The sequence below is a fragment of the Cricetulus griseus genome, chromosome 2, assembly GCF_003668045.3.
Source record: "Cricetulus griseus strain 17A/GY chromosome 2, alternate assembly CriGri-PICRH-1.0, whole genome shotgun sequence".
Lineage (NCBI taxonomy): Eukaryota > Metazoa > Chordata > Mammalia > Rodentia > Cricetidae > Cricetulus > Cricetulus griseus.
This window is the reverse complement of record NC_048595.1, coordinates 372,139,395-372,258,924: the sequence shown is the minus strand read 5'-3', so window position 1 is coordinate 372,258,924 and position 119,530 is coordinate 372,139,395. Positions and strand designations below refer to the sequence as shown.

The window sequence follows — 119,530 nt, the reverse complement described above, 5'->3', positions numbered from 1 at the left end:
TAGTAGAGAAAGCATGGAGAAGGACTGTGAGGCCGCAAAGGGTACCAGGTCTGACAGGGTGAAGTGTCTCGCCTGCTAGATGCTTTATATTTCACATTGACATCTTGGGAGCCCAAGGTGGCAGGCAGCTGGAATACTGCACTACCACAGAGTGCTCTGGACTTGTCTCAGGCCTCACTTTGTCTTTGGTATTTCCTGGCCAGTACTCAAAGGCAATCTAAAACCTAGACTTAGTCATCCAGCACAGATGGAAAGAGCTTTGGGAGAAGCCACCTGTTTGTGGTCCAACAGATAGAGATGGCTCGTATAGGGAATGAATGTCCCTCTGCCTTCTGTGTGCTTCTGTCTAATGCTCCTCCAGTCTTGAGCAGAACCAACACTGAGGCAGGAGTGAAGACTGAGAGGGCAGGGATGCCCTTGTTTTTCTGTTTTCTCTTTGTTCCCTTGACCCCTGACATTGAAGATGACCAGTTGCACAGATGCCTCATAGAGCCAAGAATCTAAAGGCCCCCCCTTGGGAAAAGCCAGTTTTGCAACCCAAAATGAAAAGGTGTATATAGAGCCTGGAAACCTTTGACTGGAGGGGAAGACAGGTGACAGACACCAGACAAGACAGGGTTCTGAAGGTGAATTTTCAAGGACTTGGAGCAACCATTGCTGCCATGCTCTGAGAAGTAATGCAGTGAAACAGAAAGTGGAGGCAATGCAATAAAACAGCAAAAGACCGAAGAATCAGGCAGCAAAATAAGGCAGACAACAAGAACCAAACAGAGAAACAAGACAGAGAAAAGAACCAGAGAAACAAAACAGACAATAAGAACCAAACAGAGAAACAAGACAGACAACAAGAACCAAACAGAGAAACAAGACAGAGAAGAGAGAAAAATCAGACAGGACAGAGAAAAGAATCAAATGGAAAGACATGGCAGAGAGGAAACAGAATAGTCAGACAGGACAGAAATAATCAAAGCCTAAGGCAGCAGAGTTGATTGGAGACAAACTGATTGGCAGAGCCAACTGGAAAACCCAGGAGGAGCCTTATACAAAGTCACCTGAGCTTAGACGAAGGGGCAAAGGCCTGGAAGCACTTATCTTCCTCCTCCACATGAAAATTGCCAAAGACCCACATGGTGGCTCACAAATCTTTAACTTCAGTTCTAGGGAATGCTCTATTTTGAACTTTGCAAGCCCTGCACACACTCAGTACACAGACATATGTGCAAACAAAACGTCTGCAGGCATAAACTAACAAAGGTCATTTTTTGAATTTAAAAATTAAGTTATCAGATTGGCTGTGTAGGGGTCAGGGCTAATACCTGTAATCCTAGTCCTAAAGCAACTGAGTTGGGAAGAGGGCATGAGCCTGAGGTCAGCCTGGGTTACTTTGTGTTCCAAGCCAACCTAGACTAAAGAATTAGATGCTGTTTCAAAACCAAAACCACTGGAATGGGCATCGGACTGTTCAAAACTCTTAGAAGATAGTAGGAAAAAAGACAGGATGACCTTGAGTTTAGCAATGAGTCCTTAGGTCAACCCCCCCACACGCACACACCAAAATAAAACATCCACCCCCCCAAAAAAAGTTAAAGCTCTTCAAAGAAAATTCTGCTCCTTAGAAGACATTGTTTTTAGAATAAAGATGTTGGCCCCGGGCTGGGAAACAGTGGAGGAAATGCTAAGTTAAGACAGCAATTGGCACCATGTGTGTAGTAAAATGGCTGAAAACCACTAAAGGCAAGGCAGAGCATGACACCAGCAAATGCTGATGAGGGAAGGCAGGTGAAATGGCCACCAAGGAAGGCAAACAAAATAGAGCCTGGATCTTCTGGTCCAGACATTGCAGTCCAAAGCACTTACCCGAAGGAGATGGAAACTTACAAAGGCTTAATTCATAATCTGCCCAACCTAAAAGCAGCCAAGATGCCTCTCCAAGGAGAGAGGATTAATTGTGATGTGTACAAACAATGGGCCATTGTTTGCTAATCCATGCCAGGAACCTTATATGCAGATTCCTAAGTGAAGAAATGCCAGCCTAGAGTAGGGGAGAGGGTGCAGTGGGTAAAAGAAAGAGGGAGTTAAGTCCAGCACTCTAACAGCAACAAAATAACAATAACAACAATACTCGGTGTTGTCCTCTGGCTTCTACACACACACACACACACACACACACACACACACACACACACACACACACACACGAGTGTGTGAACCCTCATGCACATGTGTACATACACCATACATACCTGCCAGGAAAGGCTGCCAACTGCACACATCCAGAGACTAGAAGGCTGAGGCCAGAGGACCACTTGTTCCGGGACAGCCGAGGCAGCTTTCTGAGACCCTGACTCAAGGCTGAAAGAGCAAGTGGGGTGTGGCTCAGTGGTAGGATGTTCACCTACAATGTGTGAGAGGTCCCAGTTTTAACAACAGTGTTGAAGAATTAAGAAAAAAACCCAGGCCTGGCTATCAGGAGAGGGCTTGACAAGAAATAGGATTAGAGGTCTGGGACACTATTCTATGTCCTGCCCATTGCTACAGTTACCAAAGCCCAACTCACAGGGCGATGGAGCACATGAGTACACACTTGTAAAAGCTCACTGAAGACTTCAAATGCACACTTTACTGTGCATATATAAATGATGCCTTGCTAAACTTGAATGAAATGGTGAAATCCAAGGACCTATGGCCACATTCATCGCCATGTGCCAAGAAAGCTGTGAGTAATTTGAGCGTTGTGCATGCACATATGTATATATATATATATATATATATATATATATATTAAAATAACACATATTGAGAAAGAAAAGAGGAAAAGTAACAGATCGGATGCACACGTAACAACCAGATGGGTGGTTTTAAAATGTGCTTAGTGGAAAATTTTAAGATATGGATTTAGTTATAGGGCAATATTGAAATGAGCGATGCTTTGATCACTGGGCCCTAGTTACGCAAGGTGCTGGTAGGAGGGGAAGCTTGGAAATGGGCCATCACACTCCCCACACTCTTTTTGCACTTTTTTTTAATGCTTGGAATGGTCACAAAAATTTCAAAGAAGCCTTTAAACAGGAGCCACACAGCAGCTAGATCGGAACTGTTCCTTACAGGCTTGGGCAGAGTTACGGGGACACAAATAGAGCCCAGGGCTTCTCAATGGCTAGTGGTAGAAAAGGTGCCTTTGGGTAGATGTAGTTAACTCAGTCATTCACAGCAGAGAGACAGAGTCAGGGAGGGAGGGGGAGGGAGAGAAGAAAGAGATGAAAAGAGAGAGATGTGAGGAAGAGAGAGAGAGAATCTGGGACCGCAGCCAGTATACCCAGATGAAGTCAACACATAGGTAGACTACTTACACTGCCTACAAAAACAAGAAAATAGTGTCCCACTTGCAAGTTATCAAATGCAGGACTGAAATAGCAGCTAGAGTCCCCGGGTGAGACAAGGGACCAGAGTAAAGTTCTGAGATCCTTGTGCTGTTGGAAGTGGTGTGTACACCTCTTTGACACATCTTAGATCTTCTAGCCAATAGGATGCAGAAGGAGAGCCAAGAGGGAGCAGAAAGAGCCTGTGTGTTTCCCCATACCAGTACAATATGGGAGTGCATCCGAAATAAGTGTGGACAAGATGCCATTATTACAGAAAATCAAGAAGAAGGACCTAGAGAGCTGAGGTGGAGGCGACAGTCAAAAGGCGTCAGTAAGTCCTGACATAGGGAAAGATCTTCAAAGCCAGTGCGACTGAAATCACACAACTTAGATTGTGTGCTGTCCTGAATAATGCCTTGGATATAACAACAGAGGACAGAGGGGCTTCAAGTTAGTCTCAGACAGGGTAGGCTGCTGGAGAGATGGCTGTTTCAGAATGGCCCGTAACCTCTGTGTTCCAGAAAGACATAGTTGTCTTCATCTTGCATTCTTCAAAGCACACAAAGCAGCATTTGACAGGACTGCAGGGAATTTTCCACTATGACTGGGAATTTTCCACATGTCTTTTGTAGTCACTGAATGGTTGAGCAGATACAAAGTCCTGAAAGCTTATGAGAAAAACAGCAGGAAAGAGTATCCTGGCTGACTAGTCACTTGGGCCACCAGAGGAGCAGAGGCTGTGTTCTCAGTGGCTGGGTGCCCCTTCATTTCAATTCCATCCCACACACTGCATCTGGACAAAGCATCGGACCCCTTCACCCCTTGGCTGAGGGCTCCATCTCCTAAGATGCTGGGTTGTAGAAAGTCTTCTTGGACTTCTGAACACTTGGCTCAATACACCATCTCAGGCTCAGAGAACTCCATGGTTGGCCACTTGGAAGCTTCCCGAACTCTGTCCTTCGGGGGTTTCATGGAGGTGTCATTATGTGGGCACAGTTAATAATAATAGACCAGGCAGAGGTAAGGTCACAAGGGCACAGAAGAAGATAGCCATCCATAAGCTGAGGAGAGGGGTCTCAGGAGAAACCAGCCCTGCCCACACCTTGATCTTGGACTGCAGCCTACAGAACTCTGAGAACACACCCATCCCAACTAATTGGTTGGCAATTGGTGACCAATTTAACCTTCATCCTTAGTCCAGTTCTTTTTCCTTTCCTGGGTATTTCAGGAGACTGGCAGTCTTCATGCCCTCCTCTTGCCTTCTGCTTTCCTGGGTGATCAGCCCTTTCTCAAGCTGTGGAGGGGCTCCCAGCTAGCATCCATCTCATTAGCTTACCAAAGACACTCATCATCACCCTGGAGAAAGTCCCAGGAGCCGTGTGTGTGTGTGTGTGTGTGTGTGTGTGTGTGTGTGTGTGTGTGTGTGTGTGTGTGTGTGTGTGTGTGCGCGCCAAAAAGCAAAGACAGGAAGTGGATTTTCTAAGATCTCGAAAGTAAAGATTTGGGCCACAAAACTGACCATCTCGACTTAATGGAGATGTGTGGCTGCTCTGGGCTGGGAAAATATGTTTGGAATGTTTATGCGAATGCTCACGTCTTATGCAACAGAACACTTATCACACAGGCTAAGTTCTACAATATGATAGTTAAATTAGGAATCTCAAGCAGAGGTGGGTGCCTCTGATCCTAGCACTTGGGAAGGGGAGACGGGGTGATCAAGAATTCCAGACTAGCCTGAGCTACCTAAGAAGACCCCATCAGAAAAAAAAAAAACCATAAATTGCTAGATTTGTTTTTCAAAATCCTACAGTTTAGAACTCTTCAAACATTTACAGACTAACTTGTCTACCCAAGGAAGTGTTCCTGATAAAATTAGAAAAATAATTACAACTGATAAAAATACTGCGTATGGGAACCTGTAGGATGGACTCCAAGTGACATGTTGAGAGAAGCTGATAACCTACAAATGCTTGTATTAGACCTTAAGAAAGGCAAACAATTAACGTGGGAGGAATCCAGTTTGAGCTGGTGGTTGGTATTCACTGCTGCACTCACTCAGGCAGTGAAGGAAGTGCCACGCAGAAGCAGGAATTAGTGAAGGGGCCACAGGGGCCCACAGCAGCTTCCCAAGTAAGACGACTGAGAGAAAACCCAGTTCCTGAGTAGGGGTTGACAAGGGGGACCTGACATGTCAGCAGTTCTGAAAGTAATCAGAGGTTTTTATGGGCACTGCAAGACAATGTGTCTGAGGTAGATTCTCAAAGGAATCCAATGAACTAAAAGTGACTTTTTAAAACCCCCGAAGCCTGTGCAGAGCTGTAATTATTGCTGAGAGGGATTTAGTTAAGGGGGGCATGGAAGAGTATGGGGTGGGAATAGCCTTGGGTGAAGGGCCCAGTGGGGACTCTGGGATAGGTGGAGGGGAAGGGGCTGAACCCAATGGAAGCAGGAAGTGAGGCAGCCTGAGTGCTGGGGTGTATGTAGCTTTGAGAGGGAGATTAAGTTCTCCTACCTGACCCTGTGTTGAGCCGCCTGGACATAGACTTCATATTTGCCAGCCCATGAAAAGCCCAGTCAGCACTCAGTCTTAATCTTGCTTTGGTGTCAATCTGGAAATGGCAAATGTGAGCTTTCCTGGCTCTATTGCATATGCACTGGAGACCTGCTGTGGTCCAGGGTGGGGGGTGGAGTAGCAGCCCACTTCTACAAAGTGGGACAGTGGTAATGGTCCTGCCCCTCAGGATGCTGGAAACTGTTACAGTTTTCTGGTCTCACCATCCCTCCATTTGGTTCTGCACAAGAGGACAGACATGGAAGACCCACTCCTCATTAGCCCTTCTTGAGAGTTCCCGCTGGGAGCCACTACTAGGACATACCTGTGTGTCCTGTGCTCCAGGGTCCCTCTCAGTCACTATGCTGTCAATAACCTCCTCTGAAGACATCTTCATGTGTGCTTGCTTCAAGGTCTATGTCCTGAGCAGACCCGGCCTGATATAAGGCATGTGATGAGTTTGGAGAGACCAGGGGTGAACCGGGAGTGGGGCCAGGCCATGCCAGGCCACCCAGAGGGAGGTCTTAGCAAAGTCTGGGGCTGGAAAAAGCCTGGTCTATGAAGGAAGGCTCATGTCCCTTTGGTTGATTTGCTCATACTTACTCACCCAAGCCCATGTCCATCCTCCCTTTCTCCCATTCTGGACTTTGTCCACTGAGGGTTGAGTTTGTCCTATGGAGGGACTGACTAGCAGAGGAACTAATTGAGAAAATCCTTGAACCTCAGCAGGGCCTGGGTTCCACCAACAAATATGGAGGACAGGCGGGGTTACATGCTAGTGCTAGCCAATGAGGAGTGGCCTCAGCCCCGTGTTCACCGAACTCAGTGAGGCTCAACCATGGAGGCCATTCAGAACCCAGAAGTGCTGGCTTGTAGCTCCACACTCCTGCCAGGAACCTCAGCGAGAGAGGACAGGAAGATGTTAATGGGGACGCTGCCTCTAGCCTCCCCCATCCTTGAGTGAAGTCCATATGGCGTTCCCAGGAAGCCATAAGGAACCCAGCAACACCTCCTCTGCTTGAGGACAGCTGTGTGTCACTGCCCCATCCCATGTTGGCCTCCTTATATCCATCTGGTCCCATTTCCCAGTGAGGCCTAGAGAGTGGGGAGGGGAAGCCCCTGGGTCCTGTACTTGAGTGAGTTCACACCATGTCCACTGAGATTGGGAAGGGGTGACTGATAGTACTAAGATTCCATACCTCTAAGTTCACAGCTTCTAAGGTTTCCAAATTGACTATAGAAGTTCCAGGACCCAAGAGCAGACTGCTGTAGTGAATTGTCTAGTAAGCTCTGGGCACACTAAACAAGCAAGACTCCCAGGCCCCTGAGTCACACTGGCTCTGGGGGAGACTCTGAGGTACAGGGAGGGAAGGTTCAAGAATCCACGTCAATGGTGATGCGCTTGGGTGCTGTCTTCCTCTTTGCCTAGGCCTTATTTGGAGGTGCTTCCACTGCGTGGGGTGCTGGCTGGCACATTTGTTAGCTGCTCAGAGTTCCTCCTGCTTGGTTATTTTTAGGGACTGACAAAGGGGAGCCCGAAATTTCTCGACTACTCGAGAAGCTTTGAGTTAAAAATCTGGGACCCTGAGAGTCCCTAAGGACTAATGGCCCCAGTAGGGAACCTTAGACCCAGAGGGGACATATGAGGCATTGTGAAGAGCAGTCTTGACCCCATTTCCCGGTGAGGCAGCAGAGCCTACCCTTAGCACAGTCAATTTACACAGACCTAGCTCATACCCTTAATGGGAAGGTGCTCCAAGGCCAGGTCTGGGATGTCTCCAGGGTCCTAGAGTCCTCCTCGAGCTGTTGGTTCCTTATGATAAAGGCACTAGCAAGAATCTGAGGGCAGAGCAAACCAAGACCACAGGACTTCACATCTATCTGCGAGTACTGTTGGCCACCTCTGACCATGAAGAAATCCAAGGTGTGGGAGTGAAAATTACTGGGCTCATAATCAACTGCCTCATAACCTCATGGGCATTCAGGGATCCACGAGGAGCTGGCATCTCTTCAGCCCTCACCTCCTGCACAGCCCCACACTTCCAAAGGTCATAACAGGGAGCTGAGGGTAGGATAAAGAAGGGAAATTCTATCTAACATAAGACTAGAGCCAGTATCATCTTGTACATTTGCTCCCATCTGGGGCTAGCCCTTGGGAAGCAGGGCCTGGGGAGGAGAATGGGTGGGAGGCACAAAACACTGAAGGATAGAGCTTTCCAGGGCAACAGGAGTGCTCATACGACGGAGGACAAGGCAGGCAGGTTAGATGAGAAGTCTCTTCTCCAAACTGGGCCCAGAAAGTGGAAGAGAGGTCATTGTAGAGGCAAGGCATCATGAGAAGGGGTTAGAACACCTCTCCGGCCCCTTTCAGCAGTGTTCGCATTAGTCACAGGATGGGCAGACGGAACCAGGTAAGGAGGGGCATCCTCCGGATTGGAGGAATGTGGGTGTTGATAAGAACTCAGTACCTGCTGGCAGCTGCTCCTACTGGCTGCACCCCCAGTTGACGCAGAGACTTGCTGTCCTCATGTGTCCTTCCTTTCACACACCCCTCCTTCGCATTCTCCAGTCTGTAGGAGCCAGGAACAGTGAACTGTGAGATCCCAGGTCCTAATCTCATCAGCACAATTGTCATCCACAGAGATCACAGTAGCTACTGTCTTCAACCACAGCCACAACCATGACCGTCACCACGACCACCTCCAGCACTGCCACTACCCTTATCATTTACTGAAACCATCATGACTGTTGGTCGATGTTTCACTACTACCGTTTTAACTTTGCCATCATCATCATCATCACCACCATTACTATCAACTCCAGTATCATAATCATTATCACCATCTTTCTATTCCCATCTCCAGCATCATCACCGTCATCACCAGCCTCGCCACCATCATTTCTAGCACTATCCTGATCAATACCATCACCATCTTCACCATAACTACAACTATCGCCTCACTAACATCATTGCCACGACCATCATGACATCACCATTGCTATTATTGTTAGCCTTACTGTCACCATCATCATCACTATCATAATCATCCTCATCATCTCCATCGCCATCACCACGCTCATCACCAGCAAAATCCCCAGTCTATAAACTAAGCTTTCACCACTACCTTTGCCCGCACCGTGTGCCAGCCATCATGGTGACCACTGTCACCCCAAGTCCCACATCTTCCCTTCCCTGATGGCAGGTGGAGGGTGGCAGAGCCAGCTCCTGAATGCCCATGAAGTTATAAGGTAGCTGATGGTTCACCCAAAGAGCCAAGTCGCTGTTGCTCCCAGTGTCTTGGGTTCACTGGTGACATGCTGCTAAAATGGGCGGCACAGGCGTTTAGAGGCTAAATCAGCCAACTCTCGAAAGAAGGGCCCAGGAAGATATCCCTAGGGGCCCATCCAGTTTTGGATTCTACAGGAAAGGAGTACCTTGTGGTGGTAGCAACAACTAAGGAAGGTGTCAGTGCCCTCAGGAAAGACAACCATTGGAGGAGCCACTGGTGCCTAGGCAGAGCCCCTCCTGACCTGTAGGGTACCAGCAGCACCCTCTAATCACTGAGTCTTGCTCCTCAGTGTAGATGAGATCTGACCCTGCTTGTCAGGTGTAGGAGCATAGCACTCCAAAGAGCTGGAGGAAGAGCAAAAGGACCTGAAAGAGGTCCATGGAAAGGCCCCCGTCTCCAAGAGAGTTCTGGGCCAAGGCAACTCTCGGTACAGGACCTCCTGGAATGTACATGGAGCCTGTTGGAGGGGGGCCTGCTGCAAAGCCGAGGGTACTGAAGGAACAGAGCCCGTGCTTCCTATGCCAAGGCTGGAATAGACAGCAATTTCTTTGATGACTCATTCCAGGAGGAGGCGGTAGAATCCTGGGCAGCCATGAGTCCTGGGCATCTCTTAGCACAAATAGCCCTCCAGGGGGAGAGCCTACAGAGGAGAGAGCTGGACACACCCTACAACTTCACAGAGCCTTGACTCCAGCAATCTCCACTGTTCTGAGTCTCTCCCTTCATGCAGAGAGTGTGAGGGGCTGGGGTACCCCTTGTTGATTTGTGTTTTGGTGGTGGTGGTGCTGGGTGGTGCGGTTAGGGAGCTGCCTAAAGATGCTTGGTCGCTTGCTCCATGAGGACAGTGGTAAGTCAGAGCAGAGCTCAGCCCTCCAGACCCAGACTTGGCTCATATGCACATGCTTCCTGCACAGGCAGGGTGCTGGAATCCCAGGGCCTTCTCTACATGTACCCATAGGTCCTCCAAGATTCTTTTATTCTTAATAGTCAGAGGCAAGGAGGAGACCATGGCCACTCAATTCATAGGAAGCCCCCCAGGTCTGGAAGACAGGGCAAGTGTACAGACTGTGCAGTGTAGTGTGATAGATCTTCCATATAACCTGCAGGGGGTGCTGTGATAAGGCTCAGAAACCTTCCATTGCAGAACATTTGCACAGGTGCACACAGTTCATATTAGCCACCACATGGTCAAGGCTGCATCTATTTTGTTGCCAAAACATTGGTAGTTTTTGTTTTGTTTGTGGTCTGCCTCTAGGGTCTGTGCCAGGCTCTACATGCCCTTCTCTGGGCATCTGAGGACATGTCACTTCTCACTTGTTATTCACCCACCCATGTTTGCATCCAGAGTATTACCTGAGCTCACTGTGGTTACTGTACCAAAAGTGCCCACCCCTATCCTGTCTCTGCCTGCTAAAAAGGCTTGTGTAGGGTGTGTGTCAAAGACATGCCCACAGTGAGATTCATAGGAAGGAAGGGAAAATATTCAGGTGAGGGTATGAAAGCAACCCGTACTGGGTTGTACTCCTTTTCCAGCTCTTGGCATTTTGGGGTGCTAGGGGGTCCATATACCCATCAGGGCCAATGGTCTGTATCTGGGTTCCAGCTCAAGTTGCAGTCTGAAGAAGAGGCCTGAAGAGTTCTGTCTGCAGAGGTTCAAGTTTGTGCCCTCCCAGGGTTGGGGAAGGAGGGGCCTCCTGGTTTCCCAGCCAGACTCCTGGAATGGCTTAGGCTGCCACCTGCTGGAAGCTCTGGGAAATGCAAGAATGCTTAAGCTGGGATGGGATCAGGGAAGGTGGCTCTGGTGATCTGAATATGCTCATATTTCCACTCTCACATTTCACTCTGTGGATGGATAGAATCACCATGGCCTGGGGACAGGAGGTACTTAGTGATGGAAAAAAGGGAGTCAGTCAGTAATGGGCTGTACAGACCAGTGGGGCAGGCCTGTCCAAGATGGGCTCAGGGAGGCTGCTGGTAAGAACCCTAGACTCCAGGTACACTTTTTGCTTCCTTTCACCATTTCCAGTTGTTTTCTTAAATTGCTACCTGTTAACTTTGTCATTCACAGGTGACTCTGGGACCAGGTGCTCCTGAGGTAGAGAATTGAGGTAAGTCTAGACTCTGAGTACCATGTAGAGAGAGGGCAGGCATGCAGGGCAGGAGCAGCCCAATTGCCACTGAATGGGGCCAGGCTGCTACAGAGAAAGAATAGATAATAAAGCGCTGGGTTTTTAAATCTTTTTATTGAAGAAAAGAAAAGGAGAGAAAAAATAGATTCCCCACCCCGCTTCTTTCCAGAGTGGCCTCAGTCCTGCCCCTGGGTCTCTGGGTCAGGACCATGCTCTCTGCCTGGGTCTGAGAGGGGCCCAGGGTCCTGGAAGGGAGTGGGGTGGGGGTCTGGCTGCTTCCCAAGGGGTAGGGGTGTCTAAAAAACGGAGCCAGGCTGGCGGGCCACAGGCAGTCTTCTGCAGTGGCGGCTGAGGTGGGCATCCTGGGGATGCTGGCCACACCAGGCCTGTCCGTGTCCACAGCCGCCTGCCTGCCTGTCCGGGCTTGCCCAAGGAGGGCAGAGTCTGAGGCACCATCTGGCCTCTGGAGCCCTGTGCCCGCGGGCCATGACACCTCCTGTCCTGTTTCTGGCTCTGGTCCCAGCACCGCGGGCCCTCTGCCTGGCCGCCTCTGAGCGCCCTGAGGCCGGGGCTGAACCCGGCCCGCCACTGCGAGCGCATCTGTGCCCGTCCTATGGTGGAGCGGGCAGAGCAGCTTCCCACCTGATGGCCCGGTGTGGGGCCACAGCCCGCCCGCTCAGACCTCGGTCTGGAGATCAATGATGTCCTGGCCAACCAGTGGGATGGTGGCACCTGCCTTCTCCCACTCCACACTCCGAAGCTCCAGTGGAGAAGGGGGCAGTGGCTCCAGCTCCTTTTTCACCCAGGCGGGAGTCCCATGGGGCTTGCGGAGGCTCTCCCATGCCCTCTTGTTGGGAGTCTGCTGTTTCTCTGGCTACTCGATGCCAGTGGTGTAGGCAGGGCAGGGGTGAATGGGAGTGATTCCACGGGAGAGAAAGGAGAAGAGAGAAGAGGGCTCTTAGGGAGGGATTCCCAGAGAGGAGCAACTCATGCAGCCCACAGCCCCAGTCTTTGTAGTAGCTGCAGCTCTCATGATGGGGTCAGGGTCAGTACTGTGGGAGCGAATAGTGTGGAACCTGCCAGACAGGGCCAGGCTCAGGCTCCTCCTGCCCTGCCCTTTGCACATCCGAGGGGGACAGACAGCACAGGGAAAGGCCAGCCAAGAATCTAGTGATTGGGGGTGTGAAGGAAATAGGCAAGCGCCCGTATGGCTGGAGCAGAGCCCACCCTTCTGACCTTGCTGTCTACGCCTGGCACTTCCTTCTCCTTCTCAGCAGCATGCTGCAGCTTCCGGTTCAGGTCCTGGAACATGTCCTGGTGTCGTTTCCGCGTGTGCATGATCTTCTGTGGGTTGCGGCCATGAGTCCTGAGCCAGGATGGGCATCCACAGCCACCCCTTTGTCCCACCTGCTGCTGGCCCCTGGACTCCAACTCTGAGCCCTTCCCCAGCTCCCACTTGCTGAAAAGACCCAGCCTGTTTGTCCAGAGAGAGGCACCTGCACTTACCTCAAAGTCCAGTTCTGCATACCGTGATTTCCGCCGCTGCAGGAGAGAGGGTTGTGTGCATGGGCAAAGTGTTCCCTAAAACGGCCTAGACCACATATCCAGGCCCTCCCGCCTGACAGCTGGAGAGACACCAACCTGCCTTCAGGGGACATTCTAAGAGTGTATCAGGTACCCAGGTTGCCTGTTCCCTAGGGATACAGGCCCAGCTCTGGGTCTAGAGGGTGTGCTGAGACCAAAGGGAAACTCCTGACAATGATAAAATGTGGGTGGGGTCTCAGGGCCCTTACTGCAAGGCTACCCCAAATACTTTGTGTGCAGTGAGGTCTCCCCTAACTGCTCAAGGCCTATTTGCCCTTGTTCTCCCTCTGAAGTGTCCAGCTCAGCCAGGCCACACAGATCAAGGAGATCTGATGTAGGGGCCACACGGTTGGAATCCTAACAGTGAACTCAGGGTGCTGGCTGTACCTAAGAGATTGAAAGCCAAATGGTGTCACATCCTTGAGTAGGGCAAGGGCTCCCCAAGAGTCCCATCCTCAGTCCCATGTCCTAAGGCCTGAACAAGACTCAAGGGCAGGACAAGCACCAGGCTGGCCACAAAGACTATTGCTATGTGAAATGGGCTTAAGTACATACAGATTCTGTCCCTGGGCCAGCCCTACCCACTTCTGACACACCCCGAGCCTAGAAGGCATGGAAGTACTAGCCCTTGGCTGGGGGTCCACCCATCTCTGCTCTGCAGACTCTGAACCACCCTCACCTCCAGGGAGCTCACTGAAAGGGTGGCCACGTTCTCATTCTTGGTCCCAGCACCTGGACTGGGTCCTGGGTGGGCTGCAGGCTCCCCTGTGTCCCCCAGGCTTGGGGGTGCAGGCTCCAGGGTGGGTGGTGGGGGTAGGGGCTGCTGGGGTGGAGGGGGTGGGGCTGGGCAGGGGGTGCCTCAGGGGGCGCACCACCTGGGGGCTCACGGGCAGGTGGGTTACGGGTGGGGAAGCTGGCATCGGGCGCCACGCTCAGGTGGATGAGGCGCGTCTGGGGCATCTGGTCAATGTTGATGCTGTGCTTGGGCTCCTCCTTGGGTTTGGGCCGCAGTGTGGCTGTGGCTGTGGGCAGGATCACATAGCTCGTGTCCAGAGCCTTCTCCTGGGCCCGGCTCAGCTCTGAGTCCAGTTTCTTGAAGATGTCCCCATCTCCAATAAAGGAGGACTTGGGAGCCTTGTCCTTTTTGAGGGTGAGAGAGTGGTTGGGGAAGTCGGGCAGTGGCCCACCGGGGTAGCGGGGCGAACCGTGCAGGTGCAGCTTGGACACATTAGCTGGCAGACTGTTGAAGGTGGGAGGTGGGCCCTTGGCCAGCTTGAGCTTTTCCTCTTCAGGCAGTGATGGTCGCTTGAAGGTGCCTGTGATGGTAGCTGTGCGACAGGCTGTGATGTCTTTGTTCAGCACTAATGGGACATGGGAAAGGACAACATATAGGAAGAGGGGGTCAGAATAGTGAGGCCGGTCTACAGCAGCAGGGGCTCAGCCTGGCCAACACTGCTGCCACCCTGGTCTCTACCCACACCAGACCTGACACCCACCCCAGACCCAAGCTGGCACTTGGACAACCAAAGTTCCTTTGCCTTTTCCCAGGAGGCTGGCCCACTCAGGTCTCTGCCTGCCTCCCAAGACAACCAAAGATTGTCGCTCATTGTCAGCCTATCATGGCAATTCTGAAAGGCAAATAGAAGGCACAGGAACAAGGTGGGCAGAACAGCTTCTTCTAGTGAGACCCTAGCTCCCCTCCAGTACTCCTGCTACACATGAGTCCTTGCAGGGAGATTGTGCTTGGCACAGGCACATCAGCCCTAAGGACCACAAGACCTGGCACATAAGCTCAACTCCTCGGAAGGGCTCTCCTGCCTTGCTTGCCCCTCTGCCCTTCCCGAAGTTCCCTCCCATCTACCTCTCTTGGGTTGGCTATCCCAAGCTGTCCATCATCTGGCCTGGGCTCCAGCTCAACATGCATCCCATCTGTCACTAGGCCATCAACTTAGCCCCCCTGGCCAGTAGAGTACCAGATTAGCTCCTCCTGGGAACACTCTCCAGAGCAAGGTCACATCCCCTTCTTAGGAAACCTGGCCCAGGTCTGCATACTGCCTGTTCTGGTCACACCTAGCCCAGGATTGGGGCCCACCAGCAGCTCTAGGGATCTCATCAACTATGCTCATGAACAATATCCTAGTTTCCCAGGCCAAAGGTCCCTCACCCCCAGCTCACCTTCAATGACAACCTTTGGCTCTTTCAGACTATCATCCAGTGTGGCAGTCTGATTAAGAATGACCCCCAGCCCCCAGGCTTATTTTTGAATGCTTAGTCATCAGGGAGTGGTACTATTTGAATACGATTAGGAGGTGTGGCCTTGTTAGGGGAAGCATGTCACTGTGTCACTGGGGGTGGGCTTTAAGGCTTCAAAAGCCCACCCCATGCCCACAGTGTGTCTGCCTGTGAATCATGATGTAGCTCTTAGCTACCTTGCCAGTGCCTGCTTGCATGTCACCATGCTCCCCACCATGATGACAATGGACTAAATCTCTGAAACTGTAAGCGAGCCCCCAATAGCTTTCTTTCATAAGAGCTGCCTTGGCCATGGTGTCTCTTCACAGCAATAGAACAGTAACTAATATACCCAGCATTGTCCTCCTGAAGCCCTCCCCCAACACCCCAGAGATAGCCATCATTCCTATCAACCTGTATGCCCATCTCCAAGGGCATCTCAACGTCATCTCAAGGACTTCCTTGGCCTGCACACAGCTCATTCCTCTATCAGCAGGGATTCTGTCCCACCATGGACACCTACCCATAGACACCTATCATGTGCCCATCAGATACATTCAGCCCACAGCACCTTGTGCTCAGGCACAGCTGGGCAAAGGGAGCCCAGAGTACACCAGGGTGGGCTGGCACCTCCCCGCCCCAGGGCCAGAGCCATCTCTTGGATAGGCAGGCTATGGAACTGGATCACTGAAGACCAAGGAAGAATTTTTTTTGGCACCATTTCGAGGTCACCTCCTCCAAGAATCCCACCCAGGCAGCAGCTGACATTCCCACTTGGGAACCAGATGGAGTAAGGCCAGATGGCCCCATCCATAGCCAGAGACCATCTGCTATTGCCCTGGCCCCTGATCCTCAGGTGCTATAACCTGACACTGGGAACATGACTTTGCTTCTAGGAAGCTCAGTGTTAGCCAAGGGTCCCAGCAGCAGGTCCTTCCCCTTGCTTTCCTCTCGCTACTGAGGTATCACATTCTCAGAAGGCAACCTGCCTTCCCCCACCCCAGCTTAACAATGAAGACACAAAGACAACACAGAACATGGGTACTTGAGGCAGGGCAGGTAGGAGGCATGTGACAATGGAGTGTGTAGGCAGAGGCAGGAGCAGGGGCTGGGCCTCACACAGAACTGGCCTATCTGCTCTGCCCTATGAGGGGAAAGGGAGAGACAGACAGATGAAAGGGTACCAGTGATGGTCCCAGCCCAGCATGGGCTCCATGACAGCTTTCTTGGGCTCACACCCACAGGACTCCTGAAGCCTTGGGGAGGAGGGAGCCCCGGCTGGGCCATGTGGCAGTGGGTGTGGGATGGGGACAGGTAGGGCACACAGATGTGGGAGTAAAGAAAGAAGCAGATGGGCCGACTGGCCACCATGGCTCTCACCTGTCAGGTGCTCACCTGATCTACAGGCCAGATCCACATCCTTCTCAAAGTCCGTCTGCAAGACAGAGACCGAGGGCAGGATGAGGGCAGGGCTGGTAGCAGGTTGGATTGCAACCTGCAGGGTGGTAGGAAGGGGGCCACCAAAGCCACACCCACACCTCAGAGGTCACGAATATACAGATATTGTCATCAAGAACCCCAGCCCACATTGTTAGTCCATGGACCACCTGGTGTGGCCATGCATCTGTATGCCATGGGTGTGTCTAGCAGCATTCACATGCATGTGTGAGCTGTGTTTCTGTGTGTTCATGGTATATGTGCCTTTGTGAGGACAGAGGACCATACTGTGTGAGCATGAACATGTATGTTGAGAGGAGCACTGTGTTTATGATTCACACATGAGCCAGCCTTTACATCTCTGCATTTATGTGAAGGATCCATGCATGTGTTTGTGTCTGCCTGTGTGTACGTGCGATCAACCATGCGTGCTCTCCCTTCAAGGCATCTCGGAGCAGCCGGCCTCTGCCCTCTGGCCATGCCCCCCAAAGCCATGCAGCCACCAGGGCTTCCAGAATTTCTGCCATTCCATCCAAGACAGACAGCAGGGGACAGACACAGACCTGGGCCAGCACCAGCCTCCCCTAAAGCAGAGACATGGTCCCCACTGCATCTCTGAGGTCAGCAGCTGGGGAGGCCATGGTGGTGAACCAGGACCACCTTAGGAGCTTGGGTCTAGAAGACCCATCCAGAGGCCACAGGGCTCCAAGGGGGTCAGTCTGGCCTTTAATCTCAAACTGGAGGTCTTTCCCTGAAATGCAGGAGCCAGGATACTGGGAAGGTGGCAGTCTTCCCCTGAGGTCAGAGGTTGGGCCAGGAGAAACATCAAGAAGAGGGAAAGCTGTGTCCCCAAATGACAAAGTACCTGTCCAGCTGACACTTGGTCCCTCTAGATGGTGGCACTGAGGCCTAGAGGGTTGGCCCTGTGTAGATACCACCTGGAATGCTCCCCAGTGCCTTACCCCTGGACACCTGGGATAACATAATGGGTGATGCCAACGGGGTAGAAAATTGGCCACAGAGCCCAGGGCTCTGCTCAGAGGCTACTGGGCCTAGATCCCATAGTTGAAGTAGTCTGTATGGGCAAACTCACAGTTGGCTTGTGCACAGTTCTGGATGGGCATGGTTTGAAGAAGGCAAGGATGCACACCAGCCCCCACCCAACTCACCAACAGCTTTACCCAGCTCAAAACCCTGGGTAAAGGATTTCAACTTGGCCTTAGTTTCCCCAATTACAAACTGGGTTCAGAGTTCATCTGATAGGGCTACCAGAGCCCAGCAGAACTCTGGGTACAGGAAGAACCCAGAGGTCCCTGGTGGGACAGCTTGCATCCCCAGGCAATCAGTCCTACCATGAGCTGGGCGTGGCCATTCTGGAAGGAGCCCCCTGAGTCCCCATTGCCTTCTTCTTGGCGGTCTACCACACGACACTTCACAGCATCCTGGACCTGGAGGAGAGAAAGCATGTCAGCAGAGAGCCACAGCCCCACATAGCACCCTCTGCAAAAGCACTCTCTGTAAGAAGGTAGTGCCCCTTGTGCTAGGAGAAAGGATGTAAGATGCAAACATTTTGAGTTTCTGATGCTGGGAAGGAGCTGCAGATTCCACTGGCTGGAGGTCACTGTAAGAACATTAGCCTAAGGCAGGTACCTGGCTTCAGGGCCATTCAGCACCCCCAAAACCCATCCTGACTATAGATGATAAGCCTGCTCCTCAAGGCAGGTTATATGGACAAGGCTAAGGCCAGCCACAAGGCCAGCAGAGATCTTGGCGAGAAGAGCCACCTAAGAAAGTGGCTAATCACCCAGGGTAATCAGCTTGAGGGCAGACACAGGGTCAAACATTATCCCAAAATCCAGACTCTGGAGATAGCTGTGAGGTGCTGAGACCTGCAGCAGGAACCATATACAAGGGCTGAAGCTGGCTCCATGTGCTTATCCTACCCAACAGCGAGTTTTGAGCCTTTTGGCTGTTGTTCACATCTTAATTTCCTGACCACAAGGTTTTGTGCAGATGCCACTCTTGGGCCAGATCTTAGTGGGATGCCCTGCTATTCTGCTGACAGTTGTCCTGTTACCTTCCCGAAGTGCCTACTTTCAGTTAGCTGGTCTTGCAGGCGCCAGAACACTGAGGGAGGAGCAGAAGGCAAGAGTGTGACTTCAGAGTACAACATGCGGCTAGACTTCACCTGCCTGTGGGCTACAAGTCACAGCACCTGGTGTGTGTGTGTGTGTGGGGGAGCTTCCAAGAATTGTGGATGCAGTGCTTAGGTGACCAGGGCACAGGGACCCAGTCACTTTCTTTCTGTGAGCTGCCGTGGTGCTTGGTGGCTTCCCACATCTAAGTGACACATGACCAGCAAAGGGAGGTGGAAGGAGGGCACAGGCTTTGTGGGGAGCACTCTTTCCCAGGGTGCTCCTCCGGAACCTCCCTAGAGGGCTAGTGGCATCTGACCTCTTCCCTGTCCTGCCAGCCAGTCCTTTCTGTCCACTGAGGTCCCTGGTTCCTGCAGCTACATTCGATTTTTGTCCTCTTGTACCTGCTGCAGTTCAAATCCCTTAGCAGCATTCTAGGAGGTTCTAAGGCAAATGGGAGGCAGCAGGTCTCTCTGAGCCCCAGCCATGTCCTGATTCCATCTGGAGCAGAGGTTGGTCTGTTGAGGTAAGATACATTTCCGTCCACAGTGCAGCCCCCCAAGATCAGGACAACGACTCAGTGTCATTACTGTCTCCTGCTGATGGCCATCAGAACATAGCTGGATAGACCCTCATGTTCTCTCACCTTCTGAAAGGTTCAGAATGCCACAGGCATCTAGTACTGGCTCTCCTACTCTGTGCTGCCAGTAACAGACCCCCCATAGTTGATAAGGACTTGAAAGGATTCAAGGATTTGAAAATAAGATATCCTCCAAAAGGGGGCCATTCCCCACAACCCTGACTACATGCTGGGCACAAGCCCACCTCGAGGGGACACAGTGGATCCCCGGCCCAGGGCGCCCACCTCTCTGCGCAGAATGCAGTGCACCATCACGATAACGAAGCCCTCCAGTGAGTCAAAGACAGCGAAGAGGATCTGGAAGAGGGCGGAGCGGCGGTCGGTGACAGCAAGCACAGCAGACATCCAGGTCAGAGCCAGCAACGGCAGCACCACGCAGGAGCTCCACAGGGAGGCCCTGGGGATGGAGGGTGTCAGAGCGGCCCCATGGGTGCTCCACCTCTCGTAAGGACACCCTTTTCCCCCATCCCCAGGCCTGAGGGCTTGCAAGGGACCCGGTAGAGGAGCTCTTTGGGAGAGAACTTGGACCCTGGCCAGGAGGTGACAGAAGGGAGACAGACAGTAAGGGCATAGGGACAGGAGAGATGCATGGAGCAAGGTAGCCCCTGATTCCATCTTCCAGGCCCTGGGCCCTGGATCTAGAGCCCCAGGGCCCCAACTGCAATACAAGATGGCTGAGGGAGACAGGAGTCTTGGGAGATACTGAGAGAAGGAGAGAGAAATTGTGAGGGAGAGACAGGACAGACAATGGACAGTTGGACAAGGCCAAAGGGTCAGAGAAGAGACCAATACAGACAGAACAGACACGAAGGGCGTTCTTCCTCTTCTGGGGCTGTAGCTACCCTCCTGCATCTCAATGCCCTCCTGTGCCCCTGCCTTCAGCCCTCAGTCTCTTCTTGGAGCACCTGGCTGGCACAGAGACCTGGCAGCCTGAGCCTACCGTCCTCTCCATCAGTACCTGGCCTGTATGTCAACCACTGAGCTTTCCCCCATGCTCAGGTGGTGACACAGTGCTGCCTTGAGGCCATGGGACATGGGAGTGCTTGAGAACTGCACCTTGACCCCAACCTCAGCACCACTGTGATACCCAGGAGCCACTGTGGCCTGTCTGTAGCCCTTGTCATTTCCAGGAATCAGGTGGACATCAGGATCACTTGTTCCTCCTCTCTTGGGGGTCATACTGTTCCCCCAAGGCAGTAGATGGGAGAAGAGGACTGAACACAGTGGGATCTAGGGTAGCAGAGATTGTGGGAGAGTTCAGAGGATTTCCCCAAACTCCCAACAGACCAGAGTACAGTCCTGGTAGGGTTCCTATGTGGGGTCTGTTATCCTTACCTCCCTGGCCTCTGAGGCCACAGAGCTGGCCCTTTACCATGATCTCTTCCAGGAATACCTTTGTGCCTTTATGAATCTATGTAATGCTGACCCTGGGGAGCTTCCTGCCCCTAGCCACAGCTGTCATCACTTGGTGAACAGAGTAGCCACCTGTAGCCAGGGCACTCAGAACTGCCACTCTCAGCCCTACCCAGATCTCTGTCAGTTCACCTTCCCCAGTTCATGCTGATGCCCTGAAGTGTGGGCTCCTAAGCTGTCCCTCATACGGACCCTATTTCCAGTCAACTATACAATTTATCACCTCCTTCTTAGAGGGAACCCCACGTGAGGCACAAAGCCCCAACTCCTGGGTCCCTGCTGACCCTACCTATACTTCTGGAGTTGAGGATGTTGTGAGGCCTCCTCACATAGTGCCAGCTACTCCACCTCCCTCCCCTACAGCTGCAGAAGCCAAAAGTATCCCTCTACTCCCCTCCATCTGTCCCTGAAGCCGAAACAGAAAAATGGCAGGCTGGCCTTCTAGTAAATGACTTCCAGTCATCGGCAGGGCCATTCTCAGCTCTAGACTTGTTCCCACCATAGCACTGAGCCCATAACACCTCCCTCCCCTTCAGAGCAGACATTCTTTGAGCTAGGACCCCTGATACCTCATGTCACCTGCATCTGGTATAGGAACAGAGCACCCCATCAGCAGAGACCCCTTGACTTCCCACAAGATCAGCCTTGCCATTTCTCCATCTCCTCTGACCACCAGTTTTCAAATCACTTCCCCAGGAACCCAGAGGGAGAGGAGTCACAAGCTCCCTAAGAACTCAGATACCCCAGAGCACCAGAAGAGCTCCAGTGAGGCCTGGATGTCACCACAACTACTAGCTGCTACCTGACTTTCAGGATCCCAGGACTCAGGTGCTTAGCTCAGGCTGGACCCCACCCAGAAACCCTGCTGATTCCAAGGTGGCCAGTGGGGCTCACAACAATAGGGGGCCCACTGTGGGAAGAGGCTCCTCGACTTGGCCGGGTGCTCTACCCTGCACATCCTCTAACCATCCAGCCTAATCTAGCCCTCATACCTGCCTGACACACCAAGAATTCTGGGCTCCAGTACACACCAGGATCTGAGAGGGTTAGTGCTTGGGGTCTCTGTCATTGCTATGACCTGAAGGAGGCAGGGGCCTGGACGAGATGGCCTTCTATGCTAAACTCCACCCACCCGAAACACAGTGATGTTGTCACAGCCAAGTCAGTGGATCACCATCCCTTGTTCTTGGTGTCTTGTTCCCATGGCTGTATCTTCATATCCACACGGACCCACAACACATATTCCCAAAGGGGACAGCACATCTCGGTTATACCTGCATCTATATCTCTTTGTCCATACGTAGTTACATACTTAAACTTACGGTTATACACTTACAGGTACAACCCCCCCACACACATATTCACACTTATTCACCATTCACTTGCTTGCACGTTCACACTTGCACACTTTTTTCCCATGTCTGCACATACTAGTCACCCTTACACATGGGTACACTGTCCACACACCCAGCTACTCTCACATATGGGAATCTCTATGCACCCTTGCACTCTGTGAGCATACCCACTCCCACACATAGGCACCATCACTATGCACACTGGCATATATACTGTATACATATCCAGCTACTCACATGTGAACAATGGGCACAGGTTCATTATCTGCTCCCTAGCCCCCAACCCCCACCAAACACTCATATGCACACACTCACATGATTCTGTCCCCTATCCACTTGTCTTGTGGAGGTGGGAGCTGAAGCCAGGCTCTGGGCCAGCATTGTTGGGGGGGGGGGGGCTCAGGGAGCAGCAGGAAGCAGTGCAGGCCCACTCCAACTGTCCTTGGATTCAGTCCCATTCTAATACCTTCGCTGGCCCACTCCTTGCCTCCCAAGTGTCTTATATGCTGCAAGCAAGCAGGCCTTGAGTGGGGGGAGCCGAGCTTGCAGGTAGAGGGCAGGGCTGCCTTGGAAATCCAGAGGGGACGGCAGAAATGAAAGAAATGAAAGAAAAACATAAAACAAACATGTGACTCAGGAGAGATCAGAGCCTATACAGGGCTGCTCCAAGGTGGCAGCAAGGCACTAACATGGCATTACTGGTGGCGTCGGAGGTGGCTTCGGCAGCAGAGAAGACTCCGCACTCGGCACACGTGAGGGCACGCCCGAGGGGGGGCACGCGCAGCTGACTGCAAGTGAAATCAAAGGCTGAAACAAAAGCAAACAGGTTCCCTCGAAACCTCGAGGTGAGGAGCAGAGAGGAGCAGCCTGAGGCTCTGTCATCTGAGGGACCCAAGCCTAGGGTAGGGAGTGAGATGGGCAGGACTGCAGGCTGCCAGCATGTGCTGACTGACAGCATGCCTCAGTCTCTACGTGTAGACAGCAGCAAGATCTGAAGGAGGCCTTGATACCCTTCTCCTCCCACATAGGCATGCCAGATGTCATCACATAGGTTGGGTCATGGAGGAGGGCCCACCTGCAGGTCTCACAAGGAGAGCAGAAATAGGCTGAGCTGTATGGCAGCCCTGTCTCTCTCTTTCTCTCTCTCTCTCTCTCTCTCTCTCTCTCTCTCTCTCTCTCTCTCTCTCTGTGTGTGTGTGTGTGTGTGTGTGTGTGTGTGTGTGTGTGTGGTGTGCATGCACGCACAGCAGGTGGGTGCCTTCCCATCTAGGTGTTGGCCCAGGACACCCGTAATTGGGGTCTAATTCCAGCTCCCCCAGCTTTCCCTATTCCCTAAGCCTCTGTTTACTCTGATAAAAGAGGATAAAGACTTGGTAGCTTCCTGGTGGCTATTCTAAGAGCAAATCAAGCAGGCCAGTGCTGGAGAATTCAAGGAGACCTCCACACCTACAACTCAGCCACAGCTCAACCCACGTGTGTGGGGCTCAGACTCTGATGTGGGCCCACTGTTCTGGGGTAGACAGCAAGGCTGACGCTAGAAGCTCAGGCCCAAACTCTCCGTCACAGAGCAACCAGCACAGTGACAGAGCTATTTTAGCCCACTCAAAGGCTCTATCCAGGGCCAGAGCCCACCAGGCACCCAGGAAGTCACTGGGCAGAGAAGGAGGAACCAGAAAAAGAGACAGTGAGAGACAGAGAAAGACACCAAGCAAGACAGGCACAGAGGGGAGGGGCAGGGGTGGGACCCCCACAAAGACACCAGCACACTAGCTGTGGGATGTAGAAGGTGGGACAGGGAGAACTCTGGGCAGGGCAAGACTACTACCCCAATTTCCTGTGACCCTGTATGTCCCTAAGCTGAGGCAGCAGTGACCCCGATGTCATCCCTCACTCCCAGGACAACTCACAGCTGAGTAGTGTGGGAGGAGCATTGTGTCTCCCCCCACCCCACCCCCATCCCTAGCTGTCCTCCAGTGATGAAGGCACCAGACAGGCAAGGCCTCTTATGGGATTCAAGGAACAGGGAGAGCACTCCTAGCGTTGGGCCTGTGGTGTCCTTCCACCAGCCTGAGCCCAGCAGGGGGGCTCTCTTTGAGAAATGAGCTTGGAAAATGTTCTGGAGATGCTACAGGGTCCTACCTTGTTACAGGTTAGGTAAAGAAACTGAGGCACAGAGCAAGATAGAGATGGACTGGCTAAAAAAAAAGCCTTTGTATTCTGTGCCCCAGTTTCCCAACCTGCTCCAGGACACCTGAATTGTCAGACTGGACTTGGGACTTATGGTGGATGGGCTCTGGGTCTTTCCAGCTAAGAAGGGCAAAGTGCCAGGGCCACAGGGCCTACCCTGCCCGCTCCTTCAGCTTCTTGTCCGTGATGCCGTCCTTGGACACGAGCTTGTTGAACACCAGGATCCCGATCACCATGTTCACCTGCCGGGCAGAGGCAGGAGTGGGCCAGAGCCCATGGGTGCCCAGATCAGCAACGGCCATGCCCAGAATGTCCACAGTCCTCATTTGCCCCCAGAATTCAGAGCCCAGTGCTGGCCAGGTGGATCCATCCAGAGCCCTGTCCTCAATGTACCCCACACCACCAACACCTCTCCCCTGGCATCTGATGATGGTGAGTTCCTAGACTAGGGCCAAGGTGGCTTTACTGGATGATCTTGGGTGCCCCATGTCCCTGATCTCCTCCAATCCCACTAACCCTCACTAACAATTTCACTGGGTGCCTCCAGAGGGCTTCTTAGGGCCTCAGGTGCATCTCTAAGCTGCTAACCAAATTACTAGACAAGGTAAGAATCATTCCACTGTCAGAGCCTCTGTGTCTTGGGAACCCTGGCCAGGATGTGGCACAAGGGACAAGGCCTTGCTAAAATCTTACTTTTCATTCCCACTTCAAGAAAACCCCTGAGGATCCTTCGGGAATTCTTCTTCTTCTTCTTTTTTTTTTTTTTTTAAATAGAAAGGCACCCAGGACCCCAAGGCCCTAAAAGCCCTAAAGGGCAAAGGTCAAGGTAGTGAGTTACTCTGAACTCTTGTGCCTGAGATCGTGCCCAGAGGCCCAGGGCTGACAGTTTCCATGACTCTGCACAGTCAGGATTCCATATACAGGGCCCTGTCTCCTGGGGTAGCCCTGCCTCCTAGCTTGCTGACCACACAGCTGGGTCATAGGTGTCCTTGCAGGCCAAGCTACCCTCCTACAACAGGCTTTGCTTGGTGGTCACAGGGTCCTTGTGATACATGTGGACAAGTAGGGGTAAGAGCTTTTTCCTCAACAGCCCCTCATGCAAACCCTGGAGCCTGCTGGTTGGCAGCTACCCTTCAAAGCCAGTGATGCCCACCTGGCCTTCCAATGGGTGCCTTTGAGGCGCAAGGAGCAGGAATTCTGGCAGCCATCCAACGGTCTCTACCCACTTACATACCCTCCCCAGACCCACTACTCGCACTCTGCAGGGTCAACTATTCCTGTGTCACCTGTCTGGTAGACTGACTTGAGCCAAGCTCCCTGACTACCCCTCCCCGACAGAGGGTGAGACAGGGAGACAAGAACTAGAGAGAGAGCATCTACTCCCATGCTCTCTCCCATGCCAAGCCATTCCTGGCTCTGGGCCAGTCCCCAGCTGTAGTTTTGGACTCTTCTCCAAATGGGCATGTCAACTGAAGAGCCAGGAAAAAGCAAGGTCCCTCTGACACCAGGAAACAAGCAGCCGTAGCTCACTCTGGGTGCTGACAGCTATGGTGGACCTGCATGACCTGGGTCATGTCTGCTCAATCCCTGCAGCTACAGCTATCCATCTGTCCATCTGTCTCTACATCCCTGTTACTCACCAAACCTGCAGGGGCCTCTTGGCAGGTACATAATAGTCAATGCCCAATATCTAGGCAAGCCATGCTTATACAGATAAGAAGACACCAGTGTACCACACTGAGCTACTGGAATGGAGTGAATGGAGCTGGTGACCAGACCCCCCACAGGCCAGTCAAGGGGCAGATAAAGACCGGGGGTCCAGCCTGGGAGATAGGGGAGGGGAGGGGCTGGGTCAGTACCAGCACAACTGCAGCAGCTGGTCCCACGAAGGCATACAGAAGTCCCCCCTCCAGGGAGAGCCAGCAGCTGGGGAAGAGACAAGCTGTCAGTACCCAGCCCCATGCCCATTTGGCAACCAGTGTGTCAGGAAGCAGTATATTAACTGGGGGCCCTGAAAGAAATAGGGAAACTTGCACATATATTTTGGGTTGGATCCCCAGGAGTCCCCATGCAGCCACTGTTACCTCCACTTACAAATGGGGGCATGACCCAGTTCAGGGAATAGGGCATGCCTTCTCAGAAGCCCTGGGGCTCCCCTCTGCCTTCTGTGGGTGGGGCCCTTTCTGGATCTTTCTCAGCATATCTAGCAGACCCTCCTTGACATGAGATTCCTGGCCTAGGTCAATAGTCCTATGCTTACTTGCCTAGCTCTCCACAGCCCATACCACCCATCAGCTCCTTGGCACCATCCATAGTATCCATAGGAGATCAAACCCATGGAGCAGTGGTTCTCAACCTTCCTAATGCTATGGCCCTTTAAATACAGTTCATTATGTCGTGGTAACCCTAACCAAAGAATTATTTTTGTTGCTACTTTGTAACTGTAATTTTGCTGTTACGAATCAAAATGTAAATATCTGATATGCAGGATATTTGATATGCAACCCCTGTTGGGGGTCATGACCCACAGCGTGAGAACCACTGCCACAGAGGATATTCAACATGCTGCAGGCTTGCCCCCAGCTCTTGCCTGGGCATAGCCAGTGATGCTCAACACACTCATTTTCATTCTTCAGAATCCGCCATCAGTGTCTCCAACATGGTTCTGATACAGGGGCTCCAGAGCCCTACCATCTACCCCTTTGTGGCTCCAGAGTAATTTAGGTTTGCTCTGACCTCCACGCTCTGCTGGTTTTAGCCACCATCCCCAACTAGATCCTGACTAGTGCAAGCCAGCTAACCCCTCAGGTCTCTGTTCCCCTTTCTAGATCCATCCTAAGCCTGGGGTCCTGTCTTTGCCCATGAAGGCCACACTGCTTTAGATCAGCTGCTGTGGCTCCAGGACTTCATCTGTGAAATTCACTCTCCCCCTATAATGCCCCACAGGAAGGGTGTATCTGCTGTCCTCTGGGGTTCTCCTCAACACCTGTACACATAGGGTTGAGGACTCCAGGGGCTCATGGCCATCAAGATCACCCAAGGAGGAAGCAAGGGGCCCAAGCATTCTTCTCATCTCCTTGCCCACAGGACCTGACTGCCTAGAAGTGAGGGAGCTGTCTAAGGGCCCACCCTCCTGAGCCTGTCTGGTCCAAATGCCAGCAGGGTGGGGCATCTTCCAGGTCTGCAGAAGGTTATTCCATCCCCCACCTGCCCAACTCACTAGTTCATGGTGCTGTACCCCTTGGCCTTGGTAAATCCCACAGAAATGGCCACCACCAGTGCAGGGAGCCCTAGAAAAGGACCAGAAGAAAAGTGGTCAGTCCTGCCATACCCTGCCCACATGGGCCACAGTCCAAGCTGCATGAGGGAAGCCCCAAATGAGGGCGTCACTACAGAGAAGAGGTGGACAGGGGTAGGATGATGAGAGCTAACAGAATGCTGCAGGACTGCAGATCAGAGGGTAAGACATTGCCTGTTACCACTCAATCTCATAGAAAGAGGGCATCGCTTTTAGAGCATGTGTGCCAAGTCCTGTGAAAGATACAGGATACTATTATTTGTCCTCTGGATGCTAATGGGCCTGGTTGGGCTGCATTTTCTGGCAATCTTATAAAAGATTGGAGGCCCAAAGGGAGAAGCCAGGGTGGCAATGGAGACTCTAGGAGTGGTAGGGATAAGCAGAGGGCCAGGACAAGAATGCCAAGGACAGAGATAGCCCATCATCCTACTCAGGCTGCCCACCCCCTGAAACTTTGCTTACTCCAGCCCACTGCCCACCCTCTCCCCAGCTGCCTGCCCTCACTCCTGGCTACTAACCCCAGCCCACTGCCCACCTTCTCCCCAGCTGCCTGCCCTCACTCCTGGCTACTAACTCCAGCCCACTGCCCACCTTCTCCCCAGCTGCCTGCCCTCACTCCTGGCTACTAACCCCAGCACACTGCCCACCCTCTCTCCCTGATCTATACCTCAACAGCCCTAGCCACAGTCCACCCTCACCTCCCAACCCCAGCTGCCCTGCTCACCCCAGCCCAGGCAGAGAAAGCGCTTGCGGACGAGCCGGCTCCGTAGGCGGCCAGTCACAGCCATGTAGGACTGCCAGGCCTCAGTGAGCACCCAGCAGAAGGAGGACAGGAAGAAGAAGTGCAGGAAGGCAGCCACCAGTGTGCACACAACCTGGGCAGGGGCCAAGGGGACTGGGCAAGTGCTCACTGGCTCTCACCCATCCCCTATGTACATGTGGCAACAACTGGGAGAAACTCAGAACCCAATGACTTTGAGACCAGCCAGGTTCCTGGGTGGGAAGCAACCTGTCCCCACCCTGAGATGGACCACTGAAGCCTAAGGCTGGCATAGGTGCTCATCCTCCTCCCCACAGCTGCCAGAAAACTGGGGTCAGGAACCCACTGAGAAGCTCCAGTCAGACTGAGCCCTCATCAGGGATAAAACTGAGGCCTGGGGCCAGGGGGAGTCACACCCTCAGACCCTCATCAAATCCCAGGTAAGCCCACTGTGACTATGAGTTTCCGCCATGGCACACAGCAGTATTTGGGGCTAGGTCTTCTCTCTGTTTCCAACACATTAGGGTGACTGAAGACCCCTCCCAAAGCCTACCTCTGGGTCACATTTGGCAGGACAGGGTATGGAGATCATAGGGTGGGAGCAAGGGAGGGGTCCTAACGAAGGTAAACAAAGGGCTCCCACACTGATCTTCCCAGCTCAAAGATGGCCAGGGTGTGAAAACACAAGGCTATGCAGAGCAGGACAAGAGGCTGCCTACCTTGTTGCGAGTCTGGGTCTGCCCGATGAGGATGAGAGCATTAGAAGAGATGATGGACAGGCAGAAGTTGATGAGGATGACGGACCGCTCTGAGCGAATGTACCTGTGAGAGGGGTCAGGGCCCGAGGTCAGCACCTATCAGGGATCACGGTCATGTGGCCTGCCCAAGAACGAATGTTCCATTTCCTCCCTGAAGCTACTGCTTCCATCATGATCATCATCACCATCACCACCATTATCATCACTGTCCCCATCACTACCACCGCCATTACAACCACTGCCACCTCAAACACCACCACCTTCATCACCATCACTGTCATCACTACCACCATCACCATATTATCACCACAACCCACAACCATGGCCACCATCACGGCAATCGTCATCACTAGTCATCAACGCCATGAACCACCACCAGCCATTGGGAATGAGACCCACCCAGGTAGAGATCAGAGGGCCTCAGCTAAGTCTGAGGCAGGTAGGCACATTTCATCTGGTCCCCACTCCCTAACTGGCCATCGGAATAGTCCCTGTCTGCAGCTCACAGGGCACAGTGATGCCATCAGTGTTCAATAGGCAAGGTGCTTTCAACACTTCCTCTCCAGGCCAGAGTTGAATTCAGCTCTGAGCTCTGAGCTCTAGATGCTGTGAGGTCCTGAAGGGCTGGTGAGAGGGAGTCCTGTGGGAAGCATTCTGGATGTTCTGTCTTTGGGAAGATCAAAGAGGGCAGCTGATGCTCCAGGCTGCACAGACTGCCCCTCTCCCACTAGTCACATTGATCTCTTGCTGCCTGACTGCAGGCAGTGACTGGCACATCAGTTTTGATTATTGGCTACCATCACACAGGGTAGAAAACTGGAATAGCCTGTTGCAGGGGCCAGCCGTCACATGAGTAGCCCTAGAACAGCTCTGTGTACAATGACCTTGAATGGACCTCACTTCAGACTACTGGGTGGGGATTCCTGGTGAGCAAGGAGAAGGCCACCCCCTGGCACATGCCCATGGTTACATATACCTACTAGTGGGGGCATTGCCAAGACACACCTGTGACCTGAGTGGGCTCCTAATGGCTTAGCCTGGGATTTAACCAGGCTGTGCCACCCCACAGCCTACACATGGGCAAATAGGGCCGGAGGTGGGAAATGGGGGGGTACTTGCTGATCCTTGTAGTCTTGGGAGTCCAGTGCAGGAAGCTATTTCTGACCCCAGGGAGTTTGTCGGTCCAGGTATACGGGTACACAGGGATAGTAGGTAGCCACAGGACTCCAAGTAACCAAAGAATTATGTTCTATGTGCCTAGCTGGGGCCTGTCAAGAAGTGTATTCAGGTGATAGTAGGAATGATGACCTGTATGTTCAACACCCCACCACCACCCCCATCCTTCCTCTGTGGCCCCTGAGTGACACAGCAATCAGGACCCTGGAATGGAAATGCAAGCAGGAGGAGACAAAGCTGGCAGCATTACCCAGAGTAGGTGGCACAAGGGAGAAAGGGAGGGCTAGATCTCCAGGCTCTGGAGCAGGCACTCACCTCCATACAGACACATAGATGATGACCAGCATGAGCAGGGTGAGGGAGGACACGCCGCAGCCCACGATGAGCGTCACGGATGGTACTGTTGCCTTATCCATGTTCTGGGGAGCAAGGGAGACAAGGAGTGAGACAGGACCCATGACTGGTGAACAGGTCTGGCCAAGGCCCATGTAGTCCCAGATCTTATGCCCTCCCACCCCAGTTCTCTGACTTTCTCTGCTGGGCTGTCCCTAAGAGCAGCTCTTGTCCCCTGCTGAGGACAAAACCTCCCCAATGTAACGACAGTCACTGGCCACACCTGACAATAGCCCTCACCTCTTCATGTCACAGCCCCTCGGTTCAAGGAGGGCTCACACCACATCACAGGTTGGGTGGGGTGGGGAACAGATGTAGCCCTGGCCTCACAGTTAGCTCTCAGGCTGTGACTCTACACTTCCAGGGCCCCAGGATGGTGTCCACCCCCAGCTCCCACTATATCTAACTGGGCAGCCAGCCAACACCCCCAACTCCATGGCCGTCCACCCCAACATTCTTCCCACAGCTCCTCTTTCTTCCTTCCCCTCTGCTCTTGCAAATATCTTGATTCGCCTCCATATCTTGGTTGTCCCCTCCCTGCTGCCTTGCACAGTACCCCAAGTCCACTTCAAAGGCCACTGGAATGCCCTGTTTCTACCTCATGGTCTTTGCACCTGTGACCCCCTCTTCCCAAAACTCACTTCCCACCTCCACAAGACTGGGGCCTTGGCCATTCTGATCTTGCCCATCCCTTTGCAGGGGCAGGGCCCATAGATCCCACCATTCTCTACCATATGCTCAGCACAACCCAGACACAGCAGGCTGGCCCTGCTCCCACATGGGAATTTTCACTGCAAATGACGGCACAGCCTATGGCTCACACCGTAAGCCATGCATTGCCCCAGGCCCTAGGTCATGGGGCACTAGAGGAACCTCTACACCACCCCCATCTCCTTCTGTCACCTTCCTTTCCCTCTTCCAAAATGAAAAGAGGACTGAGGTGGCCTAATTAGGCTCTACTCAAAGGGTGACATAGGCCACAGGCTCAGCACATCCACAGACACTCACCTACCAGCTATGTATACAGATACACATACCCCTGGCACAAGCAGGTAAACTTGTGCTGCCTACCATGAGTTGCCCTGGCCCCAACACCAAGTCTGCTCTTTGTACTTGCTGGACACCTATGTTCCAGCCAAGCCTACTCTGGAAATAGGCTCAACTCCTGTTGTATGAAGTAGCAGGCACTCTAATTACCTAGGCCTCTGGGCCTTGCAGGAGACCTGGGAGACCAGCTGTGTGTCTCTAGCCACAACTGTGAAGGGGAAGTGTGTGCAGCACTACATCCTCTACAGTGTACTGCTGGGCATCATCTTCCAGATGGGAGCCCTCAAGGACCACAGTCCTCTCATACTTAGCTTTACCAATGGAGAACTTGGGTCCAAACAGAGGGAGCCAGGTGACAGGGACAGGTGTGGGGAGTGGCTGGCAAATATTCCAGAGCTCTGGGAAGGTCACAGCCAACTGAGCAAGTGGCTCACACTCACCCCATGGCTGACTCCACTTTCGACCTCTATGGCCATCTGCCTTTGCTGCCCTCATTAGGTCTGGCAGCTGCCAGATACCCCTAGCCCGCTTGCTCCTCCCAGTTGGCTCAGGATCACTCATGAAAGCCTCAGCTCTGAACGCTATGGGGACGGGGAACATCAAAATGCCAGGTCTTATTAGGAGGGTCAGACTGGAGACCCCAAGGACAAGAAATAGGCCCCAAAATCCTAGAGAGGAGACAGGGCCAAGCTGGCCCACTGTGGGAGAGTAGCTCCAACGCCAGGTTCAGCATGCCCCAGGGCTTTTGCATGGACTGTTCCCATCACCCATCACTGTCCCTCTGACCTTCATGAGATTGGCTCTTCTCCTAGCTAAGAAGTCACCGTCTAGAAACCCTCAGAACATTCCATCTGAACCAGCCTCTGCTTCTCTGCTTGTTACTTTCCCTTGAGCACTCTGGATAATGGTTGCCCACCTCACCAAAGGCCTGCCTTGCTTGCACTTTACACAATCGCTGCCAATTTGCACCCCATGAATTCTGGACTCTGAGTCTCCATGTGGTCTATGTACCTCCTAAAGAAGCAAAGTTGGCTTCCTCCTGCTCTGCCCTGCTCTGCTCTGCTGTTATCTACAGCTCCCAAGTACTCACAAACAAACCCCACCTGGGAGACCAAAATCTAAACTCACCACTCACACATACTAAGTCTTGATCCCACCCATATTCCTAACTCTGCTTCCTAACCTAGGGCACATTCTGAGTACTGACACCAACTAAACATTGAGCCTTGGTCCTTGTTATAGGCTGAGCCGAAATCCTAGTCACTCAGATCCCTGATCCTGGCTAGGCAGTACTCTGAACCCTGACCCTGCTCACACACTGGCCCCTGATCCTGGCTATGCTGTGAACCCTGACCCTACTCATACTCTGAGTGTAACACTCTGATTGATACCTAACCCTGCCGCACCTGGGCCCTGACCCTACTCACACACCTGCCGTCATCCTGGTCACATGCTGAGCCCTGATCCTGGTGACACACTGAGCCCTGAGCTAGGTCATATGCTGATGCCAATCCTGGTCACTTACACACAGGACTGTGGCCTGGTCCACTACCAGCTAAGTGTGAGGCATGCCCCAGAAGCAGCGACATCAACAGCTAGCCGCACACTCTGTTTACTATGGCCAGGTTGTGCCGGGCACCATAAACACACCGCCTAGTCCATCCACAAAGCTCAGGCAGGTGCTGCCTCCCACTCACAGGTGTGACTCAGAGCAGTTACTCACCTCCCACAGCCGCATCCCAGCAGCATCTGCGCCCACATCCTGGCTCATGGCCAGCTCTCAGGTCTGTCTCCCCCATAGCATGCCCTGACCAGTTTGCAACCCCAGCTTTGGGTGCCACACACTCTTCCTACCTCTACCTCAGGCCCTTTAGACGAGAGTCCCCTGAGACACGGTGTCTCAGGTACAATGTCTCTGCCTATGCTTCTAACTAACTGGTCCAGCCCTGTCGGCCAGGGAGAGGACCACCTAACTGTTCTGCAGCCATTTAACTCAGCCCTGATCACCTCTCTGCAGCTGTCCTTTACTTGTTCCTGCCAGGACCCCAAGTCTCCATTGCTGGTCTCTGTCCTGTCCTTCCTGTCTTTCCTTCTGTTGCTATGAAGCTAACTGCCCCCCACACCTTGTCTCTCCTGTCCTGGCCCCATGCCTCTCTCACATCCCCATATATCTAGTATCTCTATGCCTTTCTCACCTAAATGGGATGGTTATCACCTCTTACCCCAAGCTAGGCTAGTGTACCTCTCAGAACCTCACTCCAAGCTCTTCTTTACATACTCCTTCTAGATGCTATCTTTGGGGAAGGAGGCTGCTGGCTGCTTCTGCCTCCCCCCAACCCCCCCAGCCTCCTTGCCTCCTGGTATGTTTACTCTGCCATATGAGCACATGGCTCAGGCTTAGGGCCTGCCTAAGCCCCCAGCCCTGTGCACTCAAATGTCAGCAGGGGCCAAGCAAGCCAGCTAGAGACCAGGAGCACCTTGATAGGAGCACTCTCTGAAGTTCAGGCCTCTTTCCCCTCAGCATCTTAAGTGGGGTCTCAATCTTAGGGCAGCCAGTATGGGTCAGGTGGGGAGGAGAGAACAACCAAGAGTGGTTCTGGGAGGAGGTAAGCAGAAGCCACACCCACAGTGGTCCCCCACTCCCCAGCCCCTGCTCAAGCCCCACACTGAACCAACACAGGCTGTCTTTAGGGGAGTCCTGCAGTTGGGCAGGTCTGATCCTATCCCATCACACTATGAGGGAAAAGGCCCCAGGAGGTGCCACCTGGCTCTGAACTCATCTTCTACTGCCTTATCTGGACCACAGAGACAGGGAACTCTAAAATGACACCCTGCAGAGATACTGTTTTGTGACCTAAGCTGATACTAGAAGTCCTAGGGCATCTGTCAATGCCTGCCACACAAAGCTGAACTGGGGCAGTCCATCTGCCCCCCTCCCCCTCAGGGTGGCCTCATTTTCCCTATCCCAGGCAACTGTCATGGTCAGTTCTATCTTTGAAGCCCCCACACCTAAACACTCTGCTCACTCTAGCACAGGAACATCCTACGGCTGTGGCTGCTCCAGGGGTCCAGCTCACAACAACAGAGCTTCCCTAAGGGAAAAGGAGCCCTGCCCTTTAAAGGGAGATGGAGACTCTAACAGACAGAAAGCCAGCCCAGAATCATGTTGCATGTAAGGAGCAAGCCCATTTCTCCAGTCTACAACTGTGACCCTGGGCTAGGGGAGAGGAAGTGGGGACATGGCCTCTGCCATCCGCCTGCTCTGGCTCTGCTTTCATGTCCTAAGGTACAGCAGCATAGGAGACTAGACTAGACCTATGTTGCTCTGGTCAGCCTCGAGGAGCCCTGGAATGGCCATGCAGTGGCTGTCTACACAGAAGCCACCACTTGCAGGGAGTTTGTAGGGTGGCCCCAGCCACTGCCCTTACCTTGCCCACAGACCTGTCAACACACAGGCAGTTCCACTGAAGGAGCTGCACAGTTGTAGGGCACATGGGGCCGGTACCAACAGCCCAGATTCACCCTAGCACCTGGAGCTGGCCCTTCTTGGTCTCAGATTCCACGACTGCCAAAAAGGAGTTTGGTAGTAAAAATCGCTGCACCTCTTGTTCTCCCTCCCCCCTCCCTGGCCGCCTCCCATTGAGACCCCAACAGACACAGTGTGCCTTCCCTACTTTCCAGAGAATAAGGGGGTAGCCAAGCATTTTTGAGGTCCTGAGTTTCATCTACATGGAGTTTAGATGCTGAGAAGGCCAAGATCTGTCTGCCCGAATCCAGAAGTCCTCTCACCAGAGTCCCCCATTCCAGCCCTGGGGCCCCTTCCACAAGAGGGCTGGGCTGGGGACCAGAGCTCAGACCCTGGCTCTTTCCCTTCTTGGGCCAGTCTGGCCCAGGGACTCTGCAACTCCAGCCCCTACCCCCACTCTCCTGGCCTTCTTGGGGCTGTAGGACGGGAAAGCCCACCAGTCTAGAGGGCTCGGCCAGCACCCAGGGCCCTGGCAGCAAGCTGGCCTGAGATGCTGTCACCATAGAAACCAGCAGCCCCCACAAGAATCACAGGAACAAAAAGGGAGGCCCCTGAGACCATGGAGCCTGTCTAGGGACTTGGGCCAGGCCCAGCAGCCTCAGCCACCCCCAGAACCCTGCCTGGGGACACAGCCACCTCCGCAGCCCAAGCTCCACTGGGGCGGGGGCAGGCCGAAGAACTGTGAGAAGGAGCTCTTCTTGCCCCTGTTCTCTGGCAAGCCAAACAAATGGGTCCACAGGCCCGCCGCCCAGCCCCAGTTCTGAGGTCTCCAAGGCCCCAGGCCTCCAAGGAGAATGGAGACAGGACCCACTTGGCAGTCACTTTCTGGGGGTCTCTAACTCCACACTGCCGCCCACCAGGCTCCCACTCACCCTCTCCAGGACTTCTACAGGCCACCGTGGCTGCCTGGCGCCGGGACCCCTGGGGGGCCGGGCCCTGCGCCTCCTGCCCGCCCGCCCGCCCCCACGCACGCACGTCCCCACCCGCGCCCCTTGCCCCCTGCCGCCCGGGTCTCACCGCGTCGGCGCTGAGCTGGGCTAAGATGGCGAAGGTGGAGAGCCGGTCACACAGGCAGCGCGTCCGGAGGGCGTCGAGGGGCACTGTGCGGCAACCGCGCCAAGACCAGGGCCCGAGCTGCGGGGGGGCGGAGGAGGAGGGTCTGCGGGCGGCGGGACGGGAGACAGCGTCAGCGGCGGCGCGCGGGCCCCGCGCCCTCCCGGCCCGGCCCGGCCCGCACCTTCGCCCGCCGCTCGCCCACCCCGCCGCCGGGACCCGCCGCCCCGGTGCCCATGGCCGCGCCTCTGCACCGCCTGCCCGCGCGCTGGAGACGCGGAGCGCGGGCGCGCGGGCCGGGAGCGGCGGGAGGGAGGCGGGAGCTGGCCGGGGCCCGGCCGCCCCGCCCGCCAGCTTGCCCGACTGTGAGACCGCGCGAGCCCGAGGCCCCGGCGCGGGGGCGCGCGAGAGGCCGCCCCGGAGCACCCCAACCCCACAGCCCAAGGCTCTTCGGAGCCGGTGACCTTGGGAGGGCTCCATCCCGCGCGGCAGCCTCCTCCAGGCCAGGCCGCCAGGGTGTCTGCCGCTCCAGTCCCGGACTAGCGCAGCTCTCCCTGCAGGGAGCCGGTCCGCCGCTGGAAACTTCCCTCTGCGCGCTGACCCTGGCCCCTCCTGCTGCCTCCAGGCCTCCACTGGCCCCATTTCAGTAAAGCAAAGTGCTAGCTATGTTCTGGGCGCGCCAGGATCTGAAGGGTTCCGGCAAATACCCCATCCTCCCCTTTCTGCCGCCACTGAACCACATCTCCTGGGGCCTACCAGTCAGACACTCTGACCAGAAAGTTGCCAGCTTCTATTCTTTACCCTATTACCCTGGGGCTGAGCTTGTCTTGCAGGAACTGCCAGGAGGCACCTTTCTGGGACTCAGTTCTGTTCCTGTCCCAGAAGCATCCCAGGTGGGAGTGGTGTCCTGAACCCAGTGATAGAAAGGCCTCACCCCCTTCCCAGTCCAAGGCTTTGGGAGGACAGCCAGAGGTCCTCTCTGCACCTAGGAAGCCTTTAGGCTGTAGCTTCCATTCCAAGCCAGGATGAGAGCCTGGGGCCTCTTCCAGGCCACCTCCACAGTCAGTGCCAGTGGACAAGAATGTGCCTGCCTGTCTACACTGTAGGTAGGTTTTCTTTCTCTGAATGGTTTCTTGGTGGTATTGGAGAGCCGCCCTATGCACGTGTGCACAGCCTGACCAACACATAGCCCTGACCCATGCATATGCATGTTAAAAACCGAAAGACTAGCAGGATACCTGGATTCCAACAGTACCTCAGCTGCTTCCTACTTGTAGGAGCCTCAGCTTCCCTATCTCTTCACAACTCAGTGCCTGGCTGAAATGGTGCCCCACCAGCTCCAGCTGTCAGGAACCCCAGCCTTCCTTTAATTCCCGATGACTCCTTACTTCCTTCCCCATGTTCTCAGCAACCCAGTGAGTCAGGACCAGGGAGACAGGACCCTTAGCATCCGCATCTCCCTCGGGGTCCCTCTGTCCCTCAGAAAGAATTACCCTAGAGAAACCTGACTCGGGAGCTTCAGCATTGTCCTTAGCTAGGTGAGCTCCTCTCCATCCCTGCGCTTGTTAGCTCACTCTGAAGTGCAGTATAAATCAAACTACCAGTTTCCTGGCCCATGGACACCAGGGTTTGAGGCCCAGGCTCTACCAAAGGGCCCTCTTTTCCCACAGGAAGAGAAAGAATAGAAAGTAGAAATGAGCCAAGGAAAGGTCCTCTTGCAGGACCTTTGCTTTCAGGAAAGCCTGTGAGCCCCGAGACCCTGCCCCATCAGAACTTTGCAGGCCCCCAAAGAGCAGCCACAGTACTTAACTCCAAGAACCAAGCCTACTTCTCAGATAGCCTTTCCCCTAGCCTGCCACCTTGGCATACCTAGCACTACACACCCTGATTATAGCCCAGGGCAAAACCACATTTTCTTCACTAAAGAAAACTACAAGTCCTACTGGGAAAGAGCTAAGATACAAAGGGGACCAGGAAGGGAATGTGGGTTCCACAGAAAGATCCCTGCTATGAACAGTGCCTTAGATTCTGCACTATTCCCAGAGGTTGCTAAGATCACACTTGTGTACCAGACATGCCTCTGGCTATCTCCCTCCATGCCCAATCCAGGTCAGGAGCCATGGAGGCCTAGCTGACTACCCTCCTTCAAGGCTAGGAGTGGAACAGGGACAGGTCCATGCCACAAACAAAGGCTCAGACAAACAAATGTCATCAGCATGCCCACATTCCAAGAAAGCCCTGTGTTCTGGGCCTACATGCCACCATTGGCCTGTCCATGTTTTGGCCATGGGGCTACTCTCTAGAATAGTACATAGAGCTCTCATCTATCCTACCTGCCTGTTGGTTGCTGGGAAGGCTTCAGGGGACAGCACCCTGAGGAAGAGGGGGGAGCTGTTCTGGCAGCCTGGCAGTTTCCCAGAAGCCCAAGCTGGGTCCACAGGGCGCCAGGCTGACAGCTGCTGGTCACCACCTGGGAATCCGCCAGCCTGAGAGCCAATGCTGTCCAGGACCTCTGCTGTGGTATCAATTAGCTTAGCCTTCCAGGGGCAAGGGAGGAATGGCTGCCGCCTTACCCAGCTGAGTATCACCAGGGCCAGACTCTCCAGTCCCAGGCTATGGAGAGCAGAGAAGGCACCTGTGTGGACCCAGAGAACCAGACAGCCAGACAGCCAGGGCAGAGCTAGCTTCTGTAAGCTGCCCAGACTGCCATACGGGCCCGCCTCTGCCTGCCCACCCCTCCAGTCAAGTGCCACGTGTGTTAGGAGTATCGTGGGCACCCCACGTGCAGCCCAGGGACAGGTCCTCTCCTCACCTCCCTCCCCAGCTTCCGCTCTGCTCTGAGGCTGTGTGTTTCATCTTCCACTCTCTGCCACAGCCTCAGGTCAGCTTTGTAGACACAAAAAAGAAGCTGTGAGGGTACAGCTGACCACACAGCAAGATGGCAGCAGGACCTAGATTCCAGCTCTTCTCTACTGCTGTCCCTGGCCGTCCCCATCTGAACCCTGGCTGAATGCAGAACTGATCAGGCCCTTTTGGCAACCTGGAATCCTAACTGATCCTAAGCCAGGGGGAGAGCTCAGTCCGAGAAGCCAGGAGGAAAGCTCAGTCCGAGAAGCCATGGAGCCACCCTCGAAACCCTGGACGTCAGCCATTTCAACACAAGGATGGCGGCTGCTCTAGTGGGTGGACACTCTTGTGTACCTTTGACACCCACCTGTTGAAGGTGGGGAGAAAACCTTCAGCCTTCCTTCCATAAAATTTTAGCAAGCAGATTCTTATACCCAGGTTCTAATTCCTAACATCTGGAAGTTCTTCCCCAAGCCTGACTGAAACCCATCCTGCTGCAGGGCTGTCTGTTCTCAGCTGCAGCACACACAGGCTTCCCTTGCTTGCTTGCTTGCTTGCTTGCTTGCTGTTCCCACAGTGGCTGTTGCCACCTCTTCTTTGGGCCTCAAAAATGTGTTCCGGATCATCCAGCCCTATCCTAGACCGGAACTAAGGAATCTGGATTAGTCATACCTGCCCCCATGTCCTAGCAACAGGTCTGGGAATAGAGACGGAGCTGGGTCAATAGCACCTTTCTGAACACAGAGTAGCAGGGATCTGGGCCATAACAAGGAACCCCTTCCTGAGTACGTGGAAATCTGCAACCCTCAGACAGGGTCCAGGAAAGGGCCTCCACTCCCAGGGCCCTAGGATGGGTCTGGACACTGCCCACCTCTCTACTTGCCACTAATGATCTTTCCCTATCATGGAAATTATACTTAGCTCCTGCCCAGGTGCCCAATGATATAATGTCAGCACACATGTTGAAACAATTCTCTGTCCCATCACTCCTCTTCTGATGACCCCCTGGCCTAATTTAACTTACTCTACCCTAAGGTCCTGACAGGTCCCAGTCACCCACTGCCTTACAGGTATATCTGTAGGGTAGGATACCAAGTACAGACCCTAGGCAAGTCAGGTGGGAAGGAAGGATGAAGGCTCTGTGGATAGCACTAACTTATTCCATCTATGGGAAATGTGTCCATTTTCTTACTCCTGCCTGAACCTGCTGTAGTTTACCTGCCCCAGCAGCCTCTGTCAAGATGGTTGCCTCCTGATAGCTAGCCTCCCCATGGGAACCTGCTGGGATCTGCCACCACCTGGCTTCTGCATCCCAGCTCTCTCTGCTCTCTACCTGCCGCCCCACACCATTCATCCTCTGCCCAAAGAACTTCCCAGACTCCCTCCTCACACAAATCCAAGGCCATACTGCTCTCTACAGTCCTACAGGACCACTGGGGACTGGTCCCAATCTCTTAGACCACAGCCACACTTCAGCCAAAAACCTTAGCTCCACGTAGCTTCCCCTAAACCTGGGAGCAGTCACAACTCCGAATGTAGCCTCCAAGCCAGTGTAGCCCTCCACTTCATTTTACCTCCAGCTCCAAGAGCAGGGTCACAACCTGGTCTCAGGGATAGTAGTTCAAGAAAGGCATTACCAGTTGGCTACCTAGCAACTGCCTACAGGCACCTTCAGTAGTCCCCAAAAGAAGTGGTCCCAAAAAGTTTGGAAGACTCTGAGGGGATACTCCTGCAGCTGGCCACATACTCAGTTTCTGGTCCTGTTCTCTTGGTACCTGCCAGGCCAGGGCATCCGTAGAAGGAAGACATGAACAGAAAATCCTGACCCTAGCCTACTTACATCTCTACTGCTTGCTGGGCAGTGGGTATGCAGTCACCTGCACTTGTTCAGAGAATGATAGAGCCTACAGGGCCCGTGTGTTCGAGGAACATGAGAGGACAGTATGCAGAGAGTGCACCGAGCCCACCTCCCACCCACCAAGCAAGGGCCCTCACTGCATCGTGATGCCTCCCGCCAGCCCACGAGCAGGTGCTATTATAGGACTGTGCCTGTCGGGGTCCCCTTGGATCTGATGGGCTAATTCACACCCCAGTATGAATGACTCATAGGGTATCCACCCACATGGTATAAAACAGCCAGGAGTGGGCACAGCGCACCCCAGTGGGGGATCTTAGGTTCTGGGTAGGGGTGGGACAAGAGCCTCTGCAGTTGAGGGGTTCTCAACTGTGCCTTGATGATCCTTTGTGAGCCAGCCTCGACCTGCACCCCAGAAATAAACTCCCAGGTCCATTTCCACCCCAGGACCCAGCCTGTTTAGTCACACCTCTGCCATCAGGAGTGCCCACTTCCTTGCCTCACCTACCGACTTCTCACTCCACATCAAGGCGGATGCTGCTGCCTCCAGGCCTACTCAAATGCCCAAGCACTCAGTCTGCTCTTCCTGTGAGGGCCAGATCACTGTGTCCAGACCTTTGGACCACTCCACCATGCTGCTGGGCTAGCACCTCTCCTGGACTGTTTCCAAGACTCTAGTCCTCCAAACACCTGCAGTCTGGTGCCACCTGAGCCCCCTCTTTGCACCTTGGGTCTGTGCAGGACCTTTGAGACTTCTCCTGTTCCCACCACTCAGACACCAATCTCTTCTTCTCTCCCATCTGGCGCCAGACACTCTGCACTGGGACTTCTGGTCTCAGACTGTCCCCCCTCTATGCCTAGTGGCTCCTCTCTGGTTACCCAAGCAGAGCATATAGGTCATGGCTGTTTGTGGGACAGAGTGGTGAATCTGAGGATAATGGACACTGGCTCCACAGCCTGGCAAAAATGACCTGGTGTGGGTAACAGGGTCCAGCTGACTGTGCCTGACTCAGGAAGGTACTTGAAACCTGCCCTAAACACCTACCCTCTCCTAGGCGACTTTCTATGGCCCTACAGACACATCATCCTGGCCTGTCAGCTCCTTTCCCCCACCAGTCAAGAGAACACTGCCCAGACTCCACAGCTCTCATGCTCTAGCATTTTGATGCCTGATGAGCAAGACCCTTGCTGAGCACCGGGCACTCCTGGTATTCTCCCTAGCTCAAGATGATGCATACCTCACACCCACCCTAGCCAGTCTTAGCCTCATCTCCAAGACATCTTCCCAGACTTCTATGTGTAACCCTTCCTCTCCTACTTGCCCTATCATACCTATCATATGGTTACTGTGGCCTAACTCATGACCTGTGCCATAGGGGACGAGAGATGATACACACAGGGAACCTGTAAATCTTTCCACAGCCATCTTCCTCCCACAATACCTATGCCCACCACTGTCACCCTCAGAGCCACCAGCAAGACATTAAACAAACCAAGACCAATAACATCTGCAGTCAGTATTTGCCACTAGCCACCATCCCTGCTCCAGCATACTCTCACTGCGTCCACCACTGCTTCCATGTTACCAAAACCATCTCCACAGCGACCACTCTATTACCACTGCCATGTCACCGCCACCACCCCCATAGCTTCTGCCATGTCGTCATCACCACCATGGCCACCACAACCATGACGTCATCACCACCACCTCCACAACATCCGTTGCACCGCTGACACACCCTCCATGGTCACCACATCTCTGATACCGCCTCCACGCTCACCACCTCACCACCAACACCATCACAGCTTCAAAACCGCTGCCACATCATACCCCCACATCCACAGCCACTGCTGAATCACTAATGCTGCTGCCACGGTCACTGCCATGCTGCTCTGTGGCCACCCCCTCTGTGGCCACCGCCATGTAGCAACCATCACCCCCATGGCCAGCCCCACCTGCCAACACCACTTCTATGACTACCGCCATGTCTCTGCCACCAGCACCAACCATCACGTCATCATCACCCCACCATCGCCAACAGAAGCACCGCCGCCACCATTATCTCTCATTGTATTGTTAACACACTCCTGCATACCACCATCACCCCCGTCCACAACACTATCACAAGTGATGGTGCAACACTCACCACCAGCAGCAGCCCCAGTTTCTCCAGCAGCAGCATCACAGACCACGGAGCCATAAACACTACCACCCTGTCAATCAGCGCCGCTCCCACTACTCCATTCTCCACTGTTCCTACTCAGTGCATTGACTCCAACAGCACTATTCAGCCCCCATTGTTATAGACATTACACAATCATCCTCCCTCACCACCACAGCCCCAGGCCAGTGCTAGACACCAGCATCAACACCATCACCAAGTCTACCAATGCAGTCATCAGTGTGTATCACTGGTGCTGAGAACATCTGCACCAGCTGAAGCTCTATAGCATGGCAGCACCATCTTGTCCAATGTGTCATCCTTCATAGGGACCAGTGACTGCCTGCTTGCCATGGCCATGTTACTCCCCTGCCAGCAACATCAGCCTGTCTCCAGAATGGACACTGTCCCCAGAATTCGGAAGTCTTCTTCAGTTTGACATACTGGTGGACCCTTTCTTAGGAGCCTCAATATTGGTGCTCCCAGACAGGCTAGGGCAGTAAGAGCAGGCAGCCAACTAACCTACCTGCTCTATTGCCTTTGCCCCTAAGCCCTCCTTCCTGCACCTCACTGCTCACCTGATCCAGCAGACCTGGTCACTCCATCATCCCACTCTTCCAGACAAGGGCCAGGAGCAGGTTCCCACAACACTCAAGCCTCGCAGCTAACTGGAGTTCTTCCCTCCTGTCTGCCTTTCCATGTGCCCTGCACTATGAGAACAGGACCCGCACAAATTCTACCTCTACTAGATCATCTCTGAGGCCAGAGAGCCTAGTCTCCACATCTAAAAAGAGGTATGGGGATTATAGGAAGGGACCCCCAGGTCTGGACAGCCATTTACCTGCCTTTGTGTTCTCTGTCCTACTCTCTATCTCCCTCTCCTTGGACCACTCACTGCAACTCCATTTGCACTCTGCTGGGTCTCTGCACACCTGTACTGTGGCCTTGGGCTCCCACACCCTCCTGCCAAGGTGCACTCCAGCCAGCACGAAGTACTGTAAGGTGGTACTGCGGCTATGTGGCTTACTTATTGTCCTCTGGGATGCCATCCTTAAATTCAGCACATAGTCAACAATGACAACAGCCCATTTTATAGATGTAGAAACCAAGGATCAACACGATGGAAGCGTGCCCATGTAACCAATTGGTCCGACAAAGGCCTCTGTACAGGTACAGGCCAAGGCTCACTTGTAGTGGGCATTATGAGAGCACATGCCCTAATGGATCAGCCTTGGGAGTGGATGGGGACATTGCAAAAAATAGCTCAGAATCCAGGGGCAAGGTGGGGACCTGCAGAACAAATGGCTCCCTGGAGTGGCAAAGGAAGGTGGGAAAGCCCCGCTGTTCTGCCCCAACTCATGCCTCCCACCCACTGCTCAGCCATGTTTTAAGGGAAGCAACTGTAGGCTAAGCATCAGGTTCCCTCTGAGCCAAGTCTACACAGAGAAACCCAGTCTCAAAAAAGGCACCAGTCTACTAACCAAATAAACAAGAAGAGGGGCAGATTTTTAAAAGATACGCTTTTGGCAGTGTGTCCAGAGACGGTCCTCGAAGGTAGTCAGTCCTGGGCTCACTGGGAACCTTCGAGCCTTCAGTTAGGCTCTTTGGCTGTGAACCTAGCTGACAAAGGACAGTGTGGCAGGGAGCTCTTTGAAAGAAATGGGTGGACATAGTGGGACTTGGCGGTCCACCCAGGAAGAGACTTACAGTTTGGAAAGGAGCACTTTGTGGAGAGGGACAATCCTGACAATGCCTGAGGTCGGATCTCTGGCCATCCTACATTGGGGAAACAGAGAACCCTCCCATCATTGTGGCAACTTGCCCACCTGCCAGTGTAGCCAGATGGAGCCAGCCCTTGTTCTCTCTCTGCCCACTTCCTATGGCACTGGCCCCTTCCTCAGGCTCCTGCTTGTCCTCTGGATCTCATCCTCCATTCAGTTACTCACCCTGTACCCCCACAGCCCACACCACACTCCTGAGCCACTTACCTGTTCACTCCTTGCCTAGCGCTGCCTACCACGAACTACTCACCCATCTAGCCCTGCTTCCTGCTGCACATCACAACTCACAAATAATTCCCCATCCTAACAGGTGGCAGGAGACTATGGGAATACAAATGTGACTGTCACTGTCCCCCTCAGTGGAGACACACAAAACTAGGGCTCTGTGGGGATACAGCATGGGAAGTACATTGTAGCAAGGGTTGCCCTCTGCCTCCCCACTTCTTACCCCAGGCTCTCACAGTCACTGGTCATGCTTCCATAGGGTTGTAGAGAGGCAGAGCTCTTGAGCCCTGTTTCCAACTTAGATTTCAAGACCCAGATCCAGGGACATGGGTGACAGACATTGCATGAAGGACTAGGGTCACGTCAGAGGCTCTGAACAAATGTTTAAGGAACCTAGACAGGCATCTCCAATATGGACAGCACCAAAGTCCACGCAGGTATGTGGGTTCCTGGAGGAAAGGTGGGAAAAGAGCCTACACTGCAAGGGGAAGCCTCTGGCTTGTTCTCTACATGAAGGAATCACACTATCAACCGTCACATGTGACTGGAAGAGAAGGTGATCCTCTAAGCAGGTGGCATATGTGGAATGAGTGTGAACAAACACAATGGTTCCATCAGAGACAAGGTCAGATTAGGACCAAGACCAGGGTTCAGCGTATGATGAGGTCAGCATCCAGTGTGTTACCCTGGTCAGAGCTCAGTGTATGACAAGGATCAGGGCTCAGTGTGCCCAGGGTGAGGTCTCAGTGAGTGAAAGGATTCAGTGTGTGGTGAGGTCAGCATCCAGTGTGAGAGCCAGGTCAAGGTCAATGTATGAGCAAGATCAAGGCTCAGTTTGTGTGCAGAATTAAGGCTAAGTGTGTGACCAGGGTCAGGGCTCAGTTTGAGATTAGAGTCAGCATTTAGTGTCTGAGCAGGATTGGGGCTCAGTGTGTGACCAGGGTCGAGCAAGCTTAACCTGTGACCATGAGGAGCATTTGACCAGAATTAGGTCTCCATGTCCCAGTTAGGGTCAGGACTCAGAGTATGACCAGTGTCTGGTCTCAGCCCACTTATGATTAGGGGTCTGGGCTCTACCCTAGATTAAGATGATTTGGTTATGGGTCACAATTACAATGTCATTTATCAAATGACAGTCACAGAAGGCGCTCCTCTCCCCCTAGTGGCCAGGCCACACCTTGATTCCCTAGGCCTGTTCTCAGCCAAGCACAGGCAAGCACAGGCCACACCAGGCAGGTCAGACACACTTGGCGGTTAGGCACCGGTAGAAGTGGGCCAGTGCTCTGTCACCCATCTACTTTAGGCCAGTGGGAAAGCATTTACAATACAAGTCACAGCAAAAGTAATGGCCACTAGTTGTGGCATGAAGAGTCACCCAACGGAGAGCAGAGGAGTGACCAGGGCATGGGGAGGTTACAAAAGCCAGCCTGTCCACCATCTAGTCATCCTCTAGTCTCAATTTAGGGGTTCTAGCCACCTGTTTTGAGCAGTCTCCTCAACCACCACTGGGCTTTTGGCTGTCTATAGCCTCTGGAGGCCTTGTAACCTGTAAACTGGGGGGGGGGTGTTAATTCCAGGATAGACTAAGTCTCCACATAGGCACAGGTCACTCAACTGAATAGGTATCATTTTTTTGTCCTGGGGACTGACCTTCCACAGTCCAGGTCTCTAGGGTTGTGGTAGAGCATGCCTAGGGTGATTGAGGTCAAGGTCACTGCTCACACACAGCTGTGAGGACAGGGCAGGCGGAGGCTACACTAACTTGTAACATCTGAGGTACTTTAGTAGCTCTGATCCTCCCCAATACCAGGCAGCTGCCAGCTCCAAGGATAGGATTCCCAACTCAAGGGGACAGTGTCCTTGACTTGTCTGGGAAGTCAGAAACATGGATGGGGCTGTCCTCTCCAGGAGGCTGGTCTTTACATTACTAGGAAGCAGAAGGGCTCTGCAAGATGCCTGTATGGACTAAGACAATGAACAGGTTGGCCACCTCCACAAGTTGCTACCATGGAGCACTCCAAGAGAGGTCACTTACAGCTCTGAAGGGCAAAGCCCCAACATGCCCATGGCAGTCACAGAGTGAAGCAATGAACCAAGATCTTAGAACTGTTCTGACTTTTCATTTCACATCCTTCTTTGATCTCATATGCAAAAGACATACCACTCACAACACCTGAAGAAATCCATAGACAGCAAGTGCATACACCCCTAAGGCTGATATCTACCTCAAACCCAACATCAGTACAGGATGGCTTCAATACCCCACTTCAGTACCTAGCCAGGACACACCTCTCTGGCCCTCCTCTCCTGGGCCATGGACTTCCATAGACCAGTAAGGAAGGAAGGCCAATGGCTCCGAAGCCAGACTTGGGCAGGAAGAAAGGGAGGGCTGTGCAGATGTACCAGTGGACAGGGGACCAGGGAACAGTGGCTCCACTACCTAAAACCAGCCCTCCACTGGTTTTAGTGGACCACACCGCAAGCTTCTCCCACTACCCCAGGGCCCTGGGACCACCAAGCCCCAAAGAACTTACCCATCTGTCTCATCCCACAGGATGCAAGTCTGGTTGGTGGTGCCCTAAGAGAGAGGGAGGAGTCAGGGCCACTACCACTTCTAGCCACATCCTGGGTCACTGAATCCACCCATGGGGCCACTATGTATGCTGCTGATGCCATCCCCCAAGAGACTGCATCATGTGAGGCAAAAATTGAAGTTCAAGCAGAGAGGACTGGCTCTAGGTTAGTTAGGCCTGCTACTAATGCCCAACACATGTCTTCAGTCAGTTCCCGTCCTTTCTCCCCATGACAGGGCTGGGCTAAAGGACAGTCATGCTGGAAGGGGAAGGGGGTAGCTGCCTCTAAGGGGAAGCTGCACTGTTGCTATCCTTGGTCCAGGAAACAGGACCATGAGAACATTGCAGGGCACCATATCTTTCGAGGGTTTCTGGGCTCAGCACTGGAGAGATGGGAGCAGCCACAGTGGGGTTTGTTATGCTAACAGTAGCTACATGCCCTGAGCATTCATAAGTATTGCTTGTTTTTGCTTGATAAGGGAAGGAAGACAAGGCATAGAGAAGACAAGCAACTCCCCCAAGGCTACACAGGAGAGAAAAGGACAGGTTTGGGTTCTTCCTGAGGCTCCCTACACCCCTGGCCCGAGGACTGGGGCCTGGCACTGCCATGTCCTGGTTGAGTGATGTGGTTGCCTTGCTCCTTTGGGGTTCTTACTCAACCCACCAAGAAGAAGAGACAGTGGGCTGTAGGGGCTTCAGCTCTAGTCTCTGAAAAGCCATCTGAAAGGACTGACAGCAGCCCCCCTCCAGTTTCCTTGGGTCCATCAAAATATCCAAGCATTCCTGGAGCTGGGGACCTGCCAGGGTCACACAGCAGAAGTGGTCTGGAGTCCTAGGGAGTTTTAGAAGGATGCTATTGGTATTGTCATCCCAGAGGTCCTGCATGACATGGCCTGGTGATCAGCCCTGACTCTGGAGGAAGGTGGCTCTCACATGTTCTTAGCAATGTAGACTAGGAAGGGAGCAACTCCTAGGGGTTTGGAGATCTGGTTTGGGGTGGATAGCCTGTCAACAGCTCTCCAGGACTCTGGGCCATGGGCACAGGGAATAGCAAGTGGATCCCCTCCAGGGTTCAGGGTCTGGAGAAGAGGGAGAGAGCCTGGGGATAGAGTCAGGGGACAGTTCAGAAATGGGCTGAATTTCAGTGTCAGCATGAACCTGCCATGGGGCCCTGGGTGAGTCCCTAACTCTAAGACTCAGTTTCCCCACTTGAAATTTAGATGAGAGTCACTCCAATTGTGACCCTAAAGGATACTGCCTGAGAAGAATACACAGGGGCGTACTCAGAACCGAGGAAAGTTCCCATGCACCCATGCATGTGGGCAGCACTCACATTGTACATGTGGGCAAACTCGATCTCCAAGGGTGTGAGCAGGGACCGAGGCGGGGGCTTCACAGTCACAGAGATGACCTTAGAGTTGAGGACAGTTGTGTTCCTGGGGACATCAAAGCATAAAGGGCTGTCAGAGGTGTGGAATGGTACTGAGCCAGCCTTGTAGCTCAGCCCCAGCCCCAGTATGGTGCTTTGTCCCATGCCCAGCCTCCCAGCTTCTTACACACCTCCCACAGGGGTCCAGGCTATCCCCTTTCCACGAACCCACCTTTGCAGGGCCAGGAAGCTACCCAAGTTTCGATAGAGCACAGTACCAACCACGAACACAGATGAGTCGTCAGCCTCTGGAAGGGAGCATGTGTTACCCCAACTCTGCTACTGCCCACTAGCCTGGACCTCACCCCAGTAGCCTCCACTGTCCCCTCTACTGGGTCACATCCAAGGCTCTGACAAGAGAAGGCCTACCCCACCACAGAGGCTGAGGTGTAGGTGGGATCTGGGGCACCAGTCTGGATCTACATGGAGAGAAAGAACTAGTTCATTTCAAGTGATCCCACAACAGATATGGGGAAGGTACATTTCTCTCCCTGGGAACTCATGTCCTTGTTGCTGTGTGAGCCACCCAGCCCCTTCCACTCTGCTTAGCCTTCTGGCTTAGGGTAGTCCCCAGGCACTCTCCCATGGAGGAAAGGAAGAGACACCTGCAAGGAGATGGGTTCAGGAATAACAAGGTGTACCAGGGATGCTCCCTGTCACTGAGACAATGCAGAAAACCCTACAAGAAATATCCCAGGATGACAGTCCTCAGACTCTAAGACCCGGGTTCTCAGCAGGCCCATCCCACTCTAAGCCTCACCTGCCAGCCCTGTGGAAAACACACTTTTGGACACGGTGACCCTGTCCTCTGGCACCTTGGCCCAGTCTCCTGTGGCACGCCAGCCCTTCATAGGGAAGCTGATGTCAGTGGCCCCACTGGCCGGAAGTTTGTGGATGCTGAGCACTAAAGCAGGGGAGGGGCAACACAAACAGAGCATTACCCACCTGGAATGTCAGCTGGAACCCAGGCTGCAGGCCTTGGTGCAAGATGGCACATGTTTCCCGAGGCTAGGGGTGGGCAGGGTTCACATGGCTAGGCTGCTGTTAGGTGTGAGCACCAAGCCTGTAAACCCACACACACTAGTTCCTTCACAGGCCCCCACTCCCAGATGAGCAAAATTCCCAGAGTCTAAGGCTGGTTGATAGGGACTGTATGGGACAGCAGGCCAGAATCCCTATAGGAAGTCATTCTTGGTGACTCAGACCTGACCAGGCCCTTGTCCAGCCTGGTTAGTACTGAGGCCAGACCCAGCCACTACGGTCAGGAAAAGTCAAAGGTAGATCCTGTGGCACAGAAGGATCTACAGGAGCTAGGCACCCATCTTGGTTCCCACCATCCCCCTACCTCACTGGGGTCATGGGTCAGCTCTGACACTCTCCAGCTTCCTCTCCTTCTACAAAGTGAGGGGGATAACTGAGCTTCAGGTATAAGGTTCCTATATTTGGGTGGGAGGTCTTGGCGAGGGAGGGGCAGCAGGTGTGAAGGGAGAAATCCAGGTAGTGTAGTCAGGTAGGATGCTATTCTCCTGTAACCCAGCCTGGCAAGCCTCTGCCAGGCGGTGGACCAGTCCTTAGAGCCCTCCCAGCTCACTCAAAACCAGTCTCCAGTATAGCATCAACCTCAGCAGGATGATCCCTTCTCTATCTCAGGGGACACCCTAGAGGACTTCTCTGCCTGCCACCCCATCTTCCTCCAGCACATGCACACTGGACCAGTGATCCAAAGTCCAGGGGAACAGAGCTGGGAGACAAAGGGAGGGCCCTAATAAGTGAGGTAGCTTTTCTAGTTCCATCCATACCCGATAACCCACTCTCGGGTTATCTGTGGCACACCCTCCACCCTCCAACCAGTGCCACAGCCTGGGGCTACTTGTAAAGATGTGGGAGAGAGGGAGATGCTGAGCTCTAGGCCTTGCTCCCCAGCATGGTCCCTGTGTTTTCTACCTTTACTCTGTCCCACCTACTCTGCTGGCCAGGCTCAGCAGCCTCCCCATCTAGACCTGCCCTCCTGGGACCATGAGGCCTTGGAAGCATAAGGGTTCTCCCATGGTGTTCTGCCTTACAGTGTTCAATAAGTATCTGCCTTACCAGAGGTCATGGGGACAGAGACAAGCCTCCCTCTGAATGTCAGTACCCAGATAGCCCTGGTGCTGAGAGCTTCCCAGGGAATGAGCACACCACTTCATTTGTCACATGTTCTGTGTCCCAACTCAGGGCCATTACAGATGCTGAGGAGGATATGTGGGCAGCAGAACCCTCTGGTGTACACATGGAATGGGGACATGGCCTGTCAGTAGTAGCAACAAAGGAGGGTGATATCCCCATACAGAGTAGCCAGGAAGCCCCCTGCAGAGACCAGGAAAAAGAGGGACACATCCCAGGGAGAGGACAGGGAAGGGAGGAAAAGAGCATACGAATGGCTGGCAGAGAGCAAGGGGTGAGTGTCACACCAGAGTGTGACAGCAGCCCTCTGAAAGATGGTTCTGTGGGTGGAAGGTGGGGAGGTACAGAGGCAGAAGCACGTGACTCCTAGGTCCTGTGAGGGGAAACAGAATCAGGGGCCCAGACCTGGGCTTTTAGAGACGGGGGGGTGGCGGGCTCTGATGGACACTGGGGGCTTTTGGCCCAATTGGCTTTCAGGCCTTGAAAAGATGAGGTCACACAGGCTTGGGGAAAGGCATGGCACTAAAGGCCAATGGAGCCCTGGATCTAGGCTGGAGGGTCAGGTAGGTAAGAGGCCCAGTGAGGAAGAAAGGCAAAGTTACCCTGAAGTATGAGGGGCCAGTCTGACCTGGTGGAGGTAGGGGAGGGAATTAAAACAGAGACAGGTGTCTGTCTAGGATGGAGTGGGGACTCCACGGCCAGAACACAGCGGCCTCATGATGGAAGAGTGGACACTAGTGAATGAAATGGGAATGGAGGTGGTGAAAGAGTAAAGCCAGGTGCCAGGGAAGGCTCAGAGTGGCTGGAGTCACATCCTCAGGGGAATGTAGAGCTGGAACCTAGATAGAGGGTCATCTCAAGCACTGGTGTATATTTGTGAGGACAGCCACCGGTTACCCTCAGGTTCACTGACCAGTCTACAGCTCCACTCTTACAATACAGGTAGGAGGAAAACAGGCAAATGTCAGCCCCCTGCCCCACTGCACCTAGGCTTTGTAGAATTAGGGATCCATGAAACAGTAGCTGCACAGGTGTCTTTGGTGTGGCAGGATGAAGTGAGCCTCAACCCCAGGCGTGGCCAGGCTCCTGCATGGGTCCTGGGCACAAGATCTCCAGATCCCTGCCTGGATCTCAGGTCCCAAAGGGCTCCTGATATCAACCCTCTGCACTCGACCTAAGTCCCAGGCTAATCTGTAATGGCTGCAGAAGGCTGGGGTCACTGGTTCCTTTCAGATGAGAAGCACAGGACCAGGCCATGGAGGGGCTTACCCAGATTGTCGGTCACCTGGTAAGCATCCCTCAAATCCTTCATGCGGAAGCCGATGACATCCACAAAGTCCTCCACCAGCCGAAAGAGCTCCTTGGCATTGGGCCCCATCTGGGGTAGGGGAAGGTGGAAGAGCTCAAGCTGAGGGAGGTGCCTATGCCCTTGTCCTCCTGCCTCCTTCCTTCCTCTGATATCTTTTTCTAGGCTCTATTGCAAAGCAGGGTAGCAGGCTGCTGACCTCTGAGTGTCCATTTTTTTTTATGGACAAGATCAGAGGCACAGGGAAGTTGCTGTGCACAGCATAGGGGTTCCTAAGCCGTCCAAATATTCACGATGAGGGCTACTCCCCTGGGGTTAGTGTGATAGCAGGTTTGAGGTCAGTGGAAGGAACAGAGCAGATGGGAAAGACCCACAATACCCCCTTCTCTGGACATACCCAGTGATCTTAACATTGTTCGCTTCTCTCCTCATTTAGCCCCTGGGAAAAGGCACTGCACAAAGCCTAAGGGGTTTAGGGGCTTTTTCAAGGTCATACAGTGTTGAGACTCATACTGAAGACCCAGCAAGGCTCCACCATGGCTGGTCTGGGGTGTAGGAGGCCTAGACTGCCTGCTCCAATCCTGATCCAGTAGCTAACACAGAGCAGGGCAGGGGCTCCAGACCTCCACACATACCAGCTGTGCCTCCTCCCACTTGTCCCGGTTCTCCTCCGCCAACAGGTTGCTGATGATCTGGACAAAGTTCTGGAAATAAGAAGTGCCAGTGAAAGGGAACAAGGTATCAGTGTGTGAGGAAAATCATAGGTTCAGCCTATGTCTAGGATAAGGGATCCGTTTAGACTAGGACAAGGGCTCAATGGATGACCAAGATCAGGACTCAGTTGGTGACCAGGATTCAGGTTATTTAGGGCCAGGATCAGAGCACAGAGTATAGCCAGAATCAGATGAAGACTCAGTGTGTGATCAGGGTCAGGGTTTATACGTGATCAAGGCCAGGATTCAGTGTGTGAGCAGGGATAGGGCTCAATGTGTGAGCAAGATCCAGGATGATGACTTAATCCATGACTAGTATGACCTGGGTCAAAGTTCAGCCTGTCATCAGGGTCACAGTTCATAGTGACCAGGATCAGGATTTAGACCTGGATCAGGGATCATTCTATGACCAGGTCAGGATTAAGCATGTAGCCATGTTTATGGTGAGGTCATAGCCCCACCTACACTCAACATTGGGACTTAGTCTCTGAATGGGATCTGGGTTGGTTCCTCTGACATTTCCCCAAATGTCCTCCCCTGGGGCTGCCCCTGGGAGCCACCTGTACATCCCCAGGTGTAGGGCTGTAGTAGGCCCTGCGGAAGATCTCTGTCATGTTCCTTAGGACATCGATGGTGGAGAGCAGGTCGCCGCTGTAGCTGGTGCCATCCTGTGAGATCTCCAGCAGTGTCTGGATGACCTCCGAGACCCCCTCCCCTGGCAGCCCACGCTGAGCCTTGGCCAGGTGCTCTCGGGTCTGGGAAGATGGAGAGGGCTGGATGCTGTCATTGCTATAGGTCACAGCCAGGTGGGGGCCAGGGACTTCAGATGCCTGGAGGTCCCGATAGCCCCAACCTCATGTTCAAAGAGTGGGGAAGTTTCCTGGAACCCCTGAGGTCAACCTCACCATCATTTGGATGTTCCGGTAGTCGATGGAGACACAGCGGATGTAAGTGGGGGGCTCCCAGTAGGCGATGCCTTCCTCGTCCAGCTCACAGCGGCGCAGGATGAGGCCTGAGGAAACTCCATTCCTCACATGCCTGCTCACCTAGGAGCTCTGGGGTCCCCTCCACAACTCTCAGGCAGGAGTTCTTTGTTTGGGACCCTATGGACCTCGAAGCAGGCTATGCTGGCTTTGTTTCTATATGGCACATACTTCAACCCTACTCTAGGTCCTGGGGACCTGAGGATCTTCAGGAACTTTGCTCTGTGGAAGTGGGATCTACAGCTAAGCATGGCTTCTGGGGTCAGCCAGAGCCTCTCTTAGAGATCCTTGCAATCTAGAGACTTAGGGACAGCTGTCCTCTAACCCCTTGCCAGACCCTGGCACATTCACAGGGCTTCAGGGGACTTGCTGACCCCTGGACACTGGTGCAGCCTCCCAGGACCATTTGGTATCAAAAGTCAACAGCCTGAAAAACAAGCTAATTCTCAGATAGAAAGACCCCCAGAAAGATTTTGGAGCAGGGACAACAGAGTAAATAAATACATGGTGACAGCCACATAAAATGGTTCCAGCCCTGTCACTAAACAAGAACCATAGGGTGGCCCTGATGCAGAAGTTTGGGCTATGAGCTCAGATGGGAGCAAAATGAGGGAAGCACAGTATGACTATGAAGGTAGACAAAGGCCAGGGAAGGATGGGTGTTGTCTTTTTCTGCTTGCAATATACCAGCAAGACAGTGTAAACAAGGATAGGGACAGCGAGCGTGGCTCACAATATTCAGCACTTACCACCTCCCCGCCCCTATGGGCCACCTCACCCACTGCTCACAGCAGTCCAATACAAAGGATCACCTAAAGTCTTCATTTTATAGAAGAGAAAACTGAAGCTCAGAGAAACTAAGTCACTTCCCAAAAGTGATACAGCAAATAAGGGCAGAGTCAGGGTTTGAATTGGGTTCCCAATCTCCCTCTCTGTGGCCTCCCAGGTACAGAAAATACTCACACTCTTTCAAACAAAGTGAAATAGAGAATATCTGTGGGTGGGGGTGGGGGAGTGCCTGCCCTATGGAGTCCACCCTGCTTTCTATACCCTCTATATCCCATCAGTTCCCAGGGATGACATGGAATTAAAACTACTGGTGTTCTGAGACTACTTCCTTCCTGTAGACTGCAAGCCCAGGGTAGGTATGTTGATTGCCCTATGCCTGTGTCCCACCTGTAGGGAAGCAATGGCATCAGGTTCAGAGAGCTGTCTACGCTCAAGGGACCTCTCAAGCAGAGGGCATGGCATGTGCCCTGACCCTTGTGAAATCAGGACACAATGGCTGCCATGATGTCCTATCTGGTGCCATCTGGCATGAGCACACACAAGAGCTGCATGAGCTTTAGTCTCAGATAAGTCCTGTGAGGACAGCTGTATAAAGACAGAGCAGGACTCTCAGCCCCCCACTTTTTACCTGTGGCATTGCGGGGACACCGGACAGCAGCCACCTCTCCAGCTGGGGTCTCCTTCCAGACCGTGGCTCCAAAGTTGTCCTCATCACAAATTTCATGGGGCTCTGTGAGGGACCAGAGAGTGAGGTGGACAGGGTTTGGGATGAGTGGCTGTGATACTCAATTGTTCCCAGTCCCTCTGAGCTACGATGCAGTGGGAAGGGTCTCACCAGGACATCGTTGGGCACCACACTGTCGGTACTCATCCTGGGGGCCTTGGCAGGCTGCTCCCCCGAAGAAAGGCCCAGAGCAGACACGCTCCCGTCGCTGGCTGCCACCCCCACATGTGACACTGCAGCTGCCCCACGATGCCCAGGCCTGCCACTTGCCATCCACTGCAAGGGTGGCCAAACATAGGGCACAGATGTCAGGAAGCGGAGGTGGACCGGGTCAGTAGGGGGAAGTGGGGCCAGGGGCCAGGGGGACATAAAGAAACAATATTCAGATGAGACAAAGACAAAAGACCCAGGAGTATTGGGGCAGGGCCATGAGGAAACAGAAAATTGAGATTAGTGGAAGAGAGGTCTGAAATCAGCTTGACTCAAAAAGAAGCCGGATGTCATGTACAGCTGAACCTACCGCCTGATCTTGACTCCAATACTCCATCCTAAACCTGATTAACCCTTCGCTAACCCATCCACTCTAAACTGCACTCAACCCTACCATTTCCATCTTCTACTTTAACTCCGACAAATTAACCTGCACCCTGACCCTGCCACACTACCCTACCTCACCTCCACCACCCTGACCTGCATTCAAATGCCACCACTTCCACCCTGTACCAACCCCTACAGTCATACCTCCCCCATGGCCCCTCCCTTTCCCTGAGCCCCGAGAGGGCATCCTGACCTGGGCACTGCTGCAGGAAGCAGTCTCGAGTTTCCACCCAGTGGCCCTGGCACTCAGCGCCTCCATAGGAAGGACCATTGCACTCTCGAGTCCTTTGCTGGCGGCCTTGGGAGCAACTGGCAGAGCAGGTGCTCCAGCTGGACCATTCATTCCAGTTTCCATCCACTGCCCGGCCCGGGGGAAGAAGGGAACAGGAAGCTGGTGTGAATACCCAGCACCCCAAAGCCTGGCCTGGGACACAAGAACACCCCAGGGGCACCATGCAACAGGCCACCTGGGACTGGGGAAGGAATGCTACAGGGTTACACCTCAACCTACCGTGGTCTGAGGTTTTAACCACTGAGCACCCTGAGGTGAACCTGACGTGGATCAAGCTGGGTCCCAGGCCACTGACCTGCTGGTCCCATCCCCCACTCCCAGCCACTCATTCCCTCTCACCTACCAGGGCACAAGGCAATGTTGCAGAACTTTGTTTGCTTCTCAGGACCCTCACATGGGTTGCCTCCAAACTGTGGGGGCCTGCAGGTGCGTGTGCGGTCACGGAAGCCACGGCCACAGGTACTGGAGCAGAGGCTCCAGGGTGACCACTCATCCCAGGCCCCATGCACTGTGGAGAGACAGGAAGTCATGGATGTGCCCAGCCCAGAGGCCCCACCCCACCACCCAAGCCCTTCCCTGTGCTCTGCTCCACCCACCTGGACACACAGCAGAGTTGTTACAGAGCCGCTGCTCCCTCAGAGGACCACTGCACTGAGTACTGTATGAGGATGACACGCAGAAGCGGGTGCGGGTCTGCCAGCCCTCGCCACAGGTGCTGGAGCACACGCTCCATGGGGACCACTCCTCGGCTGCTGGGTCACCTGTGGATCCAGCCCTGCAGCATCATGGGCCTGCCATGCCCCTTCCCATAGGGTGGTGCCAGATTTGGAGGCCCACTGGGGAAGCAGGACCTTGCAGTGGGGCAACAGTCTGTGGACTGGGGCTCTGTAGGTCTTAAGATAGCCTACTTTCCCAATGGCTGGAAGCAAGATCTAGGTCTGGCTGGGACAGGCTTCTATTTTCCCCTAAGCCAGTCTGCCTGGAGAAGGAGTCTGGCACCGACTAGATGAGAAGAGTTATAGCAGTTAAGTTATTAGAATCACTATTGGCAACTAGTAGCCATTACTAACCTGGTCCCAGAAGCCAGCCCTCTCCCCTCCCTGCCTAGGGCTGTGTGTAACCCTACCCATCCTGCCAGCTCACCAGTCTGGGGTGATGGGAACCCAAACTGCTGCAGTTCATCCCCCAGCTCCTCACGCCGCCGGGCATCCGTGGACCGCAGGGACTGGCTCCGTGAGCTGGTGCGTCCAGTGGCTGCAGAATGGGCTCAGATCAGCATCTCTGTGTGATTCCCTCTGTCCTTGGCTGCAGCTGGCCACCTCCTGTCACTAGAGCAGTCTAACCCCAATGAACAAGTGGGAGAGCCCACCCAGAGCACTTTCCGTGGCACCAACCCTCTTCTGGTCACTATGGTCCCCTCTATGAGGGTCCCCCTCCTCTCTCTCAGCCTCCTGGACTGCAGGACAACACCTTAGAGTGTCTGCCGCCTCCTTCACCTCAACATCTCATCCCTTCCTCCCTGTGAGATATGCAGGGGCCTCCCCAGGCTCCTGAGAAGAGCTGTCTCCTCAGGAAAGTGCATCCAACAAAACAAAACCAAACCTGAAGAATGACAGCCTCATTAGAACTTGATTTAACTTTATGGAAGCAGCTAAAAAATGCATGAGGTCATTAGAAAACCTTATTAGAGAAATACATCCCGGAGGCTTATTCTGCTGGAGCTGACTGGCTTGGCTGCAGCTTGCTTGAGAGGCAGCTTCAAGAATCCCAACCCACACCTGATAGGAAGCCTTCTTTGGTTCCACCTAAATCCAGGTACCCTGCTTCTTCCTGGGTCTGTACCAGACCGGGCTTTCTAGTCTCCACCTCTAAGCACCCCTGTCCCCAACCACGTTCAGCTCTTCAAAGCACCGCCTGCCTTCTAATCTCATTGAAGCCCTAGCCAAGTGCATCCCTACCCTGCCCCTTCCGGACCCTGACGCCTTCTCTACTTGGCCCCGCCCACCATTTTAGCCCCACCCACTCACGGCCACAGGCCTTGCGGTTGCACAGGCGTCCTTCTTCCAGAACGCCCTCACATCCTCCGCCCTCCACGCCAGGGGTGGGTAAGCAGGTGCGGGTTCGAGTTTGCAGACCTCCCCCGCAGTCCCGCGTACATTCACCCCACAAGGACCACAGTTTCCAGCCACCTGGGGGAACAAGAGTGAGGCTCAGGGTCCTGACATCTTTGGGGTCCAGTGGAGGCCAGAAGGGGTATCTGTGGGCTTTGAAAGGGTAAGCAGATGCCAGATCTGGCTGGGGAAGATAGCGAGGCAGGGCAAGGCCATTGAGAAATTTGACCCTAGACCCTGGCTCCTTCTAGAGAGCTCGTGTCAGCCCTAAGCCAGGGGGCCCTAGGTAGGTCTGGGACAAGTACACACTGCTGTCCCAGGCTGCCTTGCTGAGTAAACAGTCAACTCCTGCTCACCCCATGTTGCTTCATAGTCTGAGGCCTGGTGACCAGTGTGGGCCACCATGTGTTCAGAAATACATAGATCCGGCCTCCCCACGGCCCTCAAACCTCTGAGACTATTTCCTCACATTCTCGTCCATGTGAGGTCACTGCCAAGGTCTCCACATTCCCATTCCAGAGCCTGGGGTAGGGACTAGTCACTCCCATAACTGGTAGCCCAGAAACCTTCCTTAGACGACAGATCTGCCCATCTACTAAGCAAAGCCAGGGTAAATAAGTCCAGACCACTCAGGGCTACAGCTGGCCTGAGTGGTAGTAGAAGAGGTCCCATCTCCCAGGTGAGAACTCAGGGGTGGTGGATCCCAGAGTGTGAGCAGTCCCATCTGATGGCCCCAAGGACCATCTCCTTGGCCTTATCATCTCAAGGAGAACCAACTTCTAGGGTCTGGAAAGGACCACAGCCAGAGCCTGCCCATCTTCTCTTGCCTGTGCTTGTCTGAACCAGCAGGGGGCGCTGGGTTTCCAGGGAATGAGTAGCCCTCTAGTGAGCACTCACCTTTTTGAGACGGGTAGGATGGGAAGAGCCATCCTCCATGACCCTATGCCTGTTGTAGAGGCCCCAAAAACCCTGCCTCTGCCGAGGTGTCGAAGTCTTGACCAGGGAGTCAAGATTTCAAGATCTGAGTGATAGTTATAAGCATGGAGTTTTCTGTCCCAATACCATCTTCCCTTTCACCAGGAGAGCCCCAAGGGTGGGGCCAAGGGTACCACAAGGGTACAAGAAAGGGCAAGTGGTGACACCCCCACGAGGACAAAGTTGAGAGCAGAGGGCAGAGAGTCTCCAGCACAGTCTCAGCCTCACATGCATAATAGGTAGGACAGGGTAGCAGCTGTCCACAGAACGGGCCCAGGTGGACAAGCAGGAGCAGCTTTAACTCCAGACAAGCAGGAGCAGCTCTCGACCAGGTCAGACTCCGGTCTTGAACCAAATCTGATTCCAGATCTCTGTCCCACCCACTGGCCCCAGGAAAGCCACCTGCCAGGACCAACCCCAACCGTGGTCTATCTTTCTGGCCTCAGAGTCTCACCTGCTTCAGCCATTCCTGTCTCGTGATTCCAGACAAAGGAGCCAGGAGTCTTAGAGGCAGGCCCAGAGTGGGGTCAGGGTTCTGGATCCTTCCTGTGCCCCCTCACTGCCCAAGCCCAGCCCCCACAAGGAAGCCTGAGTGATGTGAAAACTGGCAGTGGGTGGGAGAGAGGGTGTCCAAGCTGGGCTAATCGGAGGATGCCACTCAGTTCCCATGGCAACTGCTGCAGCACACAGCCTTTCAGGATAGACCCAGGTTAGGCCTCAGCTGCCAAAACACCCACTATTTCGGAGCTGGTTACCTTGGTGACCCAGGTGGTGAAGATGTGGGAGTGGGGGGAGGGAAGAGGTGGGGCACATCAGAAACTGGGAGCGAGGGTAACGGTACCCTCAGAGGATGGATGCCCTCCTCTGGCCTAGGCCTGACTCTGGTCTCACTTGAACCCCGATCCAGCCCACATGTGGATTCCTACCCCTATTTATACATTGAGTTCTGACTCTGGTTGCATACTAATCCCTGATCCTAGACAAACAGATTCCTCACCCTGGTCACAGACCAACATCTGGCCTTGGTAACATTTATCCCTGGTTCTTATCATAGACCTAGGGTCCTAGGCATAGGATCTCTGATCCTCCATCACAAACAGGGCCCTGATCTTAGCCACAGACTGATTCCCCAATGCTGGCCACACTCCTTCCACTAATGAATGTTCAGAAAATGGTAACTGCTGTTTTTATTATCATTTTCATTTTTAATGTGTGTCCCCACACACAGCTGACACGATAAATGTTTGCCCAGACTGAAAAGCATCCACGCCAGAGGGAGCATCATGAAGGAAGAAGTCCTGGGGCTGAAGTGAAGGGCACCAGGGGACACAAGGTGTGGCAGGGCTGGGTGGGCACAAGGGGGCAGTGAAGGAGCAAGCAGGGCTCAGGGGTGGGCTGCCCCTCCAGGCTCAGAAAGAAGCTGTCATTCTTCCCTGCTCAATGCTCCCTCTGTCTGGCGGCCTCATTTCCATCTCATTACAGGCATGAATAGAGCCAATTATTGGCCAGGCAGGCCGGCCACCCAGGAGGGTGGGTGTGCAGTGAGGGGGCTCTGGTTCCCTTCCGACCCTAATGCCCTGGTTTGAGGGCGGTGGGTTCCCCTGATCCCGCACCCCCAGTGGACTGAAATGTGGGAAGGAAGGTGATCCCCCTCCCCCAGCCGGTCTCTCCCGAGTTCCCGGGATCCCCTTTGGAGGAAGGGAACCACGCACTTCCGTCTTCTCCCAGCAGAGGGATCCCTACTCCAGCAGGTTAAGCAGCAGATTGGCTCATCTACATTGCCACTCAGCTCTCCAGACTCTCCTGGTAGGTTCAGGGACAGTCCCTGCCCAGAAGGCTAGCAAGACCCCTGCCTCTCCAGGGACCCAGCTGGAGCAAGATTATCATGAAGAGCTTAGGCACTGGTACTAACAGCTGGGTCTAGAACTCCTGGAGGAGGAACAAGGGAGACACTAAGAGCAAAGCAAGGGATGCTGAGGAACCTGTCCACACAACTCCTCCACAGCCCTTTACCCAGCAGGTCCTGACTCAGCCACCATCTGCAGGCTGTCAGAAACCATCAGGGCCACAGAAGGGCAGTCAGATCCCAGGGCAGACTGAGTGGCCAAGTTCATTATCCACTGAAGAGCACTGGCCTTCCTGATCCCATAGCTTCACAGCCTCCTTTAGGCTCCAGGCAGACTCTACAAATGAGTACCGTCCCAACCCCAGCTCTTAGGAGGTAAGGTGTGTGGGAGGAACCAGGGCACTTGAAAAACAAGCAAGCCACATCTGTAGGAAATTCTTGCTGCTGGGTATTCCCTATCCTGAGAAGGTATCTTATATAAAGACCCAAAATGTTTAGTCTACGCTAGAGACCTTAGTCAAGAAGCCTCTGTCCTCAGTTATCAGAGTGGGTCACAGAGGCTGATGACCCTCCCATCTTCTTGGGAAACATGACCCAAGTTCAGGCCACAAGGACTTCTTGCAGTTCTAGCCCTGAGCTGAGACAGCTGACACAGTGGGAGCTAAGGCACATGGGAATTTCCCTGTGGATAATGGTGCCCACACCCAGCATTTCCATAGAGCCTTGTCTTGTTCTTTACTTTTATAAGTATTGTCTGTGGTGTTCACTAAAGCCAGTTTTCTAGATTTTTCTAAAATGTATACATAAACACACACACACACACACACACACACACACACACACACACACACTTTGCACAGTGGTGGCATCTCCATGATAGATCCTGGTGCTTCTCTATCACCCTCACAACTCCACTGCAGCCCAAACCATTCCTAGGGGCTCTCCCCAAGCCAACCCTCTACTTCTAGTGCTGCCTCCCCTCCTCTTGGGTGTCTTGAGGGGACTGAGCCTCACAGAAGGCAGGGGATCACTGGCCAAGCAGGACCAGGACTGCACACACAATGAGGGGACCAACTTTAGTCTGTGGGCAAGTCATGGGCCCTCAAGCACTCCAGGACCCCCAGACAAGTGTAGCATGTGTACACATCCTGACATACAGATTCAATTCAGCATTCTACCCGAGGCATGTGCACAAAGACACGTTTAACACTATATTTATACAGGGATGCATATGTATGCTGGAATGCACATAGCATACACACCACACACAGAGATGCAGAGATACACCCACAGGGACTCACTTATAGACATACACTCAAGGATACCCACAGGGAAACACAGGGACACACTCACAGAAACACATGGGAACATATGAATACATACACACAGGGACATACAAAGACTCATGAAGACACACGGGGACACACAGGAAACACTCACAGGACATATTCACAGGGACTCACGAGAACACCCTCACAGAGGCTCATGGGGACACACAGAGACATACTCACAGGGACTTACATTCATAGGGACACACTCATAGGGACACCCTTACAAGGGCTCATAGGACACACTCACAGGGACATACCTTCAGGACTCAAGGTAACAGAAGAGCACACTCACAGAGATTCACAGAGACACACCCACAGGGGCTCACACACAGGACACAGTCACAGGGACACACTCACAAGGGGCATGCAAGGGTTCATGAGCCACACTCACAGGGGTTCACAGGATATGAGGACCACACATGATGGCACACAGGGACACAAAGAGACACACTCACAGGGACACAGACTCACAGGAGCTCACAGGCCCCTGCACCCAGAATGCTGCTTTTTTCATTATCTTACATGTCACTTCTGTAATATTATTCTTTAATTAAAACATGAATATTTAAAGCAACCCTTAAAAGAAATGGTCCATCTCACCAGAGGCAAAGATGGGAGAGAGATGGAGGAGAAAACAGAAACAGAGAGCTGAAGACTGTGCAAGATAACAGTGGGTGCCAGAGCCTGGCAGCCTTAGAGGGACTAGGCAGCAGGGACAGTTGCCCTAGCCTGAGGAGCGCTTATGGAATCCAACGCGTGACATGGCCATGTGGCATTTGGATAGGCCTGGCTGGGTGGGGGGCAGGGCTGAAAATGGGCCACACACTCAGTGGGCTGCCTGCTGGCTCCTCAGCTCAGCTATACATTGCTTGCTTTCTGAGGAGATGGGTGCTCATGCTTGCCTGCTCCCCGAAGACAGTGAGGGTCAAGGCCCTGTGCTCAGGGGTAGATAAGAGCAGGGCACCCATTGCACATCTGGCACAGCTTCCTCTGCTGAAGGTTGTCCAACTTGAGACCTTGGCCACTGCCATCACCCAAAACAGAGCTCAGTACACATGATGCCACCCACTAGTCTGCTGTTAATACATCCCTTACATACTATGTGACCTGATCTACCTTGATATCTCTGGGCCTGATTTCACAAGCATGTGCTGGGTGCCTCCTTTGGGGCTGGATCTGTCCTCCACATTAGGGAAGCATCAGTGATGGGGTATGTGCCCATCACCTGCCGTGCTCACATCTTAACACAGACAGACAGACTGACAGGTATATGGCGTGTTTGAAAATGACACTTGTCAGGGAAGGCAGAAAGGGATAAAAGTGCCTCACTGGTCACCACACACATAAGCTCCATGGAAGAGCCTTGTTTAGAAGGGCCTAGGGAGGATGTCCAGGGGACACGCAGCCCCATGAAGGTGTGAGCAAAGCATGGACAACCTCTGCTGGGGCCTGACTCATGGCAATGTGGAGGGGAACTCATCCACATGTGACACTTTAACAACAGTCAGCACTCAGTGACCAGCCACAGCTGTCACTGCTGGACTCCTCCCCTCCTACAGCCAGGAAGTGACAGAGCCTTCTGGACACAGGGCACAGCTATCTGATCTGGGTGGCCATGGTCTACCCTACCCAAGGAATGCTCCCTACCTCGTATGCTGGGGCCTGGCCTCTGTGCTCTCCAAACTATCTTCCACAGACCAGCAGCCTATGCGCACACTCACCACACACATATGAAGAACATACATGCTCAGTGCATGGTATATGTATACACAGTCACAATGTGTTGCATGAACACCTGTGTATTCACGCATGTACACATGCAATTTTTGCATGCATTCAAGCATGAATACATCGGGCTACATGTATATATGCACTCATTCATACATAGGAGTCTGCCTAGCAATAAACAAGGACATATGTGGGCTCACACAATGCTGACACATACATACATACATACATACATACATACATACATACATACATGAGAGTACACACACATGCAAAAAATTGCAAACACAATAATCAGTATATTCCATGTGTCATACATGTTCACACGTGAGTACATGAACACATATATGCAAGACACACTCCACAAATGTATAAATATACGGGTACAGCCACTATATACACATACATAAATATGCATGTGTGTATACAAATAGTGCACTGTACCTGTACACACATGTGTATAGTACATGTATGTACGCAATACACCTCTTGCTTGCCTTTGAGTACCATTTGCCAACATTGCCGGAATCCATACACATACCCCAAACCACCCAAGCCCATGTAGCATACGTCCATGCCTCTGTCTGCCGCTGCTCCCAAGCCCCAGGAGTTTGCCTAGTAATAAACAAGGACACTGGTTTTTCATCACTGTCTGCTTCAAACACCACTTCTTATCCTCACAGAGACAGAAGGTATTCTTAGGCCCCCAGGGATGAGAACTGAGGTGCTAACCTAGGAACACAAGTGGGCCAGCATTAGGCCCAAGGCTCCAAAGTGGGATTCCAAGGCCATTGCTCCAGCCTGGACCTGTCCTTATTAACCAGGCGCCAGAGCTGCGCTCACATACCCCATGACATACGTCGCAAATATCTCAAGTCCTACTCTGGCCTCAGAATTGTCCTCAAGCTCCATCTTACAGTCCTGCTTCCTCTGCCCCACATGGGTGTCCTCATTCCTGATAAGATCCTGGAGGCCAGGCTTGCTCTTCCTACCTCCGCACCCACACCCTTTCATCCACAGTCCATCAGCTGCACCAAAGGCTCTCCCCTTCCCTCCCCCTTCCCACTGTACCCAGGCCAGGCCAACGGCAGCCACCTCCCTATCCTGGCTCCCGTGGGGAGTCCAGGTACATCACTCCTTTGCACTAAGTCCTCCCAAAGTCCTTCTGTCCTCAAGGTCACATAACACTTCACAGTTTCTGCAGCAAGGCCCTCACATAGCAGGTCCTCAGGAAATAATTGTAGCTCAACACGTCTTCCAGCCTCATAGCACACAAGCACCTCCGTTTGGTGGCCCAGCATCTATCACATCAGCTCTGGAGGTCTCGGCTGTTGGCAGCTGTGCCAAGGTGCTTGGAGCAGGATTCAGAAGTTCCCTGGCATAGTAGCTGCCCCAATATGCCACAAGGGACAGGCTCCTGCCAAAGGGGTATGGCTGTGGCCCCAGGCAGAGACAGATAAAACCAAGGTGATGGTGCAACCCTGAGAAGCGTTTTGCAGATGAAGGAACCAAGGCTAAGGGCAGTTAAATGATGGGGAGTGGTAGAGTAGGGCATGTGGCCAGATCTGCTTGTGACAGCTGTCCCTGTCCTCCTACCCAATTTCCCTAGTCCTCCAGTGAGCACTCCATTCTTCCAGGGTTCCCCTTGAGCCCACTCCCATTTCTGCCACACAATGAAACCTGCCTTTGTCAAGGTCACAGTGACCTCCAACTTACCCAGCAGGAAGGGTAGCCCTCCACCCTCCTTCCCACCACAATGATGTGTGCAGAATGTCCTCTGAGGACCCTCAGCTTCACAGAGGTTCTGACCTGAGACCTGCCACAGGGCCTTGACCGGAATGTGCTCAGGGTTGGGAAATTTCTTTGCAGCCTGCACAACCTCATGGTCTCGGGAAATACTAAGGCTGCTGCATGCTCCATGGGTATCACCATCCACTCTGGCCCTCCTGGTGTCAGCCTTGGCTAAGCCCTGCACACCAGGTGGACAACAGCCTTGACTTCTCATACCCCAATGTCTTCTTGATGTTGACTCAGCTCAGGTCTCCAGCTTAAATCTTGGATGCCCCATCTCTCTTTCTCCAATGTCTCCACCCCCACTTTCAGCAGCGGGCGGGACACTCACAAAAATATTATAGCTCCATGACTAGTTGTCAACCACACCTATTCCTACTATTCCTATCAAGCCTGAGCCCTGCCATCCTTCCCCAAGGGTCACTGTCCTCAGGTGTCCAGCCCCTGGGATCTCTCTAGCCTTTAATTAAGACAGTGGCTCCTTCAACACTGGGCTTCTGTATGTCCTTGACACCTGTTTCTGCCTGAGATGGCTATATACTGTTGGGTGGTGTTTTGTCCTCTTTCCTGTGGCCCTAAGACCAGGATGGCATTTTTGTCCCTGATGTCATTACTACACCTCAGTGGCAGCTGCTGTGGCAGCTACACTGAACCCCCACACCTTACTTCCTGTCAACAGACCTACGAATACTCAGTCTATACATATTCCCATGCTCTACCCTGGGGCAGCGATGACCTCCACTTCAGTCCCTGGAAACCATCTACCACAGCCTTGGGATGGTTGGAAATGTCATTGAGGAAGTGGCTTGAGGAAACTGGCTCCTGATCACTTCTTCCTTCCTTCATTCACATGCCACCGTATGTGGGCTAGTTAAGCTTCCTACCCTGGGAACAGAGAGCTATCAGTGTACTTGAGCTCTACACATGGTCTGTCAACCCAGATGACAAAGATGATGCTGAATAGACTCTGACCTTTGGCACTGCCCTTTGCCTCATGCTCTCACCCCCACTGCTGCAGCACTGTACAGGGTCCTTTTTTCACCACTCACCTGCTGAGCCATGCCTGCCCCGGTCCTGGGTCAGGCTGGTGAGGCAGTTCTCAGGGCCACCAGCTACTCCATCCCTCAAGCAGACATCCCCACGGGGGACCAAGGGGCTGGAAGCAGGGTCTCCAGCATCTCCACCCAGGCAGGCACAGGGAGTTTGCATGATGCCACAGGGGTGTGAGCTGCGGCTGCCAGCTAGACAGGCATCCAGCCAGCGGCACAGCATTTGACAGGCAGCATGGCTGGGGTTGCGATTGCCCACGACCAGGTACTCCACAGAGAAGTCGTCACCAGAGTTTGGGAACGTGCTCCGGGGACCAAGGTCACCATCTTGGGGTGGCTGTTGGCGCTGCATCTGTAGAAACTGCTTGCTGGCCTGCAGGAAGGCCAGGGGTGCCGAGGGATCGCAGAGCTGCAGAACTTCGTCAAAGCTCTCCACACCCAGATAGGTGCGTGTGGACTCCAAGAAGGAATCGAACTGATAGGTACGGACACGGCCTGGGCTGCTGCAAGGTGCGGGTGCCTTGGCCACCTTCATGTAGAGTGTGTAACGACGAGGGTCCGGATTGCGAAGGGTCCAAGAGCAGCGTGAGGCGTTGGCTGGGAACACAGCAGCTGCTGAGAAGTAGCCGAAGAACTTGCCTTGCACTAACGTGGTGCACTGCTCTGCCCCAGGCCCTATGTCTGCACCAGAGGCAGCACGCGCCCGGCGCCCCAGTAGCAATAGTAGCAACAGGAGTGGAGCAAGGATCCAGATGGGGCCCGGGGCGGCAGCCTGGCCCCTCATCCTAGCTCGCGGGGCCGCTGGAGTTCCGCGGGCTGGGCAGGCAAGTGCAGGCCAGGCCTTGACATGCCAGGGACCGGCAGCAGGCAGGGCCGTCCAGGGCAGTGGGCTGGAGGCAGGGTCTGGGTGAAGGCAAGGTGGGGTCAGGGCAAGGTTTCAGGAGACAGTGAGAGCAGCGTTGACTCCTAAAGTCCTAGCTCCTGGTGTTTGCCTGTGGCCTCCAAGGGTAGCTGGAAGAAAAAGCAGAAGGGACAGTGTAAGCCTCTGAGGCTCAGGACTTGAAGAGGCAGGAACTCAGTAAGTCTAGTGAGGCATGAGGCTTTGGCAGTGTATGACCCTGGTGTGCCCCCAGGCACCATGGTATCTCCACGGCTCCCAACAACAGACCTGGAATGGGTATGGACTGTAATAACAGGGGGTATGATGCAGCTCTGGAGATGAAAGATTTCAGACATGGTGCAACTGTGACAGCATCCACTGCTGGCTTCCTATCCATGGCAGGGTCGGAACCATGCACTCCAGCTGGGGATTCCTCCCTCACTCTACTACCCCACATGCCATGATGAGGAAGCTGAGAATATGTGGCTTCCTAAAGGTCACAGAGAGTGGATAATAGAATAAAACCCACCCAAACCCTGGACATGAGTGAGTGAGTGCCTCTGGCCAATACTTCCATCTGCAGGAGTGGCACCAAAGGGTGGTTCCCTGTGCACTCCTGAGGGCAAGGACTTGACAGCTAGTCTGGGCTCAGCATGCTTGCTGTGTGTCACCCAGCCCAGACCTGCCTTGTTTAAGATAACAGTTTCCCCACTGTCGCTCCTTCCTTGTCCTCTCAGCCTCTGGGTGCAGACCCATTGGCTCTGCTGACCCTGCATATGTAGCAGCCTGCTGCCACCTCAGGAACTCTCCATGCAGCCTGGGCCCAAACTGACCAGCGATTCAAGGTCAGTCACAGATCTGCATCTCATCCTGGTGTCCTTCCTGGACTGCCTCCAGGCCCAGCCCAGCCTGGGTGGAGGTTCTGAGCTGATGGATGCCAGGATGCCTGAAGCTGGACAGTCCTCACAGAGCCTCTGTTTGTGCATCTATAGATGATCAGGACCCCAACTGCTCCCAGGAGCATTGAAACCTGCACTGCTAATGTCTAGCCCTGGTACCCCAGGCACCCCGAAAATCACTTCCCATGTCTCCTACCTCTACCTCTAAGTCTGCCAGCTCCAAGGTGAATACCCTTAGGAGTGACCTTTGATGTGGCCTCACACTGCCTCCCTGACTATCCTCCCCATTATGGAACAGAGAAGCTATGGCCAGTGCCTCACAGTTGACCTCTCACTCTGTTGTTCCTGACTCCAGTCCCTCAGCAGAGCCACCCCAGGGGGCATACTCTCCCCCATGAAAAGCAGAGGTCAGTGCCAGGCCCAGGGTAATGTTGGTGAGGTCTAGAGGAAGAACTCAGCCAAGTCTGGCACAGCCTCCAATGGTGTTGCTACCCAACTCCAGGCCAGCCGATCTCACTCTGTTCAGTCCAACTTATGGTATCTAAGAAGCCTAGGCCATCTTGGGAGCAACAACTCATGACTGTGATCACCTCCAAATCCACTGCAAGGGGCCTACATAGCTTGGAAGGACCACTGACTCCTGGGCTCTCTTATCACAGGAGAACATTGGCTCTTGAGCCCCACCTCCAGATCTGAGGTCAAATACAAGCACCCTCAGGCCTCTAGCATCCCTTCTGGAAAAAAACCACATGGCCTTGGATAGATTCTGCACTCCTAACCTAGCCAGACAGTGGGGGGGGTATTGGTAGTGTCCCTAGAGCCATGTGGCACTGGCATCCAAGGGTCAACATGGTGAGAAACACAGGCAAGCTCATTTCAGTTTTTGGACAGTACATGGCACTCACTGCCCCGTGCCTGCACTCTGTCACTGCAGCAGAGACCCTAAGGGCTCTTGTTTCATATCCACTTCACTGGTGGCCACACTAAGGTCCACAGAGGATCCCTGCCTTGCCCCCACTTGCTACCCTCCCAGGAATCCAGGGTACTAGCTGATCTGGCCACACTCTTGTCACTGGTCAACTCCTGTAGGATGGCCAACTACCCCTTGAGTACTGGACAGGTACATAGGTTCCTAATGTCCATTCCAGGGGCAAAAGTTGGCCATGGAGGCCAGTGACAGTGTCGACACAGAGCTGTCCCTTAAACAAGTCACCAGACAGCCAGGGGCTCACTTGCAGGCTGGGAGCCAAAAAAGGCCAAGGGAAAGGCAGGAAGAAGGCCCTAGAGCCAGAGCCAACTAAGGTAGGGGACCAAGAGGGAACATTTCTGTACTGGTTATTAAGAAAGTAGGAGGTCCCAGTGAGAGATAGGAGAGGGGGCAGGTGAGGGCAACCATATTCCTGGTAATCTCAAGCCTTCAACAAATATCACCCACGGACTCCTCAATCATGTCCTTAAAACTCCTGTAGGGGGGTAGAGGGCCACCAAGGGATGAAGATGGTAAGTCTTAGGTCTCTTCCAGGTGGTCTGTCAGTCTCTAAAGCAGCAAAATTACAGTTACAAAATAGTCACGAAATAATATTATGGTTGGACATCACCACAACATGAGGAACTGTATTAAAAGGTTACAGCATTAGGAAGGTTGAGAAGCACTTGGTCTAGAACATTTCATGACTACTTCAGAACTGTAATTTTGCTGCCATTATGAATTGTAATGTAAATACCTGATATGCAGGACCCCAAGGGGGTTGAGAACCACAGCTCTAAAGCACCTTAGACTTGAACTTGCCCCATCCCTAGCTTTGGAAAAGGCACAGCTGGCTCAGAAACATCACAGCCACACAAGAGAGCCATAGCAGGGCCTTGCTGTCCTCTGTCACAAGATAGGTCTAGGAAGAAATCTGGGTGTCAACACACTGGGCCCCACCCAGCCTGACTGCAGCCACCTACATGGCTTCTCCCACAAGTCTTCTCTCATCCTTCTCAGCTCAAACAAGCCCTCTAGGAAAGAACTCTGAGTAGGATACAACAGGGCTTTGCTCCCTGTTGGCACATGCTAGGTCAAGCTCAGGCCCTAAGGTTGGCATCTTGGAGGACAGAACCCAAGTGGATTTCTCAGACTTGTGGTTCAGGCCTCATCTAATCGTCATTAGAGGCATCTGTGATTTCAGGGGACACGTGGCAAGGAGAGAGAAAAGAGACCCTTATCAGTAAGGATGCAGGTCACAGACAATGACTAGTGGGTAAGTGGGAACAGCTGGTTGCCGTCACCCAGATGGGGGGGTGGAGCAGTCATGTGTCCCTCGTGTGACTGCATTCACACATGTCACATATGTGTGTTTATATGAGCACAGGCAAGGTGTGTTTCTATAATGTGCGGGACAGCCCAGCCTCAGAGGTACATCCTCTCAGTTGTCCATAGGGAGCTGAGCCAGTCAGGCTGGGAAAGGAGGACTCACCTAGCCAGCAAATTTCAGAAAATCTTGGTGGCCAGGAGCTAGGGGAAGAGGATAGCTGAATCAAGTGTTCTCCCACAGGAAATGGCCCTGCAGCCACTGTAGCATACAAAGACATTCTCTGCTCTACCTAGCCTGTGTCCCTCCCCTCCCCAGACTGCGCCTTGAGAAGGTGCCTGGGTTCCCCAGGGATGGACCAGGCTTCCCAAGTTTCACTCCTCCCAAGGCCATGCTCTGTACTTCCTTAGTGAATGCCTGCCATCCCTTGCAGGTTCCTGCCAGCCTCATCCACCAGAGATGGTCCAAGCATCCATCAGGAACTGGGAAGGCAGTCTGGCCTGTCATGAACAGTCCATATAGTTTTAGACCCTACAAGCTTCAAAATAGGCTAGAGAAGGTCCATGTTTCCCATAGCAAGTGTTGAGGGATCCTTGGGTTAAATGTTCCCTACTTCAAATAAGGCCATCATTGGCCCTCTCTCCAGGAGGTGACTGACCCCCCACCACCAAAAATAAAAAAACAAAAAACAAAACAACAACAACAAACACACACACACACACACACACACACACACACACACACACACACACACAGAGGCCTCCTCTCTGGTAGAGTTCCCATCTCCAGGTCTGAGTAACACTGAGAAGTATATATTATACACCCTTCTACCCGCTCTGGTTCCCACAGACAGTGTCCAATTTGCACCAAATCCTCCATAGGCCCCTTTCTCCCAACACCTTTCCCAAGGCCCAATTTCTCTACTTCCAGGAATCTCTTCCTAGTGTCTAGCCATTGTTCTGCAGAGAAGGCTGGCCCGCCTCTACAGGACACAGCATCTTCTAGGGCCCTCAGAGAAGCCTTGGGGTGTGGGGAGAGTGGTAGTAGGGAGCCACTGATGGAATTCATAGATGCCTTAGCAGGTAGAGTGAAGAACAGGAATCAGGGGAGGAGAAAGGGGATCTGATGACTTGGCTCCCTGAGCGCCACCTGCAGGCAAGAATAAGAATGGCCCATCATGACCCTAGATTTAAGTCTTTGGAGCACTGGGGGCTGGAGTTAACTGCTCCAGGCCATACCCAGAGATTCCCATCTAGATCCAGTCTAGCCTAGGAAGAAACCACTCCAGTGTAAACTTAACAATAACAACAACAACAACAACAACAACAACAACAACAACAACAACAACACACACACACACACACACACACACACACACACACACACACCAATCAGGCCCAGTAACTTCTCCACATCATGTCCCAGGGGTAGGATGCTGTCAGAGGCCCTTCTCCAGCCTCAGTGTGTCCATCTTTTCTGAAGGCCCTGCCCTAGCCTCATATCAACAGATAAACCAGGGGCCTGGGCCTTGTGTCCCCTCCCCACCCCAGGCTGCCAATGGCATCCTAGACACCAGCCACAAAAGCCACTCTGTAGTCCTACGGCCTCTGAACAGTGCCCTCCTGTGTACTAGATGAGGCTGCAATGGGGGAGGGGCAGGAGCCCTGGGCACTGAGGACTTCCCAGGAGACGTGGTGGGGGATGTCTTTCTTGCTCATAGTGCTCCCCCTATCCCTGCTACCATGGGCCTCCCAGACCTCAGTCACCAGTTGCAGAAGTGGCCCTGCCACCTGCCGGTGGGGTCCTACCAGGACCTCTGATGTGGGCCCAAGGCAACCTGTGTAAAGCCCTCAGGACACAGGGCGAGAGAGGGCCAAGCATCTGTGAAAGACAACCCCCCTTCCCGGAGGTACAAAGACAAAGAGGGGTATCTGCAGGCTTGCTCCCCAGCCATGGCCTCAGGCCCATTTGCCCGGTGCAGCCTGGGCCAGCAAGACCCCTTGAGGCTCCACCCATCACTCAGTTCATCAGTCCTAGTAAGCCACTGCCCTCCATGACACAGGAACCATTCAGGGAATGTGGCTGGAAACCAGGCTGAAGTGCCTCGGGGAAAGATCAGACAGAACATGGGGCCACTCTGGTAGTGCCTGGAGGGGCTTTGCTTGGGCCAAGCTCTTCTCCAGGCCAGTGCATAATCCACCTTGACTTAAGACCATTCAGAGAGGGCAACACAACAGTCACCTCCACCACAGGGAAGATGAGCAATAGTCCCAGGTCCCTTGGGAATAAAGAGGCTGTCATCCCTTACCCTACTCTACCCCACAGCCCACTGCACCTTGACCCTTGCCTTGCTGCACCCCTTCCTGTCTAGTACCCATCACCCCAAACCACCTGGCACTGAAGGCACTCCATATGCCCTACTCCCTTGGCCTGTGCCCATACCATGTCTCTTTCCTGCTGTCAGGCCCAAGAAATCCAGGGCAGGTCTGAGGCCATGACAGACAAGCAGGACTCCTGCTGGCAGAGTTCAGGTGCTAGGTAGAGGAGAGAGGGAAGGATGGTCCTGAGCCAGGATCTTTGGCAAGTTTCCTAAGTAGTCACTCCTCTCCAATTGCAACAGGAGTCACCTTCTTAAGCCAGTGCTCGGAGGGGAATGTAGGGAGAGGATATGGCCTGGAGAGCAGGCCCCACCCCAGCCACCTCCAAGGGCAACTGGGAGCAGCTTGCTTGGGAGGGCAAGGGGGAGAAGAAAGAAAATATTCTCGAGCACAGAAAATATTATGTGTGCAGGTAGGGCATGAGTCACAAAGTGTGCAGGTGCATCTTCACACATGGAGAATGTGTGTCTGCACATGTGTGTGGACAGTGAGGGCTTGCTCCCTGACTTATAACTGTGTGAGCCTGCTCATGTTTTCTGCGCAGTACATATGAATGGGCAGTGTGTGGGTGCGAGGAGCACAGGTGCGCACAGGTCTATGGCATGTAGGGGAAAGGTGGTAGCCATGGGGGTCAGTGTGTTATGGTCACAGGAGGATGCTTCCAGAGCCACCAGCTCTGGTGACCTGAGCTGCATGGGGTTAGGGTCTCAGGAAGGATACAGGAAACAGACTCAGGGGGCTATCTCCCCAGCATGAAGTCATAGTCTTTCCCACTCAGGTTCTGAAACACATGCCACCTAGGCCTGATCTTCCACCTCCACTTTGGGCACCCTGTAAGCCCATGCTCTGTCAACCCCTTGTCAACCCACCTTGGCAGGACAGACACTTGTCCAAAGTCTTAGTGCCAACAAGCATGGTGAGGTTTCTATTCTGCGACTTCTGCCCTACTGTGAGTACAGGGGCATGGGGAAGTCAGAGCGTGGACTTTGTGCTCTTCCCATAGTATCCCCACATCCAAGCTTGTCAAGGGCAGCCATGCAAGTCCAGCCTGCCTTCTCATGGCCCGGGGAATCCCAAGGGCCATACACTGGGGCCCTTCCTCTATCTTTCTGTCACACCACATGCCCTTAAACCCAATGTCCAAGCTGAAAGTCAGCCCCCCAAAAGTGGTCGTCAGGTGAGTGAGATATGCTTGAGGGCTTTGGCATCCTCTTCCTGGGTTCTTGTTATGGCCTAACCCTGCCCCTACATTCCCTAGAATTCACCTGGCTGAGTCAGAATGTCACTTGTCCCTGGAAAGGACCAGTGTGTTCAGAAGATCAACAGCTGTAGGTTGTTGTTCAAGAAAGTGACAGCAGCTGCAGGTCCTACAGTAGCGAGGCTGAGGGGCCCCTCGGCACTCTTGACCTACCATGGACCCGTAGACCTCCAGGGAGTGAGAAGTTAGGTGGTAGGCAAGTTGGAAACCTCAAACAGTTCTGAGGGAGGGGGTTGAGGGATAATGGTGTGGGGCAATGGTGGGCACTTGAGTGTGGACCTGAGGCGTTGGGCTGATGGGTAGGGTGAGATGAAGAACCCCAGAGACCAATATGATACAATCTGATGATGAACAGAAGGTGACAAGGGAAGGAAGGGTACAGGGGGGTGAGTGTGTGTGTGGACTGTGAAATGCAAACAGCCACAGACTGTCTGACAGAGGGTGCAAGAAGCCAGAGGCACGATCTTCCCCAGCCTAGATATTCTGGAAGCAAGAGGCATGGACCTTCCCAACTATCAGTGTATCCCTAGAACCACCCCCAGCACATTCCCCACTTACATGGGCACATGTGAAATATGTTCTATTTGCTATGTTGCTTGTGCCAACATGAGTCCCAGTAAGCCTTCAGTGGGCATAGGGCTTTGGGCAGTGGTATTCGAGCCCCCTGTGTATCTCTTTATGGAAGATTTGTATGTCTGTTGCAAATGGCACATGGGCTACTTTGGGTCAAACTTACCTATACCTCCTGTGCCATGCAGCCAGGAGTGTGGCAGCCTCATACAACAGGGCATGCAGTTAGTCTCTCGATTGCTGCCCCTGAGACCCACTGCCCAAAGACATATCCACCATCTCTTTGGCATGTCTGTCAGCCCAAGAGCCAATCCTGTCTATGGCCCTCAGATGTCTCCCAGGTCCCAGGAGGCCAAAGCCCTTAGGGCTCTTGGGTTCTGTCCCTCTTCTTCGTCCCCAGCTTCTTCTAGTCCTCATACCTGAGCCATACTCCCAGGACCTTTGTACAGCCATTCCTCCTCTCAAATTTTTCTGATCTTATCACTGCCTTACTCTTGTTGTGAGGCTCTTTGGTTTTGTCACTCCTGGGACTCTCCAAGGAGAGCTACCCCTCTGGACTACCTCAGCCCCAGGAGCCTGTCAGGCCCCTGTCCTATATTCCCACTAACCCAAGCATTTGCATGTTGGGGGCGGGGCCTGGTTTTGCTCACAGCTATACTTCCTGCATGTGTGTACAATGGGCACCGTGGTGTTTGGTGTGCATTTGGTGTGCTCTGTGTGTATGTGGGCTGTGCACAGGGTCCCACAAGCCCAGTGTTTACCCAGAATCCACAGCTCTATGTCTTGGTGCAGCTGTACCCCAGGCGACACAAGGGCCATAAGGGTGGACTTTCAGGCATGGTGGGGTTCACAAACCCCCCATGTCCAGACTTGCCTGGGGAGGGTGCTAGAGCCCCTTCCATGTAAGGGGAGTACATGCACACACGTGGGAAGCTGCATGCATGCAAACATATGCATGCAGCCTGCAGATTGTCCCACACGCACGTGCATCACTTGGCACATATGTACACGTGCCCACAAACACAGTCATGCTTGTGCATTGCACTAATAAGCCAGGAGAGTTTGGGAGAGGGTGATGCAGGCACAGTCTGAAACACCAGATGCGTCATTGGCTTTGGCTTCAGGAACCAAGGGACAAGAGAGGGCGGCTGGGGTTGCCCAAGATGGGGCCTGGAACGCGGGTCCACGGCAGAGGAGACGGAAGGGGCGGGCAGGGCCGGCGCGGCGCGGCGCAGCGCAGCGCGGGCGCCCTCTCTTGGTCGTCCGCAACAGCGCGCCGGGCCCTCCCGCCCTACACCACTGCAGCCCGGCGCCGGTCGCCTGGGCCTGGAGCCCGCGGCATCCCCAGGGGACCGACTCCGCGTCCCTAGGCCCGCTCCGGGAGGCTGAACTGGGCTAGGCTGGCAGCCAGGAGACCAGGACTCCATAGGAAGCTATCCAGGCCTCTGCCGTTCGCCGGGCCCTGCTTGGGGCCCGCTGCTCCCTGGCCTAACCGCTGTGACTGCAGGCGCAGAGCGGCCTCGGAACCCGGCGGGCCTGAACGCTGCAGAACCAGCACACTGCGGACCCGGAACATCGGATCTCTGAATGGGCGCGAGGGGTCAGGGCTGCGAGCGTTCCAAGAACATAATGCGCGCTCCCATTTCGCGGTCTCAGCTACCGAGGCCCAAGAGCCTCTGAGCAAAGGAATGGTCTTGGAGGGCTCTGCAACTTGGCGGTGGCCCCTCCGCGGCTCAAGGTCCATTGGAGTGCGGTATGAAGCCGAAAGGCGACTAAATCGCCTCCTCTCCGCCCCCGCGCGGGATTGAGGCGGGGACAAGCGTCCTTCTCCCGGATCCGAGACAGCAGACTCCCTGCTCGCGCTCCCAGCGCATCGCGCACCCGCGCGTCTCCCTGGCTCATCCCTTGGCCTTGGGGCTCTGCCCCAGCCTCCCGGGCTCCAATGCTACCCTGCCGGTCTCCAGTCCCCACATCGAGGCGCAACAAGTCTGAAGGCAGTGCCGAACAGTTGCGAGCAAGGGGAAAGGGAGGGTGCAAGGCCTCGCACGGGGCGCGAGACGCTCCGGGATCCCCGAACTCGCACTATGTCCACCTTCCGGTACCGGGAGCCGGCAGTGGGCTCGCGGTACTGACTCGGCGGCTACCCACACCCCCTTCCAAGGCCCCAAATCTGCGCGCTCGGGGACGCGCCCAGGAGCCTCTGCCCCCTCCTCCGCCTGCTTGACCTTGCTTGGGTACTCAAAGCCAGACCCTACCGCACGCCGGCCGCGTCCGAGCGCAGAGTTTTGAGGCCGCTCGCGGTTGGGAAGGGAGCCGCTACCTCCTCGACCTCCCTCCCTTGCTGCTGCTGCTGTTGGGAAGGGTCTCAGAGAAAAGGAAAGCTTAAAGGTTCCGGGGGATGTTACATTTGCTTTCTCGGATCCCAAATACGGGATACCGCTTCTCAGATAATGAAAAAGACCCCAGCCTTTCTCCCCATGCCTCAGCCTGCTGTCTGTGCCCCTGCAGTAGCTCTCACGAGGAGGGGCGTGTGTTTGTGGCTACAGAGCAGGGCACAGAGGGTCTACTTGGGTCCCCAGGGTGTAGGAGACGCGGACCTCCCAACCCCCTCCCCAACACGTATGCCAAGTGGCTCTTCTGGGGCGGGAGTGCGCGCCCCGTACCCACCCACGCGCCTCCATGCCTTTCAACTCCCTAGGAGTTGCCATTAAGGAATCTGCGCCCCAGACCCAGGGGAGAAGAACGTGATGGGGACTTCAGGGAGGGAAGGGGCGCTGAATGAGTGGATTAAGGCTGGTCAAGTCCTAGCCGGTTCCGCGCGCTTCGAGAAACTCGGAAACCCAAAATAAAAGTGGAAAGGGTAAGGGTGCCCAACAGGCCCGAGAGGGTGCCAGGCTGGTGCAGATCTCTGGGTTGCCTGGGAGTGACCAAGCAGGAGCCACCACGGCCAGGCGGAGGGAACCAAGCAGTCTCGGACCAGCCCTTGAGCCACCTCGCTTCATGGCGATTATCCGCTACACCTCCCCTCTTCCGAGGTCAGGGATGCTGTCTGCCCTGCTTAGGTTGTGCAGAGGACCAGGGGAAAGGGCTCCCGCCTGGATCCCGAGCCCTCGGCCTCTCAGGAGGGGGCGGGGGCCGTGCTCATTCCTCGAGGCAGCGGCGCAGCTCTGAAAGAGCGCCGCGGAGGCTGGTGGCCTCTGCCCACTGGAGAAACGCAACCGGGAATGCTCAGAGCCCAGCCCCGCTGCCTCGGTCGGAGAGGGCACCTGGCCGACCTAAAGTTCAGGGCAGCCTATCTGCTCTGCCTGTCCAGCCGAACAGAAAAGAACACTGGGAGGGAAAGAGCTGGGGCGTTTGCGCGTGTCAGTTGTGATGGTGGGGACACGAGAATAGCCCTTTTTCCGAATTTGGAGATAGGCCTCCGGGGTCTCCTCTCTGCCATTGTCGGGGCTGTAGGTGAGAACGATGAAGGGGAGTCTGGGGGCTTCTTTGCCTGTCTCTATCGCTCTGTGTGTGGGCAAGATGCAGCTGGGCCCTATAAAAATGTAACGGGCTGGATAAGATCAGGGAATGGGGGACACATCGGGTTTCTTTCGTGAGTCTCCTTGGGCCGGCATAGGGAGCCAGGCGGGGCTCCCTTAGACCCCTGTCAGTATCTGTGTGTCAGGGCGCCATGGGAACGCCTTCCCCAGCGCGCCTCGGGTCTGTGCCAGTGATAGAGCAAGGGGTCCTTTCCCGGCCCAGCCTGCCAGATTGGCTCTGCCTGGTGAGGGTGAGGGGGAGGTGAGGAGCACTAAGAAGCCTCTCTCACGTCCAGGGCGCCCCCTCCTCAGCCCGCCCAATGCAGGCGCGCAGGGACCTGCCAGATTCCGCTGCCGCCTCTGGAGGAGGAAGGGGGCTGGGGAGGGGTTGTTTAAACTCCCGAGCTCCGAGCCCAAACCTGGGTGCTCCGAAGCCCCAAACGGCGAAGTTGGGAAGGCGAGGAGGCCACCCCTCCCCCGACCCCCTCTAAGCACGAGACGCCCCCTCTCGCCGCGCCCCCAACCCCCCTCCCGCCGAAGCCTTTCTTACCTTCCCCAGCAGTAGAGGCCCCGCGGGCGAGGACTTGATCCAACGACTTGCAAAGCCCCCGTAGCGCACCGCGTCGCCAGCGGCCGAACAGCGCGCCGGACCCGAGGCTACTATTGCTGCCGCCCCCGACCCGCTCCGGGCCCGCCGCCGAGACGTTCCCAAGAGCGCACCCGCGGGCGCTCGCTGGCTCCTCCCCACCCCCTGCCTGACGGAGCCCCCCGGGCGCCGGTAGGGTCTGGATGCCCGGGCTGCAGGCTATGCGGGGCGCGCGGGCCCGAAGCCGGGCTAGGACGCGGCGCGGACGCCTGTGCGGTTGGCTCGCCCGCTCCGCTCCCTCTGCCGGAGCCGCCGCCAACGCCGCGCCTGCCGCCGCCACCGCCTGCGCCCGCCGCTCCCTCTCCGGCCGCCGCCGCTCCGGTCCTCTCGCCTGCCCGGCTCTTCTCGCCTTTTTCCCCCTTCCTGAGGGGGGGGGTGGTGACGAACGGAGCGGAGTCGGGGGCGGGGCGGCGCGGGCAGAAGGAGGAGGAGGCCGAGGACGCGGGGAAGGAGGAGGAGAGAGGCAAGCTGCTCCCCCGCCCGGCTGCCGGCGCTCCCCAATCTCTCGCTCTCTGAAACTGGATCCCGAATCGGGAGCCAGAGACTGCATTACGGATTACATCAGGCTTTATAGAGCTTCCAGATCACACATTAGAGGGGGAGCGCGAGCGGGGGGCGGACTGGGGAAGGGGAGCGGGATCACGGAGAAGGGGTGCAACGCACAGCCGCGCGCACCCAGGACAGCCGGCTCCTGCCCCACGCAGCAGGAAAGCCAAGAGTTGGGACTATGCTCTCTTCCAGGAGCAGGGGAGTGGCTGCATCTTGGTGACAGGTGATGGACCAACAAACGATGGATGGAGAAGAGGAGTTAGGGGCTGTGCACAGACCTATAGGTGTGTGGGTGGAGGAGGCAGGTGCATGTAGGTAGAGGCTGGTGGGAGAGTGGATGGATGGACAGGTAACCGTCAGGGTCAGGGTCGGCGGAATTGTGGAGGTGGGTGAGGGTGAGCACGACTAGGGGAAAAGTGGATTTGGTTGGTGGCACTAGGGGGAGGGCTACATAGATGGGCGGGCCACGCAGATGGAAGAATGATGCAAGCATAGGTGGATGAGTGGGTGGGTGGGTTGGATGAGTGATGGGCAAAGAGATGGAGTCAGAGGCAGGACTGGGGCCCTTCCAAGAAGAACAGGGGTGGGGCCCTGAACTGCTTCAGTTGGGTTTGACCGGTCTAGACTTATGTAGTGAGGATCCACTGTCCTGTGATGCTAAGGGGAGGGGAGCCAGCCAGGGATAGAGTCAAAAGGAAGTGGGTTTAAAAGTGACCCTGCATGCCAGATTCCATCCATGGGTGGAGATGGGTCTCCTCAGCTGCTTTGTCTTCCATCAGAAGATCCCTGGTTCCTCCTGTTAGGTGTCCAGAGGGGTCCCTGTAGCAGACATGTTCAACCTGCAGCCCACCAGCTCCGTATATCCCAGGATAGCGATGAGTGTGACCCAACACATTTGTAGACCACAATGTCACATTCCCATCAAAAGGTTGGGCACCTTCTGGGTCTAGAGTCCTGATCTCAGGGAAGTTGCCTTGTGTTCTTCTCAATCAGGATGCTTCTGCATTGAGTCCCTTGCTCCTGTTTCACAATTTGTGGTCCATCCTGATTTCAAGATGCTTTGTACAGAGTCCACTACTTTCTACACTCTCCATCAGAGCAGACCTCTGATGCCATTGCTACCCAAGACACTTCTGGTCCAGCTGTTTGCATCTCTCCCTCAGGGCCACTGCCTACAACACAAACTCACAACCAATGTCAACATTCTCCCCCTGGGTGGGTGGCAGTGCTCACACTGCTGTCCGATAGCTCCCACCAAAACCTTTAATCAGTGTCTTCCATCAGTATCACGGTCAGCATTCCTATGTTATTGTGGGGGGGAGCACCTCAAGCCAATTAGGCTCCCAAGCACACTGCACATGCCACTCTGTACACACCAGTTAATCCTACAAGGTCTCAATTTGTAGGGTGTTTCACGGGACTGATAACCAGGCCGCACCAAAGTCCAGCAAGGTCATTCCCAGCCCATCCTATTCATCAGACCGTATCCACCTAACCTTCTTGAGAAAGGGCCTTCTTCCCAAGGCATTTAAAATCACAAAAGGGAGGTAGTATCCCCTGGAGGCCTCTGATGACCATCATCTGCTCTTGCTGGGCCACTTTACTTTCCAGTCTCTGGAGGTTAGTCCTGCTTTGGTCTTCTATCTGCAGTAGCAGCCTGTGGTCACTAGGGGGCCTCTGATATCCGGCCAAGAGGCAGCTAAGCAGCAGTGAAGCTATGAGTCAGGATCTAAGCGCTTTGCTTTCTGCACTTGTTTCTTGTTGATGGGGGAGGGCAGCAGAACTCCCTGGCAGGAATTTGGAATCCGCCTGAAGGCTCTTGGGGCAATGCTGAGACCCCCTTGAACTGTGCCATCAGAGCAAAGTAGTCTTTCCTCCCAAGCTGGGTCTCCTGTGGGAGGGCAAAGAAAAGGGGCCTAACCTTCCTCTCCCTGAGTGGGAACTCATTCTTGCCCCCATTGACCTGTTGCTTTCAGCAATTCCCCCTCACCCAAACTTCTGACCCAGAGTCCAGATGGCGCAAGGTAAGACCTCAAATGGGCACTCCCTACACCTCTACAGATGAGATGAATGTCAGAGGCAGGGTGTGCCACCCTGAAGCATCCACAAACCAACCCAACTTCATTCTCAGTTGTCATCCATCCATCTATCACTCCTACCCCCCCCAACACAAGTGACTTTAAATAATTCCTCCAGTCAAATTGCATCAAGATCCTACAAATCTAAACCAGGGGATTTGCCACCAGTTTACAATCAGTAGCTCTTCTCCCAATACCTATACTAGCCTAGACCTACGAGGCACTATTCCATACCCAAATCTATTTTTTCCAAGGGTGTGGCCCTTGCTGAGAAGCCCTGAAAGCTTAGAACTGAGGGTCTCCTACTGAGCAAGCCCCACATAGCTGGGCCCTGACCAGAAGTCTCCTCATATAGCCACTGAGAATGAGACTCTTGGTACCTTCTAAGCAACATCCCTGGCAGAAAGTAGACTCTAGCCAGTTAGACTCAACCATGACATTGAACTTACTGACCAGAAACTCTACTCACAACCTGAACTCTGACCCTAGTCACACAACAATCCCTTGCTTAGTCACAGACTTGAGTCCTGATCCTGGCAGCATAGAGGCCTTGTCCTGTTCAAAAGCTGAATTTTGACCCTAGTCAGCCTGAGCCATGATCCTACAACATACTGAGTGTTGATCCCATTATGCACCCAACTATGATAATGACTTGTGTAAGCTTTCTGGTCAGATCACAAAGTGCTGCCATTCTATAACTCAGCAGGTACAAGCCCTTGCCCTCTGACAGCTCTGTCTTTTCCAACCCCCAGCCTTAAAGCCTCATACTATGAAAACGTCAAGAGGCAATGTCAGAGGAACTGATGCTAGGCACAGGGTTTTCCTAGCTTCCTCATCAATGAGGTTATGAACTCTGAGACTTTCCTTCCAGGAAGCCTCACTGGTCTTGTGTGCCCCAGGCATTTCATAGGCACCTCTGTACTTGCCCAGCCACGAGCCAACTCACATTCTGCAACCTTCTTAGTTCCCCTGCCCAATGGTGTCTGCTCCTGCAGGGCCCAGAGAAGGATGGTGACAGACCCTCCAGAAAGGGTTCTGCACCCTGAGGCCAGCCAGGGTTAATGGCAGCCAAGACACCCCAAGGGCATCTAGGAGCAACTGTCCAACTTCTGTTTCTGTGGTGCACCTCTGGATTCTTTCATCATCTCTAGTACCACCAGCCCGGGTCAGGGACAGACTGAGTCATCCCCACTCAGGGTCAGGACAGGTCAGTGCAGTTCCCAGGGGGTGGTCACTTTGTAACCACCATCCCAGCCAGGGTTCTGGGCAAGAAGTGGGGAGGCAGGAGTCTGGCCTTTATAGCCCCACCCTCTCAGCTTCCCTTCCTCCCTCCCAAGTTCCCCTCCTTAGACCCTACGGTGACAAAAGGCAGAGAAGGCCTGGCTTTGTGTCCTAGCATCAAGGGAACATCTGCTTCTAGATGTGCCTGGTGTCCACTCTGTCTCAAATGCTCCACTTGCCTCAGGGGCTACAAACTGGAAATGTCGCTTGTGGCCTGAGGATGGAAATTCACTTTCCTGACTTTCAGTTCATTCAAATTTAAACAGCCACATGTGTTACATAGCTGTTGCCTGATGTACTGGACTGGTGTTTTGGCTGGGGCTGGCTCTACCAGACCCCCTTCTCACAGGGCTGCAGAGCAGAGGACATGGCATTTACCCCATCTCTATCCTATCTCAATCCTATGGATTCAGGTGGTTGAGAAGGAGCAGCCCCCAGCTCTTTTCCCTCTTGCATCTGGACCACCAGGTATGACATCTTAGTGAGTCCCACAGTCAGCTGGGCTGTGTCCTGGCTCCTCTCTTTTCCAGCCCTATGAGTTCAGGAAAGTTTCTCAGTGCTTTATTTGCAAATGAGGACAATAGTGATGATACCTCCCTGTGTGACCTTTAGCAGGACCATGGGTTCCCTGGTCCAAGTATGTGTATGGGGGAGAGGGGCTCTTCCAGATAACCTCAGGTTTCTGAATTAGTACATAAAGCCCTCCTGCCTGCTGACTCAGTGCAGTCTGCGGAGCTGGACCCTTGTGCCTGGCCCTCTGAGCAGCAGACAACTGCAGCAAATGGTTTTAGTCCACTAGTTCTTCCAGCCCAACCCAGATTCCCTGCCCCCACTTGGAACTGTGACTACCCTCCTGGTTAATTCCCAGCCCCATAGACCATCCCCTTGGTAGACTAGGCCAGCAATCTGAGCATCCTGGAAAAAAAAAGAAGTGAGCAAAGAACTACTCAGGGCTCCAGCTTTTTGTGACCCTGGCCCTCAGGAGCTGATCCTGCATGGCCCAAACACCCTACTGCAGCCTTGCATAGATAACACCCCCACAGCTCTTGCTTCCTCTGTGTAAGACTCAAGAGAAGCCTGCCTGCTCCAAGTCCTGGGGCAACTGCGTGACCTATAAATAGAGGATTCAGGGATCATACAAAGTACCAGGCCTGGGAAGATTCAGGCAGGGTGTGTGCTTCCGAGGCTGCCTTGCCTGGAAGGAGTGCACAGAAAGTTGTGTTTGGGTTTATAGTGAGCATGGCTAGTCCTGACCAGGACTCCATCCAGTCCACATCTGTTTGCTGGCCAGCTGTCCTTGTCAAGCTGAGGCAGGTGACATTTTCTTGCACATTGAGAAAAAGTCAGGGAGGGAAAGGTGCTGGTCTGGGCCCCACAATGGGTTACAATTGGCCAGGACTCTGACAGGTTGTCAGGGAGGAAGACAAGGGGAGAGAAATTGATGGACATTTGTTGGGGGGAATAAGGAGTCAGGCCTTTGAGTCATTTCTCCCTTGGCCACTGGCAAGGTATTTGAGGCTAACTGCCTTTTCAATAAGCCCTGCCCAGACCAGGGGTCCCCCAGGCATGGATACTCTCCAAGGGGTCAGGGCTATCAGATGTAGAAGTACCCTTCCTGGAGGGGCTTAGTATGTATATAACCTGAGTGACTCCCGTTCACACCTCAGGACCTGCTCCATCTGCCCTGAGGAGCTCAAGCTATTTCCAACCACTCCTTGTCACAGCTCTCAGTGCAAACCAGGTGTTATCAGCGGGGTTTCCCAACACCCCTCAGGGCCCAGGCACATTGAATGCAGGTCAGGGAGAGGCAAGGTGGCAAAACACTCCTGGAGTATGGGGGTCCCCTGGGGCCATAAAGGCCCCTGCAAGGTTCTGGAAGGTTCCTCAGCAGCTTCACTGGCCTGTCTGACTTGTTCCCTACTTCTGTCATCACACAGCTAGGAGAGGTGGCAGGGAAGGGCCCACTTCCAAAGTGGGAGGGGAGGGTGACTGCTCAAGGTCATACAGCCAGGGTCTAGGATGGACTCCAGAGCCTGCACTCTGAGTCATCTATCTGTCCTTTGAAGGTCTTCAAGGCTGATAAGACAGAAAGGGAAGGAGGAGAAATGTTCCAGGGAGAGCACAAGGCACTTCAGAGAGCTGTTCCCGGTCTATGCAGCAGCCAGAGCATTGACTCTCTTCCTAGAAAGAGCTCTGTGTGTATGTAGAGCTAAGGATGAAGGCCAGGGATTCCTGCATGCTGGACAGGTGTTCTACCACTGACCACATCTCCAGATCCCTAGAGAGAGCTCTGACCTTGTTACCATCTGAGTCTGGGCACTGATCCCTGTCCACAGACCAAGCTCTGCTTCATGTTCGTTAACTGAGCCTTGACTCAGTGCATGCTGATCCATACTCTTATACTAATCCCTAACTTCTCATTACTGATTAAGATGGCTCAGAGTATATACTTATCCCAGATCACTGGTTATATACTCATCCTTGCTTTCTGATTGATTTCTAAATCTGGGCACATATTTAGAATCTTTAATTGAGCCCCAAATCTAGGTTACTCGTTGGTCCAAGATCTATAATCACAGACTGATCCCTTGTCCTCATCTCAATGGTGTCACAGCCTGAAGATAGACACCAACTGTGGTCATACAGCTTATCAAGCCTCTCTTCTGGGGCTTGACATCTTGCCCACACTAGACAACCTTCCACCAGGGTTCCTAAAGTTGAGACTATGGGCTTCAAGGCCTCTGGAAACAGTTGCCCCAGCTGCCCCTTTAGGCCCACATCTGGGCTTAGTGAGTCCCCAGGAATACTGGATGCCAAGCCAGCTCTTGGAGGGAGTTTAGGCATTTAATAAACAGCACAGTGAAAAATCAATACAGGCATGAAGAGAGATCTGGGAGCCAAGAGGAGCAGGCTGGTGGTGGGCCTGGCTGATTCTGTGTGCTCACCTGCTCATCCTTGGCATTACAGGGGTTCCTGATGTGTGGACTGTCAGTCAGCCTCCCTTGGACACAAGCCTCCCTCCACCCCTGCTGCCCTTTTAATTCCCCATTGGCACAGCTGTGCAATCCTCACTTACACAGGGACCTAGGTTGTCATCAGAAGTCCATCAACAGTACTGGGGCAACCACATTGTTTCCCACATTCTAGGCTGAGTCCTGGCCCCGTGGTTCACCAAGGGAGTGTGCTGTCTTCAGCTGTCCTAGATGGGAACAGATCTGGGCATCCCAGGTCACAACACAGCCTTGGGGGCAGGTAAAAAGACAGAGGTGGGCACAATCCCTATCCCGGGATTTTCCAAAGAGAGGCTTCAGACAAAGCCTGGGGATGTGACATTGTGAGGATGGGACCCCAGAGGGTGGGTGTAGGGCAGTGCCTGGGTCAGATAAATACCCCTTGACCTCAGCATTTTCAGGAAGTCCTTTCCCTCAGTCGACCTGTGATTATCTGTTCCCATCTACTCTCCCCGAGTTGGCCTGGGTTGAGGCAGCCTGGGTCCTTATCAGGGCCCTCCATGTACTAATGAGCCTGGGTCCTCATCAAGGCCCTCCATGTACTAATGAGCCTGACACTGAGGCACGCTACCATATATAGACAGCACCCCACGTAGGGTCTCTCACTCTTCTCTGTTATAGATAGGAAAATTAAGAGTAGGTTGTGGCCGGGCAGTGGTGGCGCAAGCCTTTAATCCCAGCACTCGGGAGGCAGAGCAGGTGGATCTCTGTGAGTTCCCAGCCTGGTCTACGGAGTGAGTCCCAGGACAGCCAGAGCTACAAAAGAGACACTGTCTCAAAAACAAAATGAAATAAAAAAACAAGCAAATAAAACCCTTCGAGCAGTCAGGTGAAAATGTGAGCGCTGATGTTGGAAACAGCACTTTCTGAACAGGAGTCCAGCCAGGCAGTACCAACTGTTATGCTCACATCATGAGCCCCCCCCAGAGACCACCAGGAGTCCAAGTTCATATGCAAAAGCAAAGAGCCTTTATTTGTAAACTCAAGCTTGGGCTTTCCATCTGCCTGACACAGCAGTTGCATCAGGGAGAGCCCAGAGCTCAGTTGAGGCCGGGCTTTTAAGGAGTAAAGGATGGGGGTCGGAATTCCAAATTCAGATGGGGGGTAGAACTCCTGACTGGTCAGGAGAAGGGCAACAGATGTCTTGTCAAACAGGGATTGGTACTGGTGTTGCTACAAGGAAATTGGCAACCTATATACAAGTTAGGTAAGCTGTTCTTAATGTTTGGAATATCTAGTACTTGTTTGTCTCAATTTTGATTGGTCCCCTGAAGGGTACAGTTTGTGATTTTCCTGGTTATTGTAAGGGTGAGGCCTAGTCCCAGTATTATTGGTCCGCAGCCTATCATGGATGCACTAATGTTAAGTTAGGCCCCTTCTCCAACAACTGACAAATGGGACCTCATGACATTAAGAAGGTGCTGCGCAGAAAAAGGAATTAAGTAAGGAAACAGCTTACAAAGTGAGAGAAAGCCTTTGTTGGTTATGGATCTGCCTGAGGATTAATATCTAGAATATACAAAGAACAACAACAACAACAAAAAAACCCAAAAAACCTAAACACCTAAAATCCAAATAACAGATGACCAGATGGTTCTCAAAAGACGAAATACAAATGGCCAATAAGCATATGAAAAAATGTTTGGACTATACAGCCATCACAGAAATACAGATTAAAGCTACACTGAGAGGCCAGTAGTGGTGGCGCACGACCTTAATCCCAGCACTCGGGAGGCAGAGGCAGGTGGATCTCTGTGAGTTTGAGGCCAGCCTGGTCTACAGAGCGAGTTCCAGGACAGCCAGGGATATACAGAGAAACCCTGTCTCAAAAGCAAGCAAACAAACAACAATCAAAAACAAAACAACAACAATGAAACAAACAAAAACCCTACATTGAGAGTCAGTCTCACCCCAGTCAGAATGACAGGCATCAAGAAAACAAATGACAGCAGTCGCTGTCACAGATTTTGACAAAAGGGAACCCTATATATGGCTGGTAGGAAGGCAAAATAGTCTAGCCACTATGGAGATCAGCTTGGAGGTTCCTAAAAGAACTAAAAGTAGATCTACTGTGTGACTTGGGGACATCACTCCTGGGCATCTGCCCAAAGGGCTCCAAGGCAACATGTCACAGAGACATTTGCATGTCAGTGTTGATTGCAGCGATAGCTACAATAGGCAAGTTATGGAACTGGCTAGCTGTCTGTCAGCAGAGGAGTAGATTAAAAATGTAACTCACACACACAATGGACTTTGTTTCAGCCACAGGGAAGAAGGGAATTGTACTGTCTGTAGGAAACCAGATGCAATTGGAGACAGCAATAGCAAATGAACAAAGTCGGTCTTGGGCAACTGTTTTCTCTCATTTGTGGGTCATAGACTTTACATATTTAAAAGAAATCATCTATGTGTAGATGGCAGGAAAGTGAAAGCAAAATTGTCTTGGGAACAAAGCATCCTAAAGGGAAGGAGGAAGTACACACAGGGGAGGAAACCAGGCTACCAGAGGAATAGGCCCAGAGTTCATTATACGGTTGCATGAAAATGGTCTTATGTAACCCAGAATAATCAAATAAAACAAGTCTTAAAAATTAAAAATGTTTTTGCAAAAGGCACAGGGCTAATAGAGGATGAAGGAAAGGCCATGAACCTGTGAGAAGACCCACCTTTGGGAACACTGCTGTCAAGTGTTGTTCAGGATATGGGTCACTGAGAACCTCCGCTGTTACTGGTGAAGATGAAAAAGTGAAAAACTGCTATGAAGAGCTGGCAATTTGCTGTAGAACTGAATCTTCCCACTACCCAGTGTCCATGCTCCTTGGTATATACCCACAGGACTTGGAAACTTACATCCACACTGACCTGGACACAGATGTTTATAGCAGCTTTAACCATATGGCTCAAACTTGGAAGCTACCAAGATGTCCTGGCAGTAGGCAGTGAGCAGATGCTGCTGTATGCAGACAACGGAATAGTATTCAACACTGAGAAGGACCTATGAAGCCATGAGGAGACCTGGAGGAACCTTACACTCACCATGCTAAGGGAAGGAAGCTAGTGGGAAGGCTGCAGACTGTGTGCCATCTTAACCCTCCAACATTATGGAAAATGGAAAACTATGGAGACAGTGGAAAGACCAGTGGCTCCCAGGGCCTGGGGTAAGAAGGGATGACTGGGGGATCAAAACAGGTTACTGAGACTGTTCCATGTGACATTATAATGGTATACAGGAGTCCACTGTGAGGCCTGATCTATGTATTCACTGACCCACATATCGGATGAATTGCCCAAATACAAGATGTAAATAATAGGAGAAATTGGGGCTGAAGAGATGGCTCAGCAGCTAAGAACACTTTCTGCTATTACAAAGAATCCAGGTTCGATTCCCAGCACCCACATAGTTGCTTGCAACTCCAGTTCCAGGGGAATCATATGCCCTCTTCTGGCCTCTGTGGCTACTACATACATATGGTGCATTCAGGTATACACACATACACATACACACAAAATTAAATAAATCTTTAAAAAATGAGAGAGTATAACTTGAACAAAATAGGGGAAGTGAAGGACAAGGGACAAAGGTAGCAGGTGGGACCCTATCCTGCCAGATCAAAATTTCTGGAACTTAAAATTACTCTACAGAAAGATCTATTCAAAACAAAACAAAACAAAACACAAGGGCTGGAGAAATAGCTTAGCAGTTAAGAGTGCTTCTTGCTTTTGTAGAGAGTCCACATCAAGAAGCTCACTACTTGTAGTAATTCCAGTTCCAGCAGTTCCAATGCTCTCTTCTGGCCTCCATAGGCTCTGCACACACATGGCACACTCACACACTACATACATACATGCATGTATACATACATACATCATACATATATACATGCATGTATACATACACACACCCATACATCATAATACATACATACATACATACAGGATCCACATGTGCTGGCACAGACCTGCAAACCTAGTACTTGGGAGGCTGAGGCAGGAAGATCACAGATCAAGTCCTGGCCACATAGAGACCCTGTTTTTAAAAAGAAAAAGAAAAACTAAATCTGGAAACCATCCTGTCCTGAGCTCTGCATGCTTAGAGGAAGTGCCTGCTCCAGAGAGGCACCAGGCACCAGGCCTGTCCCAGCTAAAACATTTTTCCCACCATGTGTTCTTCCAGGGCAAGTCACCCTCTCCTTGTGTCCCCATGTCCTAGCATGGCACCCTCAGGAGGAAGGCTCCTTTTCCCTGTGAGGAATGTGGTTTTGGCCTCTGTATCTCCACATTGCTTTAAAGTTGGAGGTGGGGTTGTGGAGGCGGGGGGTGGTGGTGGTGGTGTCTGTGAATGGGATGATGGGGTGGCATCACTTCAGTTTCCCTCAAATCAGAGCTTATACTGGCATAGATAATACAAGACCTTTCAGAACATTGGCAAGGGAGAGAGATGGGACGGGGGGGGGGAGAAAATGGGCAGGGGTGGGTGAGGAGAGAGGGGGGAAGAGAGGAGAGGGGAGGAGGGAGGCACACTAGAAACAATGAAGAGCAGCTTGGACATCTGTGAAGACAGCTGATGAGCCAAGTACCAAGGTTTCAAAGCCCTTTACTTCCTCCTACAATATCTCCAAGCCAGTTCCTCACAAAGGCAGTGCAGCCAATTCCAGAAGGCTTTGCTGATCTTCCAAAGGACTACATAGAATTTGCATGTTAATTTGCATACTGTTTGCTTTCCAGTCAAAGGTAGAATCAATCTTCCAGCTTCTGAGTTTGATTCCTGGAACCACAGTTTCCTGAGACCCACAAGTGAGTGGCTGCTGGAAGGGGCTGAGGAAATGTGTGGCTGGGAAAGGCCCTCCCTGGGAGCAGTGAAAATCCAGAGCGGTTGCATGCCACTTCACAGAACACATTCAGACAATCCTAGTTATTCCACTCTTAGGAAAACATGGGAAGTAGAGAGGTCAGGAAGCATAATTTCCCATTAAAAATGGGAAAATTGAAGTTCAGAAGTCAAGTTGCAAAGCAGTGTACAAGGTCACATGAGAATTAACTAGCCTGGCCACCCTCTCATGTCCTACTAGACCAAGCTGCCAAGTAGGCCACACAGACCCCCAGAGGGTCTATACAATTCTCTGCTCATAGTTTTCTGAGAAACAAGGTGGTGATGGTGGTAGAGGTGACGATATTAGTGATGATAATGATTGGTGGTGGTCATGGCGACAGTGTAGTGATCGCAGTGATAGTATGGTTATGATGGTAGTGGTGGCAGTTTTGTTTGCGGTGGTGGTGACAGTCACGGTAATAGTGGTGCTGGTGATAGTAGTGGGAATGATGACATTGGTTTTGAAAAAAGAATTTTTTAATGGCCCTTTCTGGTTTAAATGACCCAGGGAGCTCAAACAGGAGTCTGATGCCCTCCTATATGCCTACAGAGATACTTTCTTAATGTCTTTGTCATTCTATATGTGGCGATCTCAGCATGTTTTTCCCCAGTCTGATGGCCCCTGCTCAGTGCTAATCCCACATGCCCCTTGGCAGACCCATAGGAATTTATCATAGTCCTTGGCACAGATCTGGGTCCAACGTCATCTGATTTAACAACTGTAGAGCAGTCGACACATGGATGAGAACAGATATAAACAGTCAGGGGCTAGTCACCCCAACTTGAATCTTCAGGCTCCTCCATTGCTCTACAGTCATCTCCCACCATTCCACAGCTATGACCCAGAGCCTGGGCCTTCCTTCTCCTCTCCGTCCTCAACTAAAAGTGAGCCCAAGTAGCTGAGCTGGCCTCAGCAGGTCCTCAGAGCCTCTGGACCTCTGCCTGTACTTGGCTCACTCTGAGCTGAAATTCCCATAGCCTAGAGTGAGGGAAGCCCGTGTGTACAAGCATGCAAAGGTGCACACAACAGCTCACACATGCATTCATATGTGCACATGAATGGGCATGCAGGTGAGAGGATGGTCTGGATCATACAAGTCTCCCAAATCCCTGCCCTTCAGGGTCCTGCCCACCCACTCTATCTCACATATCTTGAATGCTTTGCACCTCTAAAGGGCCCAAATGGGTGCCACCTAGCCTATGACCCAGAGAGAGAGAGAGAGAGAGAGGGGGGGGGAGGGAGGGAGGGAGGGAGGGAGAGGGAGGAACAGCTCTGGATGCAGCAGGGTCTTGTAAAGATTGAGGTACCCAAGTTTTTCTGTGAGCGAGCAGAGGCTCAGCAGCACACAGAGGAGACAAAGCTGTTGTCCTTTCAAGGGGCTGTGATGGAGAGATAGGACATTCCTGGGTACCACCTGCCTGAGTCATTTACACCAAGCCCTGGAAGATGTCCTTCCAGACTTCCCACCACTAACCTCTTCCTCTTAAGAGCAACTTGCATATACTCAGCTGCCAAGGCTCGGGGGTATGCTGGGTATTGCAGAATGCAGTCCTTCAGTTGAAACAGCCAGTGTCTTCATCAGATTATAAAGATGTGCCCACTTGCCAAGGCTCTATTCCCATCAGACTTATTGACTGTTGGCATTCCCTCATAGAGGAAGGCAGGGTCATTGGACCCTTACCTCAAATTCTAGTTGTTCTTCCAAGCTATTTGTATGCACTTCTTCCCTAACAGCAGGTGGCCCGAATCTGCAGAGATTTTAGAGTTTATAGGCCGAGGGGGTTAATTGAAAAGGGGTTCCATCTATGTGGCTATGGGGAAGCCATCATCCATGCTGGGTGAAGACTTTACAGTGTGACTGCTTTAGCATCACTCATGCATCTCCAAGTACCCTCTCACCCATACTCTGAAAGGAAGCCTAATAAGCTCAAGGGTAAATTTGGATGTAATTGTACTTCAGTTTGTTGTTGATACCTTGTAAGGAGGAAGTAGACATTTGTGTCTCCCCAGGGAAGAAATTCTCACAACTAAGGATCACTGAGTACAAATTTTCCTTTTAAAGTTCACCTATTATTTCAACTCTAGCAAAAAGCAAGTGAGTTGCACAATCCATCTTCTACTTTCCATTCCAGCCTCAGGTTTATGGTGTTCAGGTATCTCTTCCTTCTGCCTTGTCTAAGGCTCTGAAACATTTCTTGTCTCCTTTGCATCTTCCTTAAGCTGCATCTCAGTCTGTATAGCACAAGGATGAGTCTTGAGACTCCTAAGAGTCATTGTCATGGGCATCCAGGTCACACTCTTTCCACACAGTGCTTTTGTAGTATCAGCTTTATAGGAAGATATATTCCTAGCAAAGTCGTGGCTCTGTGCTTATTCATTCTTGTGGCTGAATAGTACTCCACTGTGAGATTCCATGCCAATTTGTTTACCCAGCTCAGTCCCTGAATGCCATTCTTGTATGTTCAACCTTGCCAGTTCCCCCCATAAACAGTGTATTATCGTATGTGGTACACTGAGGATGGATGAATCTGTGTCACCAAGTTACACATCTGCTTCTCCCCCTAGAGTTCACAACATCACATTCTCATCTACCCCTCATCCACACAGGGGTTTTCTGATGTGTGAAAGTACTGGGTGTAAGAATTTGTGCACCTTGAATTTGTAGAGATTGTTGACACTCCATCAGGAGGGCACGTGAGTATCACTCCACATCTGGCAATTGCTGTATCCTATTTTAGACAATCCTACCAGAGGGTGTGGACATGCATCTTGTTGCCCTTTTCATCTGTTTATACCCATGTGATACTTGATATTCCTGCTGGTCTCAGAAGCTGAGGAGGTCAGGAAGCAGAGTCAGGCAAGCAAACCCTAATGTTCATGCTGTAAAGGACAGATGTACACAGCGGATCGGGGCCTGGCATAGGTGTAACCTGAAGTAAGATATACTGATGCACACTGGTTGAGACAGTAGCCCTGTTCATTCAGAAAGAAGGATGCCCCCATGGTCCTCAGCCCAAGCCCTTGGGACTTGGAGATATTGATAACTGCCATCCTCCATGCCTCATTTCTGAACTTCCAGGGTAACTCTCACTTGGCCAGATATAGCCAGAGGAAGCAAATAAACTGGCCAAATGAAGAGCACCAGAATGCAAAGGCCAATCACGAGACTTCAAGGCAAGCCCTCACCTATCCATTAGGTAAGGTGACTTCAGGTGTATGGCAGGTGGAGTCTGAGGTCTTCCCTAGAGAAGCCCTCTTGGGTTATCAGAGCCAGGCTTGATCAGGTAACACAGGATGGGAGTTTCAGCTTCCCTGGCCCTACAGGTATCCCTGTCCTAAAGAGCTGGGTGGCAGGCCTGGAACTTCAGTTTTTCAGCTTGTGTATTAGAGCTCATGTCAAGTCCAAGGATGTTGGTGCTCTCTCTCTCTCTCTCTCTCTCTCTCTCTCTCTCTCTCTCTCTCTCTCTCTCTCTGTGTGTGTGTGTGTGTGTGTGTGTGTGTGTGTGTGTGTGTCTTTCTGTCTGTGACAGGAAGGACATGGTCTTCAGGGAGGATGTGGCTGTCAGTAGTGAGCTCAGGGATAGTATGAGGAACAGTTCCTGGGTCCACCCTGTTGAGGAAACCAGGGGGTTAGGAGGACACTCTATTACCTGAATAGTCCAAGTCTGGTTCACTCTATCACAGAGTTTTGGTACATTCATGGAAGATACTTCTTGCCTCCCCAAACCAAGACCTGAATACAGGAAGGAATGAACAGACCAGCTGGGTCCCAGTGCTCAGGCCAGAAACCATCTGCATCAGGCCCATGGTCTCAGACTTTTGCTCTGCCTGGGTCCACTGGCAGAACAGCAGAAGGAGAGTGGGCCTGGAGACAGGCTGCAACTTACACCTAGAGGGGCTCATTGGAGAGTGAGGAGTGCTGTCTGCCAGATTGAATTAGGCGCCTTGAAATTAAAAATACATATTTATTTGAACAGGTTGGGATGTTTGGAGGGAGATGAAAGGGAGAGTAGATGGAATATTACAAATTAGATAATTAAGCAGCGGAGGAGAGCAGAAATGGGAGCGAGGAGGGCGAATTATGAATTCCCCACACCATGCCAATTTAGAGGGGGAAAAAAGGAATTCAAAGCAAAGAGGAAAAAAATAAATAAACAGTCCACAAAGCCCAACCCAGCCAGCCTGAGCAGCTCACATTTCTGTTTATTTAGAGAATTAACAAGGGGGAGCTTCCTGCTGCTGAGCCAACCTTTACAGCCTGGGGTGGGGACTACATTCCCACCTGTACCACTGGAGCTGGGAAGCCAAGCCCCACCTTAAATAGGGTCATCACAGGCCCCAAGAGCTTCAAGGCCAGCAGCAGGCAGCTTAGCTCACACCCATGCAGGGACAAGGCTGAGGATGTGTATGGTGGCTGATGGTGTTCATGGAGGCCCATAGGGAGACATGGAGGAGGGGAGACAATGCTAAAGGCCAGTGGTCTGGTTCTGGTGCTTGAGGATAACAGAAATAAAGACTTCAGTGCTGGTGTTCCTTGATTCCGGCTGGTACTACAGTGAAGGTGGCTAGGCTATTGGGAAGAGCCCAGTCGTAGTGAGGAACTTATAGTGACAGGCACAGACATACATCCAAGGCATGCAGCCATGGGAAGAGCCACTATACCATGCCGTCCAGTCAGTTCCTGTTGTAACCTTTCAAGGTCAGAGGTCCGGCTGATCCCCATAACTCTCTGAGAAGCTCTTCCCTCAAGACCTCACTCTCAGTCAGGAAGTCCCATGTAGGGATGAATCCAAGAATCTATGGATGGTGGGGATGTGGCAGGCTGACTTGGTTGGGAGGTGGGATGGGGAGCTGTATAGGATTTTTTTGGGGTGGGGAGCAAAGGAGGATGTTGGGGGGAAAACAGCTGTGTTTTGCACAGAGCACCAAGAGCCTGGTATGAAGGGAAAAGTCTGTAAGGACAGCGTGCCAGGGCATGTGTCACACGCCCACACATGCCCTGCAGCCCAGCATCACACCCTGTGTGCACTCCTTGCAGAAGCCAGAGGGGACAGGCAGGAGATGTGGGTCAGGAGCTGGGGCTCAGCTTGTATAACTCAGCCCCCCTGGACTGACCTCTTTAGTGCCTGTGGTGGTAGAGACCTGTGGGTCCCAGATTTAGATGGCGTGAAGAACAGCAGCTCTCCAACCCTTAGAAGGTGGGGAAGCCACTGTCCCCAAAGAAAAGAACAGGGCATGAGGCTGGATACACCCATCCTCATCCCCAGTTCTCAGTCACGGAGGAACGGTAGCCACAGGAATCTGAGCATTATGTTCTCTGGGTTTCACTGGAGGGGTCTTCTCACAGAGACTCACACTGGGCCTGAGGTCCCCTTTGGGCTCTGGAAGAACCCATCTGATGTCTTTTAGAGCCAGACAGAGATATGCACGATCTGGACAGGCCACCATACCAGAGAGTTAGGCTATTGCAAGGTCCCAGGAATGCCTGTGGTCCAGCCCACTTTTGACACATCTACTCAGGGCCTCTGGATGTCTTGGGTCAGAATCAAACACAGGAGTAGGGCAACTCCTCAGAAGTGGGTGGGGTGAGGGCTGGGCAGCACTATAAACTGAGGACACACCCTCACTCACCCTCACCTACTCCAAGTGACCTTTCTAGAGCCCGAGAGGAAAGCAGGAGAAAAGCTGAGATGATCCCAGCCCTCTGCTGGGGGCCTTGGCTTCCGTATCTGCTAGTCTATCTCCATCTACCTGGGCTCCCATTCATTTCATGCCCTTGCCCCAGGGCTTCAGTCCCTGATGAATTTGGAGAGGAGAAGAAGTATGTGCTGTCATGTGACTTCATTTGTGTCCTGTGTATGTGGACCACATGCAAATGTGGGCTCATGCATGCATGCACACCCACAACTATGTTCAAACCTGTGAAGTGCTACTCATGAGTGTACATGCACCGTACTGTATATGTGCACATCAATGTGTGTGAATGTGCATGCCACACATGTGTAAACATCCACACATGTACACATGTAGGAACACATGGCATGCATATAAGTACACATGGGTCATACACATTAATATGCATTATGTGTCATGGATCTGTGTACCTTTTGTGTGTGAACTTAGCATGTGTATATCCAGAGAGGCTGGAGGCATCATGAGCAGTCCTAAAGGTTATAAGGGCCACACTGTGTCCCTCACAGCTCCAGGGTAGGAGCAAACAAGCTTCTACCTCAGAACATTAAATTGGACCAAATGGGATGAACAAGGTGCCCCAGCTTGGGACCCTGGGGCTGCTAGGTACTCAGTCCTGTTTCAGGCTGTACAATCACCCAGACTGCACCGAAACTGGAGACATGCCCAGGACCTGCCTGGCTAAGCCTTGTCTCACTGCGTGAAGGTCCCCGCTGTCATCCACCTGGTGTTTCTCCTCTGTAGAAAGTCATCCCAGTGTGTCAAGGCTCCCTTTCCTCCTCAGGTCCCTCACATGATGAGAGGACCACTGAGCAAGACTTATCTCACAGCACATGTGTCTTTAGCCTCTGACAGAAACCCAGCTCAAGGGGGCTTACCACCAAGGTAAGACTAGCCCTGAGAACAGAATGACCAGGCTGTTGTGGACTCCAGGTGATGAGTGTCTGACTGTCGCTTGGTGGCTCTCCTGGTTCTGTATCATCCTCATGTTTTGATGTCTTCATGATGGCATTTCCTGAAACACAAAGACTTCAGTGACTTTGGCTTTCCCCAGTATCCCATGGCCTTTACTTATCCTGTGTCTTGTGCCTCATGGTTCAACAAGACTTCTGGAGCTCCAGCTGTCCTGTGTCTCCTCTGACCATCAGGAAGCAGTAGGGACTAGAAAGAAAGGCTTGCACTGCTTTTGAAACTTAACTTCCTATTTTCACTGGTCAGCCACAAAGCAGGGTGGGAGGCAATGTATTCAGTCTAGATGTTTCTTATCTGACCCCTGACCAGGAGGGCCTTCAGGTAGTGAGTTACAACAGTTCTTGCTGCAGACACGGGGGCCTTATGACGAGCTTCAGTTTGCACTTGGGTCTTGGTACCCAATTCTAGTATCTGCTAAGAGTGCAGATTCTGGGGTGACCCCAACATCTTCCATCTCTGTCAACTCAGTCTGTTGAGGTAAAAATAAGATAGGTTCTGGGGCAGAGGGTAATGAGGGGCTCGGGGACATGAGAATGTGACACAAATGCTGAGAATTGTAATAGTCACTATGGATGCTTAGGGCCACTGAAGATGGACACTCAGGAGCACTGAAGAAGCTCAAGGTCACTGTGGATGTTTGGGGTTGCTATGGATACTTGGGGTTGTTGCCAAGGATGCTTGGGGTCACTGCAAACACTTGAGGTTGAGGTTGTTGTAGGAGGTCAGTGTCACAGTAGATGCTCAGGGTCACTGAGGAAGCTTAGGGTTGAGGTCACTGCAGGACAGGGTCACCTTGAGGACACTCATGGTCACTGTGGACTCTCCGGGTTGTTGTGGACATTCATGGTCAGGTCAGATGCTCTGGATAATAGTGGCAGGCAGGGAGCACCTGGATGGGGTAAAAATCTGTATTTGGCTCAGCCTTGCCTAGTGGATCTTCCAGTAGCTGCCCTTCAATTGTGGAGTAAGGCAGATTGTTCAGAGGAGGGGACAGTGGCCTACAGCAGGCAGGGGGCACAAAGCATGTAGGATGGCCCAGATGCCTACCAAGTGACGGTAAAGCTGACAGGAAGGGACAGGAACAGCTCCTCCCACATCCTAGTCTGGTATCCACACTGCCAACTCCTGCCCTCTGTCCCCAGCCTGTGGTCACCCATACTGCCAGCTCCTGCCCTCTGTCTCGCCCTAGATCCCTGGGTGCTGCCCCAGATCCCTGGAAGTAGCAGAGCCATTCACACTCACTGGCCACAAAGGGTGGTGTTGAAGTGTCATTTAACTAATTAGCAAGTTTCTGACTGTAGCACCTGAGGGATTTTAGCACAACCTAGTTAGCCTTTTACACATGGCCCCTGGCAGACAGAAGCCTGCACTTGAACAAAAAGCCATCCTCAGTGACCTATGACTGAGGGACCCCTGCCTTGGTTTCCAGATCCCACCATACTCACTGGCCTTTCCCCAGCCCTCTGTGACCTCCTACAATGACCCTAAATTCAAGTGTCTACAGCAGCCACATGCTTCCTCAGTGACCCCGGGCATCCACAGTACCCTGATGTGGTCAGAGTAGATAGTGGGTGGGGGACTGGCCTAGGAGAGGAGAGACACATTATGACAGATGGGGCCAATACTGGGTTCAAATAACAGTCAGGTGCTGCCCTACAACCCAAACCTCTGGCTGGCCCCCAGCTTCATCCATGAGGCCTGGTGACATTCACCTATGTATAGGGCAGAAATCTTGGGAAGCAATCTAATCCCATGACCATAAAGGAGTCAGGGTAACCTGGGAAGGGTGCAGAAGAGGAGGCTGACAGCAACATGGTAGGAAACACGTGGTGTCAACATCCATGGTGCCATAACAATTAGAACCCAAGAACTCCCCCAGCACCCTTAGGAATACTTCAGAGTCTCTGGGGTTTCCCTAGTCTGAGGCTATCAACTCTGGTGGTTGAAACAATTTGATTTCCCTGTGGGTCTTGTTATAGGTTTTTTATGGCTGTAACCAAATGCCTTAGAAAACAATTTAAAGCAAGAAGGATTCTCTCCTTCCAGAGGCTTCAGTCACTGCTGCTTCCATGGCAGAGTATTGTGGCAGTGTGGTGGTGTGGTGGTGGTGGCAGTGTGTGGTGGTGGTGTGCGATGTGTGGTGGTTGTGGTTATGGTGGTGGTGGTGGTGATAGTGTGGTGGTGTGGTGGTGTGTGGTGATGGCGGTGGTGGTGGCAGCAGGCAAGGCAGACAGAGACCATCAGGAAGGGGTCAGGGACAAAATTGACCTCCTGATGGTCAGTTCAGCTCTGAGTTTGTAACTGGCACTGCAGAAATGAAACTACTCTGGTTTTGTTTGTTTTGAGACAAAGTCTCTCTATAGCCATGGCTGGCCTGCCTCTGCTTCTGTCTCCCAAGCGCTGGGATTAGTGTGTGCCACCATGCCCAGCTTTTTAGAAATGAAGATGTTAGAAAGAGGCTCTTGGGTCTCTCAATCTGACTATCAGACTATTGAAAGAAGTGTGCCCCAAAGAAGTGGGAATTCCCCCAGGACTCTCTGCGGAGAAGGGAAAAAGATCTGTCATAAAATCTCAGATCACCTGACAGGATGGGACTGAAGCCCAGACAAGGATGGGTCAATGGTGGGCAGGGCCACACCCTGACCGGGACTGCTTAGATGTGCAGTCTTAGTTCTCTCTTTAAACTTTGATCTCACTTCAGGACCCAGAAGATGGGCTTGGGGTGTTACCTGGATCTCTTTGTCCCTCTTCCTGATGAGGCCACATTCAATAAATCTCCCCTCTCCTACCTTCCACTTTGAATCCATCTCTTTTAATTTGCTACTGAGGGCAGGTGGCTGGACCTGATTTGGGACACAGTTGTGGGATAATAAGTTCTCTGGTGGGTTAACCTATTGCTAGGTTAGCACCCTTTTGATCCAGGCAGCTCTCAACAGCACAACCAACTGGGGATGAAACCTTCAACACATGAGCCTTTCTGAGGGACTCCTCATATTCAAAACCTAACATGGGTTTCTATGGGTTTCCTTGTACTTTTACATTTATATTTAATTTATATTTGTACTTTTATATTTATATGTAATGGTGAATATAGCCAGGATAGTGAAGACCTCTGTCACCCCAGCCACCACCCCCACCCCTGCCAGTCACTTTCCCAGCCCTGCCTGGCAGCTACTCCTTTGTTTTCCTGGGCTACATTTGTCTTTCTGTCAAGCAAAATGGTGCAGAGGGCCACCTTCTGAGATGACTTCCTAGTCCACCGAAAGCCACCATCTTGTTCATGCAAAGAGGTCAGCGTCTCTGTCACTGGTGCCCTGCACAGATGTGCTGCCATCTGCTCAGCCACCCACCTGCCTAGAGCTGGCAGTCCTAGGCCCAAGCTATTGCAGATGAAGACACTGTGGAGGTCCCTGTGTGTGTTTCTGTGAACACAGATGTCATTTCACACAGGGAATGCCTCAAATGGTATTCTTGGGCATTGCAATCTAACTCAGCGGTGAGAAACCACCAAGCCATCCAAAGTGACTGGGCCATTTTGCTTTCCCATGGCAAGCGTGGGTGCCTACAGCTCAGCTGTTTTCATTTCAGCCTTTCTAAGTGTGTGAGATGGTTTCTGATTGTGGCTGGAATCTACAGGCCTCAAAGACTGATGGTGCTGAATATCTCACCAATATCCCTGTTGGTAAAGCATATGTCTATGATGTTGGCCCTGCTTTCCCATTTACTTCTTATTTCAAAGTGATGATTGTCTTACAGAAAGTTGCAAAACAGTAGTATTCCCACCCCCTCTCTCATTGTGGAGGGTGGAGCATGTCTACTAGGTGCATGTGTGGAGGTCAAAGGACAACTTCATGAAGTCAGTTCTCTCTATCCACCTCTACATGGGTCCCAAGGATTGAGTTCAGATTGTTAAGCAGCAAGTGTCTTTACCTTGGAGACATTTTGCTTGGCCTGGTAGTGAGGTCTCTTGGCAGCCTGAGGAGGTTAGGGAACAATGGGAAGAGCCCGCCAAAGGCACTAACACAGAAAAGGGGCTCCTATCATACCAGGAGGCAAGTGTAACAAGTCTTTTTCTGTCCTGTCAGCCAACTCCCAAATAACAATGTAGTGACTTTTTATTAATTATGAAAGCGAGTGCTGAGGGCACAGTTTTTTGGTGGCTCATTGGGAATACTGAAAAGGCAGAGGGAGACACTGAAAGGCCAGTGCTGGGGTCCTGAGGTCTCTGCCAACCTGAGAGGATCCTGAGAATCCAGGGCAGCCCTGTAGTCAGGGGTCCCTTGGGGCAGGCTCAGGACACTAGCAGTCCTGGGGTGGAGCTGTCCTGTGGATAGTTTGGAGATTCTTTTTAATCACAGATCTTGTCCATTGAGGGACCCACTTCAGTTGAGAGCTGGGAACACTAGCATTTTGGGAAGGTGCCTCAGCCTGATGGGGATCAGTGGTCCCTACGAAGACACCTTAAATTCTGAGGCCAAGGAGGGGATAGGATAGGAACCAGAAGCAGGGGCTTCTGAGGTGGCTTCAGTAGAAGGGCTCTGCTCACCTTAGCTGGATCCACTGGGCAGCAGAGTTCCAGGCATAGGAAGAGAGCAAGGATCTCTGGGGGAACATGGCCAGGAAGGCCTGACAGGTTAGGACACATCTCATGACGGCACAACTCCTTGGCAGTGCACCAAGCCCTCCTAAACAATCTGGTGACATGAAGGCCTATGCACACTGTGAGAGTGTATGGAGGGGATATTTCAAGGCTAGGCAGATACAAGAGCAGAACCTGAGGAGTGACCCCACATGGGGTTTAGTACTGTAGCAGTGTCTCCTACTCAAGGATCAAGTTAAGCCTTATCCTTGTCCAGTACAAGCCCTGATCATACGCTGAGCCCTCACTCTGGTCACACTGAGTGCCTACCTTGCTGACTTACTAAACACTACCACATGGAGCTTCCCACTGACACAGGTCTTGGATCTAGAAACAGAAGTTGTAGTTGTGGAGACCTGGCTCTGGGCTTGGTGGGATGCTTGCTATAGGTGCCTAGGAAACACATCACTGACTAGATGCACCAGAAGGTCCCCCTTTCCTGTGCGCTAGCACATCCTGGCCAAGTCTTAGCATCAGGCAAGAAGCAGAGACCACACTGTGAATGCTGCTGTGACTCAGCGGGCTCCTCCTCACTTTATTTTTATCTCCTCCAAACCCTATAAATACAGTGACAATCGCCCAATACCGTCAATACTCCCAACGCCTCCCGCCCTGGTGCTGGCCCACTGTCATGGGGGTGGTGTCAGGGGAGGCTGCTGAGCAGACCTGAAGCAGGCATCATGGGGGTGTTAGGTACTCAGCCCAGATCCTTGTGCTTTCTCTGGTGGGCAGTCTACACCTGCTCTTTGCCATCTATTAAGGAACAAAACAAAACAGCCTGTTTTTCTGTGCTGGAGATTCAGGGCCCTGGTTCTTTGGCCTGAGACACAGAGGGTGCATGTCTGGGTGTATGCAACATAGCCCTCCTTGTAGTGTCTGCTTGAGGATAGGTTAGGGCTTTGATGGTGGCTTGTAGCTTGCAGACACCTGCCAAGTAAGTGAATGGATAGATAGACTGGAGCAAAGGAATGTGGAGGTGACACCATCAGGCTACCTGATGACTTTGTTTTCTGCCATCTAGGATGAGGCACAGAGCACCCTAGCCCACCTTGCAGAGGGGAAGGCCACACATTGCCATTGTGGCATGGATGGAAAATGGTCCCTCAGGCAAACCCAAAGGCCTGTGGAGGTGTGGAATGAGATAGGGTGATGAAAGCTAACAACCAACCCTGTGTGCCCTTACCATTGTCCCAGGCTTCTTGGAAGCATCTTTCCCTCATGTATGTGCTTCTCAAGCATGGAGCTGAGGCCCAGGAGAGGAGCAGCTGCCCACAGTTGCACAGCAACACAAAACAAGAGTGATCATTTCTCTCCTCAGGCTTGGCAGTGGGACCAACTGGTCACATCAGAATAGAGACTTAATAGGCCACTGATCTGTCATCAGGATGATGCTGTGGCTGGAGTCCTCTTCAAGCTTCTGTCCAAGGAGCCTTTCAGCCTCCTTACTGCCACCCCAAGCTCTCTTCACACTGTTGTGTGGAGAGTTGGAGATACAGGGCTGCAATTGGAGAACTTCAATGCCAAAGTGAAGGGTTTTTAAGGTGGTCCTCTCATCCAGAAGGCTATCATCCCTTTTCAGCTCTAGTAGGGCAGTCACTCTGTAGCACACCTGAGGTCTGAGGTCTGGCCTCCAGGATAAAGCTAACAGCAGCAGGTTCTTCCAATGAATCAAGGCTGTGGCCATGCATATGTGGGGGTATTGTTCGGGGAACCCCAGCAAGGTTTGATGGCACACTAGATTTTTGCAAACACTGAAGAGATGCCTTCGGTCAAGGAGAGGAAGCTGAGGATGAGGTGGAGATGTAAAGGCTGGGCCACAGCAATGTGGTCAGGTGCAGGGGAAGAGGGGGAGGGAAGCTTGACCCTCTTGCATAGGCTGCCTCAATACAGATAGGCTGAGAATCCCTACAGCCTGGCCAGGTTGGTGCTGGGAGCTCCTTGACTCTCTCATGGCCTTTTGCCTGGAGAGTCTGTCCCTCACCACCTGAAGCACAGGTATTATGAGTGTAGGTCTACTCAGGAGACGTCTGCCTTCACAGGGCCGGGATCACATGTGGCAGAAGCCACCAGGCCCTAGAAGTAGCATATAAACTTGTTCTTGGGAGCCTGGAGTGGTCCTGCAAGGATGAGCAATGGCTCTGCTTCTCAAGGCTATGTGGGACACTCAGCAAGGGGATCAGGGCCCAGCAAGGATAGCCTCCTCTACCCTTCCCACTGAGGAGCAGAATAAAGGCCACAGTTCTCTCCCTTGAGGGATAGGGGTGTGAGGAGTGCCCTCATCTCGGACCCAGGACTGCTTGGTGCTCTAGGCTAAGCTTCCCACCTTCTGGCTTGTCACCAAACAGAAGCAGGGCCTGACTTGTTTAGGGTAGGGAAAGGAATAGCCAGAGCGGCTGAGTGACATCCCAGGGTCTAGCTGCCCATTACTGCCCTATCTGTTCTGGGTTCTCACCCTCTGTTAACTTGTGGTTTCTTTTCTGTGTAATTCTTGGGTTTTCTTGGTGGACACAGAGAGAAAAGCCCCAAGGTTAGTGGTGTCACCAATACCAGGACAGCCTCTCCTAGTATACCTGCTACTATGGGCCTTCCAGGTCCCAGAACCTTCCCATAAAGGACACACCTAGTTGAGGTGCCTGGGTTATGGAGCCCAACATACTTGATGATTCTGTTTTTGTACACATTCTGGTCTCCCTGGAGAGCTCATGGACCTGGCAGGATAAGGGTGCTCTGAGCCCTTGCCTTTCTGTTCTTCATCCAGAAACAAATGTCAGGATGGAGAAGAGTCACTAGGCTTTTGCTCAGGTAAACAGTGTAGCTGCTGACAGCAGAAAGACCCTGGGGCAGGGAAAAGGCTGCCCACCCAGGAGGCATTCAAACTCCTACTTCTGCTGGGGATGGGGTGGGGTTGGATAGAGTTCTGTGGTCTTGGACCCCTTTCCCTGTTTCTGGTCTGTTTCCTCTAGAATATCCTAGATGATCTCCAACCTTCTTGCTCAGTCACTTTGATATATCCATTCAGCAAACACACCAAGGAAAAATACTCACATACCAGGGGCCACCAAACAGGAGCTTCACTTTGGGGTAGGGAGGCCATTGGGTCAGTTCTGTGCTAGAGGAGGGTAGGCAGTTATATAATTTGGAAGGATACAATGATGGCTGCTTGGGCTGGTGCCTGAGTGGGTGTGGAGGCAGAGCTCTGGGTGGGAGGCACTTACAGATAGGAGTTCCAGTCTGGGAGATGGGACAAAGGTGTTGGTTGAGTCTGACAAGGTGATGGCCTTATTCCATGGCCTTAACCTGGACTGCTCAATGCTTGGCAGGATGCTTGCTGTGTCCATATCTCAGGCTGGAGGAGAGAAAGAGACAGTGAGGTAGCCAATTCAGCTACCTCTGTCCTTCTGAAGGGTTTGGGGACTCTATTTCCCCTGCTGTCACTCCTCTCCATGATTGAGTCACATGGCCAGCTGAGCTGGGCGCCTGTCTGTACCGAGAAAAATTAGGGCTCTATTGTTAAGAGGTTAAGGAGGCCTGAGATGATTTAATGAGAGTGAAGGCTGTTGAGAGGACAGAGGGAAGGCCCAGACACCTTGTACTGTTTGGAGTATATGCACATTGAAGGGACAATAGGAGGCAAGACCCTTACTGAGCAGTCAATTCTGCTGGGTTTGTAGATGTAGTCTAGGCCAGGGCCACCCATATGACTTCTAGGGGTCTGGTGGGGTCTTCACGAGCCTCTCAGGCAGCTGAAGTTGCTGAGTCCAGGGTTCCTCCAAAGGTCTTGGAACTATCCCAACTTGTTGCCCCAAATCCAGGCTTCCAGAAGCCAACCCTGACCCCCAAGTATCAGAGCCCACCCTGAAGAGGCCAGTCTCAGACTGTGGTTTCTGTGATCTAGGGGAATGAAATCTAGACTCGATAGATAGCATGTCAACTCTGCCCAAGCAAGCTCTGACCCTGGGCCCACTCCCCAGGCCTTGGGCAGGTGCCTCCCTCCCTCCTGTTGCCTTCTCTGCTATGCTCAGTCTGTAGGAGTGAGTACCCTACCTCCCAGTAGAAGGCAAGATGTCCTTACCCCAGACTTAAGAGGACGCATTGAGCCCTTCTTCTGGTAGCTTTTGCGCAAGGTGGACTCTTTCACAGCCCCCAGAAATCACATAGCCCGTGGTGTAAGGGAGGAAGGCATCCTGGAGGGGTCACCTTGTGGAATGACTATTTCATTTTCCTCTTTTTCTGTACTATTGAGGATGGATCCCAGGCCTGGACCACTAAACTACATACCCAGCCCTCCCCTCCCTCTTCCTCATCTTAGAAAAGGCAAAAGAGGCAGAGCCAGAGTGGCCTCCCAGTCCTCCCACAGGCTTTAACCCTTGGCAACTCTTCCTCCCAAGGGCCTGAGTCTAGCCCAGCACAGGCAGAGCTAGGTATGTGCACAGCCTGGCCCTGGTCCACCCAGAGTCCTCTGCCCTTCTCATGCATGACAGTACCATGAACAACTGTTGCCATGCCAGTGTGAGCTAAAATACATGTTCACACCCAGTACAAGCAGGAACACTCATCTCTGGTGTGCAGGTTCATGTCTCCTCACATTTTCACTATCTGCTCACATACCCATTCATAGTGTGCACACACTAGTGCCTTAGTGTCCAGAACATATGCTGGTATTTGGGTTCCTACATGAAGCACTTGCTCACACACCTCACAGGTACACAATCGGGCACTCACAAGCACACAACGCTCACATGCTTAACCCCCTGCACACGTTGCAAACTTTAATCATCGGTCCTGGAAGTTGCTCTAGAAATCTCAGCGACACTGAGATCTACAGATTGGTGTCCAGTTGCACACAGAGCCTTCACAGGAAGTTTTGGTAGTGGTCATATTCCCGATTCTACTTGTCCGGGATTCCCCTGTCATCTGAGGTTGTGCTCAGTGCCTGGGAATTCAGCAGCCTGTATAGGTGGTGCCAGCAGGTGTTTGACCTTGCTGGAGAATGAGCTCAAAGGACCCACTAAATAGGTCCACGTGATTAGCAAGGGCCGGTGGATATTCTTTTGTTGTCCCTTAATGATTTGGGCTCATCTGTGGGGCTCATCAGAGTTGATCAGCTGGTGACTCATCCTGGCCCATGCTCCTCCTAGATCTGGCTCTTCCTCCGGTGTATCCACTAGAGGATGGAGGGGAACCTTCAGGAAGTCCAGTGCCAGGCTGAGATTGAATATCCAGGTAGGGTCCCCAAGCGCCCACCCGAGTCAATACGCAGCTCCCATGCCTGGTCCTTTCTTCAACTGCACTCGTTCTCAGATTCTCGGCCAATGTCCCCGTGGGAACTTCATGCCCAGGTACCTGGTAAACGAGTCTTCCTGGCTAGGCGCGCCTGAGGCCAGGTCCTTTTACTTTACCCTCATATTTGTTGAACCTGAGGCAGAGTAAATGCCCCGCAGTCGTCATTTGGCCAGGTCAGCCGCCGTTGCGCTGTCCCTAACCCCACCCCTCCGCGCGGGGCACACTGGGACTCGCAGTCCTCCGGCCGGCTTGCAGAGGGCCGCGCGCCATTGGCCGATTTCCTTATCACGTGGTGTTTGGGTGCCAGCCTACGGCTCGCCTCCCTCCCGCTGCGAATGTTGGAGCGCACCCCAGAGGTGAGGCAGGTGAGGCAGGTGAGTCAGGTGAAGGGGCGGCCTTGGGAGAGGGCAGGGCGGAGCCTGGAGTTCCTGAGTGGGCGGGGCCTTGTGTAAGACCAGAGCGCCTGGCTTGGAACCCTGGGGTACCTGGCACGAGATGCGGGGCTAGGGTGCCTGGCTTGGGCACCCCGAGGGCGAGGGCGGTCCTGGCGGGCAGAGTCTCTCCAAGTCTGGCTGGTGTTCTCGCTACCCACTCTTGGGGTCTGCACTGCGAACTCACTTGTTAGCTTCAAGAGGCTTCCATGGAGGTTCTGAGGGATGATCAGCTCTTGAGCCTTTTGCTGGAGATGACGATCTTGTGTGCCTCCCCTTATTCCTTCTTCAAATTGTATACTTTGCTTCAGCGGGATCCCTTTGGGGCTTCCAGGTGGTCTGGAGCTGCAAGATCCCCGCGGAATCTCCGACCCGGGGCCACCTGTTGTTCATAGACTCCCCTCCACCCTTCTGTCCACCGGGAAGCTTTGTCTCAGATGTCCAGGGTGGCAGTCACTAGTCACCTGTAACTAAATTAGCCTCGGAGCCACACATGAAGGTTGGACAGCACAGGTAGGGGGATCTTTGCAGTCTTCCCAGGAAGTTCCCTGGGCCCCGGTGCAGCTCCTCCATTCATCACCCTGTCATATACCTTTCCACTCACACCCTGGCACCCTTCCTTTTACCCCTGCGTGTCCGCCTGCCTTTCTCTTAGGCCCTGGGCTGGTGCTAGCTGGCTCCCAGTCACTTCCTGACCTCTCTCTGGGTATCCTCAACCCACCCCCGCACCCCTGTCCCGCTCCTGATATTTGCACATGACCCCTTGCTTGCTCTCTGTTACTTTTTGTGTCTGTGAGGCAGGGATTGGGATTGCTGCATGGCATGTACCTGCATCGTGGCTGTATTCATAGGCTGGTGCAAGTAAAAATCTCTTAGTGGTAAAGGTCCAGGGGTAACATTGTACTTTCCGATCACACAGCTTCATCCACTGTAAGCTTGTGGTGGTATCTCATGCACCAGGTACTGGGACCAAGGATCAGAGAGGTTAGAAGCAATTTTTGACTCCAGATGGCTCACGAAGCCCAATAAAGGCCAGGAGGATGCCTGTAGGAGGTTGGGTTTTAGCTGGGTCATTTGCGTCCCTGACTAATGCTAGCTGACCTTCACATCCAACAGCTTCAGGTATTTCCCTGCATGGCCACACGCAGATGCTGGGACAACAGTCTAGGTCCTACCTCTGTTTTTGGGCTCATGTACAGGCAGGTATCATTATACCCCTTTCATAGTTCCGTGTTTGTAGGTTGAAGTTCTTCATCTGACTTGAATCTGGGGCTCCAGCCAGTACTTTTGGTTCTTATTTCATGTGAATAGGTCCTTGTTTCCTCCATTCCCTGTGTCTTTGCTTACCTGAATGTATATTCTAAGCCTCTTTGCAGTACCCTTCACTCTTTCATGCTCTTGTGAGTCCATGGTCATACCAGCTACAACCATGCAGCAGCTGCGGGGGGGGGGGGCAAGCTCCACTAAGGGTACTCTGGGGGTACCCTGAGGAGAGGGTCTATTGTGATTTCATCCCAAAGGTGAAGAGTCTGGGGCCCAGGAAGAGGAACTGGGTTAGTCTTCTATTGTGAATTTCTGTGGTAACTTCCATGGTCTGCTGTTGTGAGATTGTTGGGGAAGAGTGCGTTGCTGTGTAAGGCATACATAGGCTTCTGTTGCTTCTCTTTCCAGGACACATGTGGTGGGTGGGTTTGTGGCTAAGAAATCTATTTTGATCTTATGAGTGGAATTTCACTCGTGACTCGGTCCTGCTGTACTTGGTTATGTCCAAGTTCTGACTTGGTGCTCAACAGTAACAGTGAGCTTCTTAGTCTGAAGGTAGACATCAGATTCATCTGTGTGTGGACATACTTAGCACTGCTTGACTTCTAAGCAGTTGCTGGATCTGTGAATGGGGGACTGGGTGACAGAAAGACTGGAGAACAGAAGGGAAGGAGGAGTGGCCCTGCAGTCTTCTCCAGGACATGCCGCCTTCACTTGTTCACTGTTTACTCTCTTTGGGTTTGCACTGTCTACATGGAATATTCTGGTCCTGCCTCCTTCGGTGTGCCAAGGCAGGCAGGGAGAAGATATAGTTTACATTCTTAGGAGAGAAGAACTTGCATTCTGACTCAAGTTGCTGGCATCATTTCTCTGCCTTCCTGCCTGTCACCCCACTCACAGCCAGCTGTGACCTTGGGGCAAGGAATCCATGGGTTCCTGGCCAGTGTTTACTGACTGTGAACTTGAACTGTTAAACTTCTCCACGATGTCTGTTAGTGCTACACTGATCTCTCTTCCGCAGAGTTGTCTTGGCCAGGTCTTCTGGCATCGCTGGTGGTACCTGTCAACAAACCAGGGGTTTTTGAGGCCACCCTTCAAGGTGTCCTGTCAGATATCTAGGGCTGCCCTCTAGTGTCTGTCGCTGCAGGCTGCTTTATTTGGTCCCAGCTATCAGATTTTCCTGTTAGTCCCAAGGCTTTCTGAGTTGAGGGTGGGTGGAGATACAACTTTGCTTGGTCCATACCCAGAGCATACCCAGGGGCATGGGTGCAACCTGTTAGAATCAACTTGGTGGCTGCTGTAGGCAGGCAGGTAGGTGGTTTACTGGTGTGGCGAGGGGTCCAACAAGGCCTCGACTATGAACTCTCTAGTCAGGGGCCTTGTCACAGAAGAATAGTGTTCCGTGGGGCTATGCAGTTATTAGGCTTTTGTAGGAGGCCCAGACATGATGTTTAACAAAAGGGGCTGTCTGTAGGCTGTGTTTCTCATGGAGTACATGGGGAGTAACCTGGGAAGCTTATGCAGGAATAGAGACCGAACTTGGCAGTAGTTCTTGGTGCTTTTCAAGAAAGGCCTGTTGGATCTTGCTGAGATTTACTGGAGGGGACTGGACAGAGTCTCCAGGCTGGAGCTGGAAGGTCCAGGTTGGTCTGCTCCAGGGCTCCATGCTGTGTGGCTGGACTCTCCTTGGTGCAGTGGCACTGTGTATCCTTTAGTGGATCTGGGGCAGCTGGGTCCTTCCTGGACTCATGGCAGGGGCTGCTCATTATCCTGGCAACCATGGGCTGTGCTCTGGCTCCTGGAAACAGCATCCCTTCCTGACTGGAAATGAACAAGAAGGGCCAAGCAGTCACGCTGGCCCTGAGAGACCCTGGCCAAGTGCTCTGGCCCAATAAACCTTTATGATTTTCTTCCACTGGATCGATGGAAGATTGTCTTGTTTTCTGCCTCTGATTTCCCCTGAGACTAGGATGGATCCCAGGCCTGACTTATCCCACATCCTGGTGTGAGCCCAACATCGCAGCTCCTTAGCTATGAGATGTTAACCGTGTTACTTTCCGGAGCTCCCAAGCCTTGCCCTCGCATACTGTTGAAATGATCACAGATTCCAGGGCTTCATCCTGCCCATCACAGAGTTGCAGAACCTCCAGCCTTTTGAGATGACACTTGAGGTTCAGAGGAGAGTTCTGAAGGGTAAAAAGGGCAGCAGGGATGCAGTCCTTAGGCAATGGAGAAACCCTCCTCTAAGCCATCTTCTCCGTGGCCCCACTTTCCAGTGTCTGCTCCAGACAACCTACTCTGTCTTCTGTCCGGGTGGCTAGGGGCATGGCTTGCTTTAAGTGGATTACATCATTGCTGTGGTCATTAAGTGGTCATCATCATTGTCTTTTGTCCCTTCATAGTCTGTTGTCTTCTGTCTGTTGACTTCCTTAAACACTGCAGGTCTGCATACCTCCTGCGTTTGAGTAAGTTATTTATCACACTCTCAGTGCTGTAATGACTGAGTCCCAGCTTTCTGACTCTAGAGACAAACCTGCTCATTGCTCTGCCCCTCTGTGTGCCCTCTAGCATCCTTCCTGCTTTTTGGGAAGTCCAGATAGGAAGAAACAACATACTGGAAGACTGGAAGAGGCCCATGAACTAGAGATGGTGTTGTGTTGATAACGGCAAATGGTTATATAGTGACTGCACTGGCCTTCTGCCCTGTGAGGAGGACTGTTGTGTGATGTTTTACTCTTTTGACTTTTTGGTTCTTTTGGGGGGTCCACCACCAGCTCCCAAATAAATCACATATAGAGGCTTATTCCTGGTTTTGAATGCCTGGCCTTAGTTTGGCTTGTTTCTGGTCAGCTTTTCTCAACTTTGGTCTTAGGGCTTTTATCCTTCTCCATTCCTGTATACCTTTTCTTTCCTTCTTACTCTGTGTATAGCTTTGTAGCTGAGTGGCTGGCCTCTTCAGTCCTCCTCTCCTTCTCTTGTTGCTTCTCTTTTCCTCAGTTGTCCTCCTATTTATACTCTCTGCCTGCCAGTCCCACCCATCTTTGCTCCTGCTATTGGCCATTTGGGTCTTTTTTAGACCATCAAGTGTTTTAGACAAACAAAGAATCACAGCTTCACAGAATTAAACAAATACAACATAAACAAAAGTCACACATCTTAAAATAATATGCTACAACAGAGGACATCCTTGGGGTGAACGCGGTAGAAGTTTGGGGACCATAAGGAGGTATTGTGCTGCATTTCTGATGGAGAGGGGCAGCTAGGGCACAACTCAGGATTCTTCTTTGTGTGAATGAGCTTCCTGGCATGGTGCCTGGTGCTGGGGAAGGTGCCGTTTTAGGGTCATGCATCACCAGAGGTTTTGGGGCTGATGCCATGATTAGGGCATATGGTCTGTCTGTGTGTGCCTGTGTGTCTATCCTGTGCCTGTGTAAGATCCTGGGTACAGTCTGAGGGGTGCAGGTGAGCCTGTAGCAGTGAATGTGGGATGCTGATGGGATATAGTAAGGAGGTATTCTAGGAGAGTTGGGGGTTTTAGGGCTATGCTTAGGGATTCACTGGTATCAAGGACTACAGGGAATCTTTGCTGGACAACACTGGGGAACAGGGGAAGGGGTCCAGTGCCTTGCCTGCCCCAGCCTGCTTTGTCCAAACTCCACTTCATCATCCATTCTAGCCAATTCTTTGGAAAAGGACACATTTTTAAGTCGGAAGTCCAGAATTTGTCTCCTGACATTAACAAACACATGACCCAGCAGCCCCTTCCTGGCTTGGCTATCCTTCCAGCACGGACTGTTAGAGGCACCAACTAATGAGGGGTTGGGTTCATTTCTAAGTCTGGCTTCCTTCCCTGGGCTGCCTCCCTAACACAGGGTGCTAATGAGATAGAGTCTGGGAATGAGCAGGGTGGTGGCTGCAGAGGATAGTGATCTGCTTTTCCTGGTCTGGGGTCTAGAGTGACTCTGGTTGTGAGCCTCTACTAGTGGTCTGTGGCCTCTGGCCTGTCCTCACTGGTGCTGGCTCATCTGGCCACAGTCTGGCTCTGGCCTGTTGGTTGTAGCTAGGGGTCATTGTCCTCGCCACAGAAAGACTGGTTTTCAGTTGGCATTGCTTTTGTATGTCTTTCCAGCCTTGGGGACTTTGGGCCCACTTCTTGGTTGTGAGCCTAGCCTTTAACAGCTGAGCCATCTTTCCAGCTCTTGGGCCCACTTCTGATGGCTGTCCTGACCTGTTCCCAGATGTTTTTCCTCAGGCTACCCCTTCATTTGCAATGTCCCTGTCTGGAGACCCCTCCCTGCCTTCCTAAGCAGGGCACAATGGTTCTGTGAGCAAATCTATCAGCTTGCTTCTGCAGCTTGACTCTTGCTTCTGCATGTGAGTGTGTGTTGGGGGTAGAGATGTAGATGAATATCCCCTGGGAGGCGATATGTTCTTCTAAGACCTCAGGTCAGGTAAAGAACAGAGCTGGGAGTAGAATCCAGTTGGGCCCAACTATCATGTCTACTGTTTGTTTTCCACACTGCCCCTTCAGAGTCAGAGCCCTGGATTAGAAGTTGCTTTTAGGTGGAAAGTGGGTTTGAGTCATTCCCCAGAGCTATGGGGCTTTAAGCACTCCTGCTGTCAGTACCATCCCCTTTTAACTGAGTCAGACCTGATTGATCTGTTCATCATTTAGGATGAGCAATTGTGGAGCCCAGAATATGTCTGTAACTGACTGTACCCCATCTTTCTGACAGGATATGAGAGGCTGCAGTATCTATTCCAGTGGCCCTGCTCTCAGGGGTTGCAAGCTAGTCCTGCTTTCTTGGGTCTGACAGATTTCTGTGTCTCTGCTCCTTGCTCATACCATCCGCACACTACCTGCACAAGAGGGTGTGGAAGTGAGTGCAGGTTACATATGTTGATGATGGGCTCACGAAATCCAGAGGGGCTCTGTCAGCAGAGGGCAAAGTCAGGAGCCAGGTGGGGGTCAAGCTATGGGTAATGGGTGGAGCATAAGCCTGTTAAAAGTAGGTAATATTCATAGCGGATGGCCCCCGAGTTTCTACAGCCTGAAATCAAAAGTCTGCATTGGTGACTGCCAGTCAGAAATAAGCACATGTCTCTACCCTTCAGAGGGCAAGGTAGAGCACTGAGTCACATTTTCCCCAAGGGAGCATAGCTGGAGGTCTTGGGTAAAGGGTTGAATTATACCAGTGTCAGCCATCTGGCTAAGGAGTATTAAGTTTCAGACAGGATCCTTCCTCTTGGATACTCTCCCTTCTCCCATTGGGAACTCTGTCTGCACAAGGATATGTTGTACCCTGTAATAGTTCACCTGCATTCTGGGCTTGATCTTTAGGGCTGGAGGTGGCTCTGTTCTTTGTCAATGTGGAGCCTTGTCAGGGAGTTTGACATTTGGTGTCTTTAAAAAAATTAAAACTTTTTATTATAGGCTAGTTGTGACTTCATGTTCAGTTATAAGAAGAGAGAGAACTTGGGTACCTGTTCCCTTGTTCCCCCAGGATAGCTTCCTGCAGAACTAGTAGTATAGTCAGGAAAACAACTGGTGTAGCCAAGACTGTGGGTGCTCTGTCACAGAGAGGTGGTATCCTTTAGCAGCATCCTCTTTGCTTCTGCCATTCTCTTCCGAGTGTCCAGGAGCCACTGTCTACTTCCTGTGCCTTAGATGTCATCTTAAGAGTGCTATGAAATGGTATCATGTAGTCTGTGGCCTCTGGGGAGTGGCTTTTCTGCTCCCCAATAGTTCCCTGGAGAGTTCTAGAAGCTGCTGTGACTGTAGAGTCCTGTTTCACACTGTGGGCAGTCCACAGAAGAATGATCTTGATGTCATCTTATTTTAGTGTTTTAGTTCAGACAGTCCAATAGAAATGTGTGAGGAAGCTGCAGTGGACAGTTGAGAATCTACCAGCCCTTGCTTCCCAACACACTTATGATACTGAATCTTCCATTTTCAGAACATGGCACGTCTTTCTGGTTGTTGAATCTCATCCAGTATTTGTATCTGTTAAAGAAAAGTACTATTTTTTTTAAACTTACAATATAGGGTGGCTTTGAACTTACCATCCTCCTGCTCTTTGGATGCTGGGACTAAAGTCATGCCTGTTTTTCAGGTACTGGGTACTAGGACCTTGCCCGTGCCAGGCAAATGCTACATCACTGAGCTGTGCCTCATTTCCTTAACTCTGTTTTAAGTGACAAGTTGTGGACCTTGATGGTGTGCATCATGTGTTTGTGACTGGCCAGAAAGAGCTAAACAGTGGGGATACCTTACAGACTGACACGTTTTTATGGAGAGAACATTGCAAGCCTATCTGTTACTGATTACAGAGGAGCTGCAGTCATTCAGAGCCCCTACACCCTCTGTTCTTCTTGGGACTGGCATTTGCCCTACACTCCCAGCTCATCATGCTGCAGTTCCACTGTGCTTCTGTGACTTTGAATAGAGGGTTCATGCCATGTTTGCTTTTCTATGTGTGCCTGGCTCTTTGCACTCAACATAATGCCTTCTGGGGTCACCCATGTTGTCACACATAACAAGGGTCCTTCATTTTTGAAATCTGAGTAGTGTTTCTATGTTACCTTTCCTTTATTTGTTCAACTCTTAATGGACACAGCTTGATTCTTTTTCTTGGATGCTGGGATCAGTTCAGCTCTGAACACTGAGCATAATGCCTCTACACTCCTTTAGTTTCCCTTAGCTGTATACTAAGGACTGCTGGTTTTAGGGTGATGGTGTCCTGTGTTTAATTGTGGGGGATCACTATACCATTTTTCTAAAAATGTCTATACCAGATTGCCATGTCCTTGTAATGTGTCTTTCTCTGTCCCACCAGACAGCTCCAAAATAATGACATTGAGACATTATTAATTATGAAAGCTTGGCCTCAGCTTCTCAGCTTAGGCTTTTTTTTTTGCTAGCTCTTATAACTTAAATTAACCATTTCTATGAATCTATATTCTGTCATGTACCGATCATCCTAATTCTTCTCTGTCTCCTGGGATCTCTCACATACCTAAATTCATCTCTTACTTCTTCTCTCTCTGCCTAGAAGTCCCGCTTATCCCTCCTGCCTAGCTACTGGCCATTCAGCTTTTTATTATACCAATCACAGCAATATATTTCCACACACTGTATAAATATCCCACAGCATGTTCTCATTTGTACAAGAAAGTCCTTTTTGTTTATACCCTTTCCAGCTCTGGTTATCTCTCATCATCTTTGTAGTAGCTGATCTAGCAATCATGGAAAGATATAGCTCATTGTGACTTGCATTTATATTTTCCTGGTGATGTTGGGCATGTTCTTGTGTTGGCCGTTAGCATTTGTTTTGAGAAATGTCTGAGCCCTTTACTCATCTTACAATAATGTTTTTGCTATTGTGTGGTTGAGTTTCCTATCAATTTTTCTAAAAACTTCTATGATTTAAAGGGTTTTTTTCCCATTCTCCCCACTCTACTCTGATCATTGTTTCCTTCACTATGCAAATCATTCTAGTTTGATATGGTCTTATTTCCGTGTTCTTCCTCTATGTTTTCTTCCAGTGGTTTTAGAGTTTTATACCTACCCTTTCAGTCTTTACTGCATTGATCTTTGCATGTGACAGGAGATCAGGGTTCAGCCTCTTTGGAATGTGCAGAATCCTGGCATACTTATGGAGAGACTGTCCCTTCTCATTAGGGATTGTGACAGTCTGTCTGAAGTCATGTGACTGGAAACACATTGGTATAGTTCTGGGCTGTATTCTCTTCCTTCCTCTGTGTATTTTTCTGCAGGCACTGGGCTATTTTGGATGAGGTGGTTTCTTTGGCTATGAATCACATTTTCTTTAGTCTCAAGGTTTTGTTATTTTTACTGTTGTTAGGAGGATTTTCTGTTGTATTTTCTTGTGTATTTATTAGTGTAATTATGTTTGGTTTCTAGATACAAATCTTGTCCCTTGGCTGTTTTCTTTTTTTTTTTTTTTCTGGGTATGGAGTCTTATCAGTGGCAGAGAGTAGTGGTTAAACCCTCTCCCAACTGTAGTTCTTATGGACAGAGACCTTCAGCAGGGGACTTCCACACTGTGTTGGTACCCTTCAGTGATGGCACTGCTGTTACCATGCTAAGTAAAATGTGGCTTGGAATTGAGGAAGGTATATTAAGATAGAGCCCATAATTTTTCCTTTATGTGTGTTTCTTTTTTAAAGAAAAGGTCAAGAATCTTCACCATTTTTTACTTTTTTTTTCTAGGTCAGGGTCTCATGCAGCCTAGACTGGTGTCGAACTTGATATGTAACTGAGGATGACCTTGAAGTCCTGTCTCCACCCTACAAGGCTATACCTCCGAAAGGTTCCACAACCTCCCAGACTGTGCCACCAGCTGGAGACCAAGTGTTTAAAACAATGGGGGGCATTACACGTTCACAGCACAACGCCCAGTTTATTATATTCCCCTTTCTAAGTGTTTGAAAGCATTCTGCATTTAGCCTGATTTCTTGTTATAAGGAATTCCTCAGGTATGGTTTCTCCAAACAGCCCCGTTGCACTCTGCGGTTTGAGTCTGTTCCCTTTTGGTCCAGGGGTTGTGGAGGTTTCTGACTACAGGATTTGATTTCCCAATCCTGTGCCATTGTTCTGGATTTAATAGCATACAGCTGAGCCTATTGGTTATTTTTCCTGCACATTTGGTTCTCAGGAGGTTTCTTTGTGGCCCATTGTGGTGTCTGTTTCCTTGAGGTCCTGCCAGGGCTTAAAAGGAAGGTGGCACTAGATTCTGGCTTGCAGAGCCTGGATGAACACAGCCACTCAGTTTCCTCCCTAACCTGTAAGCTGTGTGTGCCCTTCTGCCTCTGAAGAAGGGTCATCTGCTTCACTGTCTGTCTTGCTTTCTGGTCTCTGAGAGGCCTGCAGTGTTAACTGGAAACAGCTGCTTAAGGCCATGCAGAACCTCATAGCACCCTCCATCTGTCCGTATGTCTGGCTGAGAGGCCACGACTGTCATTCTGTGGGTGAGGTATGGTGGGAACACTCTGACTGACCCCTGCCGACCACCCCAGTCACAGGGTTGGAGAAGCTCTGGCTCCCTTCCCAGAGCTGCCAGGAGGAGTGTAGCACAGTGACCCAGCTGATTTGGTGGTAATTGTGGTATGGCAGCCTCGGGGAGCCAGCACACCTTCTGTGGGTGATTATCACATTAGCCTGTTTTCTCTTTCCTCCCAGCACTCGGTTCTAGTCAACAGTAGTATTTTGTCTGTCTGCCTTTGTACTGTGAAATCGCCTTGTATTTCTGCTAGTGAACTGTCAGCTTTAAATACGTCCTTGATAATGAGCCAGTGAGCTAATGGCTCTTCCCCTCTTCTTTGCTCATGTCCTCCTGGTTTTTATTAGTTGCTGCTCCTTAGCAGGGCATTGCCTTATCTGTGTCCTGCTCTGTCAT

The 119,530-nt window shown here is 52.5% G+C and overlaps 1 protein-coding gene across 1 annotated transcript; it reads right to left on the bottom strand.

Annotated features, from left to right (window-relative positions):
* Positions 1–12,008: 12,008 nt before the first annotated feature.
* On the bottom strand, positions 12,009–68,380 carry Adgrb1 (adhesion G protein-coupled receptor B1). The gene is given in 31 exon segments (XM_035439169.1): positions 12,009–12,206; positions 12,569–12,676; positions 12,839–12,874; positions 13,596–13,759; positions 13,762–14,277; positions 16,544–16,583; positions 17,938–18,033; positions 19,586–19,757; positions 24,472–24,557; positions 26,175–26,241; positions 27,536–27,605; positions 28,338–28,488; positions 29,093–29,195; positions 30,623–30,726; positions 36,291–36,432; positions 47,731–47,774; positions 49,103–49,205; positions 49,371–49,446; positions 49,959–50,102; positions 52,631–52,739; positions 53,303–53,371; positions 53,941–54,135; positions 54,286–54,392; positions 55,781–55,882; positions 55,988–56,152; positions 56,667–56,864; positions 57,109–57,273; positions 57,362–57,526; positions 57,909–58,019; positions 58,793–58,954; positions 67,597–68,380. Coding segments are annotated over 31 exon segments (4,752 nt in total).
* Between the last annotated feature and the right edge of the window lie 51,150 nt (positions 68,381–119,530).